This window comes from Antechinus flavipes, chromosome 6, assembly GCF_016432865.1.
Source record: "Antechinus flavipes isolate AdamAnt ecotype Samford, QLD, Australia chromosome 6, AdamAnt_v2, whole genome shotgun sequence".
NCBI lineage: Eukaryota > Metazoa > Chordata > Mammalia > Dasyuromorphia > Dasyuridae > Antechinus > Antechinus flavipes.
The window spans coordinates 25951553-26095731 of record NC_067403.1 but is presented as its reverse complement, the minus strand read 5'-3'; the positions used below and the strand labels follow the sequence as shown (position 1 = coordinate 26095731).

Sequence of the window (144179 nt, the reverse complement as noted above, 5' to 3'; positions counted from 1 at the left end):
GAGGATTTTCTATTTGATCCTGAAGGTAAAAGTGAAGCACTGAAATTTATTGATTGGCAGTGGGAGTGGAGAGGGTGACATGGTCTGACTTGTTTAAGGAAGATCAATTTGATAAGTGAGGATGGACAGGAGAGAGGAGAGACTTGTAGGAAGAACAGGTAGATTATTTATTTCACTTGTCAAGGCATAAAGTGAAGTGGATCATTGTGGTGGAGGTGTCAGAGGAGAGAATGGGAAAAATGTCAATAAAAGTAGAATTGACAAGACTTGACAATCAGATGGATATGGGGGCAGTGACAGAATGTGAAGAATTGAAAATGATAACTGATTTGTAAATTTGGGTAACTGTAGTACCTTTCACAGCAAAGAGAAATTAGAAGAATGAGGAGGTTTAGAGCAAAGATAATGATTTCAGTCTCGGACGTGCTAAATTTGAAGTATCTAATGGAGCATTTAATTGGTGATGTCTAAAAGTAAAAAGAAGGAAAGTTGGGACTGGATAAATATGAAAATTATTTTCATTGGGATAATAATTAAACTCATGGTATCTAATGACATCACCAATCTAGAGAATCGAGAGACGGAGGAGAAGAGGGTTTACAGCAGAATCTTGGGAATCGAGCAAAGGAAACAGGGATCTAAACAGGTCTGAGAACCAGAAGAAAAGAATGTCACAAAATCTGGGAAGAAAAGGCTGATCAGTGGTGGCTGGTTAATGGTGTCAAAGGCTTTGGAGAAGTCAACAAGGATGAAAACTGAGGGAAAAAAAAGAAAATCATTAATTTGCAATTATGATGAATTTGGCTCTTCTCACCAAGGAGGTGATTCAAGACAATTCCAGTAGATTTAGGAAGGAAAATGCTATCCACATCCAGAGAGAAAAGTATGGAGATTGAATGTGAATAGAAGCATAGTATTTTCACCTGTTTGTTTTTTTTTTTTTTCTTTCTAGTGATTTTCCCCTTCGATCTTATTTTTCTTGCGCAACATGAAAAGTATGGAAATCTGTTTGAAAGGTTTGTACGTATTTAACCAGTATCATCAGATTATTTGCTGCCTTGAGGAGAAGAGAAATAAGGGAAGAAGGAAAAAAAATTAAAACACAAAGTTTTACAAAAATGTATATTAAAAACTATCTTTACATGTATTTAGAAAAATAAAATGCCATTGGGGGAAAGATAATTAGATTTGGCAGAGAAGAAATTAATAATAACTTTGGAGAGAGCAAAGTCAATGGCATAATGGGAATCCTGGCAATTTAGAGTTAAGAATATTAACTTACTGATCTTTGGCACATCCAGGCTTCTACTGTCTTTATCCATTCCCCACCCAAAAGATTAGGGACTAATGTTAGCTTCCTATTTTCAATTTTTTTGCAGGCCTATATTGAATTTATTCCTGTTGTGATTGACTGCCTTCATTTCAGACCTTTAAACATCTTCCTCAGTTTCATCAGTTTGTTCTCCATCTCTTCGAACTCTTCCTTCTCTAACTCTGTACTCCTAGAACACTCCTTTTGTCTCCCTTTTCCAGCTGACTTGTATTTTTATTGTTGTCCTTTTTTTGTTCTATTTTAAGTCCTTGGTGCCGAGCTCAGCCTTGTAATGTGTTAGTGTATGTAGTATATAAATATAAATATTTATATTTACTTATTAAACTCAATGTGTTTGTGAAATCCACATTAACAAATAGGGATAAGAAAGGAGGATGGAGGAGCCAGTATAGAAGAGGATTTTTTGTTCTGTATAAATATATGTCCTGTATAGTTTGGTCCAAAATATCTATTGAGAAACAAAAATATCAGTCTTTTGATTGGATGTAAATGTATCTACTGAAAACAAAGGAGTAGGAAGAAAATGGCATATCCCAATTATTGTATTCTATCTCCAAGAAAAGCATCCCTTCTTTCTACTTACCCTTTTTAATGGCCTCTGTTCCTCATTTGCTTTCTAAAAATGCCAGCACAATGATGTTTAGCAAATGGCACCACTTAGCAATGTTGTAATTAGTGTCCCATTTGTAGAAGTAATGGACTTCTACATTAATATTCTGTCACCATTTTGTAGGCATTTGTACAAAATAGTGACAGAAAAGCAACTAATTGATTTTTTTTTTAATTTCAAAAGCTATTCAGGAACTAGTTTGTTTTAACATAAGCTTTTTATTCCTATTAAGGAATTACTGTCTTCTAGTGAGTTGTTGCTCTGTTTTTTTTGTGAAAAAAATTCGGTATTCATCAATTTCTGTTCCTTAAAGGACACATTTTAGTCAAAAGTTTAGAGTATTTAAAAATAAATTTTATTAAATATTTTCAGATTTGTCATTGCAGAAAGTATAACTCTCCCACTATGAAGCATATACTAATAAAACTAAACACACACACACACACACACACACATACACACACACACACACATACACCCCTACACCTGAAACCATCCATTTACCCTACAACTCTTAAAATGTGTACAACTGCATTTATTAATCCATGTCTTTTCAATCTCAAGAAACACATTGTTCTCCTGTGGCAATATAACATTTGCAGCAGCTGTGTCCTCATGGCCTATGAGAGCTGAAACACATAAGAAATACACACTGCCTTGCTATATGGACAAAATCCATCTTTGTAATCTGTCCATATAATTAGGACCAATTTAAAGAAACTCATATCTGTTCTTTTTTATAGGAAAAAATATGGAAAGTTCTTGATCCATTCCCCAAAGTTATCCTCTTCTCCCCCAAATTGTCAATTATCAAATATCTAAATAATTGCCTAATCAATTTCACTTAAAGAAAAATATATGTTGAGGCAGAATAGGTCAGGCTATTTGCTTCCTGCATGAGGAAGAGCATAAAGCTCAAGATAATACAAGGTGCAATATCCACTTGTGAATTTCCCTTGGTTTAGGGAGTGAATCAGTGCTATCATCGAGGGAAACTCCTGGCTAAAGTAAGCCTGTTCTTAAGAGAACGTTCATAACAATTTATAGTCTTAGTGAATTCTACAAGAGAGTAAATGATTCGCCTAGATTCATGCTGCATTTGAACCCAAACTTTCCACCTTCTAGCCCTCTATCCATTCTACCTGCAGACTATCTTAAAGGTCCTTGGTGATTCCAAAGCGGTTTGGTTCTGGAAGAGCCTTAAAAGTCCTGAGAGGTCAGCTGAGATCTTATAGTTTATAAAGAGGCTTCTCCTGTGTCCCTCCAGCTGTGAAGAAACATGGTGATCTTGAATATTTGGAAGCAGACATAGCTGCCTGCGAATCTCACCTCCTTCACACTGCCACCTCTCTTATCTCCTCTTATCTATTTCCATAGATATAGAATACATACATATATATATATATATGACTACATAAAATATAGGAGATATACGAATATATAGAATATCAATCTAGAATATGAATTATATGAATATACAGGATACACAAATTTGAATATATAGAATATGTATCTAGAATACATATATATGAATATATAGAACATAGAGGTTATTCATGTAGGAATATATAACATACACACGAATATATAGAATATATAGGATACATTTATATGAATATGTATATAGAATACACATATGAATATATAGAATATATAGGATACATTTATATGAATATGTATATAGAATACACCTATGAATATATAGAATATATAGGATGCATATATATGAATATATAGAATACATATGTGTACACATAAATGTGTCTCATCCCTACTGTGTAAGGGAATTCCTCTATAATGGTGAAAAGTAGTCTGTATAGTGAAAAGGATAAAAGAAATTCAACAGAACCATTTAAAGAAATATTCTTAATCACAGTGTTCATGTAGTAAGAGACAGGTGTATGGTTGTATGCAATTATGCAATATGGCCATAGAAGGACTTAAGCAATGGAGAAAAGGAAGTGCAATTATCCCAATTATCCCTATTTAATCAAGATGCTGTTTTGGTCATTGAATTTGTTAATGTGGATTTCACAAACACATTGAGTTTAATAAGTAAAACAAGAAGCAGATCTCTGAGAATTAAAGTGGACTGTCTGGATTTTAAGGTGGGATTTATCCTGGTACTTGGAATTTCTATATATTAGTCTTCAAGAGGTCAAGAGAAGACAGCACTATTAATGGATTTCATCACTCTCTCAAATTCCTAAAAATATAGTTATTATTCATGCAATATCATTTAGATTGTCGTAGATGTAAGGTGGTTAATGGATTTGCACAAAATTAACAATAATATCAATAAAAGTACCCCTACGAGGTCTGTTTTGAATAAAATGTGAGTTCTAGAAGAAGGGAAAAAAACTATCTCTTGGATTTAAAAGGAATCTAAAGCAAAGATTCCTTTTTTTTTTTTTTAGTAAATCTCAGTAGATCTGTAATTATTCAAGTTGATGATTGTCTCACACTTCACTCACCCCTTCTCCTGAAAGCAGTGTTAGAGTGAGAACAATAGACTTAAGTCAGACTTAGTTTTGATTCCCCATTTCAGAACAAGAGCACATTTCACTAATATTCCCCCTTGTGCTTGCCCTTTCCTCCCTCCCATTTAATTTTTTCTCCTCCCTAAGGAATCTCAGAATCACATGCTGTCATAGTTGGAAAGGTAATAGTCTAAATTTTATATTAAAAAGCATCTCTTTTATATACTACCTAAGAAGAGTTCCCCAATCTTTGTTTACAAAATCTCCAGTGAGGGGGAGCCTGCCACTACATGAAACTATCCCTTCTAATTCAAGATGGCTCCACTTTGTAGGATAGATTTCCTTACCTATATCAAACCTAGATTGAGCAAGGAGGAGAGAGAGATTGGAAGTATAACAGTTAGTCTTGGGAACCAAATCATTCTGTTTGGTTTTTCTTCAGACTCTTTACAAATCCTATTCATCCTTCACCTGCTCGAGCCCAAATTACATAGTAGTGTGGCCTGATCTAACTAATGAGATAAAATGATATAATTTAGGTGATCACCTTTTTTGGAAAGCAAGAGAGATCAGTAAGAGCTCATGAGGTCCCCAGCATTGTGGTGAATGCTAGAGATGCAAACAAAATAGACTCTCCTCTCAAGAAGCTTATGTTCTGATGGTGCAATAAACTTTATGGAGGGGAGCCAGAAAAGGGTGACCAGGGTAGGGTAATAGCAAAAGGACAAAGCTGCTAGAGTAGAAAAGTTTCCACCCAGCGAGCCGGTCAAACTCCTTATATTCATTTGAGAAGCAAATCATTATCATGAAATATGGGAGGTTCTTTGAGAAGAACATAATACCAAGAACTACATTTGTATGTTGTGTTGTTCCTCCAAAACTTGATCATTCATATATTTGGTATATATTTCCTGAGAGACCAGCATTTTGAGGTTAAGAGTTATTTGTCTAAGGGTCTTTAGGGAAAAAAAGATGGTGCTGGAGCAAATCACCAATAAAAACCAACCCCACATCAGTCCATTTTCCTCCTTTGGGGGGAAGGTGTAGATCTGGGACTATCTCTACATTATTCTATATGATGTCCTCCCTCTCCGAAAAAAACAAGCATCTTTATACTCACATGCTGTGCATGTCACTGCAATATCTGTTGAAATGAATTAAAATTCCCATCTCTTTATTATAGAAAAAGTAGAAAGATTTCAACATTCTGCTGCCTGACAATCTTATTACGTTTAATGGTGAAAAATACTATAAAATGTGAAGTTTAAGAAATTTCCACTTCATCTATCCATAATGGGTGGATGTACATTGGAGATTCTTTCTAGTCTATTATTGAGCTCCGGTGGAAGTTGTATGTTAAATTAGGAACAACAATCAACCTGTAGTTCAGCTCCAGCTCTAATCCTCATTAGTTTTGTACCTATGACTAAGCTACTTCATCTCTCCAAGTTTCAGTTTTTGTGAAAGGGGGAAAATAACTGATTCCTTGACTCAATGGGACATTTATAAACCTTCAAGCCCACTGTAAATATGGATAGTTTTTAACTGAGATCTGATGCTTTTCTCTCTCTACATGCCTTTCTTCCACATGGACAGTTTCACTCTGGACAAGTTATTCCTTGAAACATTTGGTTTATACATTTCTAAAAAGGTATATGTTATGAGGATCACAAGGGATAAGATATGTGTTTTCCAAAATTTAGAGTTATATTGAAAGCTATTGTTGTTATACCTAAAAAAGCCTTAATTCCTTTTTTTAGTCAAGTTTAAAACATTAATACACTAGGGCAATAATGTAGATGAATGGCTAGCTAGATTTGACAAGATTATAGAACAATTCAATGAATTAACAATATATTTAATGATAGAATCTAAAGAGTAATCATCAATCATCTCATCTCAACTTGGGAAGTGCACTCTTATAGAAGACCCCATCTATCCCTGGCTCTTATCACAATTTTTCTTGATCTGGAAAAAAGACATTGGTGACATTGATCAAATCAAATCAAATCAGAATGGATAGTTAATATACTGAGGAAAATAATAGTTAAAGACTTAAATTTTTAAAAGGATCTTGACAGGATAAAACAATAGATAGAATCTAATAAGTTGACATTTTAATAGGAATAAATGTAAAGTGTTTCATTTGGATTCAGAAAGACAACTGTACAAGGATAGCATTTTAGTGCAGTTCAAAGGCATTAAAAGCATCAATTAATCTGAAAAATAAAAGAATAATTTAGTGATGAATGCTTTATGTGCTTCAAGAGTGTGACATAGCAGTTTCCCCAAAATTAAAAATTTTAAATTGTTTTGACAGAAGTGAATAATCTCTAGAATAACAGAGAGTGCTGCTGTACTGTGTTCTGATGAAAATATATTTGAAATTTCAGATACATTTCAGGGATCCATAATTTAGTAAGCATCCCCAGAACTGGGCAGCCAGGATCATTGCAGGACCAGAAACAATGTCATTTGAGGATTATTTGAAGGAAAAGGGAATGTTTACTCTGGAGAAGGGAGTGATAGAGTATTTAAAATATATCTTCAAGGACTTTAAGGATCTTCCTATAGAAGCATGAATAGACTTATTTTTCCCCAGAGGGAAAAACTAGGAATTGATGTGAGAAATTTTCTATAAGGTTCGCTTGAGGGGAAAATAAAAATTTAACAGCAATAGTGATAGTGAAATAAATAATATGAAAGGTACTGAGTTCTCTTTCACTGGGAATCTTCAGGTAGAGGCTGATTGATCAAGGATGTTATAGAGAAAATTTTCATGCAGGTACAAATTAGGTGAAGATGAGATTCCTTCCAAGTCTGAGATTCTGTGACCTGAAGAATTATTATTTTATTATTATTATTCTGTGTACTATTATAGGAAGACCTTGTTGTCATAATCATCATACTAATCCCTGGGAAGGAATTAGCTGATAAAGTCATTATGTATCAGTGAAACTTCATAAATCCTTGCTGAATCTTGAATATAAGGTGAATAATAATGTATGTATTTATTAACTCTCTTTTTTAATTAAAGCTTTTTGTTTTCAAAACACATGCATAATTTCCAACATTCACCCTTGCAAAGCCTTGTGTTCCAATTTTTTCTCCCTCACTTCTCTAGACAACAAATAATCCAATATATGTTAAACATGTGCAATTCTCCTATACGTATTTCCTCAGATATCATGCTGCACAAGAAAACTCAGATCAAAATGGGAAAAATGAGAAAGAAAACAAAAAGAAACAAACAGCAACAAAAAGAGTGGAAATACTACATTGTGATCCACACTTAGAAGAATTACTTTCTATCATTGGAATGAATTTATTCAGGTTCTACATAATCATTTCATCTTCTTTTAGGTCAAAGAGAATTTCTTTATTGACTCTGAGAACTGACAAAATTCCTTTCCCCATGCTACTTTTTAAAAAATTATATCAGAGCTCTAGTTGTCTTTAATAATATACCTAATTCTGGAGTCTGGTTCAAATCACAGTTGTTGCTTCTCAGTGGAAGTTAGAATTATTCAAATCAGAATAGGCAACTTTACAACTGTTTTCCCAGTGAGGAGATAACATAATTTCACAATTTGATACCATTACCCTTTTTTGGCATGGGACATGTGCTTGAAAAACTCAATTATTATCAAATCCTCACGTAAGGTCACTTAGCACATTATATTTCATAGAGTTTTGTTCTGGATAACACACTGAAATGTTAATGTGATACCAGCAGAGTAGTTAATCTGTTAAGATTAAGGAGCATGGAGATCTTAAAGACTAAATCTTGTTTTGCCTCCATTTTGTTCCAGATGGTTCTGCAGAAAGATTTAAGTATTACTCTCACACAAGTTGATTCTTTTTCCAGGAAGCCTCCATACTGTCTCTTTTTATTAAGAAAGTAATAACTTACTACTCAATCAATAATGCCTAGTGTTGGTGGAAATAAAAATAGGTTCACTATTTTTTCTTTACAAGAAAACAATGAAAGATGCCTTCCCCAAACCTGGTGGGTTTTTCATCGTGAATTGTACATAAATTAATTTTTAAACAACATCATAAATCTCAAATCTTGTGTAAAACTATATTGAAAGAAAAATTAAAATTGGATTACAGTTTCAAAACTGACCATTTAGAAAACAAGTAAAAAGAGACATTAAATAAACTAGATTCTTCATTATTCATGCTGTTATTATAACAATAGCATTTTGTATTTTTTCTCATTAGCCTGATAGAGTAGAATGAGCGCTGGGATTGGAGTCAGAACATCTAGATCAAGACAATGCAATTTTAGCCAAGTGTGAGGATTCTCATAGACCTAAAACTAGAAAGAGCATTAAGAATAAGGGAGGGAGAGTATTTCTCTGTCTCTTGCCTGCCTCCCTCTCCTCTCCCTTTTTCCCTCCCTCCCTCCTTCTCTCTCGCCTACCCCTGTCTGTCTCTCTCTGTCTGTTTCTCTGTCTGTCTGTCTTGCCATCATTCCCTCTCTCCACCTCTCTTTCTCTCTCTCTCTCCCTTCCTCTCTCTCCCCCCATCTCTGTCACAAAACTGACATGTAATAATGATGAACTGCAGATAACCAAATTTTGCCATGATCTTGCACGAGTTCTTGTGATTGACAATATCAAAGGCCTTTGTCAGGTTGACCAATGACATCCCAATACCTTTGCTGTAGTGGGCAGAGGGCAGGCTCAGAAATACCTAAATACAAGTTCAAGTGCCCACTCTCCCCCATATGACTATATGATCTTGGGCAAGTCACAACATGAAAGAAATGCTTGGCTGGAGCTTATTCTCCTTCCACCTTAACCTCTCAGTGCTTTAGTACTTTTCCACTCGCAACCCTTTTCACTCGAGAAATTTTTATGCAACCCCAATTGTATGGGTATATAAAATAGATGTACAAATCAAACCCTGGCTTATAGTAAATCATAACCTTATACCCCTCACATTGTTACACGACCCCACATGGGTGTGCAACACTCAATTTAAGAAGCTTTGCTCCAAGCAAATGGAAGACCAATTATAAGTTGCAGGGGGAAAAAAGTGCCAGTATGTACTGATAACAGAAGATTCTTATGAGGAACTCGCTACACAGATGGCATCATATATATCTAATATTAAATTGTCCTTCCTTATTTTTGTTTTTATGTCATAAAATTTATAGAAATTCTGCCATATCTTTGATAATTAGGAAAATATAAACTAGCCCTTCTAACAAAGAAAATTAGTTCAGAAAAAATACCTGAAAATGTATTCAACATTCTATCCCAACTATGCCATTATAAAGAAGAGTTATGTTCATTTTCTATTCTCTGAGACCATTAGACATGTTTTTCAATTATTTAGGATTCAACATCTCAATGAAAAATATTCTATTAAATTCAGGAGCCACATATTATACATCTATTCTCCAACTGATAGCACCCACTTTATACTGCATAAAATACATTTAGCAAAATTTTGGTACAGAAAAGACCTTTCTTTTTGTCTGATCTTCATTGAGATAGCAATGAGGTAGCCAAATATAGAAACGGTTTCATTTCTTTTCATTCATAATTCCAAACTGATGTGTGACCATTCCACTGCTCCACCATTCGTATGATTGATTGCACCTCACAACTGCTCTAATAATTAACTTCATTTTGTCAATTTTTATGGAATAAAGTGAAAATTCCATTGCTTTACTTGGAACTTTTCTTATAGTTGATGATATACTTTGATCATGTTTCCAAAAGATAACTACTAACTTGAAATCTTTTTTTAATTGTTCATAACCTTAAATCTCTCATCCACTAGGGAATGGCCCCTCATCTTATAGATTTTTGACAATTCCCTATATATTTTAGATATCAGGCTTATATCAGTGATGTTTAATACAAAGAACTGATTTGTGTTCCAGAACCTCATTATAAATAAAACCAGAAATTAAAATTAAAGCTAAATGGAAAGAAACCTCATAAGTGTTCTTAGAAGAGTTAAATTAAGAGGTTGAAGAAGTGGCTTTTATCACATGTTCAACAAAAACAAGAAATAGCTTTTCTCAATACATTTGGTCATCTCATAATTCAATGATCATTGTAAATTTTTTTTTCATTCAATAGTATTTAATTTTTTCAAATACACATAAACATGGCTTTCAACATTCATTTTCATAAGATTTTGAATTCCAAATTTTTCTCCCTCTCTCCCTTCCTGCTCCCATCCTCAAAAAGCAAACAATCCTATACAGGTTATACAATCATTATAAACTTTTGAAGAATGGTCACTATGAAAATAATTGCTCATTATGCACTAACAATTGTTAGGATGAAAAGGCAGTGGAATTCTATGAAGAATTCAACAACCTTGCAAATGAACAAGGTATTGATATGAAAAATAGGTTATAGACAGAATCAAGGACATAGACATTGATTACAACAATTGATTATAACATAATTATTCCTCCACTCTTTACCAGAATGAAAGATTAATTGTAGTTCAGTCCGGCATTTGTGAGCACTTTCTGTTTGTAGATCTATGTGCTAGGAACTCAGGAGATAGGTTTATATGATATGTTCTTTGTGTCACATAGTTTATAGTATAATTCATACAATAGGTTTTCTATAAATGTTGCACCGTGCTTTGCATTTATTTTCAAGAGCAGCTAAACATGCAGTCATCATAATGCTATCCTTGATATTATTGCCAATTATTAGCTATGAGATTGTGATAAATGATTTAACCTCTTTGATCCTCATTTGCTTTATGAGAAGATCAGATTAAATTATCTCCAAAATCCTTCCCAGCTCTAAAATCTACAGTCTTGACAGCATCTCTCTGACATGTGTTCTAATATGTTTCACATCTGCATTTTATTCTCTAATGTGTAGATAATAATAATAAACTTTGCCAAAGATTGAATGATGGTTACTCATAGAGGAAGAACCAGCAAAAAATCATTTTAAAGTCTTTGAGAATCAGTGAAGATAATAATAAATGCTTTGAAAACAGCGTTCTCAATACCAGTTTAAAATTGTGTTTTCAAAGGTTATTCTTGTTGTATCAGACCTATCTAGGAATCTGGGTGGTATAGTGCATCAAGCAGTGGACTTGGAGTGAGGAAGAACTTGTCTCAAAAACTGACCAGCTATGTGACATTGGCAAAGTCACTTCCTCTCTTAGTCTCAATCACAGATCTGTAAGGATCAAGTAATTATGGCTGGAATTATCATGAACATTTTTTGTGCCCAAAATGAGGGGCAGAGAGGTTCAGTAACTCTTTGTAACTTACTTTGTAGCTTATAGCGATTCATTCACACAGGGTCACTCAGATTTTACATGGTAGAGGGATTCCTTGAGTCCATATTCTCCTAACATTAATGTCAGTCTCTAATCATTACATTAAATTGCCTCTTGATTCAACTAAGTTTTATTTTAAGAATGTCATTTTATAATATTGGAAATACTATTTCCCAATCCAAAATGTCATGGGATCAAGGGCCAATGTGTAAGCAGCTATCATCTTTTTATTTTCTTTTGAGTTTTGTAGTTTGCGTTTTCTATCTGGATCACCCAGGACCCTTGTAGCTATGAGTTTTGTCCTACAATTATCTGGGTCAGCCAGCTTCCTGCTTATACTTTTTCCAGCTGCTCAAATCAACTGCCATACACCCCAGATTTATTCATTGTGTCTGGTATTAAAATGGTCTCAGATTCTCCAATCAGAACTTAATTCTATGAAGAGATCAGGGACAAGAAAGATTTTTTTTCTTTTGTTACTCATAGATAATAATTTACTGTAATCCATCAAACATCTATTTTATCAGCATATATATATATATATATGCAAGATAAAAATGATGATAGTCCTTCCCCTTCAAGAAGCATATATTCTCTTTAATAATAAAGATGAAAAAGCATGATCATGTTAATCCATCCTAGATCTTTTTAACCTTAGATTTAAAATTCAGATGAATTGTTCTGATGCTTCTTTGGAAGTTCATTGCAAAGTAGCAATAGGATTTTTCAGTTTTTTTTTTAATAAGTAATTATGGTTTGTTAAGTTTGCTCATTATTTTGAGTGGCGGGAGATTTTACTTTTATTTTCTGTATCTTCCTCTAGCAAAATGAAGTATCAGACCTGATGTTTCAGGTGAATGCAGTTTCCAACCGGTGCTTTAACAAATCATAAGATGTAATGACCGCGTATTTAAAATCAGCCAGAGTCAGGAATTCAGGTTAAGGGAAAAATCTTCAATATTTATTGAAGTGAAGAGGTGAATAAAGATTGCGATAGCAAATATGGGAAGCTGCGACAGGAAGCCAGCTAAGAGAGAGAGACGCAAGCCCAGCCAACCGTGGCAATGGCAATCCCAAAAGTCTCTCCTCCCCTTCCTTTTCCATTCCCCTGCCTCCACCCACCAAAATTGTCATTTCCTATACAACACATCAGGACTTGCACAAAGAGTGGGTGGGGGCCATTCTTTCTCCAAGCTTATATATTAATAGAGTATGGTCCAATTACTATTTAGCCTCATGTGCTTGGGACCTCAGTGCATCAACTCAAGCCTCAGCCCATTACAATAAGAGTAGAAGGAAGTGACATTGTTTCTTCCCTGTCTGGATTTCTCTTTAAATGGTTAGAAGTACAAGTTTAATGTTATTTTCTTTTCCTTAGTTTTATTCTTCATTTTACACTAAGACTCTTCCCTGCTGGAAGAAGACATCTATAGGCACAAAGGTCTATTATAAAAGCAATCTAGTAGTTATAAGAAAGAAAACCTGCATTCTGCAGCCAAGGACACAGCACTATGATTGCAAAGCTCTTGAGAGCGACAGGAAGCATGGGCAGCTGGTACTTAAGACTGCAGTTGAGTTTGCTATCTGTTGGAATCCTTACTAACTGCTAACTAATTAGAGTTGATCTAATCTTACAAGAAGATGTTTTGGGCAGAACCTGAAACAAGGTACTAAGTAGAACTAATTAATACAAGGCTTGTGTTCACACCTTTACTCATTGGAGTTCAATGAGTTCACACCTCCCTTGAAGCTCTTTGGGCCAGAGAGCACTATGGGAGAAAACCCACAATCCCTCTCTTGAAGGAGCATAAATAGAGCTTCAATGGGCCAGTCGAAGAAGTTCTTCAGAGTGAAGAAGCTACAAGTCAAGATTTCAGAGATTCATTCCATCTCTGTGCTGGGTGGAGGCTGAAGAAAGCAGAGGCAGAGGCTGAAGGACCAGACCTTTGGATTTGGTGACATTTGGAGGGAGCTCTTGGAACCAAGCAGAGAGATAGGCCTCTAAGCTAACCGGGCTATATTGGAGATAATAAAAGATCTGAACTTTTATCACCTGGCTGTGTTTTGAGAAGAAAAAGCTCACCACAGCTATCCATTTGACTAAGTATGTATCAGTTCTTGTCCTCCAAGCACTTTTTCCTTGCAAAGACCCTAAGGTAGATCAAACATTCAAGTTCCTTACTCTTAAACCACTGAACAGAAGCAGCCAATTGGAGGACCCAGGGCTATGTCAGGTTCATCAGCATTTCCTAGAAAAAACTTTATACCATTGTGAGGGGGAATAATGTTATTAGGACTTTCACTGATGTCATAACTAAATGAATGTAATTTCAGAGTCCTCTCAGGTCTAAAACTGAGGTCGTCTTTTCACTTTTGTTGTAGTATTGAACTTTTTTTTTTTTTTCTGTTACCACAGGCTACAGTTGCACTGTAATTATATGCAGGTGTGAACCATTGAAACAAATTACACAAGATCAGGTATAAAAGATAAATCTACTGGAGGCAGCAAAAATAAGACCTCCAGTCTATCAAAATGATATGTCTTTTGAAAGACCTAAATTGATCTTATAACATAGAATAATTTGAAGATAGCTTTCAGCAAAGGAAAAAACATATTTAGGGATTGCAGTTTTGAAGGCTTTTTTAATACAGGTTTTTGCTGTTTGCAATGATGAAACTGGCCATCCCTGCTAAATCAGATACTTTTAAAATCTCATTTGTCTTTCCACACCACTAAATGCTGATAAAATAGCTTTCTCATTTGGACATCTAAAAGAGAGACTTAAAAATAGAATTCTTTGAGGGAATAATATTAGTTTTTATTTCTCTTTTACAAGTGTAGAAAAAACATTTTCTTTTGATCAGATCCAATTTGGAAATTCTGTTCACATTGGAAAGATTTCAAAGTATTAGTATTGTTACTTTTTCTCATTTTGTTAGAATTGTTCTGTTCTATCTAACAAATATCTAAAGAAATCAAGATCGTACAAATTCTGTAAATTCTACAAATGTCAATTGGATAATCATTGGATTGATCATCCGATTAGATGATTCCTTTGCAAATACCAGACACATCATTTGGCTACAAAACACAATGCTGGCAAAGTCAAATCAGGAGTTTGTGCAATATTGGAATAGATTTTTATGGTTCTTGATATAGCTCCCTTAGGACAGGGTGAAAGTACAAGTGCATTGTGTGAGCAGCCAGGTTGGATATGGCAGCTCTCATAATGAGGAAACTAGAAAAAATAGAAGCCTCGCACGTAGAAATCTGCCCGATGGATGCCATAGGTGGCTGATCTCTAGCCAAAAATGTCTGCTATCCATAGTACCACAGTTTGAGTTGTAGATTAGGTTGCATGTTAGATAAAATATATCAGCATTCTCATCTGTGATCAACAACCCTGAACTGTCAGGTTATAGAGATGCATTATGGTGTAGTATGTGCCATTTTTACTACCCACCTCAAAATCCCTCCCAAACCTAGAAAGCTGCTTTTTAGACTGTCTTGGGCAGAAGACTGATAACTCAGTCTTACCAATTACAGAGCTCTGGAATAGGAGGGAGGGGTCACCTCTACCTGTCACAAGTCATCCATAGTACGCTACAGGAAGAAAGTTCTTTAAGTGTTTATGTTCATATTTTAATAATAAATTCTGTAATATTAAAGGCAGAAAATTGTTTGGAGTGGGGGAAATTAGTTAAACTTCAAAATAAATCTGTCCATCTATTTTTTTAAACTTGAAAATCTAATTATCTTTACCTTCAATAGAGGTATATCAATTAGCTATTAAAAATATTAAGAAAAGTGACATCACAGGAAAAACAAAACAAAATTCCAAAAGGATTAATATCCACAGTCCCTACAGTAGAAAACACTAACAGGGAGTTGAACTCAGAGTAACAGTACTGTTTCCTGAGGACAGATGATGGAACACACTTCCTTTACTTGGTTAAAAAAAATAGGAGGAAGGGGTTCCTATGAATTCTAAAAGTGTCATATATCAGATACAGTCTGATGTATTTTGTTTAACCGGCTTTTCTTCATCACAAAGGAGTATTCTGTGTAACAAAATGCTATATGTCCATGTCATAAAGAAATCAATCTTAAATCTTAAAATAAAATTGGATTTTTGAACACTTGTAACACAAAAAAAACAAAGTTATTTCTCACCTTTTGAAAACAAGAAGTTTCATATTCATAGGTATGATATAATGAAAAGTGTGCTAAATCTGTCCTAAAAGAGAGTTAGTTTCAAATCTCAGTTACACTATTTACTGTTAGGTTCTTGGACAAATCAATTTTCTTTTTAAACTTTATAATATCATAATCTGTAAGATACAAACAAATAATACTTGTGACCAATGTGATAGAATTTCAAGTATCTATCTAATAGGATTATAGTGAGGCTCAAATGAGATAATATATACAAAGCATTTTCAAAACCACAAACCACTATATAAATGTTAGTCATTATTTATTAAATTGATTTTAAAAGCTGCAATGAAAAGAGCCAAAAGAATACATGAGCTAGAAGAAAGCACTTTTAGCAATAAAACAATTTTAATTCAATTACCTTAAAGAAACTGAGCTGTAAATTAGAATCTGAATGAGGCAGAAATTACCATTTATTCTAATTGTTATTTTATTTTGGAGTCTATGTAATTTTCAAATAATAGAGATATTGTTCTATAACTTATCAAGAAATATTTATTGAACATCATTGTATTGGCATTTTATAGACAGGGTCACGGCTTTATATTCAAAGATGAAGCAGGCTTTTCCTGATCCTCCTCAGATCTTTATATGATGTGTACACATTAAATCTGACAGCTTGAAATTCACAAGTTGCATTTGCTTGAAATTTATTTTATTAAAAGAAATTGGCCCAACACACTGGGAACTTTTTAAAATGCAGATACAAAGTAGGCAGGATTTCTCTTGGACCTTCTTAGTTTCAGTCTCTGGTTTTTATCCTCTCTCTCCTTCCCTACTTCTATTTTCTCTTTTCTCCCCCACAAATAATCTTGTTTACTGGCTGAGAATGATTTAGTAAATTCATTTAGCCATCCCTCCCTTCATTCCTTTCTTTTTCTTCATTTTGGAATGGACTGGTTGGGCTCCTTCAGCCTACTGATTGTCATGGACCAAAGGCAAAGGACTTCTTCACAAAGAGGATACCCAGGATATTCCCAGTAGAGTCAGGGAACAGGTTTGAACTTATAACATTTATACATTTATTTTATCTGAGAGAGAGAGACAGAGAGAGAGATCATGATATCTATATTTGCATTCACACATATTTAGTATATTGTATGTATACACACATATTTATGTATGCACATAGATATGTGTATATAAATGCAAATTTACATATATTTATATATAAATACATACTTTATGCACACATTTTATATATGAATACATATTTACATACATGGATGCTTTATATGTGTGCATATTTATATACATATTTACATACATATTAAATATATGTATATATGAATACATATGAACACATCTATATTTTATATATCTGTATGTATAAATACACATATACACACATTTATAAATTGTTGGAATCCTTACTAACTGCTAAGTAGTTAGAGTTGATCTAATCTTACAAAAAGATGTTTTGGGCAGAACCTGAAACAAGGTACTAAGTAGAACTACCCATAATCCCTCTCTCTGGAAGGAGCATAAATAGGCCAATGGGCCAGTCGGAGAGTTGAAGAGAGGAAGACGCTACAAGTCGAGAGAGAGGAAGACGCTACAAGTCGAGATTTCACTGGAATGACATGAAGACTGGAGCTGGCTGGAGGCTGAAGAAAGCAGAGGCAGAGCCTGAAGGACCAGACCTTTGGATTTAAAGACATTTGGAGAGAGCTCTTGGAACCAAGCAGAGAGATAGGCCTCTAAGCTAACCGGGCTATATTGGAGATATTAAAAGATCTGAACTTTTATCACCTGGCTGCTTTTTGAGAAGAAAAAGCTCACAACAGTTTGGCGCCCAACGTGGGGCTAACAGACCCCTCAGTGGATTTCAGTGGAAAAGCTCCGATCCTGATTCAAGTGGAAAAGCCTCTGATCCTGATCCAGTGGAAAAGACTCTTCAACCCAGAAATTAGAGTGAGTACAACAAAGAAATTTTGTTAGAAGAGTTAAAGTAGAATTTCAGCTAAGATGGGACAGATATTTAGAAAACAGCCTGTTTCTGTTCAAGGAAAATGTTTAGAGAGCATTGTCAAAGTTATGGAAAGCCAAGGTTTAATTATAAGTTTACAGCAAATCACTGAACTTTTACAAACTGTAAAGGACATATGTCCTTGTTTCTCTCTTGATAAAGAATTAGATCTAAATGAATGGAAATTGGTTGGAGACGATCTTTGTCAATTCTATGATAAAAATGGGCCTAACTCAATAATTAATACATATAATGTAATACAATTGGCTATAAGAAGTTATTTAAGTGATAGAATGATGAAAAGGAAAGTACAGGAGGAAGTGCCAACTTTACTAGGTGAAAAAAAGGACAAATCAGATGAGAATGGAGTTAATTACAATTCTGAGTATGATACTTCACAGCAGGAGGAATTAGGTGATTCCACATCTCATGACCCTCCCCCCGCAATTAACCCTTCATGGGTAGAACAAGGGGGAGGGAGAGAGACAGAAACACAGTCAGCTTCTCCTGTAAAGCAGAATTTGACAAGATTAGAAAAAGCATTAATTAAGGCAAAAAATGAAGGAGAAGATATATCTGATTTTATAAATGCATATCCTGTGATTGAAGAGCTCAACTCCTCAGGTCAAAAAAAGAGAAAATACACTCCTTTTAATTTGGGAAAAATTAAAGATTTGAAAAAGGGTTGCACTCTTTATGGGGCTACATCATCTTATGTGAAGATGTTACTGGATAATTTGTCTAATGAAATCCTAACCCCGAATGACTGGAAATCCATAACGAAAACTTGTCTAGAACTGGGACAAAATTTATTGTGGCTTTCGGAGTTTCATGAATTATGTAGGATTCAAGCCCAATGCAATAGGCAAACAGGAGCTATTGTACAAGTTGCTTTTGACCAACTAACTGAGAAGGTCAGTATGCAGAGAGTTCAGAACAGATTTATTATCCCATAACAGTGTATGAGCAAATTTCTAAGGCTGCAATAAAAGCTTGGAATTCTCTCCCTGGACAGAAAGATGGAAATAATGCTTTCACAAAAATAGAGCAAGGTCCCAATGAACCTTTTGCAGATTTTGTGGGACGTTTACAAACAGCTGTAATAAGAACCATTGGAGATAATGCAGCCACAGAAATAATGACTAGACATTTGGCTAAGGAAAATGCCAATGAGGTTTGCAAGAGAATTATATGGGGGCTAGACAAAAATGCTTCTTTAGAGGAGATCATTAGACGCTGTGCCACAGTGGGCACAAATGCTTATTATACCCAGACTATGATGAACATGGAAAGACAAGGTCCTTCTTGGCAAAGGAATTATAGAGAAACTCGTCGATGTTTTCAGTGCGGAAAAATTGGACATCTAAGAGCCCAATGTAGAAATGGAGATAAAGTGAGAAGACAGGGTGAGAGAAAACCCAAAACCCCATGTCCAAAATGTAACCAAGGCTTTCACTGGGCTTCTAAATGTATATTGACCCAGAAGAATGAGAGGCAGGGCCTAGCTCTAAAGTATCAATCAAAGGACAGGTGGGGCATGATAGCAGCTGAGGTTACACCCAGAGAGACTTTAGAAATTCAGGATTCTGATGTCATCAACCAACAGAAAAGCAATCAGGATTACAGTTGGGAAGAATACAGGCCTTTTAAGACAACAAGACAATATCCAATGCAAACAGCTCCAATGTAATTACCAGATGATGAGGAGAAATCCCAAAAGTGGTAAACAGAAGAGAATTAGATAGGTTAACTGCTTGGGGAAGAGGATCTGCTTATATTTCCACAGGTGGAAAAGGAATCAGATGGCTAACAATGAGACTGTCAAAAGAACTTTAAAATCTTCAGCTTTCAGTTCCTGAAAAACCAGCAAGAATCACTGGATTCCCTGAGATGAAAAATTGTTGATGAGACTTTTGCAGTACTTCAGAGCTTACAGGAATTATTAGATTCCTGGCACATGAACTAATGAACAATGGATTCCTTATGGACTATTTCTAGGACTTATGGACATTTGTGAATTTTCAGGTCGATTTATGTTGTTACATTACTACTAGCCTGTGTTATATTACTATGTGCTTATGTATTTTAAGCAATTGCAAGAATCATTGGATTTCTTGAGATGAAAGATTGTTGATGAGACTTTTGCAGTAGTTAAATTTTCATGTTGATTCATGTTATTTGTTACATTACCACTAGCCTGTGTTATATTGCTGTGTGCTTTTGTAAATTATGTATAATGCCTCCCATATTGATGGATTTATGTATACCATGTATATCTGTTACAAAGTTCTGGCCCATATTGATGGATTTATGTGTACCCCCTCAGGAACCCTCTATGTTTTAAAACAAAAGAAAGGGGGAGATGTTGGAATCCTTACTAACTGCTAAGTAGTTAGAGTTGATCTAATCTTACAAAAAGATGTTTTGGGCAGAACCTGAAACAAGGTACTAAGTAGAACTACCCATAATCCCTCTCTCTGGAAGGAGCATAAATAGGCCAATGGGCCAGTCAGAGAGTTGAAGAGAGGAAGACGCTACAAGTCGAGAGAGAGGAAGACGCTACAAGTCGAGATTTCACTGGAATGACATGAAGACTGGAGCTGGCTGGAGGCTGAAGAAAGCAGAGGCAGAGCCTGAAGGACCAGACCTTTGGATTTAAAGACATTTGGAGAGAGCTCTTGGAACCAAGCAGAGAGATAGGCCTCTAAGCTAACCGGGCTATATTGGAGATATTAAAAGATCTGAACTTTTATCACCTGGCTGCTTTTTGAGAAGAAAAAGCTCACAACAATAAATGTATGTGTAAATACATAGTTACATACATATTTTATGTCTGTATATATAAATGCATATACACATTATATACATGTGTAAGTGCATATTTATAGAAATATTTGTGTGTGTTTATATGCATAGTTATATGCATTGTATATGCATGTTTTATGTGTATAAACACATTTATATTTTTATTTGTGTGTATATAAATGCACATTTACATATATATTTTTATGTATGTATATATGCACATTTATGATGATATATTTTGTATTTATGTACACAGTTGCATGCAAACATATACACATTTGTGTGTATGTATGTACATAGTTGTATGCACACACATATACATTTTCATGCACACATATATACATAGTTGCATGCACACATATATACAAGTTATGTGCACACACATGCATTTGTGTGCATGTATATACATAGTTGCATGCACACACATACACATTTGCATACACACATGTATATATATAGTTGTATGCACATATATATACACAGTTGCATGCACACATATATACATAGTTGCTTGCACACATATATACCTAGTTGCATGCACACGTATATACATAATTCCTTGCACACGTATATACACAGTTGCATGCACGCATATATACATAGTTGCTTGCACACGTATATACCTAGTTGTATGCACACTTATATACATAGTTGCATGCACATGTATATACATAATTTCTTGCACACGTATATACCTAGTTGCTTGCACACGTATATACATAGTTGCATGCACACGTATATACACAATTCCTTGCACACGTACATACCTAGTTGCTTGCACACGTATATACCTAGTTGCTTGCACACGTATATACATAGTTGCATGCACACGTATATACATAATTCCTTGCACACGTATATACATAGCTGCATGCACATCCACATCCACATATTTGTATAGCTATCTATCCTCTTCTGTATGTCTAAAATTGACCTCCGAATGGGGAGCACTACTTCAGTCTGTCCACCAGGTGGCAGCCTCTTCACGGACTAGTGGCCAGAGACAGCTCGACCTTGGGGATGTGATGCTTCCAGTGGTGGAGTAGAAGTACTTGGTTCTTGGCACATCTGAGCTAAGAGCTTGCTCAGGAAATAGATCCAGTGACACGGGAGGGACAGAAACCCAGACCTCTGAGCTTTCCGTGAGCTGCCAGTTCTTTCTCCAGGGCTCCCCTGCCCGTGGCTAGCCCAAAGCCACCTTCCTCACCTCGCCTACTGGCACTTGGCAGCCAGATCCGGGTCCTGCTTGGCTGTGGCCAAACATGCTTTGAGTTTCCAACCTCTGAACCCCGGCTCATACCCCCCCATTCTTAAACCCCCCCCCCCAACTCTCTCAACTAAAGTTCTTCAAATTAAGTCTGTGGCACAAAACTGCCCCAGATTTCCCTTTCCATCCTGCCTCCTGCTCGAAATGACAGCTCTAAGTGAGCTTATTCATCCTTTTCTACTTTGCATTATAGGCATTTCTGTGCCTCTTAGATGTAGCAGCATGGAACCTTGGGAAGGGGATCTTTTTATTATTCATTTTTTGTATCCTCTCTAGGACTTCCCTCCAGGTCTTGCTCTTGGGTGCCCAGCAAAGACCTGCTTTTCCACAGAAGTACGCCGGGGCACACCAATCTAATCCTACCCCTCCTGAGAACCAGATCTGATCCCGCTGCCACTTCTAGGACTGATCCTCTCAAGGCTCTGGAAGAACTGCTTTGGAAGTTCTGAAGCAAGCCAAGAGATTCATTTACAAATGAGGTCATTTTAATCCATTTTGTTGAACTGTGTCCTTGGCCATTTTTGAAATACTTCCAAAGTGCTTCCCAGAATGGTAGAAAGAAGGCCCAATCTACAGACCTCATTTTCTTGGCATCCTTTTCTGATTTATTTTCAAGCAGAGGTACATTAGAAAGCTGAGTATTGGGAAGCTATTTCTGTTTCTCATTTTTCTCCTAAGTCAGCCTTCTACAGTATTCTCTATTTGGATAGACATTGGAGCCTTGGCCCTGTGTGATCTCTAAATTAGCAAATTAAGAAAGTTAAGTAGTTTGATTACACATGAGTATGTATACATATCTGTTTTGTATAAGAGTACATGCTTTTTACCAAACTCCTAACACTGATACAGTGTTTTCTAAAATACAATTCTAGAAAAAATATAAACCTCCCCAAGATATTCCAGTAATTCTTAGGTAAGGGACAAAAGTGAGGTGATTTCAAGCAGGGAGAAATAAAATTGTTTTATCACTTTATCATTGAACTAGTTTTAAGAAACATGAAATAACTGGAGATGGTTAGGAAAACATAACCATTGACAGATCTGCCTATAAAAACTGGAGTGCTTCATTTTGATCAAAAGACTTAGCTCACCTATGAATCTCTATCTCAGATTTTTCCAGCTAACTTTATTTCTCATCATCTCCTCTGCTTTGTTTTCAACTCCATGAACCACCATACCCCCTTATCTTGCCTCCTTTTACCAGCCCAATTTTAGGTATTATCTCACTTAGATTGTATGTTTCTTGAGGTCAGGGACTATTTTTCTAATTTAGTGTATAACATATACTAGGTATATGATAAATATTTATTGACTGTATTAGAAGCAAAGGCAGCATCTATCCAAACAAGAGTCAGATAGATGAATCTGCAAAAGGAAAAAAAAATAATTCTAACTGCAACACTATTATAGGAATAGAGAGTATAGTTGGAGATTTTAGGAGGAAGGAGAGTGTCCTTTACTGATTGTTAATGGATTGGCTGCTATTGTAAAGTCTTATAATCATATTAGCTGTTTTTAGGAATAACTCAAGTCCAAAATTCCTATGGGTATAGATATCTTTGACCTGAATTAATCATACCTGCATTTTAGCTATACTTTCATAGAAAGGATAATTTTAAATTTATTGAACCCCTTCCACCCCTTTCAGGCAGTTTCCACCAAGCTAGTTGACATGATTTCAGGGGTCCTCAAACTACAGCCCATGGGTCAGATGCAGCAGCTGAGAACATTTATCCCCCTCATCCAGGGCTATGAAGTTTCTTTATTTAAAGGCCCACAAAACAAAGTTTTTGTTTTTATTATAGTCCCGCCCTCCAACAGTCTGAGGGGCAGTAAACTGGCCCCCTATTTAAAAAGTTTGAGGACCCCTGATAGATAAACCATAGCATTCTAATATTTGAGGGAAACTAACCCCACAGCTACAATCACACTTTACTCCAGCATTGATATTAGCTGTGTGTAATTATTGAAGCAAACATTGCTGAAATCATATCCGTTAACATCCTAGTCCCAGTGAGAACAAGGCATATCTCCACTCCTTTCAGCACAAATTTGCTTTTCTCACACAAAATATCTCTTTGCAGCTCCTACCACATTTTGTCATTTATCACACTAAGACCAGTCTCCATATCCACCATTGCTCATCATATGCCAAAAATCTGTCTACTTTTGTCTGCCTCTAAAACCATCCATGAAATTATGATCTGCTTCTATTTTCTCTTTAACACTAGAATTCTGCATGAATTTTCTCTTGCAAAAAGCAATACCTGACTATTTTCTCTCTCAACTCCTAACAATCTTAGAGTTCCTTAACATGGGGGGAGGATTAGTGGGGAAGAAGAGGATCCCCACACTGGACTAGGATTCCAACCCTGATGCTAATTATCCCTGTGCCTTCAGGCTGCCACTTTACTTCTCTGATCTTTTGTTACTTCTCAGAGATAAATAGAAGTGGGGACAAGCGAGTCCAGTTTTCAGTGCCCTCAGTCCTAATGACATGGAGTTGGGAAGACCTGAGTTAACTGCATAGGTGACCTTGCCTTCTTGCCCTCCAGCTTATTGTGAGCATAAAATGAGATTCAAAATACTTTGAAAGCCTTAAATATTATATAATGCTAGCTATTATTCTTTGGATAATGCACAGAAAGTTATATCAAGGAATTTTGTTAATTATACCTGAAAATGTGATTCCTTTCAAAGAGAAGCTAATTTAGGAGATAAATTTAGTTCAGTTCTAAGGGTCAAGTTTCTTTGTTCTTTATTTGGATTCTTTTATTATGCCAACAATTCATTTATATAATCCTTATTCTTAGTAGTAAAATTCATTCAAAAATATGAGTCAGATTAATAATTGTTCTAACATCCTGTATGCTTCTGGAACCCAAAGCAAAATACAATTTTTTAAAGATCTTGAGGGCTTTAAAATTTTTTGATCCAATTGCTTGTATGTTAGAGGAAAAGATTACTCATTGGCCTTTATCTGAGGGGCAAACCAAAGAGTTGGCAGTGTTAGTTTATCATACATCTTAGTTATTGAGAAATATAATTTCATGGAACATGTAGTCATCACATATTCCAGTACTTACAAAAATAATACTATGCAAATAATTACAGGCCATACAGCAACATCTAATAAAGAAAAATAGGAGATAGGTTTTTAGAAGGATATATAGAGTAAGATTAAGAGGGTGGGGTGAATAGATAAGGCATTTTAGAGAGTAAATGGTTAAAATGAATAAAAAGGTAAGAGAAGATAAGGTAAAAGAGATAGGGTAAAAAATGAGACTGAGAAGGAAAACAGAGAGTAAAATTAACTGAGTAAAGACAGTATCTTACACCATTTACCAAGATAAGATCAGAATGGATAAGTAATTGAGATATGAAGAGAATTTTTTTTTAATAACATACTACTTATGAGACTTATGGCTAGGTGAACAATTTGTGAATAAACAAGAGATGGAGAGTAAAATTAAGTGTAAAATGAAAAATTTTGTTTACCTGAAATTAAAAGGTTTCTGTACAAATAAAAGAAATATAGCTAAGATCAGAAGAAAAGCAGAAAATTAGGGGGAAATTTTGTATTGATAGTTTATTGGATAATGGTCTCATAAAATATTATGAAGAAATTTAGCAACTATAAAAACGAATCATTCACCAATTGGTAGATGGTCAAAGGATATGAATAGACAGTTTTCTAATGAAGAAATGAAAACAATTTATGGTCACATGAAAAAAATGTTCTAAATCATTATTGATTAGAGAACTGCAAATTAAAACAACTTTCATATGTCATTTTATACCTACCATATTGGCTAAAATGGTGGAAGGGGAAAGTGACAAACTTTAGAGATTTGGAAAAATTGGGACACTAATTCATTGTTGGTGGGATTGTAGAAATGATCCAACCATTTGGAAAGCAATATGGAATATGCCCAAAGAATTATTAGACTACTTACATACTTTGACCCAGCAATTCCATTGCTTTGTCTATTTTAAAAAATAATTAGAGAATAAATAAAAGAACCTCAAGTATTTATATTCTCTTTGTGGAGGCAAAGAACTTGAAATTGCACGGATGCCCATCAATTGGAGAATGACTGAACAAGTTGTGCTATATATTTGTAATGGAATACTGCTGTGTGATGAGAAATGATGGGCTCAATGACTTTCGAAAAACATTGAAGGATTTGTATGAAATAATGAAGAATAAAATAAACAGAACCAAGAGAATATTGTACACAGTGATAACCATATTGTTTTAAGAACTGTTTGGGAGCATAAAGGACATATGGAGAAATATACTATCTACATTCAGAGAAATAACTAATAAATAGAAGTATATATAGAAAAATTGTACATATATTATGTGTGTGTATATATACATACTATATATATACATATATGTGTATATATATACATATATATTCATCTATTTGGATCTAATAATAGTCATCTCTAGGGTAGGAGAAAGAAAAAATAAATTTATATGATAATTTTGTATATGTGAAAGGAATAGCAAATTGTACATAGTAGATTTGTAGTTTTATATGCAATTATCTATTTTACTGTACTGTTATAGAAATATTTGTTTTATTCCATAAATTAAAAATGAAATTTAAAAAAAGAATATAATAGAACAATTTTTTTTAAATTTTTATTTATTTATTTGTTTTTGCTGAGGCAATTGGGGTTAAGTGACTTGCCCAGAGTCACACAGCTAGGAAATTTGAACTCAGGTCTGTAATGGGCTGAGGCTTGAGTTGATGCACTGAGGTCCCAAGCACATGAGGCTAAATAGTAATTGGACCATACTCTATTAATATATAAGCTTGGAGAAAGAATGGCCCCCACCCACTCTTTGTGCAAGTTCTGATGTGTTGTATAGGAAATGACGATTTTGGTGGGTGGAGGCAGGGGAGTGGAAAAGGAAGGGGAGGAGATACTTTTGGGATTGCCATTGCCACGGTTGGCTGGGCTTGCGTCTCTCTCTCTTAGCTGGCTTCCTGTCGCAGCTTCCCATATTTGCTATCGCAATCTTTATTCACCTCTTCACTTCAATAAATATTGAAGATTTTTCCCTTAACCTGAATTCCTGACTTCGGCTGATTTTAAATACGCGGTCATTACATTTGGCGCCCGAACAGGGACCCTACTTTCACTGAAGAAGTCTCCAGTGACCAGGAACTTAGGTGAGTATAAGACAAACAGGGAACTTATTTTCTTAAAGACGAAAGCAGTAACTTTTTGGCTGAAATGGGACAGATCCTAGGTAAAGATTCTCCATCCCCCACCCCAAACCACTCAAGCCTCAGCCCATTACACAGGTCCTCTTGACTTCAGGGCTGGTGCTCTATCTACCATGCCACCTAGCTGCCTCATGATACAACAATTTTATGAAGAATTCATTAAGAAACTTCACATTAACTCAGCACATTCTGTGATATTCACTAACTTCAATACAAAGGGAGTGTATAAAATTCAGAGACTGAATCAGAAATTAGAAATGAGAGACTCCAAAAATACATATACTTCATGGAAGCCACATGCTTATATAATAGAAATATTCTCTCTGAGAAAGAATGAAAATTAAATTATCTTTTAAAGAATAGGTAAAGGTCCATTACTTTCACAGGAATCATTCAAGAATCAACCGTTTGTATAAGTAGCTAGCTAGACAACCAATTTGTTAATGGAAAGATCAAAGTTAATAAAAGAAGAAAAAATTAAAACAACTTCAAAATGGCCAATTAAACAGGCTATTATGGCTACAAAATGGAATCTGGACAGAAAAACGTCCACATAAAAATAAAATGAAAGACAAAAAGAGCTCGAAAACCCTTTAGTCAGCAAATACTTGAGAGATTTGCTAAATGAAAAGACATGGTAGACATGGACAACACTGGTTTAGGATCTTAACTCATTTGCAAAATCTGAAGTTTAGGTAAAAGGTTATAGAACAGTATAACTTCACAAAACAAAGAATGGTGGAAGGTGAAAGAGAGAGAGAATGAGAGAGAGAGGGAGGAAAGGAGGAAGGAGAGAAAGAAGGAAGGAGGGAAGGAAGGAAAGAAAGAAGGAAGGAGGGAAGGAAGGAAAGAAAGAAGGAAGGAGGGAAGGAAGGAAAGAAAGCAGAGGAGAGGAGAGGAACAAGAAGAAAGAGAACTGACTTAGTAAGATCCTGAGGGCATCTAAGAACCAAAAAAATAAATAAACTTAGTAAAGACAAAAGATATGCAAAGATAATTTATGATAGCAAGAAAAATGCAGTTGTTACATGTCGACTCAAATGTAGTTATAGAGATATAATGTGTATATTGTATATATGTATATATACGTATGTACACATACAATATATACACATACTCATACTTCCAGAAAGAATAGAAATGTATAAAGAGAAAAACAATGGGAATAGCAACTGTATAGACCCAGTTGGTCTATACACTGGAGGCAGCACAATTATGGGGATGTTAAAGTAAACAATTCAGAAAGTATTTGAAGGAGTAGAAGATACCAGAGGCATACAAAAATCTTAGACCTCATTAATGACCTCAAAGGGCAATCAAGAGAAAATCATTAGCTATTGACCCGTATGCCCCAACTTTTCCCTTTATATGAAATATGTATCTCCACACAGCTGACTGAAAGATGAAAAGCATACATACAAGTGTCCATTGTGTTTTTGTTTGGTGATTATTTTTAAAACATTTTATTTGTTAGAGAAAAATAGCTACTTGGGGAATCTTTTCTATTTTTCAAAATTATGCAAGATTCCTTAAAAAGATATAATAATAGAGAAACATCTGATTTCTTTATACATTAGTAGCAAGCCAGGCCGAAAATAGGGAGAAAAAGGTTTGTAGCATCTCACCATTTATGAGGACCAACTGAGGTCACATTTATAGAATTTTCTACAAGTATTAAGTGCTCCACAAATGTTAGCTATCATTATTCTTTACTACAGAGTTGTTGAAGAGGGTCTTCATTGGATGATTTTCAAACATTTTTTCATATACTTATACATAGTTTTGGTTTCTTCTTCTGAAAACTGCCAATTCATATTCTTTGATTATCAGTTGAAGGAATGGTTCTTATTTTTATAAATTTGAGTCAGGTCTCCTTTATATTTGAAAAAAATGAGATCTTTATCAAGGAAACTTGCTATGGATTTTTTTTTAATATCACTTTTTTTGTCTGTGGTACCTTTAAATTAATTATTTTAATTAGAGCTATTTTTTCTTTTGCTTTGTCTGAGATCATGACTGACTAGTCCACATTCTTGACCATACACGTTGGTAATATCTTTTATGCAAATTTCCATTCATTTGCTACAGATTACTAATGTCTATCATCCATACACTCATTGTCTTTCAGATGATCTGTGATTTAGATTTTTTGAGGATTTTAAAATTTTATGATTTGTAACCATGTATCATCATGAGAAATGAATTGCTGTTAAAAATTAAGCTTTAATTTTGGGGAGAAAAACTATTTTGACAGTATTAGTGGCAGAAAAGGGGTACAATAAGTGTTAACAATTGCCATTTTTAGACAATTTATAAACTTAAACTTCATTTGTGCAACCACACTAGTATTTACATTCTATTCTTCATTTTCTGTTTCATTGGAATAATTTGCACTTGTTTCCTCAGTGTTTACTTTTCAAGAAAGTTTTCTTTTCTTTTGACTCGAATTCTTCAGAAGAATTTTCAGCCATAGAACTATATGAAATCTACTTTCCTAAACCTTAGAGTATGCATGGACCATGCATACAGAATCCTCATCACTGATTCTAAGATTGTATGATTACTTTTTTCCCATGGGTTAAAGTTACTTCTACTTTTGCCCCCTATTTCTCTGGTTCTTCCACAGTCATGTCCAGGATATCAGCAACTTTTATTGCTTTCTCCTCCATCTGAAGGATGTAATTATCATTAAGGCAAGTCAGAAATCTCTCATCTATCCTGCTTTTAGCAGAGACAAGACCTCCAGCAGATTTGGATCAAGCCAGATCTAGGGACTAATCAGGAAGGGGAGAGTGTTCAATTTCCAGCTGATGAGACAGCATCAATCATAGTCAGCTTGCAGACAAGGACTGATGAAGACTTAAGGGTTCTATGGCAACCACCATATGTAGCTGACTCGATTTCAGATGGGGAAAGCATATTGATGTGTAGTTGTTGCTAAAAGCTGTCACTATAGAACCTTCCTTTCTTTCTTCCTCCCTTTCCTCCCAGGATGTTATTGCAAGCAGTGCTGAGAGAAATGTAATCCAAACTCATGAAAAGGATTAGAAAAGCAACTGGCTCATAAAAATATAGAAATATGAACATATTTTTGAGAACAAATACTTTTGTACTTAAGTTAAACATTAATAATGTAGAGGGTCCTAATGCACACCTTGGAGCATTTCCTCTTTCTTGCCTCATAAACCCATCCAGAAAAACAGACATTTGCAAAAAATATTCCCACAGTGTCCTAAAAGAGATCCCCAACTTGCAAGCACAACAGCTCACAATTCTATTGGAAATTTATTAAAAAGAAGAAAATAAAAGAGAAATTTTAAATGAACAAACATTAGTACCAAAGAAATTCCCAAATTCTTTCTTTCTCTCTCTCCAACTCTTCTACATTCTCTTTTTTCTTTTAATGTCCTTCAATTACCAACCAGATTATATATCTAGTAAGGGAGATATTATTTAGTCTCTTTTGACTGTTGTTAAGAGAAAGATGAAAGGGAAAATATCTTCCCATCTATTATAGAAAAATGATAAAAATTGAATAGATGTGTTTTTGACTCATTCATAGATCATAAAACTTTTTCACAAGTTTTCATAACCATAGCTCTTCATATATGAAGTCATATTCCACAGACACATCCCAGTCATCTCTATAATTCCAAGAGTTTCTATTTGAAACCAAACACTTCAGACCCCAAAGCATCCCCAAACGTACTAACCATTAATTGTTTAACAATTGGTTAATCAGCAAATGAAAATTTCTAATTCTATTTTTGCCTCAACCATTCCTAAACAAGCTACTAATGACATGGTCTGAGCTCTTGGGGAAAAAAGAAAATGAAAAACAACAGCTTTCTGGTGTCTTTGTATAATAATTCTGGTGAAGCAAAAGCACCAACAAACTACCTCGTCCCAACTGTGACCACTTCTCAGTGCAAACAAATCTTCTTGACAACTGCCAATCAATGTGCTCAAAACAGAGCTCATCTTTCATTCCATGTCCCCTCATCTCTGGGTCTTTGCATTGGCTTTCTATCCCCATGCCTGGAATACACCCCTCTCCAGTTCCATCTCTTTAAAACTCAATTTTCCTTCAAAACTCACACCAAGAAGCACCTTTGATAAGAAGCTTTTGGTCATCCACTCTCCATTTTGCTCTTCATTCTACATCTATTGCTCAGCCCATGGAACATGGGTTTCATCTCCATGGAACAAAGTGGCCCTCCCAAGTTAAGCACATCATCCCTACTCTCCCCACTAGGGTCTTAATTCACGGCTTGACTAATTCCATCTCCCTTAACTTCCTCTCTCCTTTTGATTTGGTTGGAGAATGAGGTACCAAACTCCTTCCAAACCTTCTTTTTTTTTTTAAATACAGGGCAGAAACTGCACTTTTGCTCACTCCTCTCCGCATTTGCTGCTCTACCTAGTTTCAATTCCACCAAACAAGATGTCCCTGTGGGTATCATTTGGCTCTTCCTCCTACCAGCTGGAGAGTCCATATGAGTACTCGGGCTAACAGGAGGGGAATGCAGCTTTGGGGATGGATAACCGAGGCTTTCAAGGCATATTGAAAGCAGCACTTAAGATATACTCTTCCTTGTACCAGACCCTTTGTACTAATGAGCAGCCTGGCCCAGCGAGAAGAGCTGGAAGTCCTACAGTCTTGGGTCAGGACCCTACCTCTTGCTGGTTCCCCCCTGCCCATGCTACCTCTGTCAATCAGAGCTCTATACTCAGCCCTTAGAGCTGTTTGGGCCTGATTTGTCCTTGAGCCAGCTGGTGTCCCCTCCACAATATGAAATCATACTACCTTAGCTTTGTTTTGTGTCTGGTTTTTTAAGGGTTTGGTTTTTTTTTTTTTTTTTTTTTAAGATTATTTCATTCATGGGGATTTTTTTTTTCCCAGAAAGATGATTGTGAATTATGTCCTATTTGTCTGGAGGCCTAAATTAATTTTTAGTTAATTATTTTTTATTTAATTTCCTATTTTAAAAGCAATTTTAAAAATGTTTTCTTCCTCTTTCTGTGTTTTTTCCCCTTGTTAGATTGAACTTCATTAGGGAAAGGTTTATCTTTCTTTTTATTAATTATGTTCCCAGCCCTCAGTACAGTGCCTGGCATGTAGTAGGGGTTTAATACATGTTTATTGGATCGGATTGGATTCCCTCACCCAGGTGGTAATGCTTCCCTCCATTAATTTTTTTAAACTTATTTGACATTTATTTTTCTATACTTCTCTAGATACATCTTGTTTCTTCTGATAAAATGTAAGCTCACTGAGGGTAGTTTCAATTTTGTCTTTGCATTCCCAGTGCCTAAGTGCCTGAATCAGTGTTTGATTTGTTAACTATTTCCCAATTACATTTCTTCCTGATTTTGGATACTAGAGAGTATTTGAGGTCACATGTGGCCCAGAGGCCACATTTCTGGTACCTCTGCTCAACATGACGGTATCTTTCAAGGATGTGCAAAAAAGTCCCCCCTAAGCTAAAACATGTGAGTTATAATATCACTGTGTGGTGACACGTATATTATATGTAATTTCACATAATGCAGAGAGGTATATTAGTGGATCAAACAGTATACCAGATTTGAAATCAGGAAGTTTTTGGTTCAAAACATTTAACATCTCAGCCTCAGCTGCCTCATCTGTAAAATGGGGGTAATACTTATACCACCTACTGAACAGATTTATAGTGGAGCTAAGATAAGATAATGTTTATAAAGCACTTTAGAAATTTAAAGATGCTATTAAAATGTCAATTATTAACTGTATAAAATAGCATAATGACTGAAAGAATCAAGATAATTACATGTTAGACATGTTAAAGCCCAGTAATTATCAAATTACAACTTTCTAGCACCTAAGATTTTTAACTTTCCTTCTTCACTTCTCAAATTGAAGATGTTTAATCTTTTTGAAAATCTGTTCATAGTTTCATTGGCCTTCTTTACTAATTTTTGCTGCTTCTTCTCCTATTATATTTAATTCTGATTCAATCCTTAAAGCTTATGTGATAAAGTTCGTTGATGAAGAAAGGCATACCAATAATATACACTTTGTTATACTTAGTTCAGATTAAAACACAAAGTTGATGCTCATAGTTTCATTTAATGGACATAATGCATTTCTTAACGTCATACAATAAAGAGGAAATCAATTGTATTTTACTAATGGAACCATTCTTGTTTACAATGATCCAAAGTAAAAACAGTATTTCATCAACTTAGTCAAGAACTACAGGCTGTTCTTAGCAAAGCAAACTTTTACTGAGTGAGATTTTTGCATATTAGAGTATTTATGATTTAGTTTATAAATATTTATACTTTCATATTCTGTGTTTTAAAAGTAAGAGGAATTTAGCTCACCACATTTTATTAAAGCACTTGAAAGCTTTAAGGCAAGGTATTATGAATTTTGTTTGAAATATTCACAATAATACTGACATTCTCATAAAGGTTATTGTGCATATTAAATCAGACCTGGTCCTGTCATAAATTATTTATATAAATTGCAAAATTTGATTAAAAAATACCTATGCTATTTCAACTGCAATTTCTGATGTATTTTTTCTCTGAAAATTCAGTTTCTTTCCTTACTACGATGTTAGGAATAGTAATATTCTTTGACATACTACTGTGAGACAACTAAACAAACAATTTAAAGTGTCTTTAACTTCATTTAAATAATTTTACATTTTAATAATGGTTTCAAAAACTGAGAAAGAAAAAGAGCCAAAAAATTGTCAGCAATCTTTTATATTTTATATAAATACTTTACACCAAACTAATTTGGTAATTTGGGAGCTAGAGTTTAGCTGCTATTTTCTTTTCCTGTCAATCCCAGGCTAGTGCTTATTGACAATGATAAGAAATGTGGCAGAGAATAAAAACAATTATTTACATTTTGTATTGGTACCAATTTCCCAACAAGCATAGAGCTTTAAATAACTATTTTTTTATATTTTTCTATTGACAATTACTTTCTTCTCATCAAAACTTAAACCTAGATAAACCTAGATAACCTTAAATCTAGATAACAGATAATTATTTATTTCCCACTTGTAATAAGTTTTCAGAAATAATTGGGATTGGTTTTATTAATAGTTTCAAGTATGTATAATGTGATCTGAAGAAACTAAATAATTCCCCATTCTTGAGATCTTATAACCTATATGAAAAGTCGTATATCGTGAACATTTATATAGATGCCTGAGTATAAGAATTTCCTTTAAGGAAAAAGTCAGAATGAATATGAAGTGGAGAGAGGGGAATGCAAAGCCAGGTGAGAGTAATTATGATGGGGAATATGGGTCACTTGAAGTTGAATACTGTGAATTTATGCTTAACCTAATTAGCATGAGTCTGTGATTTTTTCAATTATCTTTCAGCTTATTGGAAATAGTGGTATAGTGAACAGTACACCAGACTTAGAATTAGGAAGTCTTGAGTTTGTCCTTTAACATCCCAGACTAGTTTGGAAGAGATGAACATAATAAGTACCTGAAGCAATGTTTTAAAGCAGTACAAGATCCCCTTTTGTCTATCGTATCCCAGCTTCTTAAACTGTGGGCCACAACCTCATACGAGGTCTCACAACTGAATGGGAAGATAATGAAATTATGATTTCTTATCAGTAAATGTTTGATTTGTCTACCTATTTTATATACTTATATGCCTGGGGTCACATAAAAATTTTTCAGGCAAAAAGGAATTGTGAGTGGAAAAAGTTTAAGAAGCCCTGTATTATATCACATTACTGATTCATACTGAACTTCTGATCCAATAAAATCCCCAGATTATTTCAGGTAAAATGCAATTCTTCCATTTTATATATATGAAGCTAAATTTTTTACCCCAGTAGAAAACTTTTCTTTTATCCCCATTGAATTACATCTTATTATATTTTTCCTGATGACTTAGTCTGTCAAGATTCTTTTGGATCCTTACTCTATCATTCAGCATGTTAACTATTCCTCCAAAATTTATATCACCTGCAAATCATATGAACATATCATCCATGCCTTTATCTAAGCCTTTATACAAAAAAAAAATTCACTAGGCTAAATGAACCAATGTTTTTATGCTTACATATGACCTCATTGTAGTAAACTCTGAGGGAAAACTCCAAACAATGTAGATTAACTACTGTTCTGCAAATTTTATTCATAGAGAATAGTTTGGGCCAAGTAAGAACAGATGTTTAAAAATTGTTTTAAATGTATAAGTTTCTATATTTAACAAGATACACTTCACAAATAAAGAATAGAGAAGTAATGACTAGAAAATAATTCCAATAAAAGAGATCTGAGAGTATTATTCAGAAGCATAGTATAGTAATTGTAATGGGGAGGTTGGCCAATGAAAGCCAGTTTAGCACCATCTCTGAGATTATGACTCCAATCAGGTGCTCAAACTCTCAATTTAGGGCCCGCAGAGAGTGACTTATTAGTATCCTTTACTTAGGGAGCAAGAGGTAATCTTGAAAGGTCTGGGGTTTCTAGTACTAGTTCAGTAACTGCCATCATTATATTATATTATGTTATGTTATATTGTATTATATTAAATCATATATTAATTATTAATCATTAATTAACTTTTAAGAAAATGATTTACAAAAAAAAAAAAAAAGTATAACAAGAATAGTTGAAACAAAATTTCCCTGCCTATTAGGGAATCATCCCTGTATCCACTTAACTTGGATTTAAATGAATTCAAGCATGAAGTACAATCTTAGTGAGACACACTTGGCAAAGGACAATCTTACAGTTCTGGATTCTGGGAAGTCTTTTTTCTCTCTTTGTGGAGTCCTCATGAAATTTGCAGTGAGGCATGCAATCAGTGATACAGTCTAGTCTGGCCCACCTACCCTGGCTCTGTGTAGATCATGGCAATTCTGTTTCAAAGGAGCATTAACTACTGAGCCAAGTTACCTCTTTCCAGGCTTTCTTCTGCTAGGCGAGGCTACTTCCCTGATGCTTCTCAATTCTCTCTAGATTTTACAATATGTCCCATTCCAGGTTCCTTCTTGGCCAACTCCTGATTCCAGGAGCTTACAGCTACCAGCTACCAGTAGATTTTTCTGTTATCAAATTCAACAGGACCTTTAAAGGTTCCTCTAAGATCAAGGAAAGAATAAGAGCAATAGAGAAATGTCGCACAATCAAGAACCATGGTGACATGATGGGAGAATTCAGCCAGTTGCTTCTGTTCTACTCGTTAGCCCAGAGTAGCCATCCCTACTTGCCAGAGCCAAGAAAGGAGACTGGAAATTGGCAAGTCATGTATATCACGGTTAACAGCTTCTTAGTTTTTAGATCTTGGGGCTCTGTAGCCAATTAGAAGATTTTTCATCATCACAATGAACCAACCTTTAAATTATCAGGACTAGAAACTGGTTTCCCAATTTTTCCACATGACTGTTTGAATTGAAATTAAGTAGAGGTGATCATTTCCTTCCATGAATCCCACCGTGTTTTACTTCCAAAAATACTTGTTAGAGCTTGTTAGAACCAATTCCAAAATAGCGGTTCCATTCATCTCTTCCTCCACTTTGTGAATAATTAAAATGGCATTTAAGGCTGTTCAAAAATGTATTGTCTACTTTTGTTTTAGAGAATTAGGGGAGAAGGGGTTAGAGAGACTGAGACAAAGAGAAATCCAGAGACAGGTATAAAGCAATAGAAATAAAGGAGAGATTGTAATATTGAGTTCTAGTGGAAAATAATATGGATTGATAATTCAAGTGTCATATCAATATATCAAAAGTACCAAAGAGAGCCTTCTAAAATATTGATTGAATATACAATGGTGGATTTATAGAACTGCATGGAAAAGAATTACATAGAAAATGGGATAGATCAGCATTGATCAGCAATGACAAAAGAGTTCTCACTGATGAATCCATTAAAATAACTAAAAGCAAAAAAGGAGCAGGATCCCTAAGCTTTTAACTCTAAGTTAATAATTGACTAGGTAAATTCTACCTTCATAAATCATGTAAATGAATTTTAAATACAGGTACTGCCTGACTTTTCATTAGTACATCGTGGGCTCTGACAGATTACAAAGAGCTAACATTTAAGTGTTCTGAATCATTTATCTCTTCTTTCCTTCCTCCTTTCATCTTTCCCTCCCCATGCTCAGGAACATTATGGTTCATTTGTTCTTGAATAATTACTTTGACTATAAAAGGCAATAATATGCTTGACTGGATATTTCAGATGAGCTTGAAAAACAGTTGCACATATTGACAATATGTGATAAACATATAATGATAATGACAATGATCAACAGAAATTTATCTTGATAAGAAGTAATTAGGGATATCTGGGTAGTAGAGTGGATAAAACACTAAGCCTGAAGTAAGGAAAAAAAGGAATTCAAATCATGTAATGTTCTCTGGTTTGGTTTTCTTGGGGTCTCTGGGAGCAGCCTTTGTTTCAGTTCAGTAATCACCACAAGTGTATCCAGGGGTTAAAGTCAAATCCTTTATTGTCTTCTTTAAAGTCCTATCTCCTTCACTTGGGGCTCAAGTAGTTTTCTGGAGGCCTTCCTCTCTCCTTGGTTCTGAGAGCTTGAGCTCTCATCTGTCTTCTCTACCCTCTCCGAATGCAAAGGTTTGTGCTTCAGCCTCCAGCCACACAAAGGTGGAAGATGGAATGAATCTGTCTGCCTCCAGTCCTCTGTCTTCTCTGGCCTCTGTCTCTGGCTGAGTTTGTCTGAGTTTATATGCTCTCTTATCATAGGTGTAAATCTTGTGGAATTATATTAAATACATATATACTATATATATACTAAGTACATGTCCTGAACTAGAGAATTTTTAAGCACCATGCTACACAACCATTGTCTTTATCAATTCCACCGAGTTAGCACCTTGTAAGAATCCTTTGCTTCAAGTTCAGAGTTCTGGCCCATAACAAAATCAGACTTCAGACATTTACATTAACCATATAATCCTGGACAAATCACTTTACTTTTTTTTAATACTTGCTTGAGTCTATCAAGTAGGAGTAATAATAGCACCTAAATCCTAATATTGGTCAAAAGGAATAATAATTCTAAAGTAGTTAGCAGACTTCCTGGCACATAGTAAGCAATATATAAATGTATTATTATTACTGGTACTATGAGTTGCCCAATATGGCAGCACAAAACTCAATATTAAATTAAATCTAGCCACTTTGGTAGTAATCTGTACCTGATTGTGTTATATTATATTTTTATACTATACCTCAAAAATATCTTTATATTATATTTTTATATTATGCTGATAATATATGTGGATGATGCAGTTAGTGGTAGTAATCTGTCACTGATTTTGTTATATTTTTATACTATACTTCAAAAATATTTTGTATTATACTTTATATTATGTTGATAATGTATGTGGATGATGCAGTTAGTGGATAGAGGGCAATAAAGAGAGAAGGAATGTATATATTGGGTTTTCTAATTTGTATGCAAAAAAAAGTATCTTATTGATATTTTATCCATGTGAAAGAGTCTGTTCCAGATGACTAACAAATTCATTAGATGTGACTGGACTTCCTACCTGTGTGAAATTCAACATGAAGATATTATGAGAATTATGTCCTAGTAAAATTATACCCAGGGTAGCTAGGGAGCTCAGTGAATAGAATGCTGGGCCTGGAATCAGGAAGATCTAAATTCAAATACAGCTATGTGTACAGTTGTGTGAACTTGGGCAAGCCACTTAACCTCTGTTTCAATCCACTGGAAAAGGAAAGGGCCAATCGCTCTACTCTCTACAGGGACCTGGAGAGTCAGACGTAACCGAGCAACTAAAAACTAAAAACAAATAAAAATTATATTCAGGAGAACTGAAGGGAATGGTCACCAGAAGCATAATTTCAGTGGTCTCTGACAGGAAGAAGGGCCACATCAAATAAGGCAACATACAAAATGTCACTGTCAAGAGCATCAGCATCAAATGGTTGATCCCTATAAGTATTTAATAAGTCAACATAATGAGTAACACAAAACCACTTGCTTAGAAAAGCCACAGTTGTGATGTCAAGAAAGCATCTAACAATACAGACATTAAAAATAGATCAGATATAATCTCTGCTCCAAGTCATGTCCCTTACTCCAGTTCCTAACTCACAAGCCCCTTTCCCCAGCTAGAACCACTGTCTTAATGCACATCTCTTCCAACTCTGGAAAACCGGGAGATAAGATTTGAGGACCAAATGCACATAAAAGATGTTGAATCGCCTCACCTGCATCTCCACATTGTTATTTTCTTTTTCAAATCCCTGTCAGGTCAGAAAATGGCCTTCACTGATTTAGTCTGGGAGAGGTAAGAAACTAGAAGGATGTGCACTTTATTGATTTTCAATTCAGGGATGTGTTGATATGGTGGATGCTACCTCTGTTATCAAAAGATTGCATAGCAAGAGAACTCTTTGGTATCTCAAGCTCCATGTAGAACAGCAGAAGAAAACTGCTGCAATATGACATCACCACTTCTTTTCCTTTATTTTCCAACATTGGGCTGCTAGTTGGTACAGTGGGAGGAGTCAGGGAGACTCATCTTCCTGAATTCAAATCTCAGATACTTACCACCTGTGTGATCCTGGGTAAGTCACTTAACCCTGTTTATCTCAGATTCCTTTTCTGTAAAATGAGTTGGAGAAGGAAATGGCAAAACCATTCTTTGCCAAGAAAGCCCTAACTGGGGTCACAAAGGGTCAGGCACAGCTGAAAATGAACAAGAGATTTCCTAAATCTCTTTTAGAAAACTCACCCAACTAAAATATTCTAACTCTGTGTATTTGCATGCTTCTTTAATTTCCAGAGACTGATGAAATTTCAAAATCAGACAGAAGTTCTATGCGTTTAATTCAATTTGTTTAGCCTATTGAACAACAGGAACTATTCAGAAAAACAAAAACCAAAGATTTTAATTGAAGAAAATAAATCCATGCTGATGAAGGCGCAGGTTACATAATTTTTTGAGACATGTCCATCTTTCAAACCTGTAACTTACAGTGCAAAGGGTGATTGTAATATAAGAAGATATTACCATTGAAATCCCAGTGGTGAATAATTAATCATGTTTATATTTAAATTTAAGTTATAAAAACCTGGCAAAAATCTCTGAGAATTATAATTGCCTCCCATTTTCCTCAAATGAACCCAAGTGATATGAATAAATAATATTTGTGCAATGTCTTCCCAGTGGAAGTCAATGAAGAAATGTCATTACAAATGCATTAGGCTTTTCTTTTAAATCCCAAATGCTGCTTTCCTTTTTGAAAACAAAAAAAGAGGAGAAATGTTATAGAGAGATTTTTTCATGACATCTGCTGATGAGCTCATAGACATATTTAAACTTTTTTTCTTTTGTCTTTCCCTGAATAATATATAGTATAATAAATAATATAATAATGACAACTCAGTTGTCATTAACAAGCTAAAACCTACCAACCTAAGCAAGATTGTCCAAGCATCACAAATTAGCTGCAATTCTTCCATTTTCCCTAAGCAGTCCCCTAAGCCAATTCTTAATTACAAGGAAAAAAAAAGAAGAAATTCAGAATCAATGAAGACAATTCAGTACTTAATCTTCAAAACAAAATTCTAAAACTATGGTCTTCTCATGTGTAAAATGGCAGGATATGAACAATATTTTTGGACTCTGATGAGGGCCTCTAAGAGATGGGACATCCTGGCAATATGGGTAAGGGAGGAAACCACACTGAACTATAGTATCCAGAAGCAACATTTTTAGTCCTGGCTCTAACTTCCTGTATGACCTTGAAGAAGTGATTTTTCTCTATTTATCAGTTTCCTCTTCTGTATACTAGATGGCTTCTAAGGAATCTCCTAGCTCTGACGTTCTTTGGTTATGATTGTTAAGGGCAACAATATTTCAAAACTATGGTAGGGGAGGATGGCAGGTCTGGACCTTGGAAGAGGGTAGCAATGCAAACAGTATAATTCTGCTGCTGCATTTCCCCCAGGATTGTGTTGGAGAGGCAAGAGTTGGGTGAATAGCCTCATCCTGCTAAGGGAAAACCCTGCCTCAGCATCTTAGCCCGGGACTAACAGCAGCAGAAGCTGCTACCAAAATCGCCCATGATGCCGTGAGAGGGCTAGGGCACAACAATAGCAATAGCAGATCAACATCCCCATCCAGGAACATTAGCAGTGCCCCATATTCCACATAGGGACTGCTAGGAAGAAGCTGTATCATCAGCCAGGCTCACTAGGTTGCCCTGTTTTAGGCAAGAGACTGAGTTCCCTGTGGGTGCTTGTAGCACTCCAGTAAAACCAATGTCCTTTGTTTAGGAAACAAAGTAAGAATAATTTTGGGAATTAAGATCTTAGAGAAATTTTGGGGAAAAGCACCAGGAACTTTGCCAGTCATTCTTTGTGGAAAGATGAAAGACAAATAGACAGAAGATAATCCCTAATGTATTTGAGGAAATATTATGAATTAAGAAAAACCCAAAGAAAAAGATTTCAGGAAGTAACAGCTCAAGACATTAATAGAATAGCCTGATAAAGAGAAAGTTTGCTAAAGGAAATGAAAGAAGAATGGAAGTAAGAGATAAGGAGCAAAATTAGAGCTGTTGAAGAAAAAAAACTTGGCAGGAGAGCAAAGAGCTTGGACAAGAAGTTGGAAAGGCCACCACTGGTAAGTAGCCTGAAAAAAAAATTAATAGAATAAATTCAAAAGGGAAAAAATAAGTGGAAGTTGTGAGGTATCTACAAAATGATATGGAAAACAGAATGAGAGAAAGTTAAACATCATTGAGCTCCCTTAAAAGTGAAGATAAAACAAAAAAGCACTTCATACCATACTTGAAAAAGACATACCAGAAAGCTGTCTAGGACTAAAAGAACCCAAGAGTCAATTAAACTTGAATAAAATTCCAAATACAGTATACTCAGAAATAGGATCGCCAAGTTCCAGAATTTCCAGGTCAAAAAAAAAAAAAAAAAAAAATTCAGTATCTTGAAAGAAAGGGATCAGGTCTCACTGGTTCATTGTCCCACCTACCCTTTCTTTTATGTGTGCACAAAACTCTGTATGTGTGTGTGCATATATAGGTATGTATGTGTACACACACACACACACACACACATACACACAAGAAAGGAAGATGAAAAGGAAATCAAAAGTACCTAGAGCTTATAGTAACAGTTGCTGCAAACCTAAGCATAAACTGATGGGGGAAGATGGACCTTCAATAGTAACTTCTAAGCATACTTGTTAAAAACAACAACATTATAGTTGGTGAGAATCTTTGAAAAGTTAAGAGATGTGAACCACTTAAAAGGACTAAATAGTAATCAAGTGTTTTTCTGCTAAAAGGGAAGAGGATATTACTCTGCTAAAAGGGAAGAGATTACTATTCCTTTAGAATCCTACCATACTCAAGTATTAAAGAAAGGACAAAGAAAAACTCAGCGTCTGGAGATATTTTTTCGTTAGTTTAAGAGAGAAAAAGGAGAAAATAAGATGTAAATTGTGTAAGAAGGAGGTGATAATTTATTCTTTCATGTAATTAAGGTACTACAGGAGAAAATTATACAAGCGCCAGAATAGGATGAATATCTCTTGAACCTTTGTCTTAGCCCAAGAAGATTGGGAATAAAGGGACAGTATAATATAGATATACAATAAGGAAAATTAAAAACTTGATAGGAAGAGTTCAGAGAAGGACAGGGATAGGAGAGAGTGTTAAAAATGAGAATAGAAATGAAATGAAAATAGCCACAAACAAAATTAGCAAAAACAAACTTCAGTTACAGATATGTAGATTATGAAGAGAATAATAAAAGGATGAAGTGGGTTTGGGAATATGTGAAAAGGGAGAAGGAAAGCATGAGGATCAAAGAGGTTAAAACTAATGTTGATTTTATTTCCATTGTTTCTCCATTTTTTTTACTTGTAAAAGGGAAGGGAAAACTGGAGATCAAATCAAGAAAATATTATAATAGGATATGGTGGAGAGGAAAATAAATGTAACAATTATAACCATTAATATCAAGGAAGTAAACACCTCTAAAATGATGGAGATTTTTAAAATAGATCTTAAAATAAAGGCCAATATTATATTGTTTACAAGAAACACACTGTAAGCATAAAGATTCATACAGAGTTAAAGTGACAGGTTAGAGTAGATTTTATTATGGTTTAGGTAAATTCAAAGTAGTAGCAATCATCTTCTTAAATAAGGCAAAAGTAAAAATCAGTAGAATTAAAGAACGATAATAACTAGTATTAGAATGTCCCTTTGATACTCACAATAACCCTATGAGGTAAGTGCTGTTATTATTCCTATTTTACAGTTGAGAAAATTAGCTGTTAGGTTAAGTGATTTGTCACGTAATAAGCTATATAAGTAAGTAGCTAATAAGAGTCTGAGATGGAATTGGAACTCAGTTCTTAATTTTAAATCTAATACTTTTCCCCAATATACAACCTAGAAAAGTATAGAAATTACATTATACATCACCAATGAGAATGAAAATATCAAGATCATTAAATACATATATAGCAGATAGAACATAGCATACAGACTTTGTAAACAGTCAAAGCAAACATACAGAGAAAATGGTAATAAAACACCTTCTAGAGACTTCATCGTATCCCTTTTAGAGCTAGACAAATCTAAAAGACAAACAAAAACAAAATAGAATGTCAATCTAAAAATTTTTTATGATAGACATCTGATAAATCCTGAATTCTAATTGTTAGGCTTATACATGTTGATCTTATATTAGAGTATTTTAAAAACACTCATTGAATGAAAAATGAACATTGAACAATGAAGAATAGAAATAGGAAATGTATTCTTTGTACACTACTGTGTACTAAAATATGATCTCACAATTGGGACTTGAAGAAAAATTTCAAACAGAAAATATAATATGAATGTCAAAAAACACTAGACTTAGTACTGGAAGACATGGATTCATGTCTTAGTTTTAATACTGAATATGGATAAGGTATTTCATCTTTGGTATACAGTTTCTTCATCTGTAAAATGCATAGATTAGACTAAACTAGATTACTTCTAAGGCCCTTTCAACTCATAAAATTATGATCCAATAAGCAATAAAGAAAATAATGAGATAAGAGAGTAAAAAATTGAAGTCATAATCAAAGAATTTCTTAGAGGGAAATGTCCCATCTTAATATTTTCACATGTAATCAAATAATTAGATAAACAAATGAGTAAATAAGTAAATGTGTGTGTATGAAAGGTTTCTTTAATTACAGAGATAAAGCAAAAGTGTTATAAATAACACTAGATTTGGGGAGGGGAGTTTAAGCCTAATCAGATTTTTACTTATAATTCTCTCCTCTCTTTTCTTTCAACTCATACGCTTATTTTTCCCCTGAACACAAATACCTCACATTCATGTTTAAGTTTTTGAGGTACCAGCAGGGCAGAAAGCCATTTAAAATAGTCTACAATTTTAAGCAATTAACATATCATGGGTGATACCCAGTTTTGATTATACTAAGAAGTTGATGTATCCCTTAGTAGAGAAGCTATTCTTTTTGCCATTATCCTCTGCTGATATATGTCAAGGATAGAGATTGTCCTCTTGACTAAATACCAAATGTCACAGGAAAACACCACTGCTTTATTCAAACAATGAAAAATAGACTCGATGCCATTTAATTTCGGCAAAAACCTTATAAGCTATGTAGTACAAGTAGATTTTACCCAGGATCTCTTCTCTCTAATTTATCTTGTTCAGATATAAATAGAGATCTTACCACTCCCCTGACTCCCTTTTATCTCTGAGATAAAATACTATCTCCCCTATCTGGTTGGAAGCCTTATTTCACATTATTTTCCTACACTTCAGCTAAACTAACCTAACCTCTCCTTAATCATACATTTACTTTCTCCATTTCTTTTAACTAACTTTTCTCCAGGTCTGTAAAGCTCTCCTTCTTTACCTCCACCTTTCTGAATCTTTCTTGTCTTCCTTCAAATCTTAACCAAGCTGGCACATCCTCCACACAGCTTTCCCAATCCTGCCCTGCCTCCCAGGATGTGATACCCTTTCCCTTCTTCAATTACTTGACATCTGTGTGTGTGTGTGTGTGTGTGTGTGTGTGTGTGTGTGTGTGTGTGTGTACACTTTTAAACTCCTTCAATAGAAGGGAAGTTCGATAATACCAGATGCTCGGTAGTTTTTCATTTTTGTATCCTCAGAGCCTGCCACAGTGTGTTGCATATCATAGACATTTAATAAATGTTTGTTAAATTGAATTGAATTAGCTAACAGAAGAGACATTGTCAAGCTGTTTCTCTTCCCTGATTCTGCATTCTTCCAGTCCCTCCAAGGGAGAAATCCCCTTGCCACCTGAAAGTGTTTGCCAAACAAGCTGGCAAATGAGCCGGCCCATCTGTGAGCCAACTAATATGTAAACGATTTTCGATGAGCATCTTCAAGCCTGCGTGACAGGTTTGGATCTGCCTCTTTTACTACAGATCAAATTACAATTCTCTGCCCCAGACGTGGTACCGAATTGCTAAATTTTCAACTGCAAAGAAAATATTTTTACAGTTTGCATGGAAGAAAGATACCTTCTCAAACATTTCTCTTGTGTTCGATTGTCAGGCTAAAGAACAAAACAGCTTTATCATTTGAACCAAGAGAGAAATTACAGAGCAGCTCCTAGGCTACAAATGTGTAAACACAATCCTTCAATTTGGGTCTTCCGACAGAGCTCAGCGACAGCCTCTCAGCTAACTTGGTCATTAGGTATTTTCTGCCCTGATTCAAGGGCTTCCTCATGTGTTCAGATCATTTTAAAATAGAGGTGCCCTTTACAGATCTATTGAGGTTCCATCCAGATACCTAAAGGAAACGTGCCTGAGTGAACTAACATCTTCCAAAAATTGACAATGATACAAAAAAAAAAAAAAACCATATGGATTTTCAAGCAATTTTAGCTCTGAACACTAGCCCTTAGTCTGACATTTAAACTCCTCCACAAACTGATGTCTCTTTCCCTAACTCACACAACTCAATTCCATGTGCTGAGCACTCCTGTCACACTGCCCTGCTTACCCTTCTTTATGTATGTTCTGCCTTTATATCTCAGACCTCACTGAAATGTGACCACAAAATCTTAAGCGATGAAAAATGATCTCACATGATCTTTACTAACTGTTCTGTTTTTGCACTCTGATATATGTATTATTGTCTCGCATAGCATATTAGCTATATAAATTACAGACATATATTATATAGTATATTAACTGTAGAAATTACAATAGTCTGTTATATAGGATAGTATATTTTGTTGTGCAATTTTTCATTTTTGTACATGGTCATGTCTTTCCTCTGACCCCTTTCTACTATACTATAAACTTCCAAAGGGCTGAGCTTAATCATTAGTTTTCTTTGTTTTCTTTTTAGTACTCAAGTTTTGAATGTAGTAGAAACTCAAAGATTTTTTAACATCTGTATGTATGCATGAACAAATGATAACAAAGGGAGAAACAGCACTGCTCCTGCCCTTTAGTCTCAGAGCTAAGGATAGTGAAGAAGCTAGACTATTACTTAAATAGATCACAGAAAATGCTGTTATCCATATTCAGAGAACCATAGGACAACAAGCTCAATACAGTCTTAGATAAATGTAATATGAATGCATATGTATATATGTGTAATAAATACACTGTTTAAGCAGGTGGGGGGGAAGGGAGGGAAAGAGGGAGAAAAAAGTAAAGCAAAAATTGCATACCAGAGAATGAAATAAATCCTACAAGGAAGAAAAAAAAAAAAAAAAAAAGATAGCTCTGAATACAATGCTTAGTATTTAATATATATACTTTCTTGAAATGGAAATTTGTCATTTCATATTTTGAATCCTCTCCTATGTTCTGCTGTGCACATGACAATTTTTTCTTTTACTTTTTTTCCTTTTTCTAGTTTGCATTTAAGTTAAAATAAACAAATACATTTTTAATTGAAAAAATAAATAAATAGATCACAGAACCTCAGTTGGAGGGAAACTTCAGAAGCCATCTAGTTAAGTCCAATTATCTCTTTATATCTATAACATGACAAAAAAAAGAGTTATCATATAAGAGGCACTGGGGGGGAGAGAAGAGGTTGTGATGGGGATACGTCTTTCTGTAAGTAAGCTAGAATAGTTGCAGAGCACTTGGTCCTTATTGGTTCAAGAGAATAAGAAGGGTCTGATTTTTATATTTTATGTATTTAGAGTATTTTCCTAATTTGAATCCTGGAAAGATACTCCCAAGAAGGAGATGAGGGCATTAGAGTATTATCAAAGACATGGAATTTGGGGGAACAGATTGCTAAGTCAGAGAAAAAAATTATAATTATCATTCCTAGGGTTCTGTTATCGAAACTCTGTCAATGATAGGGCATTTGATAGCAAGTCATTTATACCATTTACAGAGTTAAGCAAGATGAAGCATCTCATTTGTGGGGGATTGATGGTGACATGGGGTCTTAAAGCTTCATTAAGGATATCACAAAATGTCTGAGGCATAAGAGGCCACCTAGATCAACTTGGATTCAAAAAATAATTTTTTCTGTAAAACATCTAAAAGTGTTGCCTCCAACTAAAGCCTTCAGAAAGAAGGAACATATTACCTTCTGAGGTAGCTCATTCCACTCTCGCTAATTCTCACCATTAGGAATGAAATTATGATAGCAAGTATTCCTTCTCTGAGTTTTTGCTTTTTCAATTCTACAAATACTTATTAATCCCATTCTGTGTGCAGAGAGCAATGCTAAGCACCAAGGAGGTAAAAATCAAAGTCAAACATCCTTGCCCTTAAGGAGCACATATTCTTCTGGGAGAAAACAACATGTGCACCTACAAATGCAAGTCGGATAAGACCGATGGAAGGAGCTTTAGACAGGATGTGATTGAACTGTCTTGGATCAGAATTTTTGCCTCTCATAGGGAAGAAATGGCACAGTGTCCAGCCTCTACTGTACACTGCCTATATCATCCACCCTATAAATCTTATAGTTTTTCAATGCCCCAGGGAAATACCTCACCTTAGACTGCCAGAAAGTGCTGATCTGCTTTGCTATAGTTTGCTTCCCTTAGAAACTGATGAATTTATGACTAATAAAAAATGTAAATAAAAACACTGCCTCATATGATAATGGCTTTTGATAGATCTTTGACACTTCTTGTTCCTCATGTATAAAAATAGAATCAAGGCCCTTTTCCATTCATCCTCATTCTCAGAGAAACACAGAAAAGACACTGGATTCAGATCAAATAGTCAAATTCTGAAGGAAATATACTAAATTACATGCCAGTGGGAATAGGAGGTGACAGACAAAAACCCTGCGTGAGAACTTCTAAAATTGATCTTTCCTAACAATCAGATCAGATGGCGTTGGAGCAGCTGGCTCCAAAAAGATTTGGAAGGAGTTTCCCTAACCCTACAAGACATCATTAGGAATAACTATTTTGACATCTTCACCTGCACTCCTTTATGCTTTGTTCTCCATGCGTTTCTAGCAAGAATAGCCAAAGAAGTTGTGTCTCTAGAATCTTTTGTTTCTTACTTTTAAGTTAGAACGATGGGAAATTTAGATCAAGGAATTTGCCCAAGATAACACGGCCACTTGAACCAGTTCTTCCTAGATCTATTCATATATATCACAATATATAGCTTCTCAATGTGCTCTATAATAATAGATAAAATAATATAACAACAAATGAAAATAACCATAGAATGCAGCTGAATTCAGAATAACTCTCAAGAACAATATTGAATCCAAAGGTCAGAGTACTATGGATGATGAAAATTAAAGACACTGTGACTTTATTGGTTGTTGTTTGACTTTCCCTTTATTACAAGAAGGTCTAAGGAGTGGAAGGAGATAAAGGACTATTATTGTTATGTAAAAAAATACATATATCAATATAACAAGAAATCTAGCATAAGGATGAGATCATGGGAGGAAAAGCTTTGGAAACTTGTTTAATGGTGACATGTTAGCAATTCCTACAGGGAACAACAGTTGACAGTCCTTTTATAGTTACTGTAACTAGTCTTTTCACAACTATAAAAACTCAGGAAAGATACGCTCAGGAACCTTGCTTTTCTCTCCTCAAATTAGTAATAAGTTGGAATACAGGGGGTAGGGAGGGAAATGGTGGTTACACTGAGAATAATAAATTGTTTCTTCCAATTGTCTATCCTGGAGCACAAAGCTATTGCCTTCTTGGACCAAGTCAAAAGAAAAAGACAAATGGTTTTACTTTATATGACAAATGAACTCAGCATTATGATATATGATACATCCAAGGTGATCAAAAGCTTTTCCAGAAACTGAGACTGAGAGTATTGCTATAGCTAAATAGAAGTGGTTTTTTTTATTTAAGAAAGGATCAGTCATCTCATTTTTTTACTGTTAAAAAAAAATCTCTTTTCAAAAAAAACAGAAGCCTTTCATTCTGGCTCTTTAAGTGATCTAATGAACATTTTAAAAATTGACAATAGTAGTAGAAATGCTTTTATATAAAGCATTTCATCTAAAGTACACAAAGGTTGAATTTAATAGATACTTCATAAAAGATCTGGCTAAGTAAATATAAAGCATTGCCTACAGAGTCACTCTTACAAGATCATCAACCTAATGTAATTTTACATATCCTAGAAAGGAGTCTTGCCCCAGAATTTTCACTTATCAACCCTATTTCTACCAAAAGAAATCCATTCCTTTTATCCTTAAAGACTTCTGTGTTGCTTTGGCAGCATGTATACTGAAAATGGAACGAAACAGAAATTAACATGAGCCCTGCCCAAGGGTGACATGTGAATTCGTGAAGTGAGCCACATTTAGAAAAAAAGAGAGAGAAATATGTTTTCTAAGACTACTTGTGAAAATCTAAATATACATGGAAAGAGCAACATCTTAAATTGTTATTATACCTTAAGAGTAAGAACACTCATTAAATTTCTATTACATACAAAGTCGTGTACTAGGTCCTAGAATGATAAAATTTTAGATATTTTGGTTCCTACCTCCATGACAGTATAGGCTAATAGGAAGTTAAGATACAAACACAGAAATAATATACAAACATATTATGCTTTGTAAATATATTTCCTATCCTTTTCACATTTACATCCTGTTGCTCTATTATGATTCTGTTGGTAACTGGACCACAAATGTCTTAGTTTTAAAACTTGGTTTGGGCTGGAATACTTAATGAAGCAATTTCCATCTTAACATGAAGTAGGTTGTGGCATTCAAACTACTCATATTTGTTTAGCAGGCTAGGGTAGGAAAAAAAATTAAATTTCTTTGTATTGATATCTCTTGTTTTCATATTACTTTTAATCTATGTCTTTCTTGTGTCTTCTACTCATCAAGCCATCTCATGGCTTGCAAATAAAAAAGGAAAAAAGCAGTATGGAAAATAATTCAATATATTAGTTATATCTAATACTACATCATTATCCTCATTAATAATCATAACTATACTGAAGAGAGAAGCATTTTCTCAACTCTTCTCTGAGATGACAAAGTTTAGTCGTAGTAATTTTATAAGTGGTCCAGTTTCCTTTTATTGTTATTCTTAGTTTTTACATTTGTAATTGTTTATACTGTAAATGTTATGCTCCTGGTGTTCTTAGTTTCCTCTGCATCAATTCATTTCAGTCTTCAGTACCTAAATTGTTCATTAGATCTAGAAACCACTTAACTGCCTGAAGGGTGGGTCCCTGTCAGGAGGGTTTCAGGGCTTATCCCAATGGTCAAGAAGGACAGTTTCATGGTTCACCTATTGCTTTTTTCATAATTTTCTTGCATTGCTCACATTTCTTTTCCATTTTCCCTATGCTACACTTACATGATGTTGAAAATCATTCTTGTTCTTTTTTTAAATCTCTTTAGTTAGCTCTTCGAGGACTTCTTGTTAAGCTTATGTCCAATCTGCATTTTTTTGAGGCTTTACTCATAAATGTTTCACATCCTCTTCTTAGTTTGTGTGTTCAGCCTCCCTGTCACCACAGTAGCTATTTATGATCAGATCCTTTTGTTGTTATTGTTTACTCGTATTTATGCTGATTTCTTGAGCTTGAACTTTATGTTAAAGTTGGGTCCTGCTAACCTGGGGGCGGGGTAAATGCTGTGGTGGGGAGGGAAATTTTTTTTTAATTTTTTATTTAATAATTACATTATATTGACACTCATTTCTGTTCCGATTTTTTTTCCCCTCCCTCCCTCCACCCCCTCCCCCAGATGGCAAGCAGTCCTTTATATGTTGGATATGTTGCAGTATATCCTAGATACAATATATGTTTGCAGAACCGAACAGTTCTCTTGTTGCGTAGGGAGAATTGGATTCAGAAGGTATAAATAATCCGGGAAGAAAAACAAAAATGCAGATAGTTCACATTCGTTTCCCAGTGTTCTTTCTTTGGGTGTAGCTGCTTTTGTCCGTCATTTATCAATTGAAACTCAGGTCTCTTTGTCAAAGAAATCCACTTCCATCAAAATATGTCCTCATACAATATCGTTGTCGAAGTGTATAATGATCTCCTGGTTCTGCTCACTTCACTTAGCATCAGTTCATGTGAGTCTCGACAGTCCTCTCTGTATTCATCCTGCTGGTCATTTCTTACAGAACAATAATATTTCATAACATTCATATACCACAATTTACCCAGCCATTCTCCAATGGATGGGCATCCATTCATTTTCCAGTTTCTAGCCACTACAAACAGGGCTGCTACAAACATTTTGGCACATACAGGTCCTTTCCCTTCTTTAGTATTTCTTTGGGATATAAGCCCAATAGAAACACTGCTGGATCAAAGGATATGCATATTTTGATAATTTTTTGGGCATAATTCCAGATTGCTCTCCAGAATGGTTGGATTCGTTCACAACTCCACCAACAATGCATTAGTGTCCCAGTTTTCCCGCATCCCCTCCAACATTCATCATTATTTTTTCCTGTCATCTTAGCCAATCTGACAGGTGTGTAGTGGTATCTCAGAGTTGTCTTAATTTGCATTTCTCTGATCAATAATGATTTGGAACACTCTTTCATATGAGTGGTAATAGTTTCAATCTCATCCTCTGAAAATTGTCTGTTCATATCCTTTGACCATTTATCAATTGGAGAATGGCTTGATTTCTTATAAATTTGAGTCAGTTCTCTATATATTTTGGAAATGAGGCCTTTATCAGAACCTTTAACTGTGAAAATGTTTTCCCAGTTTGTTGCTTCCCTTCTAATCTTGTTTGCATTAGTTGGAAATTTTTTACAAGGATCACATCCAGTCTCTTGTCTCTGGGCTGAGAGCTCCCCAAACTACTGCTGCTTTAGTTGTCATAACTGCTGCAGCCTCTAAGACCCATCGCTGGTATGGCCACCACATTGCTCCGGGTCAATTCCCGTCTAGTGTTAAACCTCTCACTGACTTCTTTAATTTTCTTGGGCTGGAAAAATGGTTCACCCTGTCCTTTTGCTGGCTATGCAACACCAGAATGTGATCGGATGCATTATTTTAAAAGTTGTTTAGAAGGGAATATTGGGAAATTTCCTCGGAAATGCTCCCTGTACTCTACTGTCTTGGTCTTGCCTCCAGATAAAGAAATGACATGAAAAGGCAGCAATCGTGAGTCAATGAGCAATCTCAACTAAGAAGTAATGATGCAATATTCTTCTTTTCTGACAGCAGGGAAGTGGTGGATTTCAGCTGCATAATAGGGCATATGTTATCCAACATCATCAATGCATCATTTTGTTTGTCTACCTGTACTTTATGATTAAGGGAGGTTTTTATTTTGAGTGGTATTGAATAATGACAGTGGTGTATGTGTATGTATTTGTGTGTGTGTGTTTGTATTGTGTGTGTGTTTAAAAATCAAAACAACATGTACTGCTATTATTATCATTGTAAATACTGAATATTTGGAAGGCATGCCAGCAGAATGCTGGCAATTAAAATTAAAAACTTTGACAATGAAGCTAATAATGAACTTTATTTACCCAAGAAGTAGCCAAGACACATTCAGAAATGGGCATCACTAGAAATTTGGCCAAAATAATAATAATCTTTGGTTGTAGCAGCTGAAGAAGTAGAGGGATTGTAACCTGTAAGAAGTGAAGGGAGTACTCCTGAAAACAAAAGAAAAACTGAGAGTTCTTATTGATTTATCCAATTTTCTTACTGGCAAAACAATAAGATATCCTAATTGTATCTTGACCTCAATCCGAGATCTAATATATCCTTAGAAACCTAATCAAGAGTAAGCAGACATGATTTAGGAAGGAACTTTAATGAATCTGCCTTCATTCTTTCCCCTCTCAGTGTCAGAAAAAGAATTTCCACATAATGAACTTTAGTTGAGATTTTATCTGTATGATCTTGAAATTTCTGTAACAAATTTCAAATGGGAAAAAATAAAATGAACCATAGATCAAGATTAATAATAAGGTATGTTTTCAAATTCATTGTAAGAAGTTCATTTAATTAATTTAATGGAATTTACATTCCTGTTCTATAATACATCCTCTGAGAAGCACCTCCCATGGATGTAGGCGAGAGCATTGAGAAGACAAAGGATTTAGTGATTTAGTTTAGGGACTGAGGTTGCTTCCATAAAGCTTAGTAATTGATGAGGGCCATAATTCTTGTCAGAAGAAGCACCATTACTCTTAAAAGCGTATTGGTCAACTTTTTTTGGTCAACAAATTTTATTTTCTTCTTGACATTTTAGACCATAATATAGCAGATTTTAGCCACATTCTGGGAATAGAAGAGTGGATTTCTCTTTCCTTACTACCTCCCTTTCTGAACTCAGCAGTGCTGATATGCATCAAAAGCCCAAAGCAGTGATAGACATGTATTTCCACTTAATCTGATAGGGAAGGTCAGTACATGCAGAAATTCCTAAATCACAGTAGCTGATAAATTTTCTAGTCTAATCGGTGGATACCCAGATTTTGAAATCCCCCAAGAGAAAGGCAGTTTCCTGGATAGCACCAACTTTGAGAGTTGCCTCATGAATCAACCTCTAGTTCAAAATATTTTTCCTGAGTGCAATCATTCCTACAAACCTTCATAAACTACATTCCAGGAAGAAGTTTTCCAGCTGAAGATTGCCCTGAAACAGAAGGACTAAAATCATTGCATGGAAGAGTAGGAGTTCAGTTTCCCCTATTACTTGTTTCTTGGAATTTCCAGATCCATGGAAATGCTTGTCCAGGAGCCCCACAAAAATATTTGTTTCCAGATGGAATCTGAGAGCCCATTAAGTTCTCTCTACATTTCTGAATCTGTTTCCAAATCTTTTAAGTCTTACATATTCCTTTGTGGAAATGATATAAAGACTATTCCATATCTAAGACACTTCTTTTATATTGAGTAAATGGTCAGTGTCCTCTACATTTAGGGAATCCTAAACATGAGTTATACCTGAGCTTTATTTTGGAGATTCCCTCAGAATAAACTTGGGAGTGAACAACAAGCCAAAGAAAGAGAAGGAAGTTCTTTTCCTCAATTAAGCATCACTTAATAAAATGTCTAGCATCTAGTAGAGCCTTAATAAAGAATCTTTATGAGCCTAAGAGTCTGGGGGCCCACAGATAAGAATTCTCTAAAAACAAAACAAAACAAAACAAAACTTCTTATCAGTGCTTTGGTTGGCAAGGTCCAGAACTCTTACCCTGAATCCTGTCCCCTCTATTCTCATCACTTTATTTTACTCCTTTACCTTTGGGATGATGTTCTATTGGCAATACCATATACCACTGTTTTGATTATCCTCTGCCTCAAGGCTGCCAGTGTCTGAACACTGAAATTCAGAGATTTTTTTAACCTGGGGGTTATACACAGTGCAACTCCCAAAGTTGATACTTCACAGGAAATCTCCTTTCTCTGGCTAGACGGCTAGATTTCAAGATCATAATACCTTGGAGATTCAAACATCTTCCCTATACCACTCCTTTGCCACGAGATGTTATGATTTAAAGACACTGTTTTTGTACATAACTTTTCTATAACTCAAGTTTCTTCTTAAAATGAGAAATTTGTCTAAATGAAATCTGTTACTTCTATGTCTCAATAGACTCAATTTTATAAACTCTTCTCTCAAGCAACATTACTGCATGCACGAGTGCCCCTGAAATATGTTCCTGTCATAGGTACTATCTCTGATTTTTTGGGAGTGACCAATTCTTCTTTCACCTCTAAAAATAAAGATCTGATCTGATAAGAAGGGAAAGAGACCAAGGAGTGACTATAGACCAACTAGATTTTATAAACAACATGGAAAAAGTACCACAAATGAAAACATCTGTCCCCTGATTCTCTCATTAATCATATTGAAGATGGGCCCCAGTCAGAGGAGTTTCCTGTGTCTTCTCATCAAGGTGCTAATGTACATACCTCCCTTATTTAGGGGGTGCCCTTCAGACAAAGGTCTGTGTCCTATCAATTCATCAAATTGATTGAAGAATTAATCAAATCGATTAGGGCTCCCAGATCAAATTCCCATACTGATATTAATATTGCATGTTCCTCACTGGTAACAAATGGTCTTTTTAATGATGGAACAAAGTAGAGTTTTAAAAATCTATTTCATCCTGACTCCTTGCAAAATTCTAGAATGTATTATTAAAAGAATAATTTGTGAGCAATTGAAAAGGGAAGTGGTAATTCTTAAATCTCATTTACAACAATTCAAGGCTAATCTCATTTCCTCTTTTGATCAGCTTTCTAGATTTGATCAGGGAAAGCTATGCACATAATATATACCTATTTCACTGCAGTTTTCCACAAAGTCTTTTATACTGATCTTATAGACAAGATCAAAAGTTGCAGGTTCTCTTATGGTGCAATAGAAGAGAGTAAGAATTACTTCAGTATCTCATTCAATCAGCAGTAATTAATAATGTCAACTTCTCAGGACTAGATAAACCATAACATGTTAATCAGATTTGACTAGCTGCTTCTTTTTGTATGAGCCACAAAATATTGTTTTGGTTTGTTTTGTTTTGTTTTCCACTGGGTTTGACCCTCAGGCTATTGTTTGCTGGCCCATACACTAGTGAAATGCCATATGTTTGTGATATATTTGATGATTTTTTTTTCTCTATGACAGATCAAGGCTTAAATGGTATGGTCATCAAATTTATGATCAAACTGAAGTTGGTAGGAATAGGTTAAGATTAAGAGATTTATTACTTAATTAAGAGAGAGAAATGTAAAGTCCTACACTTGAATTTTAAAATCCTTCATATAATTACAGAATGGGGAGTAAATACCATTTCATGAGCAAAAGCTCTGCAAGTTTTAATAGAATGCAAGCTCTATATGAATAAATGGTTTATGATGTTAGTCTCCCTTTAAATAATAATTATCCTAGATTGCATTTATAAGACCAATATTTGACAAAGGAGTTGATGGTCAGACCACATCTGGGGTCCTGTGTTTACTTCTGAAAGCTACATTTTATGAAGGAAATAAAATGGAGAACAAAAAAAGAAATGTGATCAAAATGGGGAGGAGGCTCTAAAAACATAATACCATAAGGATCAGATAAACATATATTCCATTCATAGTCCTTTTCTTTGTTTTAAAGATGCTGACTTAGACAAAGATAAATTCCTTGATTTTAAGACAAAAACAACTTGCTACATTTGGAGTTTATTTCAAAAAACCTTGGAGAATTCTGGTGCTCTTGAAAAGAAGCCTTCCTGCACCATCAAAAGTGAGTTTAACATGTCTTTGGGAGAGAAATGTTTATTAATAACCAATGATTTGGGGAAATCCAGATTTACCCCTTTTTCTGCAGTCCTCGTTTCAAAATTCAGTCTCCTGAAGAGCGTAATGAGACTCAATTAATTCTCCTCAGTCTTGGTCGGAACCCATCTAACTTCATATAAAATTTAATCTAACATGGGAAAGTCTGATATGCTCTATTCAGGTTTGGGTGTGATAATTTCTTTGATTAGATTGTCCAAAGCTGGGGATGGTGTGTGACATAATGTCACTCCCTCAGCTTCTCATTGCAATGCAAGTGGGCTCACTTCTCATGGTAATCATTCTCAGATGTTGATTTCTAAGAAAAAAAATGTCTTAAACAGCTCCTGAATTCAACAACTGATATGTGTGTAGCCTCTGGTTTACAAACCTTTTCTGTGTGTGTTTGTGTATATGTACATGCCTACATGTGCACACGTGTATATGTATATATGTGTGTGTGTGCATGTGCGTGCGTATGCATGTGTGTATGTATATATGTATATGGAGAAAAAGACAGAGACCCCAAAGTTCTAGTGTCGGTTTTTGTCTATCACCTCCAAGGTAGCTCCTATATTACTAATTTCAGTTGTACAACAGAGAAATCAGTTGCTTACAGATGTTAAGTGATTGTTCATGATCATGAATCAAGAATTGATTGTATCCTGTGGGACACCCACTTTTCCAAAGGCATATCAGTCTTTAGCCCATTATTATGAGGGTCTTTGGAATTAGAAAGTGCTACTGACTTTTTTTGTTAAAATATTAACATTATTAATAAAATTGCTAATAATCCAGAAACTATGTCTTAAACTTTTCAAATATCACAAATCTCTTGTAAGATTAGTAATCATTCAAACAAAAAAAAATCTAATTAATTACACTTCTCATTTAACATATATGTTGCTTTGTCGAAGAACATCCTACATGTTTATATCCTCATTCAAGCAAAGCAACAAAAGCCTTTAAAAATATAAAATTTAATTTTAATTTGCCCATAATTAAATTTATTTTCTTGTCATTTAATGCATTATTAAAGAAGCATATATATTACTATATAATAAATTTCTTTTTTATATTTTGATAACTGTGATATATCATATATGCTAGTATATAATAAATTTCTTTTTATATTTTAATGACTGGGATATAACATATATATGATTATATAGTAAATTTCTTTTTTATATTTTGATGACTCAGTTCCAAAATAGATTATTTCTTTTATAGTTATTCTATGTATTTTATTTTACACATTTAAAATATTATTCTGAGAAAGGATCCGTAGATTTTACCAGACTTCCAAAATGATCTGAGATATAGAATAAAAGTGATTAAGAAGAACCCTTGAATTAAAGGTGCTGAGAGTATTGGGCCCTTAGGACAGAATACTCTCAGACAGAATAGGTTTTAAAAAACAACAAACAACAAACTACCTTCAAATATTTGGAAAACTATCAGGTGGCTTACACCAATTTTCTTTAACCCCAAAGGCCAGAGTCAGAGATCATGTTGTCAACTGCAAAAGGCATTGGAATTAGAATAAAATAAACTGATTTTGAAATCCAGTTCTGCTATTTACTATCTATTTAATCTCATGCAATTGAATTTGCCTTTCTGAGAGTTTATTTCCTCAACTGTAAAACAGTAGGAGGGCTTTAGAATGATCTCTACAATTCTTCTGTGTTCTAAATCCTTAGAAACCCAGTATTTTTGCTTCTTCCCTAAAGGCAAGCCTAGATAAATGTTTGAGAGACCGAATTCCATTAGTTACAAGGGGAGACCTTCCAGTACTTAGAGCTGTCCAAAGGTAATTGTTTGCCTCTGGAGACAGCAAGTTCTCCATTCTTGGAGGTTTTCAAGTGAAGGCTAGATGACTATTTTTTTAGAAATATTATAGAAAGGAACACTCCTATTTAGGTCTAGGTAAAAAATTAGAGCTTCTGAAGTTCCTTAGTTTTAGGGAAAAAAAGATAAGTAACTATTCAATAATCCTTAAGTTGTGCTTTATGAAAGTAAATATTTATGTTATTCAAAAAAATAATTCATGTATTGAAGAATTGATTAATTTCAACTACTGATAAATAGATAAAATAGAGATGTTGATAGTGTCCTGTGAGAATGTAGAAATGTCTCACATGCATTAACTTACCCTGGAACTCTATTCAAAATTTATTACAAGAGGGTAGATGATTCCTTTGAGAAATCAAACTGTCCATAGTCTAGATTTTTTTTTATTATTTTCATAAAATATAGTTATTTGGTTTTGCTTGTATAACTTCTTTTCTCCAGAAAAATCTGTTCAAATAAACACTACATTTTTTAGTTAAGTGCTAGGCAAATCCACTTGAATAATTCACTTCTAAAGATTTCCATTTAAATCCACATTTAAGATATAAATGGAAATTGCTTGGTAAATATATTTGACCACAGTAAAAATACACACAGTTTAATACAATTTACAATAATGAAAGATATATATTTCGTATCTATCCTTGGCTTGTCATTTGGCTGGTTGGTTCCAGAATTGATATTGATTTTCTAACTGGCATTTAGTTTTTCTTGTTCCCCTGACTTCTTAGATAGATGTTGACATTCAATTTTGGAAAATCCACATAAACCAAATGCTACAAACTAAAATCATTTTATTTGTATATATAGTTTTAAACGGCTATCTACCTGACTTAGCATGTTATATTCATTCTGATGAATAGAAAAAGAGAGAGTAAACTGTTAGGCACTGATCCAATCTCAGTTTTTGCTGATTAAAATTAACCAGATAGAATTGGTTCTAGAGATAATTTTAAAGCAGGTGAGGTCTACCTTTACCCCTCTTACATTTCTCTTTCAGTTCCCATCTTGTCTCATATACCAAGAGCCTCGTAATGGGCTGTTCCTTCCCCATGTCAAAGCTTTTGATGGGGACATTCCTTGAAGCTGAAGAAGGATCTCATGCTACATGACTTTTTTTTAAAATATCCTATCCCAATCATGTTACCTGTCCTAATTTCTTCAGATAATATAATTTTATAAAGTTAGAAAAATGGCACTTGGAGAAGAAGGAAAAGACTTTACTTTGCTAATGAGGTAATCAAATAAATAAAATAATGTTCCTGTTATTTAATGTCTTTTCTTCCCATTTAAAATGCACATACTTGACTGGCACTCATAGGGATTAGGGGCTTTAAGGTCATTGCCCCCTTAGTAGGTGTCTGGGACACAAATGGAACTTCCTTTCTCTTAACCAATTCCCACCTCCTAAAATTATTTCTCATGTATATGCTTGAAGGAAACACTAAAAGTCATTTATGTTTTTGTTTTTATTAACTGGCATTTGTACATCTCAAGAACAAAAAAAAAAATATGCTTCTCCCTAGGATTCCTACTCAGGACCCTATCCTTGTGTTAGAGCAACTGAAAGGAGAGAAAAAGTATTTCCTATGAGAACTCTTGGTCATCATCCAGCCAGCCAATGATACTGGACCTAGTGAAATTTGTTCCTGAAAAATCTGATGATGATTGATTGCTTTGTCAGCAAATAGAAATAGGACAGGGATAAAGATGTCTAGCCCTAAAGGAAATTCCTCTTCAAAGACAATTTGTAGTTTTTAGAAAAATTCTCCTCAGCATTCATTCTGTAAACATACATTTTTCAGTATAATGTTAGTATAAATTTCTGTATATAACCTTGAGAAGAATATAGTTGCTTCCTTCAAGGAGCCTACAATCTGTAGTGAATACTTCACAGCTGATTAGACTATGTGCTCTAGTCTACATGTTATTCACAACAGTCCATGATCTAATCAGGCTTTCTGTTAGTTCATTTTCCAAACAAAAACCTGAGATATTAATTGAATGAAAAGTGATTGAATCCAAAGGAAATTGCATCCTCGGTGCTTGAAAAGAACAGTGAGAAAAGGGTGATGGAGAGGATTCTTTGGACAGATGAAAACTTCTAATTCAAAGAAATGAGAAAAAAAAGGGATTTCAGCTTAAAGGTAGTGAGAACATTTTTTGGTTATAAATACTAAATAAAAAACAAACAAAAAAAAGCTCTCAAGGGATACTGGTACAAGATCTAATGCTCAAAAGTCTTATATTAAAACTCCTCATGACAGCAATTCTGTCTTTACAGAAGTACACATTGAATGGCAATCTAAGCAGTTTTCTCTAGTTTTCATGCTTCTAGGATGTCTACACTATATGATTCTTAGATATTTCAAGAAGCTGTTCTTTGTGACCCCAGAGAGAGAGAGAGTAATATAATAAGCTTAAGGTTCATTCTAGAGCAAATAGTTTAACTGATTCCTTTTCATCCTTACCTACTTTGATATCCATTCCTTTGTAACAAATAATAAAAATCCAATAATAATTAATTTATTTTTGTCTAGACACAAAGAGTAATTCTAAAGTTATAGAAAGAAACTAAATAAAGTTTAAAGAAAGCAGAAAACTCCTGAATGCAAACAACAAGACAGACGAGGTTCAGCCTTCCATGATCCTTCCACCCCTCCTTTTAAATGGGAGGGAAAAAAAATTACACATCCCATCAACTCCCTTGCAAATAAGGGGATGAACTAGAATCATAGCTTGTTAGACCAGGACATGATATTAGAGATTGTCTCAAGACCAACCCCAGAAACAAAGTTGTCTCTGTTTAATCATTCAATCACATCCAATTCTTTGGAACCTACTTTGATCTCATAAATAGTGTTTCACAGTTGGACTTTCCCTTTTACAAAGACAACAAGGATTTGTTGAAGATACTTTCCATGTATTTCTTTTTTATCAATGTAGTTCTAAACATTTATTGGACCCCTTTGGCACTTTGTGAAATCTATAGAATTCTCAGCATAATTTTAAAAAAAATAACTGAACGTGATGAAGAAAGCCATCTACATCCAAAGAGAGGCCTGTGGGAACTGAGTGTGGACCACAACATAGCATTTTCATGCTTTCTGTGGATGTCTGCTTGCATTTGGTTTTTCTTCTCAGGTTTTTTTTCCTTCTTGATCTCATTTTTCTTGTACAGGAAAATAACTGAATAAATATGTATACATATTATTTATTTTGTATTTAATTTATACTTTAATATATTTAACATGTATTAGTCATCCTGCCATCTAGGGGAGGGGGTGGGGGGAAGGAAGGGAAAAATTGGAACAAAAGGTTGGCAATTGTCAATGCTGTAAAATTACATATATCTTGTAAATAAAAAGCTATTAAAATTTTTTTAAAAAGAAAATATCACTTAAAATATGTATACATATTGGATTTAACATATATATGTACATATATATATATATATATACGCACACACATATATTAACATATTTAACATGAATTGGACTACTTGCCATCTAGGGGAGAGGGTGGGGGGAAAGAGGAAAAAAATTGGAACAGAAAATTTTGCAAGGGTCAATGTTGAAAAATTACCCCTGCATATATTTTGTAAATAAAAAGCTTTAATAAAAATAAATAAATAAATAAAGATAACTGAAGGAGTTGCTACAGTAGAGATTAGTGAAAATAAAGGTGCAACTTTTTCACATCCAAATTCACAGACTCCTTGCAATCTATTCACTAAGGAGATTCTTAATGAAAGGGTAAGATTCTGGATGTTACATATAAAACAAAGAAAGTTTTCAATCAGCTGCAACAACTTGTCCTAATGGCAGGAAGAGATGTAACATTGACAGTTGAGATCCCAGTAATTGCTAAGTGATTGCTTACATGATATAAAGTGACAGACTCACAGCCTACAAAATAGATCCTCCGTGATGCCTGAAGTTCCACTATTAGGGATTCATTCTTCTATGTTGAGTAAAAGATTACCGTAATGGAAATTCTTCGGTGTTAAGCATTGCCTTCTCTTGCCAGCTTCTATTTAAAAATGCAGAAATTTGTGGAAAGGGTAAAGAAACCTAATAAATGTGTTTATCCTAAACCTTTCTTCCTGACAGGAGAGAGTAACAAGTCAGCTTTTCAATAGGAACACATTATAGAATCATGCATCTAGAACTATCAAGGGGCCTCCAAGCTCATCTAGTCCTACTCCCTCTTTTAGATAAAGATAAACTTGTCCAAGGTCATGGAGTTAGTAATCAACAGAGAGGCAACGAAGGTACAAAAGGGCAAAAAGAAGGCAGGCAAATTTTGGCGAGCATTTATTAAGCACCTTCAGTGCGCCAGTCACCATACTAAGTGCTTATTTAGTCTACACAACTCTGAGAGGTCGATGCTATTATTAGCCCCATTTTACCATTGAAGACCCTGATGCGGACATGTTATATCACTTGTTCAGGGTCACACAACTAGCATCTAAAATTGGATTGGGACTTAGTCTTCCTTACTCCAGATCCAGGGCTCTATCCATTGCATCTCCCGGCTGCCTCTGGGCTCCTGGGCTAGGACAGAACTTGACTAACCAACCAGGTAGCTGTTATTGGGAATGTCTGCCTGCAGTTTGATTTTCATCTCTCAGAGTCCTTCCTTGCAGTTTTAATTAGGGAACTTCATTGCATTCTTGGCAAAATAAAATTTTATGTATGACCAAGGGATAAATGGTTCTGGAGGGAAGATAATTTTACACATTGAGGATCAGAATTTTAAAACTTTCCTTAAAATTTCTCTAAAATATATTAGATATTATGTTTCATTCCTAAATAGAGTCCATCTTTTTCTTGGTAACTCAGAATCGCCACTTACTGTGCACCTCAGCAATCATACCGTGCTCCATCTCTGGCTCTGGCAGATGGCATGGGACATACGGATGACTAGGAACTGACCCGGCAGAATGCCCTGAAACTTGTTTTCATGAAAAAGGCCCTGCCTTAGCTAGTCTGAGTCACTTGCTGTGCAGCCACCCGACTCCAGGGCAGTATGGCGTGGATGCCATTTTGCAAAGTGCTTTAGTGAAACAACAACAAAAAAGGCTGAATTGGTATCTTCCCTAGTGCTCACCCTTCAGAAAATCACCTTCACTATTACCAGTGTCTTTTGACTTAGCAGCATTCAAAGGATGGCTGACCTGTGATTTCTGCATCCCTAACACAGATCATGGAACCTCCTTCTCCGCCTTACCCATCCCTATCCAGTGTGAACCTTTTTGTTCTAGAGTTTGAGGAGGAGTATCCTAGAGTTGTTCAGGGTAAGATCCTCTCCAAGGTCTAAATACTTCATCAATGAAAGAAGAAGAAGAACTTTAGTTGACATAATATTTAACTACAGTTTTTGATTCTTAGCAGAATTACATATATTGGCCATTTTAATATATTAATCTTTAATTTGATAATAAGATTTAAAATTCTGCACAGTGGCTGAATGATAGATCAACATTCACTTCATTTCTAATTTTACAATATGACAGGGAGATCATAAAACAAGTCTTGGAAACTCATTGGTTTCTTACCGCATAGGGTCCCAAACTGTCTAATCAAAAAGTAATTTTTCTGCCCTTGAGGAAATATCTTATTCTAAAATGATTTTTCACTGAAAAGAGTTAATAAAAGAGTGAGAGATCTACTTGGGGAGAAAGGCTTTTCTCCATCAGAGACAGCCCAGTACCATGGAAAGTTTGAAAATAGAGGGTCGGTTCAAATTCTGTCATTTCCTGCTGTATGACTATAGATAAGTCATTTAATCTTAAATAAACGGACTCTAACATTTCTTCCAAGTCTACCTCTGTGATTTTATGACTTTATCTATGCACTAATTTGCACCCTCTCAACAAGTAATGCACCACTCTTTGAAAACCCCCCAAATTCCCCATCAACAAAATTTGTCATTCCTAATACCCAGTGATATAAGATCATTGGAGACAATCTGTCCATATTTTTTCTTTTAAAAAAATTTTTATTAAAGTTTTTCATTTTCAAAACATATGCATGGATAATTTTTTTCAACATTGACCCTCACAAATCCTTGTGTTCCAAATTCCTCTTCTTTCCCTCACCCCATCCCTTAGATTGCCCATATTTTTTCATAAATTCTGACAGAAAACTTGCTTCCCTGGCACATCAGATTAACAATAAGAAAGTGTTATAAAAAGAGAATACTTTTCTCAACATTCCAAAACTTTTCAGGATCTAGATAGTTCCTAATTCAATTCCACAAATATTTGATGCTCAACAATGAAAAAAAGTCTGAAAAAAGCACAAGATTTCTTTTATTGTCATGATTTCCTTTTTCTTCCTTCCCATGCGTGCTGTCTTCTAGTCCCATGCCTTTTTTTTTTTTTTTTTTTTTTTTACTGAGGCAACTGGGATTGAGTGACTTGCCCACTTTGCTATCTAGCTGCCCCTTCCCATGCTATATATATATTCAGTTCTGAATTCTTTCCCTCTGCCCATTGAGAAATAAGCAATATAATAATGCCTATTATCTATGAAGTTATAGATCCACATCAGCCATGTTAGAGAAAAATAATAGAGGAAGTGAGAGAAAATTTGCTTTCCCCTTCAGTGAAAATTCACCACTTCTCTCTCTGGAGGTGGCAAGAAGTTCAGTGTGTTTAAAATAGCATTCACTAACCTACCAGTTTACTCCATTGGCTCATTCCCTCACTCCTCTCTGTCCCACCCTCCCATCCATCTCCACAATACACATAGACCCTTCAATGAACAAGGAAATAAATTAAGGGTTCCTACAAATTAAATTTTTTTCCTAAGAATACATCCTGCAGAGCATTTCAGGCCCTCCAGTATAAACAGGTGCATTGTCTAGTCCTGTTCTAAGGGAATACAAATGGTTCAGAAGCTATTATCTCATGAGTCCAGAAATGATAGAGAATGATAACAAAAAAAGGGCTAGATTGGCTCCTGAACATTTCTTTACTCATCCATTTCCCTTTTATCATTAGCAAACTTTTCCTATATTTCTAACCCTGTACTTAAGGAAATCTGAAATCTATCCTCTAGAACCTATTTGATTACTGAGTTACAACAAGCTATGGTGTTCTATATTAGAGAACATTATATGCTTTTCTTGTTCTACCTAATTATGTGCCGGACTCCCTTTAATGACCTTAATGACTATTAAAATGCAGCACTGGTTGCTGTTTCCTCCCACGCTAATTTCTATGTGTCCTATATTTCATTCCCCAACACACAAAGTTTTTCTATAGCTTCAAGGGGATGTTGAGTTGCTCGTTATCCAAGATATTACTTTTTTTTTTCTATTTGTCCCTTCCAAGCTAACTATCTCCCTTCTTCATTCTCAGAATATCTACTGCTCACCATACCTATCCTAAATATCCTAGTATTGTTAATACTTCCACCGTTTATTTCCCTTCCATGTTTTTCTTCATTAACCTCTTTCCCACCCTTCTCCCTCTTTATTTCTTCTTACTCCTGTTGATAACTTCATGGCTTTTTGGCATTAGGGCAAAAAGAAAATCTAATTGTTGCACAGGCTGCCAGCGATCAAAAAGTGTCAAATCTTCCAATAAAATCATGTTGCTTCTAATCTTTGTCTTGAGCTCTTAGCTGAGTTCATTGTTTCTGGGGGGTCAGGATCGCTGCTCTGCTGTCACAAGTGTTTGGGGAGACTTGAGGTGTAGAATTGTTTCAAGAGCCTACTTTCCAAAAGGCTGGATGCCAAAAGTTTCTGTCTCTATATCATTTCATCAACCTGCCTAAGTTCTTTTGAATGATTATCTGATTCTATCCCTACATATGGCTGTAACCCGTGCTGCCCCCATCGAACGTGAACCTGATGGTAGTTTGCTGAGTAGCCAAGGGGTTACTGATCACAACGGAGGGATAATCCACAGGGCAAGCCAACTGAATATAGCAACTATTGTCTTCATCTCAGAATACCTGGATTTTCAAGAGAGCTTCAGATCTATTCCAGGAAGAAATCACAAAAAGAAGAGCCACCTCGATTGTCTTTGAAATATGTTTCTTGTCTGAGTCCTCTACAATAGACCTTTCTTGTCCTCCCTCTATTTTTGGACTTTATTCATTGCTGAGCACCAAATGTTTGTTGAATTGAATCTGGCACTATCTGACCCCTGAAAAGTTTGGGAATGTTGAGAAAAGCATTTTGTTTTGGTGACACTTTCTTATTGTTAATCTGCTATGCCAATGAAACAAAATTTCCCTCAGGATTTATGAAAAAAAAATATGGGTAGATTGCTTTCTCGGGAATGACAAATTTTGTCAATGGGGAATTTTCTGAGTTCTCAAATTATGGCACATTACTTGTTGAGAGGGTGCAAATTGGTGCATAGATAAGATCATAAAATCACAGAGGTAGATTTGGAAGGAATCCCTCTATTATCTGGATCCTGGTCTGGATTACTCTGATAATTATTTTGAATGTACTTTGCCTTTACTTTCTTGTCTCTATGTGATAAACTCCTCAAAGAGTGAAATTCTTTATAGTCAGAAGCTGTTTTCACCTTTTTTATTTTAGTGCCTAACCTGGACTTAATGAATATTTATTGAATTAAATTGCTTTGTTATTGGAAAAAGTTTAATTGTGAGGCAACTGTAATAATAATAATAAAGGAAGGAATGTTAGAATCACTCTCTACATGAAGATTTTTAGTGTATCAGTGATAAGACTTTTTTTCTGACTAAAACCATATAGACAAATGGATGTCTTGTTTTAAACTTTTAGACTCAGAATTTTTTTTAAAATTATGACCCCTATATTTAATTTAAAGCAATACATTATCTCTTTCTGTTTCTACGTCTCTGTCTGTTCTTCTCTATCACAACTGTTCCACTGTCTCTGTCTTTCTATATCTCTCTATATTTAATTGATTGGCAGTTTTTCCTTGTCTCTGTCTCTCTCATTCTGTCTTTGTCTTTCTCCTTCTCTGTCTCTCTGAATCTCTCTCTGTCTCTGTCTTTGTCTCTATCTCTCTTTGTCTCTTTTCTCTCTTTCTTTTTCTGTCTGTCTCTTTCTCATTGTATTTTTTCTCTTTCTCTCTCTTTCACACACACACACACACGCACACATGCATATGCACACATACACACATCTCTCTCTCTTTCTGTGTCATCTTTCAGAGCATAATTATTGATGTGAATGACTGCTTCCATTTTCCACAGGGTTACAGCTCCACTTCAGAACCATTCTTCAGAGTTCCCAGGATGATGTTTCACAAATATATGTGACAAAAGCACAAAGCTTCATTCATCATTTATACTCGACGTTTCTATTTCTAAATAGTTCATTCCAAAAACACTCCATGATCAACTTCTGCCAATCCACTACTGGTTGCATCCTAGTTTATTAAAACTGCCATCATTAAAAGCAGCTGTGACAATTTTTAAAAGGCCACTGAAAGTTAAATGTTTCTGCATAATGCAACAGTCATCACAGGAAGCTTTCATCTCTTTATTCCATATAAATATAGGCGTTAAGATATCTGAAAAAATTAGCATATTAGAACCCCATGAAAATAAGAATCACTAATTCAGCTTCTCACTAATTCAGCTTTGCCACAGGTCATATCAGCTATTATCCTCTCTTCTCAAATCTAATAACTGAATATGATAAAACTGCATAAGACACAGCCTTTATGACAAGCATTAGTTTTCCCATATCTAGCACCAAAAAAATAATTCCATCTCAGAGTCCTTTCAGTGGAACTGAAGCCTAGTTTTTTTGAGGCAAAGAGGCCATCTTGTGGTGGTATATGAGCATTTGCAAGAACTTCTAAAAGATTTTTTCCAGGTTAAATTCTTTAGTCATTAATTTAACAAACATTTATTAAGTGACTATGTTCACTACATGATAATTAAGGTAATCAGGGTGTAAATGTTCCTAGTGATCTGTAAATATACTAAATTTAAATAAAACCTTGGTAATAAGTTTAAAAATTTAGGCTATAATCTGTTCCTTTTCCTGCCATATGCTATATTTGAGTCTCTGCCTTTTAAAGACTTTTGCTTAATTGAATTCTAGACAAATCATCAAAGAACAAAAAACCTTAGTCTTAAGTGATCAGATGGCTGTAAGGGACATATAAGTATTGCCCTTGTTTGATGGTTGGATATCAGGTTAAATGTGGTCTAAAAGACTACATACAAGCCAGGACAAATCTAAAAGGCCATGTCATTATAAGAGCAAAAAAGTTGGGGCTGCCATGTATCTGCTTTCCAGTTGGAGTAGAGACCAATCTTAGGAAATCATATTATTAAGGGAGAAAAGTCATAAAATCAAAGACTAGAAATAAACACCATGGGATCAAGAATCTCTTCTTAGGACATTACTGACAAGGGGACATCCACCCTTTATTAAAACTCCTCTGTGAGCTACAACTCCAAACTTCAACAATCATCCCTTTCAATTTTTTGGACAAATCTTATTGTTCGAAAGTTGTTTTGTTTTATTTTTTTCCCTTAACATCAAACCTAAATCAGTCTCTAAAAAAAAAAAAAAAATGCTTTTTATTGCCCTTTAAAGGCAAAGTCAACTCCTCTTTCCACACGATAGCTCATCAAATACTTGGAAAGATCTATCTTGCCTCCTCCTCCCACAAAAAATCCCCTGCCAAGGTTTCTGGTTTTTAGATTAAACATCTCCAGTTCCTCTAAATGATTTTCATACAGCTCAGTCTCCCATCTTTATACTCTCCTGGTGATATTTTTCTAAACATACTCTAGTTTTTGAGATTTATAGCATAAGAACAGGGTCTTCTGGGTGTACCCTCATAGGAGGATAAAATGGCTTTGCACGTAATTTAATTACATAGCATGCAATTTTAATTTTAAAGTGTGGTTTAGTAGACAGTATTATGCAATAAATGCCACATCAAGTAAGAACAACTTAGTGTCTTAACAGAAATGTACAGAAAACAAGAGTTCACTTATAAAATGTATACACACGATAACATTACTACATCAACACTGGTTCTGTTAAAAAAAATAGCCAAATCAGGCATGACTAATGAAATATTTTACTCTATTTATAATCCTTATTGCATATTGTACCTTGTTAGGATAGAATAACAGGACCACAGTTTTATTTTTAATTGAATCATCTGATACATCTTTTTAATCATCTGATACATCTTTTTAATCTTAAAATTTGATCAGTTCAGTTTAAAGAAAAGGACAAACTGAACTATAATGAATGTAATGTCTCTGATTCAGTTAAGAATTTATGAAAATTTATATGAAGATAAATGTTGCTGCCAGTTTCACCGAATAAGGCAAACTGAGGAAAAACCAGGAAAAACAGCCTTTGTCTCCTAAGTAGTTCAATTTAGTTTGATTTCTATTGTATCTGCTGATGTGATCTGCTTTATTCCAAGATTAAATCACCGGTATTTTCTTAAAGGCTCTCATCAGCCTAGATTGAACATGATTCAAGAGAAGAAAAAGAAGGGACTAAAAAATGTCTCTAGTCTGATTGTCATGAAAAGTACAGGTAGTCATTATATAGCCCATCAAAGGATGCAACATTTTGCTAGTAAATTTTTTTTCTGGTTTTTTTTTCCCTGTTCTATGATGCAGCAGAAAAAAAGCTCATAGAGATAGAGAATTTATTGAAAAAAGATTCCAAATCTTGCATAGGGTTAACAAGTATTTTATAAACCATCACTGTCAAGATTTGTTGCCTTGATCTATAATTAAAAGATCAAGTTTTATATATATAATTATAATATATTATATATATATATTGACTATATATATTGACAATATATGTATTGACTATAATTAATAGTCAAGTTTTAATGAAGGAAAACTTATTTCCTTCATTATATATTTATTATATATGTTATTAATTATATATAATTAACTGGTATAATTATATGTTTATATATATTTAATATATATTATATTATATATATAATAGTATAATATTATATATAATTAACTGGTGCTTTTTTATGTTTAACAAAAAGGCAGAATCTCATTTGTCAGAAGCCTTATTCAAGGATCACAATAAAAAACAAAAGGTTTTGTGAGAAATTTTGAGAAAGATTTATTTCTAAATCATGTCAACATGCTCCCATAATGGCAAAGTATGTGCAGCAATCTCCTTAAAACTCCCCTTCTCCATATCAAAAATGATATCATTATGGCCTTTCTTGTGCAACCTAAGATTATATCTTTATTAAATGGGAAAGAAAAAGTTTCAATAATTGTCTATAACAATGATGATCATGGAAACCATAATGTCCATTGAGGTATGACACTTTGACAATGACCAGCTGAGTATTTTGTATTTGTCCGAGACTCCTGCTCAGGCTATTGTCATTCCTAAAATCCCTGTAGATCACTTATAACGGTGGGTTTTGAGGGCATGTCTGCTTTGTTGAATGTAGGAGTTCAAGTAAAATGTAAGGAAACAATAAAATACTCTATGATTGAACTTGACCCAGGTGGATATTTGCACTTCAAGCAGACAAAGCAAAGCTTTGATTTTTTTTTTTTGTTTGCTTTATTCAAACTTTTTATATCCTCCCAGAAGAGAGCTTCACAGAACCTGCAGGAAGTAAGGGAGAAAAGTTCACCAGAAGTAAGATGCCATTGGAAGACTGATACAAACACAGTATAGACATGCAGTTGTAAAGTGGTGATTGCTAGCCCAAAAGAAGACTTTATCATTCTATAAGTATATAAGAGATTACCACAATTTCTTGCTGATACTAAAAAGTCAGAGATTTAAACCAAATTCATTCATATTTCTTGCTCCACTTCAAGTGATACCTCCCATTCCCCAGATGGTAGTAAAAGAAAGACCCTTCAAGCTGCAAATCTCAACTTGCTTCAATAGCATGGATGAAGTAGTTTGTATAATTTGACTATGACAGGACGTGGATACTTGGGATGATAGTGTGAAAATATGTAGAAATATAGTTAATAAAGAAAAAATACACACTTATTATATATTTGAATATAATTATTACAATGAAACAGGAAAATATAATTTTATTTTACCTCCCTCTAGATTCAATGGTGATCACTCTTGACCATGCATTTTAAAAAAAGAGATTTGTAAGAGTATGATCACAATGGGAAAATTGCTGGGCTTAAACATTTCAAGGATGCTATGGGAATCATATTTAACAACAAATTTAAAGTGCCCTTGCATGAACTGGAGATTGAAGTTCAGTTGCATTGAAATTATGATTGATAGATCTATCTATCTATTTATTCATGAACATCACAAAAGAGTTGCTCAGTTTATTAAGGGAATTAGATCAGATATTCATTTTCCAAAACTTTTATGAAATATGTTCATTACTTTCTAATCTTACCTCCTACAAGTTGTTCATGTGAAAAAGGTTTTTTTCCAAAAGTAATTTGTGTAAAAAGCAAAGTAAAATGTCTCAACAATTCCTTGACTCACCCATTATTTTGTACCTTGCACAAGAATTGGCTTTCTCATTTAATTATAATTATGTGGCTGATTGATTTAAATCAAAACAATATTTCATCTGGAATAGAAAGAAAAGTAACCCTTAATTCTTTTTTTGTTAACTTGGATTGGCATATTGTCATATGAAAGTTAAATTTCATATTAAAGTTAAATAAAAATTCACAGCAGTTTTATGTGGTTATCACTAGAGTGTCAGGCATATTTTGTATCTCCCAAACTTTTCTTAAATTTAAATTTGTCATTTTTCAATGAAGTTTGATTTTAATTCATTTAGAAACATAAATAAAATAACATCCCTTAGGACTGAATATTCCATAAGTGTTTGTTTGTTTGTTTTTTTTTTTTTTAGAATAATAGTGATTGCCAAAGTCCATACTCTCCTATTCATGCCTTTTTCCATATCTTTTCTGAGTTTAACATAGGACTCTAGTTGTTGCCTGACAAGAGCATAATATAGCAGGACAATTACTTTCCATGTTAGAAGAAAACTCATATGATGGAAAGAATGTTGGACTCGAAAACATGAAGGATCTGAGTTCAGTTTTTTACTGATTCTTAGTAGTTGTATAGCGTGGAAAAGTCACTTAACATTTATCTGACTCAATTTTTCCATCTTTAAAATAGAGATAATACCTGTAGTATTCAACTAATAAGGTTTCAGTAAAGTTGAATAATAATTATTATTATAAAGTTGAATAAAGTATTTAAAACACTGTGCAAATCTTATGATACAATAATAATGTTAACTCTCATTATGGTTAGCCACTCTGCCTCTCTTCTTAGACCCTATTATTGTATCGGTCTGGTTTTTTTGTTTTGTTTGTTTTTTTTTGCCCTTCCCTTTGTTTGATTGGTGTTTTATATGGAGCTTAAAGACCATTAAAAAGCCCAGGTCTTTTTTACAATCTGTTTTACAATCTGTCATCTGGCCATACTTCCATTTTAGATTTGTGGAATTTATTTTTTTTTAACTCAAGTTAAAACTTGATATTCATGTCCACTAAATCTTATTGTTTTGTACCTGACAATTTTATTGGATGTGAACTCTCCTTTAATGTTTTAGCCATCTCTCCTAGCTTCATGACATCTTAAATTTCACAAGAATATGTTTTAACCTTTCAAGGCTTTATTCAAGTTATCGCTAAAAATGTTGATCTGCATAGAGTCACAAACATATTCCCAGGTAGTTCCACTAGAGACGGCCTTCTAAGTTTACATCTGTTCATTTATATTTGTAAATCTCCTGAAATGTATCTGTCTCTCTCTTTATCTTCATAGAATACTTTATCAAATAAGTACAATACATATATGTATATACATATATTTTCACATACATAGACATATTTACATATACACACATAAATTCTATACAGATGATTTCCCCAAGACATTAATCTGGAACCTTATCCTAATGGGAATAAGGTCATCCTAGCATATACCATTCTTGAATAAGCCATGAAGATGTTTATTATGACTAGATAGCTGCTTATTACTAAACTTTTATCTACCCATTCCAGATTTGTAATCTGTTTCTTATTTAGTCCTTCCTTCTGTTCTAGTGGTCTATAGTAAACTCTGACTATAGGGTCATTTCTGTTTTTGTTTCCATTCATTCGATTTATATGCTTCCCATCATGTTTTTCCCTTGAGTTCCTGTATTGCCTCTTTTATGAATTTCCTGTTCAAAAAGTGTATTTCACTATTTCTTAATTATTGTGTTCCATTAGAATAAGATGTGCCATTTCAGGTCATTATTCTGGTCATTAATCATTCAGTTCTGATCCCTTAAATCCAGACGATACCTTTGATCTGCAATTCACACCATTTACTTGTACTTGACTATAGATAAGACTTCTACCCCATTGGTTTTCGTGTTCATTTTCTTCTTGAATTATGATCTCCCTTAAATTACCAATCCTCTCAACTCATCCTATGGGGTATCTACTCTTCTCCATAGTAGCTGACTTGGCAGATTTATGTGAGCAATCTTTTTCTTCCCCTTCCCTTTCCAACTTAAAACCTTCTTAATTAATTTAGTTCTCTCTACTCCTAGAACTCATACATTGAAAGTACCTCCTGCCCCTTTGATTCCTCCCTGTGATTGGGTGGCTACTCCCAGAATCCCTTTGTTCTTCCCTGGGGTCTCTATCATATCCCTATACCAGATATCTTTATTCCCTCCCACCTCCTTTTCTACTTCCTTTTTGATGTTTCCTTCTCTAATCTAATCCTTCAGATTAGGGACAATTTTTCTCTCTGCTTGTATTTGCATTCTCACCTACAGTGCCTGAATCATAAGAAATGCTTCTCAAAACTGCCTGAATCACCTCCCTGATACCTCTTCCAGAAGGAAGGACAAACAACAACATTATATGTTTCCATAACGATCACCAGAAATAGGTAGTTGTCAAGACTAAACAAGACTTGAGACACTCTCCATAATATCCAGGAAAACAACAAATTTTGTTGTTATTGTTATTGTTGATGTCAACTAGACTTGAAGCCATATCAATATCCTACAATGTGATCCCAATGCCACTACTTATCTCTGAGAATGGCTAGATGCCCTTTCACCAACTTATAGTTACACAGTAACACTTACAAATCCTGATCTTCCTTCCTTGGACCACCAAAAGATGCTTCTCAAAGAGATTAGCCACAAATTTACTTTCCACTGGAAGACATCATACTTATGACTTAACTACAAATGTTAAATGGTCTGGGTTCTTCTCTTCCTTAGCTGGATCACATTATTCTACCCTCTTACCTTCACCTGTCTTTGAGATAAATTTTAAGTGTGTAGTCATGCAAAACAGAGCTCTGTGTTCTTCTGCATCATTTCTGCGGTTACATTTTGTATGTAACAATCGTGCCTCTTCAATTTGTTCCTTTCGTTAACATAAGTACTATTGAGAAACATTTTATCTGGTATCATTTGTTTCCATGGGATACATCACTCTTAGGATATTTATGGTTTCCTAGAACTATTGATTTTCTTCTTGGAGCTGTATTTAAATCATTTGTCTTTTTTTTTTTTTTTTTGAATTGTGATTTCATTAGTATCATAAAATTCCTTCACCAATCCAAAACGGTATCTGGTCGCTGAACAACTTATTATCATAGAAGCAACAATTTTAACTAGCAACATACCTAAAAATGATTATTTCCTCTTTTTTTCCAGAAAAAACATGAAAAATCACTAGAACATTTCTAGTTCTTTAAATCTAAAAAAAAAAAAAAAAAAAAAAAAAAAAAAAAAAAAAAAAAAAAAAAAGCTCAATCAGAAAATGGTCCTTTAATGTAGTCATATATACAACAAAAGGAACACACATGTTTAGAAATTAAATGTTTATTTGTTATCATTTATTTACTCAACAAACATTTATACAGAATATCCATGGGTATAGAGTTAATTACAAAGTTTTTAAAAGATAAGATCTCTTTGCTTTCAGAAAATGTCACTAAAGTAGACTAGTGGGACTCAGGGAATGTCTAAATTAGAAATTATTTTAAAGAAACTGCAAATATGTACTTTTTTCCCCCTGAGGCAGTTGGGGTTAAGTGACTTGCCCAGGTTCACAGCTAGAAAGTGTTAAATGTCTGAGGTCAGATTTGAACTCAGGTCTTCCTGACTTCAGGGATGATGCTCTATCCATTGAACCACCTAGCTGCCCCCAAATATGTACTTTTTAAATGCATTTAGAACTTGAAGATTAGATGATGCATTGTATAGAACACTGAGCCTAAAGTCAGGAAAACTTGAGTTCAAATAAAATAGTAATTTTGTGGTTCTGACAAGTTATGTCACTTCTATTTGCCTCAGTTTCTTCAGGGATAAAATGGAGATAGCAATAATACCTTTTTCCCAGTGTTGTTAAATGGATCAAATGAGAAAATATTCATTAAAAAAATTCATAAAAAATATAGTGTTTGGTACTTTGTAAATTATGTAAGTGCTTATTCCCTTCCCTAGAACAAAATATTTCAAAGTAGTTTTTCTATGAAGAAAGTAATGGACTTCCTTTAATGAAGAGATAAGATTTATTGTCCTTAATGACATATATTTAGGAATAATATAGCATCCTATGATTTTATTGATACAAGGAACTCCCAAATAAGTAAATTGTCTCTACCAATGTAAATCGACATCTCTACAATTTATAATCTTAAGAGAACTTAAGAGAAATCTCTAAAAAGTTTAGTGTCACTTGCCTAGGGTCACACAACCAGTATATACCAGATCTTCCTGGTTCTGAGAGCAGCTCTATCCACTATCCCATGCTTATCTCATGAATACTACATAAGGAATAATAAGTCATGAGTGCAAATGATGTGTCCAAATACTTTAGAGGCTGGTTTTCTTAAATGGCTTAAAAGGCTCTTAGAATCTTTCGGATGTCATTCATTTTGTTAGCAAGCCTACTTTACATAGATAATGAAAAAGTGAGCTTGAGATCAGCCTAACTCTAATTGAATATAAACTTTAAATGTCTAGATTTATACATATATTTATAAATATCAAAAATGGGTTTATTTCCTGTGTTTATAACAAATTGGATTGGGGGTCACTTCTTATTCTTTAAATATTGGTATCAAGAACATATAAGCTAGAGGATATAATATGTATAATTCCTAGCTGTGTCTATGGGACATCTTATGGAAGTTGGGGTGGATTTGGATCTCAGGGCTGACCAATTTCATTCCATGTGACGGGACTAAACAATGAGTCATATGTCAATGTGACATTTACATTTCAGTACTTGGGAAACAACAAAGATTATCAAAATATAAGTGGGGAGCACTGGCTAAAGCTGTTAAGCTGGGCTTACCAGAGGGAATTAAGTTTACTGAAAATGAACTGCTGAACCATGAAGACATGCTCCAATCTATGAATTTCCTTTTATTGTTAATTAGCCCTTCTGTTTGTCATAATTGATTTTAATAGCCCATCTATCAAATAAATTAACTCCGGACTATATCACATGGAAGCTGGTAATATAATTCTGACAGAAAGTCTCTCCAAGATTTACATGAACATTTTTCCCTAAGGGAAAAGAAATAGAAAAGCAAGGTTTTATGGCTCTGTATCTGACCCCAATTGAAACTCTGAGAATACCTTATTCTCCCACTTATATTTGAGCTCTTCTGAAAGATCGCTCCTGCCTATCTTTCGAAGATGACGAGATAGAAGTCGTTGTTTATCCATGGATGTTGGGAGAGTTTTCTTCCAGAAGGAAAGAAATTCATAGATCTGCTCAGTTACATTATCAGGATACTTCAGTTTGACAAGCTGGATGGTGCTCCGCCGCAGAGGAAGGGATGCAGCAAGGGATGCTGCGTTTTCTTCAGACAGTTCCTCAGCCAGCCAGTACAGCAAGTTCTCCCAAAGGGCTTCTGTGAGACCGACATTTAACACTCATTATGGTTATCAGAGATCACACTGATACCTATTCCTAAGTGATGTGTTTATCTGATTTTCCATGTCTCTTCAATGAAAATGCAGGCTCCGGCTTCAGAGCCTGGGGAGGATTTAATGCAACCCAGAAGACAGCGGCCTGTAATATTTCAGTAACTGCTCCAGAATGCCTGATTCACTGTAACTGCCACGTTTCATCTGTTACTGGTAGCAAATATTAAGGGAGCTTCTAAGCTTTAAAAAAAAAAAAATCCTCTGCCCACGACGAATTTTACTTATGTACTAGCCATACCATAATGCCCAGGGAGCAAATTTTCTCCCAACCTGATGTTAAAGGAAAAAGGGATTGCAGGTTTAACAGCAAAACTGAGGACCAGGGACTGAGCTGAAATGATTGGGTTTTATCTTTTGATATTGATTCAGTATTAGCCCTCAGAGAAATTCTGCTTCCTCTTAGTACCATATACATATACATATATATATAAATGTATATATGACAGTATACATATATGTCATATGTATGAGGAACAATTAATCCATTGAGGATACATTAAAACCTGAGTTTTTATATAGAAAAATGCTTATCTATCTGTTTATGATTTGACTTGAAATCATTTATATCTAATTATATATGATGTTTGGAGGGACAAATTGTTGAAATGTATCCACTTCTGGACATGGGATCAAGAAGATATATTTCTGGGATTGGAAACCTATAAAAATCTGGGTTCTAAACTCCCTCTTCAATTTGCTGTGTGATACTGAGTGACAAGTCACATGATTATATATGTCTCACAATTTGTTTTAATGAGGGAGGGTCCAGACTAATAATTTTCCAGATTGACAAAGCCATCAGTACTATAGATAGACTCTATGGCCTCTGTACCACTGTTTTAGGTATCTCCCTTTTTTAAAACAGCTGCTGAGAACTTCATCTTCTAAGAAAATCAGAAATATATAAATGGCAATAAAGAGGCAACATTATACAGTGATGGTGAGCTAGCCATGGGCTAGCATAGCAAGACCAGGATTCATCTTGCCTTTGATGTACACTAACTCTTTGACAATGGCCAAGTTACTTAATCTCTCAGTGCCCTGGGGAAAGTTTTTAAGAATGAATCAATCACCAAGCTGCATGAACAGTAAATTTCTATACAAGGACTCACCTGGTCAATGAAGCCACATGTTCAAACTGAATAAATATTACCCATTATTACTGGGAGAGGCAGGAGTCGTGCTTATGTAACCTGCCACACAAGATTTATAGTTCTTAGGACCAGGAGCGTGCTATAATATAACAATCCCATGAAAATAAAAATATCTATTTTGTCTGAGGTCATTGGAGGATGGGATGTGGGAATTCTGAAGAATGAGTTATTATTATTATTATTTTTGCTGACAAAATAGCTTTCATTCAGAGATGGAGTAGAAAAATATTCCTCGTTCCACTCTTATGTCCACAATTATTATATTGCTTCAGGCATAGCTATGACTGAATAGTAAATAAATGCATAGTGTTATCTCCCACTGAAACATATGCATTTTAAAGTTATTGACCTCATATATCTTGGATAGTTATTGTACTCTAATGTTTAAAAGCTACCAGTCAGCACTCAAGAATAAACTGCAATTTGTTTACTAGAATCAGCAATCATTATTTCTACAAGTTAGTTAGCCAGTGTATGCAACCCTCAACATTTCTGGTAGTTTTTAATACCACTTTAATTTCAGCTGCATAGAACTATCACTAGGGGAATATTTTAAAAATGTTATTCCATATTCCATTTGCACATGTGTTTCCTAAAGGACAAAGCATTTATTATGCTGATGAATCAACATTAGTCTTACGACACCCTTGAGTGGAAAGCAATTTTTATAATTGACTCCTTTACATTTGTAATTGCAAAACTACTTTTCTATTAATTTTTTTCATATGAAAATGTTGGGAGGATGAAATACAACCTGGAAAAATAATTACCTACCTGAAGGATCCGTAGACATTCGTTTAGTGCTCTGTGGATGGTTGATTAGTTTTTCATGCTATTGGATGAAAAGGAGGCAGAGATATAGGAGAAATAAATCATTAATTGGTGGGCAAAATCTGTTCAAACAAACCTAACCCCTATTTGGAAATAAAGGTCCTATGCATGGTGTGCAAAATCAGTTTGGGCAATGGAGTCTGGATACATTCAGCAATTGTTTTTTCCCAACACTGGATGCTGATCCAAATCTTTCAGCAAATTCAGTTCAAAGAATACACATTAATATCATTTTTATAACCCATAAAAATCATTGTGCAGCACTCACAGTGACTGAACAAATGCTTTCCAAGTAAGATTGATATCTTTTAAGATGAATCTCTTACGTCTAAAATAATAGCTTATGTAATGGTTAGTGCTTTGCAGTTACAAAATACTTTCACATACATTATCTCATCTGAGCTACTTGTCAAGCCCGTAAAGTGGGCACTGTAAATGTTTATTAACCCCGCTTTGCAGATAAGGAAAAAAAAGAGATTGTGTCTAGCCCAAAGTCATACAACTATTTAATAAATGATGAATCTGTAATAGGGAATTCAAGAACAATATCCTTGGTATTTTGGGAATGGAGCCAGGATGGAGCAGAGAAAGCACTAATTGAGCTCTCCTAAGACTCCCCCCAAAACAACTAAAAAGTGCCTCACATTGAATTCTGAACTGGCAGAGCCAACAAAAGCAAAATAAGATACTCTTCCAACCTAAGATAATGTAAGAAATTGGAAAGAGAAGAAGAGATCTGTGACACAGAGGAAGCGGATGATCTGGAGCCCATGTGGGTGAAACACTAGTAGTGGGATTAGGTGGAAGCAACAGAAGCAACCACCGAGTTGGGAGCTCTCATGCTAGAACTGAAAAAGGGATCAGAGATTACAGGGGAACCTCGTGCTAGCCTTGGGCAGTGGAGATGCTGTTTGGCAACTCTATTGCCCAAACCCACTTCTGGGTCATAGCTCAAGAGCAGGAAGGAGCACTTTTGGTCATTTGGTAATATTATAAGGATGATTAACTGTGAAAAGATTTAACTATTCTGATCAAGACAATGACCCTGGACAATTCCAAAGGACCCATGATGAAAAATGCTATCTACCTGTGGAGAGAGAATTAATGAACTCTGAATTCAGATTGCAATATATTTTTTAACTTTTTATTTTTATTGTTTTTGTCTTTTCTGTTGTAACATGATTAATATGGAAATATGTTTTGCATGATTTCACATGTGTAATATCAAATTACTTGCATTTTCAAGGAGGGAGTGAGGTAAGGAGGGAATTTGAACCTCGAAATTTTTTTAAGTATTTAAAAATTAATGTTTTTATAATAAATAATTGAAATAACATAATTAAGAAATATTTAAATAAAAATTTAAAATAATACTCTTCCATAATAGCAAGCTTATTTAAGATTAATAGCATACTAATTCTGGGACAAATATCAGCAACTTCAGAGAGCTCCATAATATATATAATTATCCCTTTTCAAAAGTATCTAAAAATGTTGATTGTGGTAAACTTTTTGTTTAATACTAGTGATGTGGAAGAAAGAGAACCAGACTCAGATCTACTCTTTAGACCTTGCTATATCACTGATTTACTATGTGACCTTGATTGGCCAACTTAATTGATTAGCAAGCATTTTCCTATGTGTCAAGCACTGTGCTGTGGATTGGGAATATAAACAGTTTATGCCTTTAAGGGAGCTTATAGCCATTAACTGGGGAAGACTATGCACATATGTGTAGCCAGGAGCAAGCTGGCTCATTTTCAGTATAATCATTTACACCTTAAAAGGCACATATGAAATCCAGCTCTGCTTCATAGTCACGGCTCAGATCAGCTCAATGTTCATCTTCAAGACTTGTCCAACTCATCCCTATTAGTGCACTGGGTAAATGGGCTCCTATTGAACTTCAAGTCATAGTTTGGAAAATAGCCATTCTTCATCCATTTGTTTTCTTCAGTAATAATTTAGACTAATTTATTTTGAGTGGCCATGAATTTCATTAAGGAGGCTCTGGAGTATTTTACCATTACCATTCTTGGTACTTGAAGATATTGATAATCAGAGAATTGCTGAACAAAGTTACCACTGGATATACCTAACAAAGAAGTGTCATGGTGTGCTGGAAAGCATGCTGAGCTCGGAATCACAGGACTTAAGTCCAAACTCTTGCCTTATACTGAAGCTCACTAACCCTGCAATCTTGGACAAGTGACCCTCTCTGGGCTTCATTTTTTCCATCTGTTAAGTGAGAGGATTGGAACAGATGGCCTTTAAGGTCTTTCAACAAACTATGTAATAGAGACATTCTGCTGGTTACGAGTTGGAATTTTATCTGAGCCTAATGTCTCCATGGAATTCGCCTTCGGAAATAAGATTTTAGAGCAGTACACTATTCTAGCCTGTAATATTCTTTTAAAAATAATCAGCAGATGAGAAAATATAAACTCAGTATTCTCTGCTTATTTTAATCAGTTATATAAGCATGATTGGTCTACTGTAGAAAATAATTTCTGTAATCCTGGTCTTTTTCATATTTTTTTATAAAGGAAGTTATTGATTTATTTATGGACAGATAGATGGAGCCATGGATAAAATTCTATCTGAAGTCAGAAATACTCATGTACCTGAGTTCAAATCTGGCCTCCAACACTTACTATCTGTGTGACCCTGGGCAAGTTACTCAATCTTTTTTGCCTCAGTTTTCTCATCTGTAAAATGAACTGGAGAAGAAAAACCACTGTAGTAACTCAATCAAGAGAACTTTAAGTGTGGTCACCAGGAGTCAGAAGTGACTGAAAATTAATGAATAAAAAATTAATATATTTATAAATCATTATTGTGATGATTTTATAGAAATGAGACCTATCGATTATTAGTACAAAGGAACAATGAGGATATTCTCTGGCTGAATATAGCACAGAAAACTATGATCTTTGTTTCTGACAAATATAAATAACAAACATAAAAATATGGGCCAGGTAAGTAGAACACATTGACCTTACCTTTGCTCAAATATATTTGCCAGCTAATTTGGAGAGGATCTTGAAATTTCTAGCCTAAATCAGCTAGTTCTTTGGACCAAAGCACTACAATTTCCGACACAACATAAAGGTTTAAAAAAAACATTTATTGTTGCTGCTGTTGCACAGTCATGTCGCCATTTGGGGTTTTCTTGGCAAGGATATTGAAGTTTTATCATTACCTCCTCCAGCTCATTTTAAATATAAAAAATTGAGGCAAACAGTGCCCAGGGTCCATAGCTACTAAGTGTCTGGGGTAAGATTTGAATTCAGAACTTCCTGATTTCAAGCCTGGCTTTCTATCCATTGCACCATGACCTCCAAAAAAGGCCTTAGCAGTCAGGAAATTTTTTTCAAGTTTCACTAGCTAGATTTGTGGGTGATTAATTCTTTAAAAATGGTGTTCTACTGGAAAATGAATGGATGCCCATCAATTGGAGAATGGCTGGGTAAATTGTGGTATATGAATGTTATGGAATATTATTGCTCTGTAAGGAATAACCAGCAGGATGAATACAGAGAGGCTTGGAGAGACCTACATGGACTGATGCTGAGTGAAATGAGCAGAGCCAGGAGATCATTATACACTTCAACAACGATATTGTATGAGGATGTATTCTGATGAAAGTGGATTTCTATGACAAAGAGACCTGAGTTTCAATGGATAAATGATGAACAGAAGCAGCTACACCCAGAGAAGGAACACTGGGAAATGAATGTGAACTATTTGCATTTTTGATTTTCTTCCCGAGTTATTTTTACTTTCTGAATCCAATTCTCCCTGTGCAGCGGGAGAACTGTTCGGTTCTGCAAATATGTATTATATCTAGGATATACTGCAACATACTTAACATATATAGGACTGCTTGCCATCTTGGGGGGGGGGGGTGGAGGGAGGGAGGGGAAAAAACAAAACATAAACGAGTGCAAGGGATAATGTTGTAAAAAAAAATTATCCTGGCATGGATTCTGTCAATACAAAGTTATTATTAAATAAAATAAAATTTAAATTAAAAAAAATGGTGTTCTAGCCACTATCCCCTAGCCGCATGAAGCTTGCGTGAGGCCTGAAGATACTCCAAGATGATGCTGGTCAGACCATGGAGCCAGTGACCAATAGTCAGCAGAAAATAGACCCCCAGCTGCACCATAGAGCTTGTAGAATAGCAAATACTGGAAATCACTGCAAAACCTGCAAAACAATGAGGATGTCACATCCAGAAGGAACAGCACGATGATGTCAATGCTCCAGTCTCCTTAATCCCATAGTCAGTGGAGGCCAAAGGGAATCACTATTGGTGGGGGGAAATAATTTTCTCCCAAACTTGAAAACTTCACCCTTGAGCCGATTTACTCTTTTTATACATAAACCCAAGAGAATAACCAATTCAACCAACCACAAGATTTTTCCTGAGTAGTATAATCCTCTCAAATTTATTAAAGGCTGATTCACATACCTGTCAGGTTTGTGTTAGAATAACGTAGCATCAGTTTTGTGATTATATTGTGATATATATTGTGATTATTTTCCAGGGCACATTGGTTGATTGAGTGATTAATTGATTATTCTGAGACAGGAGCCTGAGGGAAGGTTCACATTCTTCTCCCTTAATACTGTATGATCCATTTCCAGATTTTCTGTCATTACATTAACTGAAGTAGAGAGAGGGAAGTTTAAACCTCCTCCTACCATCCTTAATTTTTTTCTGATTTTTCCCTCTTTTAGGCATCTTAAAAATCAATATCCCAATGCCTTAAAAATTGTCTGATCCCTAGCATAGTTTGTAGTTGGTCTGTTTTATCCTTTCTCTAGTTTTCATTTTTAATGTTATTTCCAATTATACATATAGAATATCTGAATCTTGAGTATTAGAATCCAAATATGGTAGTTACATACTCATTAATAATGAAAATAATTTGTTAATGATATGCTAAAAGACATTGCATTTTTGTCTGGTCTTCCACTTTCAAGTATAAATAATCTTGGGATGTTCTGACTAAGCCCCATATTCCATCAAGACTCATGCAGTTCTCTCCCCTCTGTGGTTAACTCTTCTGTTTTATGATATGATGTTGCTCTTAATCTTTTGAATTTGCCCTGTACCACACTGTGTTTTTTAACAGTTTTCTTTATAAATTAGGGTCACTATTGATTTTAAAATCTTTCCTGTAATAGAGATCAACTATTTGCTGATTAAGACAGTTTCTGGATTCTTTTGGCCTCCTTGTTGTGATGATTGCTTAATATTTTTAATGTTTTTAAATAGGAAATGTTGATAGTCTGTTTTCAACTTTGATTTTTTTTAGCATTAATATTTCTTTGAATACATCAAGTAGGAAATTTACTCATTACTTTTTTTCTCATTTTCTTTTTTTTTTTTCTATTTTGGAATGAATTTTAACATTTGCTCCAACAAATACTTGCCACTGTGCTGACTTCAAAGAGTTGATTTAGAAATAACTCTCACATTAGTATATGTCACTTCCTGACTCTCAAGATATAATCAGTTTTAGTTTTTGTAGTAATGTTTACTGCTTATCAGGTCCAGATTCCTTTGATTTTTTTTTCTTTAAAAGATTATTCAAGATCTTTGGCATAAGGCCTCTGAATAGTTGTATAGGTATTTTGTTTCTTAATACTGAATCACATTTTCCAAAACATTTTTTTCCATCTTCTTGTTTTCCCTTCATATTAAAGTCAATTAGCATCAATGACTTGGGGTAGAACACTTTATCAAGTTTCTCTCAAAAATTCCCTGTAGTTATGTTCTACAACAATATTGTCACATAAGCTACAATTATCTTCAAAGTTCTTTTTATGTTTACTGTGAGGATTGTAAGGCAAAATTACTGGGGCTCTCATGAAATGGTTTTGTTGCCTTTGGGCACAAAATGAAATCAAACCTTCTAACTCTTTCATTTTGCCACTTAAGGAGAACCTGCAAACTATTTCCTCCCTGTTTTCTTGATGACTATTTATGTGTTTTAGTGATTTTTTTTTTTATACTTGGAATTCCACTTGGAATACTTGGGATTTATATCCTGTAAATCTTACAATGTAAAAAAAAAAAAAAAAAAAAAAAAAAAGAAAAGAAAAGAAAAGAAAAAAACATTAAATAGGTAATATATAAATTAACTTTGTGAATGCTAAGAGGGGAAAATTAAGCAGTTCTAAATATTCTCAACTATTTAGTGAGGCTTTAAAAAAAAAAAAAAGATTCACACAATTATGTAAGCCCTTAAAAATTATCCAGGATTATACTGTAGGGAAAGTCAAGCATGCAGTTTATTTGCAGGGAAGAAATGAAAATCAAGCTCAATGATAAGTAAGCATTCTAAGGAAATGCATCCAAGCCATGTTCCTGCTTTTCTGCTCCATTAGACAGGTTGTGCCAGCAAAGTTATTTGACTTGCATTTGAGCAGCTTCATCGTTTACTTAGAAATCACATGTCAGGAGTTCAGTTGAAAAATAGGAAGTTCATTGTTTAGCTAGCATTACTTGAAAGCAGAACTAGGGTCAACTGATTGCTTACATAAATCTCCAAGTTGTGAACTATTTTAAAATGGAAGCAGATCACTCTGACATAAAGCCAGTTGAGATTGCAGGGCAGAGGTTTGCAGCTGAATATAGGCAGCCACAAGAAGTAGATCTGATATATGTAAATCTTAGAAGCACATAAAATGTTTCTGAATAACCTCCCACATACGGAGGTATAACTAGGGCAGGACATCTGGGGCTTTCCCCAAGGGCACAAAATTATGAGGTATGGGGAACACTTATACTTCTTTAGCAGTATAGATGTGATCAAGTTTAGCATCTAGTTAGCAAGAAAGCAAGTTTAAAAAGAAAATGACCAGATGGTTTACCTCCTCCCCAAATACCTTAGTGAGTTCCTCACTGGCCCTATATTGTCTTCTTCCCTTTTAACAAAGTGGCAGTCTAAGTGACCTCCTAATGTTCTAGTTTTGCTGAATTTTTCCACTCCCACACCATGCCACCAAATAAATTTGTCTTAAAATTTCTCTGAGCTTTCTTTGAGCAATAAAATTGTTTAAGCTCTTTCCTCACATCACCACTCTTTTTCAAGATCTAATTAATAAGATATTTCTTGGTCCCCAGTCACATAGATCTAGAAGAAATCATTTAATCATCATTCATTTACATGTAATTGTGAGCTTAATTTACAAAATTGATACATACTACTGATTCTAATGAGAGGGAAGTTGTGGAAACCCGAGTACCCTGAGATGAGTAAGAAGCATTAATAATTACCTTTTCCCCAAAGTCTTATCACTATTGTTAGCAACTTGAGAGAAGAGCACAGATCCTCATGGCAGTCCGCTAAAGACCTCCTTCCAAAATGATATAAATCTAATAATTAATTTTCTTTGTATCTATCTATTAAATCCATTCTAAATAAATTGAATTGTTCTATCATAATATATACACGTCCATTTTTTTCTGTAATAATAGCCTGAAAAATCTGATCAAATGCTTTCCTGCAATCTTGATAAACTACAGCAAAGCATCCCTTTGATCTGGTAGCTTAATAACTTTTATCAAAAAGGCAACAGAATTAATCTGGCAGGACATCTTCTGGACGTCATCCTGGATTATCGTGAACACTCAATGTTCACCATCTTTATGATCAGTATTCTAAAAATTCCCCCAAAATTGCAGTTGAACTCACTGACCCCTACTTTGCAGATATTATTCTCTTCACCTTTTAATACTGTAAGGAGACATTATTTACACTATTTACATAATAACAATAATATTACTATTAATTAGTCAACATTAATTAATTAAATATTAATAAATATTACAATTTACTACTTACTATATTATTTATGCAATAATAAAAATATCAGTCTTGAATGACCTCTAGTGTTCTCCATACTTTTTTGAAATTTATAGGTGGGAACTCAATGTTCCCACGCTGAGATGTAGGTCATGTGACCCTGATAGCTTGAACTCATCAAGTGTGATTAGGTGCTCACTATCTCCCTATTTATCAAATTCCTATCAGCCTTTTGTGTTTTATTTTTCTAGCCCAAAACTCTTCACCTTGGCAGAGAAATCAGAAACAAAATAAAACTTTAACAGAAGACTCTTCTTTTTATGAGTTATTTTTGTCCCATCTATCATTTGCAGTGGTTTTGTACCTTTTTTTAAATCATCTTCTTTCCCTAATATGGATTTAGAAATTAAATAAAAGATAAAAATGCTTTTTTTAAAAGCCTTTCAGCTGCCTCAATTTATCTTGAATTTAAGCATGATTATTTAACACTATTCTAAATAGATCTATTCTAAGATCTATTCATCCTCTATATGTTGATTCTATCTTCTGTGTGTATGTGTATACACACACACACACACACACACACACACACACACACACATATATGTTTCAAGTTGGTCAAGGTAGTAAGTGCCAAAATAGAACACTGAACCTGGAGGCAAGAAGTTCAAATTCTATTCAAAAAACACTAAGGAGAACAAATTCAAATTCTAGCTGCACCATCCTGGGCAAGTCACTCAACCTATTTGCCTCAGTTTCCTCAACTATATTAATAGTATATACATTGTAGGGGTATTGTGAGGATCAAATGAGATTATATTTGTAAAATGCTCACCATAGTGCCTGACATATAGTAGATACTATACAAATATTAGTGATGATGATGATGATGATGGTAATGAATTCCCAGAGCATTCATCTCATTATATAGTTCATACCTTATCCTTCTCATTAAAAGTTTTTCTCTTACATCTTTTGAAATACATTTTTTATTTCTTCCCATGACTTCTGGTCAAACTAGCCTATCGAATTTTAGGTTATAGAATCCTATCCATTCTTTTTTTGAATCTTGAAATCTTCACTTTCAAAACTCTTTAAGTCACATAAGATTTAGGTCACTTTACCATTTCTCTTTTGCAAATTCTAAGATGGAATGTCCATTTCACTTCAAGGCTCCTAAGGTTTAAGGCTTCATTTCCCCCCTTAGTAACCAGCTCCTTCACATTGGGGAAAAATTGATAAAGAATACAATTACCTTGGTTTCACCCAGATGCTTGCCAATATATTTCCCTACTCTAATTCCTGGTGAGTTTTTCCCCCATGTTAATGTATCTTCCTAGTTAACAATATTAACTTGTTATCTACTTTTTTTTCAAATGATATTTAGCAGAATGAGATTATAAATAAATTAGAAGAACATAGGATAGTTTATCTCTCAGACCTGTGGAGGAGGAAGGAATTTGTGACTAGACATTATTGATCACAAAATAGAAAATTTTGATTATATCAAGTTAAAAAGTTTTTGTACAAACAAAACTAATGCAGACAAGATTAGAAGGGAACCAATAAATTGGGAAAACATTTTTACAATCAAAGATTCTGATAAAGGCCTCATTTCCAAAATATGTAGAGAATTGACTCTATAAGAAATCAAGCCATTCTCCAATTGATAAATGGTCAAAGGATATGAACAGACAAATTTCAGATGAAACTATTTGTAGCCATATGAAAAGATGCTCTAAATCATTATTGATCAGAAAAATGCAAATTAAGACAACTCTGAGATACTACTACAAACCTGTCAGATTGGCTAAGATGACAGGAAAAAATAATGATGAATAAAGGGGACATGGGAAAACTGGGACACTGATACATTGTTGTTGGAGTTGTGAATGGATACAACCATTCTGGAGAACAATTTGGAACTATGCTCAAAGGGCTATCAAACTGTGCATACCCTTTGATCCAGCAGTGTTTCTACTGGGTTTATATCCCAAAGAGATCTTAAAGAAGGGAAAGGGACCTGTATGTGCCAAAATGTTTGTGGCAGCCCTGTTTGTAGTGGCCAGAAACTGGAAAGTAAACGAATGCCCATCAATTGGAGAATGGCTGAATAAATTATGGTATATGAATGTTACAGAATATTACTGTTCTGTAAGAAATGACCAGCAGGATGAATACACAGAGGCCTGGAGAGACCTACATGAACTGATGCTGAGTGAAATGAGCAGAACCAGGAAATCATTATATACTTCAACAACAATGATGATTAATTCTGATGGACGTGGCCCTCTTCAACAATGAGATGATTCAAAACAGTTCCAATTGTTCAGTAATGAAGAGAGTCAGCTACCCCAGAGAGAGAACCATGGGAACTGAATGTGGACCACAACATAGCATTTATGTTTGCTTGCATTTTTGTTTTCCTTCTCAGGTTATTTTTACCTATTTTCTAAATCTGTTTTTCTTGAGCAGCAAGATAATTGTGTGTGTGTGTGTGTGTGTGTGTGTGTGTGTGTACACATATATTGTAGTTAACATATACTTTAATATATTTAACATGTATTGGACTACCTGCCATCTAGTGGAGGGGGTGGGGGGAAGAAGAGGAAACATTGGAACAGAAAGTTTTGCAAGGGTCAATGTTGAACAAATACCCATGCATAAATTCTGTCAAAGCTATAATAAAGAACACACACCAAAAAAAGCTCAACCCAGAAAAAACATTGATATTTAGCATTCCATAATTGTATTCATTAATTTATGTATCTCATGTCTTGTCTCAGTGATACCTACAAGATCAGATTTGCTTCTTTGCATTAAGATCTCTTGTTCATTTTTCTTTTTTATCAATACTTTGTGTATTTGTATACAGACAAATACTTGGTTCTTTCTTGCATTAATTCTCTTGCAAAGTTCTGGTGTCTCTACTATTATTCTTCCTATATTATAATTTCTCTCCAGAGTAGGAGGCATTACCCTGGATCTATAGACCCCCAAGGTGTATGAATATGTTTAAGGGATTCCATTAACTTGGAGGGGAAAATTGCATCTGTATTTGTAATTCCATATTACCTTTGTAATCTTATGCATTTTACCTTGTGCATGGAAAAACAGTATTTTGAGAAGGGACTTTTTTACTATGCTAGATTGCCAAAGGCATATATGAGACCAAAAAAAAAATATTATGACCCCTTTCTCTATGTAACATTCAATGGTAGGTATGTTGGAGTGATTTTCTCGTTTTCTCTTTCTACTTTAAAGTTGGGGCTTTTATTTTTAATTAGATTTCTACAACTACAGACAAATACACTTTGATTAATCATTATTTAATATACTCTACCCCTGGGCTGGAGTCTACCATTTCTGTATTTTTATTCATGGTCCAGAAATCAAAGTCCAATTCTCAGATACTATCTTTATCACTAGTTGTTACCTTCCCAAATCGGCCTTTCTCTTCTAATGTCATTGACTTTAATAAGGAATAATAGAGAAAACCCCACCTGTATGCCTTGTGGTAACCATGTGGAGCACTGAATCACAAAGACCTGTGTTCAGATCCTATTTTTGATGATCTTTAGCCATGTGACCACATATAAGTAATTTAATTTCTCTAAATCTCAGTTTCTTTATCTGTAATCACGCCAACTTGAGTTTCTTTCTACATTGAGACTGACTAGTGGTAACAAAAGCAGAATTGATCACTAAAGTTAATTGCAATATAATAAGTTGCTGGAAAAATCTCTGTAGGATATTTAAAGGCAAGTATTCATAGCCCTGGTATGTGTAAAAACTATAAGTGATCTTGGCAAAGTGCAGACCTTTGAAACATGAAAAAGTTATTATGAAAATTAAGCTGCCTACATCATAAATGATTCATTTCCCAAGAAGATGTTAGATGCCAGAATATAAGTTAATACTCAGTTCTAAATAATTCATTCAACGTTATTAAGAGCCAACTATAAGCCCTAAGACAATCTTAGATCCTATTAAAAACTCAAGATATATTCACTGTGGGACTTATTGGAAAAGACAGATACATAGATACAAACATGCATGCACATATAAGTTTATAGACATATGTATACACACAGAAATTTATATATAGGAATATAGAGTATATATGAATGCAATAGAAAGTTTACTTGTTTAATAGGAAATAGTAATAATTAAAATAGAAAAATGAAAACATCCTCTCATTTATAAATAACACTCCCAACCTTTTCAACATATTTTCCCCACCTTCTTAGCATATAATCCATACATCAATTAATACTTCCTTACACTCATTATGGAACTAAAAAAAAGATAAATATAGATATTCAATTATAGGAGATTAAGAGGGTCCCAAGGACAGAGAATTTGCTTTCATATAACTTGAAATATCAAATTAAAGTAGACTGACAATATATATTTTGAATTCACAAAACTAATTAAAATTCTTTTGAAACATCAAATTAAAATAGATTAATTAGGCAAATATTTTGAACTTATAAAACCAATTAGCAAAGTGACCAAAAAAATGTCTTCCATCACTCACCTTCGGTAAATTCAATGGTAATTTGCAAGTAGGCAGTTGATGTCCAAAGTCATTAAGTACATGTGATTGCTTCAAGTTCTTGGCTATTTTTGCTTTGGGCACTTTGTAAACTGCAACTGTACCCTTGTAATAAGGGGAACTGTAGTTGCCAAACTCATCCACCTCCTTGAGCTGGAGTTCCAGGCTGGGCTTTCTTTGTAAGTGAAAAATCAGCTTGAAGTCTCTTCCATAATCTTTTCCATTACCTAAATTTAAGTAAAATTTGTTGATTACTACCACAATATAATAGATGATTTGAGTTAAAACTTTGGAAGTCATATAATCATTAAGGTCTTAAAGTGGAATATATTTTGCATTTGATTCAGTTTCTAACCCTCACTCATCTTCAATGACCCACTTTCACATAAAATATGAATTTGCACAGAAAATTGATAGTCACCACACAAAAGCAAGGCAAGTATATTGGAGTACAAAGAGCATTGGACTCAACCAAAAGACTTGGTCTCTAATCCTGTCTCTATCTCCAACTAGCTGAGTGAATTTAGGCAAACTCTAGCTTCTCTGGATTTATTTGCTTATCTATAAAAAGTAGGAGCAGAATTCTTTCTGATGCTCAGGTGATTTTATTTGGCGGACAAGAACAGGATCTGCAAGAGCTGAAAGAGGAAACTAAGTTGAACAACACCAGGACAATTTTCCCATGAACCGTCCAGTTCCAATGAGTGACTCTTCTAAGCACAATCTGTGCCAAATAGGGAGGAGTTTTCCTTGAACTCCACTGCAAGAGTGGTGAGGTTCTGTTCTCCAGAGTGAAAGAGTTGTCCTTTCCCATGCACATTCCAAAGGATCTAGATGCAGCAGGGAGAAAGCATCTGGCCCATCCATCTCTCTTATCTAGGAAAGTAGAATGACACCACAAACTAAAGAGAAAAATATTTACCTGTATTTTGAGTGTTTTAGCTTCCTTGCTTATAATAATGAATATAGATGTTCTCAAAGAGTCATAACCTGGATTCATTTAAATTTTAGATTTATTTTAGAATTTCATGTACTTGATCAATTCTAAGGGCCATTTTTTTCACGTGAAGGCAGAGGCATTATGGTACAAAGTATGTTGAGTTTTCATATAGGAGATGTCTATCTGAATCCTGGTTCTAGTACTAAATACTCATGGAACCCTGGGCAAAAGTTATTGAATTTCTCAGATTCTCAGTCTGTAAAATATGGGAATTTGTTTATGTGATGTTTAATGGTCCTTGGCTATAAATCTATAATCCTGTAAGGGTGGTAGTTTTGTGCTTTGGGGATGTAAAGGGAGTGTTGAATTAAAGAACATTCCTCTCTTCAGGAAATTTTCTCTTTAGATTCTGGTTGGAAAGATCACAAAGAACCTTCAATCCCTGCATTCATTCCTTTCTGGTTATCATCTAGATTATCCTCCTTCATTTCTGCCTCTTAGATTCTGTGGCATTCTGTGGAAAGCCTTCCGTGGTCCTCAAAAGCTGCTAGCATCTTCCCCTCTGAAGTTACCTTCATTTTCTACTCATGTATATCACATAATATAACTAGTTCTACGGTTGTACTCCCATTAGAATATAAACTTTGAGCAGGAGAGTGCTTTGCCTTTTCTCTGCAGGTGCCACCTTGGCACAGTGTAAGGGACTGGTTGACTTGACTAACAGTATGACTTCTGGGAGGTACAGGAATATTCAGTTAGTCTAGCTCCTTTCAGAAGTCTGAAGGGAGGACTGGTGAGAGAGAAAAATGATTATTGTCAGAAGTCTGACAACCCCAGTCAGTCACACTTCCAAGAGATTGTTGCTTATTTCTCCTTTATTCACCTTTTTTTTTTTTCCTTGCTGTTCCCTACACACAGGTCCCGAGACGATTTGAGACTAAAGCACTCATTGATAGTATCAACAATAATTCTATTTACTAGAGCTAGTATACAAAGCTTAGCAGAGGAAATCTTTCAGTCATCCACATAAGACTTGTTTGGATTGGATAGTTCCGTTTTGTGTCTATCTGTGTCCTCCATGGGAATGTCCCAGGGTGGATACTGTGGCTTCTGCTTTGGAAGTCAAACAGGAAGGAACTTCTGCCCTTCCTTTCCCTTTTCCTTTTCCTCCCCTCCCCTCTTTTTTCTAGAATATCCTTTGTTACTTGAATAGCTCTGCTTGGTTAGTTTAGACTAAAGCCTCTTAAACTGAGTTGTGACTCCATATGGAATCATGTAATAAGGTGTTACTTGCAAAAAAAATTAGCAAAAGGTATCAAATATTCCACCAACATTTAATTCTCCATCTAAAAATAAGCACATCCATCTCATTTGAATGCAAATTTACTTTCATCTTTAATAAATGATAAAATTATATGTATACTAAGGAATTTAAAATAAATTTCTTTGTGATTTAGTATCTATAAATGTTTGATTTGTATACTTAGATACCCAAGATCATGTAAAAATTTCTTGGATGAAAGGGGGTCATAAGTAGAAAAAGTTTAAGAAGTCTGAGAGTAGACTATGTTCATTTCACTGAAGGCCCCTAGTTTAAGATAAATGGCTGATGATGTGAAGGGGTTCCACGTGTTTCTGGGATACATTGTAGGTACCAGAGAAAGGGCATTCCTAAGTTTTAAATAGACATAGAAGTAGCAAGGATTGTAAATGGAGTTGAGGAAGGGATAAAAGGAAGGGTATCCAGGAAGAAGGATCACAGCCTGGGAGAATGGCAAGTTTTGTCATCTGAGTGTCTATATCCCTTTGAAAATAGAATATCATATGGAGCCAAAGGAATCCTAGAAAGCAACATGGCCCCTCTGAACCTCTTCCTACTGCTGCCAAAAATACTCTGTTCCTTTTACTGAGTGGGTGGAGGTACAAGAATCTGAAGGCAAAGGACTCAATCACAACAAGGGTTAAAGCAAATAGTCTGTTCTTTTCTCCTTTCTTCTCCCTACTCATATCTTTCATAATTTATTCTTGTCTTTGCTTTATTATCTTTTATTTCATCTCAGTTCTTTGTTCTCTCATATGCCTTTTTCAGTCTTTTATTTTCTCTCACATTCATCTCCCCAAATGTATCTCTGACCCAGTATCTCTGCCCCTCCCCACACACATACACATACCTGGTTTTCAACCCTTTTCCTTTTCTTAAAGTCAATCCCAAATTGGTTGGAGTAACTATGGTCATTTTACATTACAAAGTTCCTTTCTACCTCGTGTGTCAAGGAACATATTCTTTACATGTGAAGGGAGGGAAATCTTTTTTTTTTTTTTTTTTTTAATGCTCTTGAGGTTCTGGAGAAGCCATATTAGAGAAACAGCTTAAACTAATGAATAAGCTATATATTCAGAATCAAACGACCTAGCTTTGATACTTTTGAACTGTGAGAAAGTGACTAGAATTCTCTAAATCTCAAATTTGTAAAATAAGAGATATCATCACATTTGAACTATCTACCTCAGAGGTTTATTCTGAGTTTTAGAAATCTTGTTTATATCTGTGGAGAAATAGCATAAACTAATGAAAAAACTATACACTCAGAATCTAAAGACCTAGCTTTGATACTTTTGAAGTGTGGAAAAGTGACTAAAATTCTCTAAATCTCAAATTTGTAAAATAGAGATATCATCACATTTGAACTGTCTACTTCAGAGGTTTATTCTGAATTTTATTAATTTTGTTTTATATCTGTGTTTTATAAATCCTACATATAAATGCATGTAATAATTATATTTATTCTTCTCTCAGGAGAATACTCATGTATTCTCCACTATTCATCTTCTGTACATTTCACAAATGATATAGCCAAACTAACATTACATCATAGGAAATGATTTTGGGTGCTCATGATTCTTTATTTTAAAAGTAATTGGGAATATGAAAATTAAGCACAGAGAAGTTGTGCTTTCGTTTCTGGAAGGATGGGAGAGAACATACATCTTTTCCTTCCTTTTATGACATGGAGAAAATGAAGGGAAGTGTGGAATATAGAGCCGAAAGCAACTTTCGATGTGATTGACTTTAACCTCATAATTTTTACAGGTAATTAAATGGAAATCCAAAGAGTTAAAGTGATATCCAAAGTCATGCAACTGGCAAATGACAGATTGGAATTTTGAACTTGAATCTATGATTCCGAGTTTTTAGCACTCTCTAGCACACCATACTTCTCAGTTTTTTTTTTTAATTGAATAACAACAATTCAGTCTCTAACTATAGGATGGAACATAGACAGATAAAAAGATAAAAAAAGAGTTTATACTTACTTGAAGCAAAAATATTGCCATTAAACCTTAAAATAATCTGTTCTCCTTCTCTCATTTGGAAAAACTGGGATGGTTCTGGAGGCCCACTAAATCCTCTCTTATGCAGGCTCTGAAGCTCTTGGCTCAAATCCTTAGAAGGTACTAATGAAATAATAGCTTTATGAGGGTTTTCTTTATTCCGATATAATACTATAGAAGCTAAGGTACTGAAGGTAGCTTCCTCTAGACACTCTGTGAAAAGGACGAGATGGGAATTGTCCATGGTGGAAGAAAGGCGAAGCACAAGAAATCTGCATAGGGAAAATAAGAAGAAAATCATGGAAAAGAATGTAATTGTTGTAGACATAAAAATAAAATCTAGTATCAATTGCTCTTCATTTAAAGTGAAGCAGATGGATGACAAGACAATTCAGTGCATTAATAGAGGAATTAGACTTTGGTCCAGGTAGGAAAAGAGGTTGAATGGAAATGTCCCGATGATGAGATGCTAAACATTTAACTTTCTTCTATAATGATATAGATAAGCAGAAAACAGATGATCCTCAGGCAAATATATATTCCTCCATTGTTTCCTTTTCAACTCAGCATACATTTTCAGTGTAGCATATTTAAATCTAGACAAAGGAAGCACTATTTTTCAATGTGCAATTGTTTCCAGAAGCAAGCATTGTAAAGCTTATAACTTAAGCAAATATGAGAAAGGGATTATCAACATGACTCAAAAATAATTTTTTTTCTCTCATCTTTCTCTGGGTGAAAAAGAGTATATTAAAAATACACTTTGAAATACTTATCCCTGGTAATTATCTAAGTAGAATATAAGTAACTGTGATATTTACCCTTTAAACATCTTTCAAAGACAATTTCTGTGGACTAAGGAATATTTTTTCTCCCTGTGTGGCTCAGAATGGTGAGTGATCACCATTTTTTTAAAAAGCTGGAGATATCTCTAGAAGCAAACGAAAGTTTATTATACTTTCTCATGAGAAGGGACGTCCCTACAGTTGGACAAGCAGTCCAAAGGAGGAAGTACCTTTGGGCCAGGCTTTACACATTAAATAGTCCCAAATGCAAATACCCCTGCCACCACTGACTATCATCCTCATGGCTGAGAGACTTACATTCTAAATGGGAAAGCTTCCCAGGAAATTGAACTTGGCCAGTAAGTACATGGCTGCTCATATAGGAAGAAAATGATGTCATGGGAAGATAGCAGGAAGGGGATTTAGGTATGCTCTTGACTCAATGCCCAAGGACCTTCAGGCCTACTCCAACTCTGGGGTAGATGAAGTATTGCTCAATTTTCACAACTGTCTTGAGAGATTTCACTCCATCTCATTCATCTCTTTTTTTTTACAGCTGCATAAAATTATATAGTTTCAAAAGTTCTTTCACACATATTAATTCATTTAATTCTCATAACAACTCTGAGAAGTAGGAAAAAAGTATTACTATTGATCTCATTTAAAGATGAAGAAGCTGAGATTAAGAAGTCAAATGATTTCATGCTCACTGTAAACATCAGTACCACCAAAACCTATAGAAATTATATTCACAGGGGTAAATGTAAAGGGCTGAAACTCTTGAGTTGATGCACTGAGGTTGGACAACTGAGCACTTAAGGTTAATTACTGATTGGATAATACTCTATTAGCATATGCTTGGAAAATGGCCCATCCCACTATCCTGTGCTGGCTTGATAATTGGTGTATACAGAGAATTGTAGGAGGGACTAAGAGGAGGAGTAAGACTAGCCAGGGTCACTTAACAGTAGACGAGGAAGAAGGAGGTTGTGGAGATTCTGCTTCCATCCAATTCACTCCTACCTCTAAAGACCAAGAATAAAGACCAAGGACTTTTGTTTATCCTGACTCTGGCTGATTCTAAGGTATCCAGGGTGCTAACTTGGTCTTCATATTTGGTGCCCAATGTGTGGACCAAGGACCTTAATTTCACTGAAGAAGTCTCTGGTGACTAGGAAATAGGGTGAGTATTTTAATAGACAAACAGGGAACTTACTCTGTTAAGGGCTAAACTAGTAACTTTTTCTAGCTGAAATGGGGCAGATGTTAGGAAAAGATTGTCCCCCAGTGCCAGCCCCACCCCCACCCTGAGGGGGAGCTATAGAAAGCATACTTAAATTGATCAAGGGACAAGGCTTAATTGTAACTTGGTTGCAGATCACTGGACTCTTGGGTACATTAGAATGCAAGTCGCCTTGGTTCTTAAAGGAAGAAGATATTGGGCCAGATAATTGGAAACTAGTAAGAGATCAATTATGTGAATACTACAATGATAATGGTCCTGATTCAATTTCCAAGAAAACATTCTATATATACAATATAATACAATTGGCCTTAAAGAATCCTGCAAGTTTTAGAAAAAAGAAAAATTTTAAGAACAGCCAGATGAGGAAATGTGAGGAAAAAGAGGAAGATAATGAACAGACTAATGGTAATATCATGGAAGGCATGAGGAATTAAGTGAGGATGAAGGGCATGATGATTCTCACTCTCACAAGGCAGCTTCAACCCCACCTAAACCGGAACTAGTTCTTGACACGCCTCCATCAACTCCACCTTCAGGGATGAAGGGGGGAGGAGTAATAGGAGGAGTAATGACGCCACCACTGCCTCCAGCTATCACCCCTTCCTATGACTAGATTGCAAAAGGCACTACTTAAAGCCGTAGAAGAAGGGCAGGATTTAGATGATTTGAAAATAGGACTGTCTCCTGTGATTTAACAGTTTAACTCTTCAGGTCAAGAAAGTAGAAGATTCACTCCTTTTGATATAGAAATCCTCAAAGATCTAAAAATGGGGCTACATCAGCTTATGTTAAGATGTTATTACAGAATTTGGCTTATGAAGTCTTAATTCCTAGGGACTGGAAAGCTATAGCAAGGACATGCTTAGAACCTGGACAAAACTACTTGTGGCTTTCTGAATCTAGTGAGCTCTATAGGATACAAGCCCAACAAAATAGTCCAAGTGGAGTTCATACTTCCATCACTTATGACCAATTAATAGGTATAGGTTCTTATGAAGACATTTCAGTACAGATTAATTACCCCATAGCAGCATATGAGCAAATTGCTGCTGCTGCTGCTGCTATCAAAGCGTGGGCTTTTCTCCCCAATCAAAATGACAAGGGGGAGGCCTTCACAAAAATAACACAAGGACCAAATGAACCCTTTACTGATTTTGTGGGACGTTTGCAGACAGCTATCACAAGAACTAATGGTGAAAATGCAGTAACAGACATTATGATAAGGCAACTTGCTAAAGAAAATGCTAATGAGGTTTGTAGAAGAATTATACTAGGACTATGCAAGGATGCTCCTTTAGAGAAGATCATAAAACGCTGTGCCACAGTGGGCACAAATGTTTTTTATAGCCAGGCTATGATGTAGACTCCCCAAGACCCTAAAATGGGAAGACAAGGTCCCTTTTGGCAAGGAACTCCCAGGAATACTCGTCAGTGCTTTCAGTGGCATAGAGACAGAGTAAGAAAACAGGGTGGGAGAACAAAACCAAATACCCCATGTCCAAAATGCAACAGAGGCTTCCATTGAGCATCAGAATGTAAACTGATTTAGGGAATTAGCATTTGGGTCCTAGCCCCAGGGCCCAAGACAAGAAAAAACTTGGGGCATGATAGCAGCCAATGCTACATCCAGAGAGTTCCTAGAAGTTCAGTACCCAGACATGACCAATCAACCAGGAAGCCATCTGATGGGAGAAAGGGATTACACAATCAGTCAGCCAGGAAGCAATCTGATGGGAGAAAGGGATTACATTTGGGGAGAATAGAGTTGTATGCAGCTGGGACAATTGAGATACTCCCTGGAAAGGTGAAATCTGTTCCTCTCCAGCCTATGGATCCCTTACCTCCAGGCACAGTAGGCTTGACCATTTCAACTCCTGAGAGTGTGTACAAAACAGTGTCCATCTACACAATGATGTGGGAAACTGGGGAATATGTAGATAATATCCCAATCACTAATACAAGTAGACAATGTGTGACTTATCAACCAGGAGAAATACCAGCATCAGGTTTACTGATACAGACTCCTAATAAGCAACCTGGTGATAGTCACCCACATTCTGACTCCCAGCAACAAAATCCAAGAATATATTGGACAGCAGCTGTGACAGCTGACCGACCTATCCTCACTATCTATATAAATGGCCTACTATTAGAAGGCTTGGTAAACACTGATACAGATCATACAGTCATTAGAGGTGCCAACTGGCCCAGTCACTGGCCAAAGATTAAGGCAGACACCTACATGTCTGGTGGAGGAGGATCAATAGCAGCTGAAGTTAGTGCTACCCCTTTGAGCTGGATATTTGAAGGTGAAACAGGAGTTTTTACTCCTTTTATAGTTGAAAAAATCCCTTTCAATCTGCGGGGAAGAGACATTTTACAACAATTAGGGTTAAAAATGAGTACTTCAGTTTTTTTAGACAGAGCTGTTGTTGAAGGCCTGCCAACATTTTCACCTGTTCCTATCCAATGGAAAACTGATACACCAGTGTGGATAGAACAGTGGCCCTTAGGTAGCGATAAAATTCAGGCTTATTAGATAGAGTACAGGAGCAACTTGACCAAGGACACTTACAACCTTCTCTAAGTCCTTGGAATTCCCCAGTATTTGTTGTAAGAAAGAAATCTGGAAAATGGAGGATGTTGTCCGATGTAAGAAAGGTAAATGAACAGATGGAAACTATGGGAACTCTTTAGCCTGGACTTCCATCTCCTACTCAATTGTCTAGAGAGTGGCCTCTTTGGGTTATAGACATTAAGAATTATTTCTTTTCTATCCCTCTAGATAAGGAGGATATGAAAAGATTTGCCTTTTCAGTGCCCAGCATTAACTTAGTTGAGCCCTATAAAAGATATGAATGGATAGTTTTGCCACAGGAAATGAAAAACAGCCCTACGATGTGTCAAATATATGTTGCTGCTGCTCTTACTCCAATAAGAAAAGCATTTCCAAAAGTTATGTTATTATATTACATGTGCACCTGAGGAACAAATGCTAGAAGCATGTCTACAAAAGACCATGGAAACACTAAGGAACTGCAAATTGCACATAGCTCCAGAAAAAATTCAAAGACATGATCCTTTTTAATATTAAGGATATGAAGTATACCCTGAGGTGCTTGTAGTATAAAAACTTTCCTTAAGAACAGAGAAGCTAAACACCTTAAATGACTTTCAGAAATTGATAGGAGATATCCAATGTATGCGACCAGTGTTAGGCTTGACTACCTATCAATTGCAACCGTTATATGACATTTTAAGGGAAGACAGTGCTTTAAATTCACCACGCCAGCTTACAAAAGAAGCTCAAGAGGCTTTGAGAGAAGTTGAACTGGCTTTATCCAATGTAGTTGAAAGAGTCACTCAAAAACCCTTGGAAATATCAGTTTTTGCTACACAAGAGGCACCCACAGCAGTCCTTCCTCAAGGAGACAGTATGATAGAGTGGGTGAACCTCCCGGCACAACCAGAACAAAGCCTTACTCCTTACCCAGTGCTTATGGCTAGGATTTTATTAAAGGCCATTAAGCGAGCAGTACAATTATCTGGGACAAGACCTGACAAAATATATACCTTTAATACTAATACACAAATTAATGTATGTTGTGAAACCAAACCAGAGTGGCAAATTTTATTGGCCATGGCTCCAAATTTTACACATGGGTCTCCATTAAAGATAACCAGACTATTACATAATTGGCGATGGAGTCTTGAAGAAAAGGTTTCTAAAGTTCCTCTTAAAGGATCAACCATCTTTACATATGTATCCAAACATAATATTTGAGCTGTATACTCTTGTGACTTAACTATAAAGAGAGTAGTCAGAACTCCTTTTCAGTCCACTCAGCGGAATGAATTGTATACAATCATTCTAGCTCTTATTTATTACCCAGGAGACATAAATATAATATCTGATTCAGCCTATTCAGTAGGTGTGGTACAAAGAATTGCCACAGCCCAAATAAAATTTGCAGCCTCTAATATATATCAGTTCTTTAAGGAACTTCAAGAGCAAGTGAGAAAGCATCCAGGTAAGATTAATATCCTGCATGTCCATTCACATAGTGGACTTCCAGGTCCTATTTTTGATGGTAATTCAAAGACAGATAGCTTTCTAACCATGTTAGCCAGTACGCCTTTATTTCAGGAAGTCCAAGAATCTCATTCTAAATATCAGTCTGCTCAAGCTTTATGTTTACAATTTGGGATTACAAAAGAGGAAGCTAGGAGCATAGTAAAAGCCTGTACAGCTTGCTTTCCTTTCCATGCTCCTACACTCCTTCCAGGGAAGAACCCTCATGGTTTAAACCCAATGAAATTTGGCAAATGGATGTGACCCATTATAAATCTTTCGGTCGTCTGTCTTTTATCCATGTTGTGGTAGACACCTTTTCAGGATTCACTTTTGCCATACCAGCAGCAAAAGAGACAGCCCGAGTGGTCACTGAATTCCTCACACAAGCATTTGCCATTATGGGTGTGCCATGAGCAATAAAAACAGACAATGGTCCTGCATACACCTCCAAACATTTTGCACACTTTTGTGCACAGTATAAGATTTTACACACCACTGGCATACCCTTTAATCCTCAAGGACAGGCAATAGTAGAGAGAAGAAACAGAGACATTAAGACGCTCCTCCAAAAACAAAAGAAAGGGGAAGCCACAGGTAACCCTAGAGAATTACTGAATCTAGCCTTTTATACTATTAACTTCTTGATTTTTGACAAAGATGCACTGGCTCCGGCAGACAGGTTTTATAACACACCGGAAGGGCAGTGTCCAGTTCGAGCAGCTCCACTATCTTTAGATAATCGCCAGGTGATGTGGAGAGCCCCAGAAAGTGGTGAATGCAAGGGACCAGAAAGGCTAACTGCTTGGGGGAGAGGGTTTGCTTGTATCTCTACAGGTGGAGAAGGAATCAGATGGGTGCCAACGAGCCGTTTTTGCCTTGTCCATCGCAGAGAGATGGAGCAGACCCTTGAAATGAAGGAGAAGACCCAAGAAACATCGGGGGGTTCCATTACTGACTATGCTCACTATTGAAAGAGCGTGGCAGCAATGACGTTTGACTCATGGACACCAAAAATTGTAGGACTTGAAAACCCTCAGGAATCATTGGATTCTCTGAGACATGATAAGATTGTTATAGGACTTCAAAACCCTCAGGAATCATTGGATTTTCTGAGACATGATAAGACTGTTGTAGGACTTGAAAACTTTCAGAAATCATTGGATTCTCTGAGACATGATAAGATTGTTGTAGGACTTAAAAACCCTCAGGAATCACTGGATTCTCTGAGACATGATAAGATTGTTATAGGACTTCAAAACTCTCAGGAATCATTGGATTCTCTGAGACATGATAAAGACTGTTGTAGGACTTGAAAACCTTCAGGAATCATTGGATTCTCTGAGAAATGATAAGATTGTTGTAGGACTTCAAAACTATTAGGAATCATTGGATTCTCTGAGAAATTATATAACTGTTGCAGGACTTCAAAATCTGCAGGAATCATTGGATTCCCTGGCACGTGAAGCAATGGACAATAGATTGATTTTGGACTATCTCTTAGCTGCTGAAGAAGGCATATGCATGACTGCTGCTTACATACCCTCCTTGTAGGACTTCTGGAAATCTTTTGCAACACCATGTTGATTCACATTGTTTGTTATATCACTACTTGCACTACAATTCATGTTTGTTACACCACATCGAGCCTTCACTGACTGTGGGGAGAGTCATCACTAATAGCCTGTGCATTATTGCTATGTGTTTGTGTAATACCTCCCATGCTGATGGTTTGTGCATATCTGTTTCTAATAAGACCCTTCAGCCCAGAAACCTGCTAGCAACCCCCACTTCCCCTTCCTGAGAAGTCAGGGAGAGCGTGATCATCTCCTTTTTGGGGTTCTCACCTCCCTGAGAAGTCAGGGATGGTGTGACCACCTGTGTTCTAAAACAAAAGAAAGCAGGAGGTGTAAAGGACTGAAACTCTTGAGTTGATGCACTGAGGTCGGACAGCGGAGCACTTATGGCTAATTACCGATTGGACAATACTCAATTAGCATATCCTTGGAAAATGGCCCTTCCCACTATTCTATGTTGGTTTGATCCTTTGGTGTCTACAGAGAATTGTGGGAGGGATTAGGGGATGGAGTAAGACAAGCCAGAGTCACTTCTGGGTGGGAGACAAAGAGGAGAGGTCGTGGAGATCCTGCGTCCACCCAATTCACTTCTCCCTCTAAAAACCAAGACTAAAGACCAAGGACTTTTGCTTATCCTGACTCCGGCTGATTCTAAAGTATCCAGGGGGCTAACATGGTCTTCAGAGGTAAATCATTTGTATTAGAACAAGAAAAGATGGCTCAAAAGTGAGTACTTTACCCTTAAATTACCTTCCACTACTACTAAGATGTCAGAACTATAAGATTGTTCTATCCTGCACACACACACACACACACACACACACACACACACACACACACATACACACACTGCCAAAACTTCCAAGGGGAGGTCGATGCAGCCATCTTGCTGTTTACCAGTCTCTGGGACAATAGTGGAAGGACCAACTTCTTCATTTTTCTGACATAAGCACAAATGTAGGTACAGCTGTTGCTCATATAGCACAAAGTGCAGTGACTGTGGAGTCAGTCAGTCAGCACATCCTGTAGAAAGTTTCCTATAGTTAAGACTCTCTACAAGATACTAAGGCAGCACCCATTATCCTGATGCCTTCCTGCTATTGATTAGCTCCAATTTAGGCTTGGGAACAAAAGCATATGATTGTATATGAATGTCTGCATGTTCTCTCCCTCACTAGACTGTGCCCGGTTTCCTTCCATCTTTTTATTGCCAGTAATTAGTTGGTGCTTAATAAATATATTTTTATATTTTGTAAAAAAATTTATAAAATATTTTATATTAAATTTTATTAAAATGCTAAATATAACATTATTACTGAAAGATTTCAAGAAGTTTATGGTTTCAATAGAGAGACATTATATTTGCATATAAAAGACAAAGGACTGGAGGTTATATGATGCAGTGGGAGAAGAAAGTGGGCCTACTGTATGTCATGCAATTTGCTAAACATTGTAAACATAAATACAAGCAAAAACAAAACAAAACAAAAAATGACCCTTCTCTCAGGGAGCTTACATTCTAATGAGGGAAGACAACAGGAAAGGGACAGGAGAGGAAGAAGATATCTGGCTTGAGAACATAGTAACAAAGTCCTGAAGAATTCAGGAACAAGACCAAGAGAATAGAGGCAGACCACCCTTAGCCCTTCCACAAAATGGGGGCTCCAGGTAGAAATCATTAATGAGAAAAGGAAGAGGAAAGAAATTGTAGAGAGAAAGTCCATGAAGGTTGTAGGATGTTCTCGGAGAAGGAGGCTCCAACTATAGAAGGGGAAGTCTTGAATGAGCCCCAGTAGAGTGGGTATGGTTTGGAAGTACAAAGGAAGTCCAAAATAGGGCTGGGAGAAAAAAGCTGAGCACACTTAGGAAGCACTGAGTTCAAGTCTCATCTCAGAACATATGCTATCTGATCCTGGAAAAGATACTTAGCATCTTAGTGACTCCAGTAATCTCTAAGACTAAATTATAGAGAAAGTTCCTAATTGAGAACTTCTATATCAATGAAATCACAGTCCTAATCTACCCCTCAAAAAAAAAAAAAAAAAGAAAATGTCATTGTTTCAGACAGTATGAAGCATAAAAATTAAGAAAAAAGATAAAAGAGTGAGTTTTAGGTTGGTCAGAAAAGGCTTCATGAAGGAAGTGGGGGTTAGAACTCAGGGGGGAGGGTCAATTATATAAGAAAAGGACAATGGCAAATAGGACAACTGAAAAATAGGAAATAGGAGATTGTGTTTGGGGAAGCAAAGAACACATTCATGCATTTATATTTATCAATTCATTCAAAGTTTATTTCATTGAAAGCCTAATACACTATAGTCCAATGTTAAGATTTTTATGGATATAAAAGATGTAAAGTTATATGAATAGGCAATGGGGAACCATTGGAAGTTTTGGGAGGGGGTTATGATATGTGTAAGTACAATCAGAAAATTAATTTAACAATAAACTAATGAAAATAGATAAACTTGAGATATTACAGAAGAATGTATAATTTAATATGGTATGGTTGAATGAAGTAGAAGTTTTATTAAAAAAAAAAAAAGACTTCCAGGTTTTGAACCATACAAAAGGGTTACATTTCCATTTGAGACAGTAAAATATCAGAACTGCCCCTACAAAATGAATCATGTGGATGACTGAAATATTCCTTTTGCTAGTCTGTATATAGACTGTGACAACAAAGACTCTTCTAGTCTCCTTGGTGACAGAACGATGGTATCATTTTCAGAAATAGGGAAGTCAGGAAAGGGTGCCAGTATGGGGGGAAGATGATGAGTTCATTTTTAGACATGTTGATAATGAGGTGATTGCAGGATATCGAAGTGAAAATGTTCAGTAGGCAGCTGAAAAAGTGGAATTGAAGCTCAGAAGAGAAGCCTAGAGATTTTTTTTTAATGGGGCCCTCTTCTACATAGAGGAAATAGCTTAAATTATAAAAGCAGATGAGTTCTTTGAAAGGTGAAATGTAAAGAGAGAAAAGTCAGCTAAGGACAAAGCTTTGGAAGATGCCTGAATTTAGAAGGTAGAAGATGCAAGAGGACTTGGTAAAAATCAAGTTAAACATGGAAAAGGAGGTAGATAATCACAAATAGTGCCACAAGCAAGTTAGGATAAACTTTCAAGAAGGAAAATTTACCAATACTATCAGTTATTGAATAGGAATCAAGGAAGAACAGAACTAAGAAAAGATCACCTCCATTGATATGTTGCAGGTCACTGACAGTCTGAGAAAGAGGTGTTAGTAAATGAGAATAGAAGAAGATTATTGCAGAGCTAGCCGTCTGTTAAGGAACAAGCCTAAAAAATGTTTGTGGCAGCCCTTTCAGTAGTGTCAAGGAACTGGAAACTGAGTGGATGGATGCCCATCAGTTGGAGAGTGGCTGAATAAGTTATGGTATATGAATGTTATGGAATATTATTGTTCTGTAAGAAACAATCAGAATGATTTTAGAAAGGGCTGGAGAGACTGACATGAACTGATGTTGAGTGAAGTGAGCAGAACCAGGAGATCATTATACAGAGCAACAACAAGCTTATGAGATGATCAATTCTGATGGACGTGGCTCTTTCCAATAATGAGATGATCCAGTCTATTCCAATGGTTTTGTGATGGAAAGAGCCATCTGCATCCAGAGAGAGGACTATGGGGACTGAGTATGGGTCACAACAAAGTATTTTCACCTTTTTTGTTGTTATTTGCTTGCATTTTGTTTTCTTTCTCACTTTTTTCCTTTTTGATCTGATTTTTCTTATGCAGCATGGTCATTGTGGAAATATGAGTAGAAGAATTGCACATATTTAACATATATTGGATTACTTGTTATCTAGGAGAGGGGGGAGGAGGAAGGGAAGAAGAAAAACTTGGAACACACAGTTTTGCAAGAATGACTCTTGAAAATTATCTTTGCATATATTTTCCGAAATTAAAAGCTATTATTAAAAAATAAAGCATAAATAAATAGGGAGTAGGAAATGAAAGCAGCTGGTGGAGAAAATTTGCTTGAGAATATTGACTAAAATGAAAGAGAAAGGAAATAGTAGGAGATGGATGTTAGCAGCAGCCCTTTCTTGTTGCCTTTTCAAAATAAAGGAGAGCTGTATATGTGAAAATAGTTGCTCCAGATCAAAGCCAAAAATATCTATTTTTTAAACTTTCCATAGTATTTAAATTTTCCACATACATGTAAAGATAGTTTTCAACACTCATTTTTGGGAGAATTCATGTTTTAAATTTTTCTCTCTTCTTCCCTTATCTCCTCCTATCCCAAAATAGCAAGTAATCTGATATAGATTAAATATGTGCAATTCTTTTAAACATATTTCCATATTTGTGATATTGTACAAGAAAAATCAGACCAAACAGGAAAAACCATGAGAAAGAAAAAAACAAGCAAATAAAAAAAGTGAAAATATGATGTTTTGATCTGTATTCAGTCTCCGTAGTTTTCTTTCTAGATGCAGATAGATGTTTTTCTATCCCAAGTTAATTAAAAAAAATTTACTAAACAACCATTAAACTCAAGGTATTATGCCAGATACTGAGGATACAAAGATAGGAATCATATCAATAGTTATGATTATTATTATGGTGGTGGTAGTAATTGTTATAGTTCCTGCTCTCAAGGATCTTCCAGTTGAATGGGGAGGGGGAAACAAATGTGCAATAGACTATAAAATAAGCAAGTGAAGCAAAGACAAAAGGTAAAGGCAAAGGAAAATTTAAAATAAAAACTAGAGAAAGGAAAAGTCACTTTGACCTGGTTTGAAGATGAACAAAAAGAAAATTTTGAGATTAATAATCTCAATATTGATAAGTATGGCAGAGGTAAAAGTATGGCAGAGAATCAGCTTCATTTTGGAGGAAAATATAAGCAAAAGCACAGAGACAAAGGGAACAGAAAAAGAAGAGAGAATTAGAGGCCCAATTTGGCAATGAATTATGGTCAATGGAGCTTGATCCTTAGAAAAAGTACAGGATGCTCTGCCTGCTGCCAGTGTATGTAGAGGAAGCCGGCAAGATGACTAGAAATGAAATGGGAATTCATCTCTAATTCTAAGGAATGGGAATTCAGAGAATACCCAGCTCTTCTCTTTCTAGTCCCCTCAGAATGCAAAGCACAGAAGCTTTTTTGACTGCTTGCTGAGCCAACATGAAGAAGGCTTATAGAAAGCCCTACCTTATCAAAGTAGTTTCTATTTCCTGCTGGATGTGCTAGAGTGAGGAACCACCCGCACTACTCATCCAGGTGAGGGCCATCTCCCTCTCGCTGATCCAAATCTGACCTGGACCCAGATGGCTCTGGGGGAAAAGTAACTGGTAACTTGCATACTACGGCATCACCTCCCTGGGTCCCCTGAGAGGGGAGGAGAAACAGCAACTCGCCATCATGTGACCCAGGAGCAAATGACCCCACTAGTGCCTGGGTCTACTTATTTCTGCTTTTAGGTGGAGAGTTGTCGACGGCTTTTCTGATCTCAGTGTTCACAAGATCATAGCCATCTTTTCATGTGGGCAGAAAACAGGAAAAGCACTTTATACATGCTCTGATGACAGCATTCAACCATCTGGGTCCTTGTAAAATATATATATATATATATACATATATATATATATATACATATATATATATATATATATGTAAAATAATGTAGTATGATACAAGGCTAAAGAAGTAGGATAAGACCAGGTTATGGTGTATCTTGAATGATGGAAATATATGCAAAGGGGTAGTTACTGAAGATTAGATAGATAGATAGATAGATAGATATAGTATATCTATAGTAGAGAGTTAGTAGAATCACTTGGGTAGAGGTGTAGAAAATATGCTGAAGAAGAGATAGATTAAAAGCAGAAAGACCAGTTAACAGAGCATTACCATAATCTGTATCAAACTATTGCAAGAGGAAAAAGAAAGGAGAGGATATGGAAGTCAAATTTTTTTTAAATGAATATTAAAAATTGTTTTACATGTAATTGGAAAAAACCAAAATAATCATTGTTTAAAAAAAATCATCTGCAAGAAAAATATAAGAACAATATAATAATGAAAAGCAAAGAGGAAGTGAGCATGAGAGGATGTTAATAAAACAGTCCAAGTGAGAGAATGAAGAGGAGGAAAAAGATAAGTAAAAGTGATTCAGTGGTTGCATGTGAATCTAGGTGTGAGTATGGGATATTGGAAGTAGAAACATGTCAATACTAAAGCAAAGAAATTGATAAGGCTTTAGGGAAAGTGGGGTATAGGTAGATTTGAGAGCGACAGTGAAGATGATGAATTCAGCTTGGGACATGTTGAATTGGAGGTGTCATAAAACATTCAAGTGAAGATATTTAGAAGTCATTGGGAAATATAGAATGGGGGAGTTCTAGAGAGCACTTCAGAAATGGAGCATGAGATTTGGAAATCATCTAGTCACATATAAGACAAGTAAGAGGAGAAAAACAGAAAAATATCTTGGAAACCAAGGGAGAAAAATGTTCAGGAGCAACATGTGGTTAATAGTACTGAATGTGATATTTAGAACTTGTCCATTGGATTGAATGATTAAGAAATCACTTTTGACTTTTGAGAGACCAGTTTTAGTAAAAAAAAAAAAAAAAAAAAAAACTATCTCAAATTCAAAATGTACAAAACAAAACTGTTTTCAATCACACTTTTCAACCACATCACAATCTTGCCCTCCCTTCTTCCAAAAATAGCTATAGTTGATGAAACTACCATCATCTGATTTCACAACCTCAGAGGAGCCCTTATTCCACTCTCTCAGCTAATCATTTATCAGATCTCATTGATTCTATCTCCACAATACCTCATGCATCAATTCTCATCTCTGAACTACCACTCTATTTCAGTCCCTTATCAGTTTTATTTAAATTATTACAATTAGTCTCTCTGCTTTAAATGTTTATATCCCTTCCCCTTTCCAATTCACCCCTTATACTTCTAAAAGAAAAATTCTGTTTTAATCATTTCTGTGCTCAAAAAATCTTCATTGTCTCCTGACTACATTTAAGATATAATGCAAAAACCCTCATTCTGACCTATAAAGCCCTTTATAATATAATTCAGAAACCTTTAGAGTTTCTATATGTTTCTCCCTTCCCCACACTTGTTCCAAACTGGCCTCTCTTCCTACAATTGGAATCCCATCTCCCATCTTTGTGTTTTAGCCTGGAATAGCTTCTATTATTATTTATTTCTCTTAGAATACATAATTTCTTTCAAAGCTTAATCTCTAGGGCTGCTTCCTATGGAAAGCCTTCCTTATCCCCCTTGTTAGTCCTCTTTATATTTCCTTATTTGTTTACACATTGTAGCATCCATCAGGATGTGAGCTCCCTTTAGACCAAGGACAATTTTATTTTATTTTTTTGTCTTTATTCCTCCAGTTTCTAGCACAGCACTTTATACATAACATGTATGTGACAGATGTTTGTTGAGTCGAGTTATTGTTTAAATGCTAGATTATGGATTGGAAGCACAAACTTGAGGAGTAAAGGAATGGTGAAGAAATGGAAATAGTGTAGCAGACCACACTTTCTAGAACGGAAGTTCTTAACCACTTTGTGTACCATGAACCCCTTTTGAAACACTTAGCTTAAAGATATGAATGCTTTCTCAGAATAATGACTTTAAAAGCAAAAAATCAAATACGTAGAATTTTTTTAAAAATTACATCGAAATATCATTATCAAAATATTTTTAAAACAATTTTATGGAGTCCAGATAAAGAAACTTGATCAGGGAGTCTGCAGTGAAGGAGAACAGAGGGCATGGATGGACAATGGATGGAATCATTTTACTTTGTGCATAAACACTGGCCTAGTGGGTAATATGGAAATCATCACAAATAAGAGATAACACATATTTAATTGAAATAGCTAACATCTATATAACCTATATCTGATTGCTTATCATCTAAGGGAGGAGGAAAGGCGGTATAACGTTTCCAATTCACAACTTTTTTAAAAAAATGTTTAAAAATTGTTTTAACATGTAAATGGGGAAAATAATATGCACATCTACATATGTATGTATGTGTGTTTTATATATATATACATATATATATACCTAAAAATAAAATCACACAAAGAAAAAATATAATTTTAATATTTTAAAGTTGCCCAATGAAAAAGCAAATTTTATATACATAGATCCAAAGTAGCATATTCTCTGCCCTATAATGTAGAGTGAATTTAAAGTTTAAATACAAAAAATATATGAACATTTGAATCTTTACTAGTTACTAAACTCTACCTCAGTCCACATAGTTCCTTTTGGTTATGGGAAAAAAAACAGTAGGGACAGTTAGGTGGCACAATGGATAGAGCACCAGCCTGGAAGTCATAAGGACCTGAGTTCCAATGTGCTCAGACACTTAACACTTCCTGGCTGTGTGACCCTGAGCTAGTCACTTAACCCCAATTGTCTCAGAAAAAAACAAACAAAAAAAGCCACAGCAGGAACTTGAGCCAAATGTCATGTAGTAATGAGAAGCTTGATGGCCTAATGCAGAAAAACTAATGGCCCACCTCTGAAATATGCTCATTGTATATCCTTGACAAATTATTTAACTTATATGTTCTTTGGGAACTCTCTCAAGTTAAAAGTTGAAGAAAAGGTGCTGTCCTACATTGGTCAAAGGGAGTTTCCTCTCTAGAGAACTTTTTGTACCAGTGAAACCCTAGCCAGTCTCTCTTTGCCTACTATATAATTATCTAACAACTATCAACGATGTTCGCTTATGTTAATCATACATTTTGGACAACGTTCTACCTACTTTTTGGAAACACGCTGCTTAAATCAACAAATATTTTTAAAGTTCCACTATTTGCCCATCGATTGCATCTAACAATTACACATGTACATCTATGCAGATAGGTCTATCTGCATTCAAATATATTCTTTATCATATGGCTTACATCTCTTTATACTCTTCTAACATCTTCATCGACTCTTAAGACATCTAAAAAACATTTTTATCATTAGATCAGCTGCCGTGTATTGAAATGAGAAAAGAAAATGAAATCACTCCTGAAGAAACCAAATCTAATCTACATAAACATAGTCATTTGATGAACATAAAATAAACAGCCTTCTCATAATCTTTATGGAACTTTCAGGAACAAAGATATCATCATAGAACCATTCTGAAGTTATCCAGAGTTTTAGAACTGTCAAGATCCGATCAGATTAGTTTGGGGGCACATCTTTTGTGAAACTACTATGAAGGGAAGTAATACCTTATGCTACCTACACATAAATTTGCTACCCCTGGTTTGCATTTTCATTGCAGCCTAAATGACTCCTCTGTAGTTCTACTTCTTGAATTATGATACTCTTCTCAGATTTCTGCATCTGTAAACATAAATTATGGGCCATCAAGAGTTAAGACATTGAAAACCTCGCGCTCATTTACCGAGGCTTTACCTGTCTAAATGTTCGTGCAGTTCAAATGATACAATTCCACTCTGCACATTTCTCACCACAACATCATCAAGGACAAACCAGCTTCCCTCTCTGCTTCTGAAACCCAGCAGTTTCAAGGACTCACTGACATTGTCCCCAGGTTTTCTTATAGAAGCACTCTTGGCCCTACATAAAGGGAACACACGAGAAATTAGTGACGTGGCTATAGATTGTCACACTTATTGTAGACATTTTCTTTAAAGATGTCACAGGAACATTAAATAATCTTCCATGAATAGTTAAAAATAACCAGAAATAAAACCCCTAGTTCCTTTAGCCCAATTCTCATTTCCCTCAGGAGTAATTTCATAGGAAGAGGAGGCAGGGACTAGACTTTGAATTCACTGATTTGGGTAATTTCTAGTTAAGGAAATTCTACATATAACCAATATAACTTAGCACCTCCTCTTAAACGTATAGTGGATGAGACAAGACATCATCCTGTAGTGTCATGGGTCCTTTTTGAAAGTAAAGAACAAAAAATAACAAGAATGATGTTGGAACAGAGATTCTTAACTTGGCATCCATCCATACCTGGGGGCCATGGATAGATTTCAGGGAGTCTGTGTAATTTGAAGGAAAAAATATATTCTACTCCACGGCCTTGAATGAATTTCCTCTCACAAACTGTCCTTTTTCTTCTAAGTCACATCATGGCATAATATTAAATATTCAAGCACACTATTTTATACTGTTAGTTATACTGGTTATTCTGATATTTAACTCATAATTTTTCTTATACCTGATACAGAAAATATATAATATATTAGAAATTAAGTGATGCAATGTAGGAATTGGAGTCAGAAAGTTGGGGCCCTAGCAAGTCTGATCCTAACCCTAAAAATACAGTTGAACACATTAGTTCAATGTTGATGATTAGTTCATAAATTTTGAGCTAGAAGGGACTTTATAAGCAGACTAATCTCACCCTTTCACTTTACAGATTATACTATATTTCCTTCCTATCTGGGTAGCAGCTGTATTCCTTATTTTCAGTTTCTTTACCTATGCTAATATGAAGTTGGTTTGGGATTAAAAAGAAATGGAGCAGGGTAGGAGGAGTTTAAATATAAATATATAGCTTGAAATCTAAATTTTATACCAAGAAGTTTAGGTCACAATCACCCTAAACATCAGATCAATCTTGTTCATTATATATTGTCATTAAATCTAACTTAGTTCTTTGTGATTAACTAGGCTGCAATCATTTTAAACACAAGGGCTATCTTTCTAAATTTTTTTACATTTCCCATAGTATCTAATCCAGTGATCAGAACATAGGAGGAAATCCTGATACCATGTGCTCATATCACTATATTTAGAAAAATTTTTTTTGCATTTTATTAATAGAAGTTTATCAGAATAATCCAATGGAAAATTTCCTAAAAGAGTACTTATGTCAGGGCAGCTAGGTGCAGTGATTAGAGCACCAGCCCTGAAGTCAGGAGGACCTGAGTTCAGATCTGCCTCAGACACTTAATACTTTCTAGCTCCGTGATCCTGGGCAAGTCACTTAACCCCAATTGCCTCAGGGAGAAAAAAGTACTTATGTCGATTATTTAAGTTCCTTTGTCATGAATTCATCATCATCTTTTTCTTTCTTTCTTTTTTTTTTTTAATGCAGACCTATTATTGCATTATAAGTGTGGGGAACTTCTGATTTGGAGAGTCTGTATACTAGAGACTTCTAATTTCTAGCTTAGAAAATTGATGGGACCAACTTCATGGTCATGTGGCATTCCCAATTAGCGTCAGAAATAACATTTGAACTTGGAATTCTCAGATTCAGTATTGATCTTCTTCACTATACCAGGCTATGTCTCTCAAAATTTTTTGAAATGTCAAATTAACCAGTCTTACTCACCGGACGGGGTAGGAAGTTGGAAACTTTCTGGAAGTAGCACTAGCTGTCCTTTTGTGGTCTGTCTTAGCACCGTGAGTTTTTCTTTCTGTATTTGGAGAACAGGGTAATACGACAGTGACAGATTTATGGAAAGGATGTGTCGCTGGGTGTTGGAGATGAATTAAAGGACTGGTTGAAACTACTGAATTATAAAGATCTTGTTTCATTTTTAATGTTGACACTAGCGAAGGATCAATTGGTTGGACCTAAACAAATTAGGAGAAAAAAGTCATTAATTCTCATTGATTAACTTTTGTTAGAAGCAAAAGACATTTTTTCCCTGAGCTATTTATTTTAGTGTATTACTGAATATAGTTGTAGTATCTTGTTTTGTCTAATAAATAAAAGCTTTTATGGCAATAACAGCTCCCATAACATCTCCTTCCTCTAAATTATCTTCAGTCCAGGCATTTCCACCATGAAGCCACATGCTTCATATAGGTACTCTCCCTCTTTCCACTTCTTGCTCTGAGAACTGTAACTAAATCAATGCTACTATTTTCTCTTGAAAAAATGTCAAGACTGACCGCCTTATTGTTCCTCTTACAATCTCTGTAGTTTCCCACTTACCATTCTCTGGCCATGACACTCCTACATTGCTATTCTATTTTTATAACACAGGGCAAATTTAAAATCTAGTTTCTCTGATAGAAAAATTTAAAAATTACTATTGTCCAGTGAGGAGGTATTCATGGGTGCTGTCAAATTTTCACTGTCTTTCCATCCGTTAATCTACAGAAAAGTAAATTAAAGAACAGATTTCCAGATTTCTCTGTGCATGACTGCATAGGGACAGCTATGCTATATTCCAAAGGCGGGAGCAATTAAGAGGGAGTGGCTAGTTTCTTCATCACCTTCAAAATCCCTCCACAAACACAATTGTGTTTGATTGATACTTGTTACAATCATTATATATGAAACTGCCAATGGAATCTCTAATTTTGGAGATTTCCTTCTTAAGTAAACACTTGTGTTTATGTATTTTCTGTTTGCAAGTTAAAAGTTAATATTTTCTATGTAACTTTTCCAAGAAGCCTTACTGTGTGAGCTCCCTAATTCCAGCCCCAACCTCAACTAAAAGATTATGGCAACTTTTTCCGAGATCATTCTCAGGCACTGGGGAGCCACCCCCTCCAACCCTATTATCAAAAAAGTAAAAACCATGCACAGAAATCTACAGGGGGATGCTAACAGCGAAATGCTACATTTTCTGTATATAATACCTATTTTTAAAGACAAATATTGCATGATTTAGTACCACATAAATACAAAAGGTTGAGATTAGGAAGGCATTTCATATTCATCTAACACTTTAGTTATGAATATTACTATATTGTTATGATATGTACATCATACCAAGCTTTCAGATCCTCCCATTTTACTAAATAATTGCCCCCACTTTGCTTTCCAAGCAAAAAGAATAAAAAACATTTCTCTTTCTTAACAAAAGAGCTAAAACAGAAAGATTTGTGTACTTTTAATTGAAAGAGCTTGGTGGAAGCTCCCATTTTTTCCTTGAAGAAAATATAAATCCAAAGATTTCAGGTTATTAGGATCTAAAGGCAGTGAAGGTCCAGCAGAGCAGTGTCTAGAGGAGAGTGCCCGTACATCTCCGCACTGACCAACAAATCCCAGCAGAGACAGACTAGAGTGACCCATTGTCCATTCCTGCATTGTTGAGCCAAGAATTGTACTGGCTGGAATAACAGTGATCTAACTAGGAGCGGTTCTGCAATTCCAGATGTGGGAACTGCTTCTCAAATTGTTTGCCATGTTCTTGGCGATATGGATCTGTTCCCTCCTGCATGTTCCTTCTATCCATTCTTCCTATTGACAGGCATCCTCCTGGAAGAGCAAATCTTCATTTTCATGGGAAAGGTGTGATTGCTATATTTCTTATCATGCCATTTAATTAAATACCTTTTCTTCTAACATAAACAAGTCTTTTGGCAAATCCTCTGGTTCAAGCCTTTATCATTTCATGCCTGAAATCTGGGTAACAGGCTTTTAACTGATCTTTCTGCCTTCAATACTTTCCTTCTCTGATCCCTCTATGACATGGCTTCCAAAATGAGAATCCCTAAAACTCGAGTGTCACCTTTCTTGCTCAAGAAGCTTCAATGTCTACCTTTTTCTTCAAGATAAAATACAAACTCCTGGTTGCCATTTACAGCAAGTCACATGCAACGGTGGAAAGAAAGCAGAGGATGTGAGCCAAAGGAGCTAGGTTCAGATCCCAGAGCTGTGATTTCCACCTGTGTGACCTCATGCAAAACATTTAACCTCAGCACACCTGAGTTTCTTTTTCTTTAAAATAAGGAGGTTGGACTGGGTAACTCAAAGACTCCTCAACGCTCCAAATTTATGATTGTATAGATGTTCCCAGTATGACTCTAGACTATCTTTTTGGTATGATTTTGTTTAATCCCCTCACGTGCCCAATGTTTCAGTTAAACTTTTATTTTTACTGTTACCCATATATGACATTCTATCTCTCATCTTTATGCAAAGACCATCTTCCATGCTCTATGATGCTTCCCCTCCTCTGCTTTTCAGAACCCTAATTCCCTTTAAGGGTTACCTCCTACAGAAGCCATATCCTATTAATTATTATTGCTCTCCCTGCTCCCAAAATTACTTTGTATTTCATTTACATGTGCTCTGTGTTTCTGTGTCTGTGCACACATCTCCTGTCACTCCCCAAGTAAAATCTTAAAATAAACAATATTTCATCATGTCTAAATATCACCGAGAGCTGAACAGAGAGCAGGCACTTAATCAATGCTGGGTTTAGTGCATCGGATTGGTTCGCAACCGCTATGATGAATCCTTACCTTTAATTGTACAAGGACTGAAGAGCTGAAAACTCCTAAGGGGTAATTGAAGGAGATTCTGGGGTCCATGCTCAGCTTTAGGGAAAGTCCTTTCTTTGGAACCATGAAAGATTCTTTCTTCAGGCATGATACCACAGAAAAGATGCCAAGCTTATAAACCTTTACTTCAGCCCAGGTTCCCTGAATGAATTATAGCACAGAAAACAAATAGGAAGCATTGGAGCATGGGAAAGAAAGCCCTACATTTCAGCAATTCTGTAACACATCTGGAGCTCCACATATGTCTGTGCTCTTCATTGCTTTTCAGGGAACACAAAAGTGGTGGAAAGAAAACCTCTTAGAAAGATAATTAGCTGCACAAATAAATGAAAATTCTGTCTGGATAAGTCTCTCAGGATGTTGAAGTTTAAAGAAGCATAAAGGTCAATAGACTCCAAATTAACTTACTGGCCATTTGTATTAGATGGGAGATCTATATTGCTCCAGGCACACTTTGTGATTTCCACTTATACCTAGGACACACCTAAGAAATGAGATGGTTGGAATAAATGGCCCTGGAGTTCCATTCCATTAAAATCTAATTCTTATTACCACTATAAAAGGTACTGTGGTTCTTATGTTTAGTTGGTGAGAATACAGTACTAATTAAGCCTTGGTAATTTTATCTTTGTTTTTCTCTCTCTGTTAAATAGTTAGCTGTGTTCTTTTCAGTGACCCCAAACTGCACCCTCAGTTCTGGGAAAGGATCTTATAAATGTGTATCCTTGGACATTAAGGGGAATCACAAGGAAAGATCTCCTGCCCAACACAGATAATCAGGAGTATCGTGTTCATATTTCAAGAAGAGCACTTTCTGGCAGTCTGAATAATATTAAGAAACTTGACAAAAATAGGAGAAGAATCCTTCGCTGAGCATTTACCAACCTTATGACTTCCTCGGCTTCCTTCTAATGAACTCGGGGTGATGTAACTTGATTGCAGGTCTCGATCAGACACTTTCACCATGATGTCTCTATAATTTCCCCGGTAGCGGGCACTAAATGGGATTGCGATGCTGATTGGAAATGGTATTCTCTTCTCCTGGTCTGAATACTCAACAGTGATGACATTGCTGACCAGTTCTTCAGAATCATCAACCACCAGAGAACTAAGACTATTTGTTATCTGGCAGGTCAGGTTTTGTAGAATAGATGATGGTGCAGTCACAGAACAAGCTACTTTGGGGCTGGTCTCATCAGCTGGAGTAACAAGATATCTACAGGAAAAACAAAATTTGTCCCTCATATAACATGACTTACATATACATTTATATAATTTCTTTGATAAACAATGATACAATTTTTAAGAAAGTACAACTGAAATGTGAAGACTGAGACAGAATTCAGATTTAGGAGGGCTTAGAGATCATCCAGTCCAGTGCCTACAATGGTTTTGGTATCCAGTGTCTGTTTAGACATTTTCAGCAATGGAGAACTCATTGTCTCATGGAATTTTTGGAAACCTCTAATTGTTTGAAAAAGCCTAATCTTTGATTTTCATCCCTTTGGCTAAGCAGAAAATTAATCCCTATTACAACATTCCCACCAAACTTGCCCCTCACTCCTACTTTTATGGATAAAACCACCATAGTTCTTGCCCTATAGTTTGTCACCTCAAGGACAAGTTGGACTTCATCCTCTCTTTCCCATATCTAATCAACTATCAAGTCCTGGAGAGTCTATCTCTACTTCTTGCTCATACTAGTTTTTTTTTTTTTTTTTTTTAATCTGGTCTCCCTACCTCTACCCACTTCTCCTTGCCAATCTAGCTTTCAACCAACTACCCAAATAATCATTCTAATGTGAGTCTGACGGTGTGAGCTTTCTATCCAAAACTTTCCTAGGATTTCCTTTGCTTATTGAATAAAACACAAAGTCCTCACCTGACATGTAAGACCCTCCAAAATATGGCTCAGTCATCATATATCTTCATGTATTTTATATTATAGCCAAACTGAATCATTGCAATCTTGTATTCATTCCCACCATTACTCCATTTTAAAGAAGGGTCTAGGGGCAGCTAGATGGCACAGTAGATAGAGCACTGGCCACAAAGTTAAGAGGACCTGAGTTCAAATCTAGCCTCAAACACAACACTCACTATCTGGACAGTCACATAACCCCAATTGCCTAGCTTAAAAAAAAAAAAAAAAAAAGAAGAAGAGTCCAAATTCCTAAAAAGGTATTTACTTTTATCATCTCCTCAGTCTTTCTTTTCATCTAAGGCCTTCATTTTCCATGAAGTCTCCCTCATCCTCTAATTATAAATAATCCTCCTCACCTCCTGTTTTCCAAATCTCTCATACCACTCTTTGTATCTCTCCTATACATGTCTTACTTTATAATTGTATTATATTTACTCCTGTATTTTTCTTCTTTCCTCCCCCAACCATTATGTACTTGAAGACAGGGTCATTAAATTAGAGAACAAATGAATTGTAGAGACCTCATCTTACAGATCAAGAAAGTGAGGCAGGATAGGTCATACTATGTCACACTGCATTTCTGAATCTCATTTCATTTTTTTTTAATCTCTAAGACCCAGAGGAAGCTTTGAAATGATGATGATTCAATGCTTTCTGAATTGAATCCTTTTAATATTTGAAGATAGCTATCATTTTTTCTATAATTATTTTCTTCTTAAAGCTAAATATCTCCAATTCCTCCAAATAACCATAAATTTTGATTCCCATTATCAAGATAAAAGAATTATAATTCAATTTTAGAATTGGGAAGAACATTAGGGGTCATATAGTTTATTTTTCTTATTTTCATGATGAGAAAACTGGTACCCAGAGAGGTTCAAGGTCATTCAATAAATCAAAAAAGAAGGTGGTCATATGGAAAGTGGATAGATAATCTGAGTACTGTACTAGTACCTGCAAAATGACACAAATACATTGAGTACATCTTCTGTGAATATTTATGGGTGTACATGCGCAAAGATATGTATGGCTTACAATCACAGTTGCTGGATTTCCATGCTTTGTGATTCTGATGGTCCTGAGGATGTTCCACAAGACTGAAAAATAGTTTAAATTAGAAAGTCTATCATGAGCTAGCTTTGTGTCACTTTGGGAATGATTCTCATATTTCTGAAATGTGCTCTGGGAAACCATATGAAGATTAGCTTCTTCCAGGAAGCCTCCCAAGGTTGACAAATTTAGCAGAAAAGGGAGGCGTTGATCATGGCATAAAGCCCAATTGCCCCAACTCCACCCTTTAAAATATCATTCTCAGTAACTGAACTAGTCTATAATAGACCTTCTGATTTTTGGCCATGGGAATTACCTAGAAATTATGGAAGAAAATAGGTTTTTTAAAGTGAGAAGCTCTTACACCCTGAAGAGTCTTTGTTTGCTAAACATTTTAGATTATGAAGAGTGATGGCTTCTTAGCCTGAGGTAGCATGATGAGCCATGACCTAAATTTACAAATCTGAATGGGTTTGACTGGATGACTAGTGACCAGGAAACCACTAAAGGAGGAACACCTTCAGTGGGTGTTAGAGGGTGTGGTGCTGTTTTGGCCTCTCTGAGTTACTTTGAGCTATGCTACTATAGCAAGTACTTTGTTTCAGTTGAAATAAAACAATCATATGATTAAAAAAATACTTCAGGCTTCAAATCTTATCTGTCACACTTATTACTTTTATGATTATGGGCAGTTCACTTTATTTTGATGGATCTAATTTCCTAATCTGTTAAATAAGAGTAGGATTCGATGGCCAATAAGATCCCTTGACCTTCTACATCTATTATCCTACCATGCTACAATATTTTGACAATATTCTGATAGTCTTGAAGTGCAGAATGAGGTATGTCTTTTTAGATAGATTTAATTGCTTGACTATTTATTATAGGTTTTGTTTTTGTTTATAATTCCTAAGTTTATAATAAGGAAAGGGGAGATAAGAGAGATAAATGAAAGAAAGAGACAGAGAGGAAGGAAGGCAGGAAGGCAAGAAGGCAGGAAGGCAGGCAGGAAGGAAGGAAGGCAGGCAGGCAGGCAGGAAGGAAGGAAGGAAGGAAGGAAGGAAGGAAGGAAGGAAGGAAGGAAGGAAGGAAGGAAGGAAGGAAAGAAGGAAGGAAGGAAGAAAGGAAAAAAGGAAGGAAGAGAGAGAAAGAAAGGGAAGGAAGAAAGAAGAAAAGAAAAAGAAAGAAAGACAAAAGGAGGATGAGAGGGGAAAGAAAGGAAGAAAAAGAAAGTAAAGAAAGGAGGAAGGCAGGAAGGAGAAAAGAAGGAAGGAAGAGAGAGAAAGAGAAAGAAAAGAAAGAAAAGAAAGAAAAAGAAAGAAAGGAAGAAAGAAAAGAGAAAGAAAAGAAAAAGAAAGGTGAGATGGGAGAGAAAGGAAGAAAAATAAGAAAGAAAGTAAAGAAGGAAGAAGGGAAAAGAAGGAAGGAAGGAAGAAAGAAGGAAGGGAAGAAAGAAGAAAGGAAGGGAGGGAGAAAAGAAACATGGAGGAAAGGAAGGTGGAAAGAAAGAAGAGAGGGGGGAAGAAAAGTCATTCATTGATGCATGCTTTTAGTGTATAAAAGAGAACAGAAAAAAGTTCTAAAGGAGATGTAGACAAGCAAGGCAATTTTAAAACTAATATGGTGACTTTATTTACTTTCAAAAAACTAAGCTGTACTTAATAAAATTGTAAGGTTTCACAAGCAATTTTCTGTTTTTCTTCATGGAAATGCTCATATTTTTTGGTGTTTATCAAACTCAGAATACCAAACAGAATTAGTTTAAAAAATACTCAATGTATTAAGAATAATTGGGGTATCTGGTGACTCTTTCAAACCACTAAGGTATCATTTGTTTTAAAAGAATATCTTAAATGTATGCTTTTTCTGGGAGAAAATTATTATATTCCCTACAGATATTTAAAATGCAAAGAGAAAATATTTTTTCTTCACCTGGCTTAAACTGGTTTGTGGTGATTTTATTTAATCTGATAAAGATTACCCATTTTGAACAGAGATACTAAAGCATTGTAGTTAGCTTAAAAATACCAGTTTGGTAATGAATACAGCTATTACCTCTAACATGTTTTGTTTGTTATTGGTGCAAGAGAGATAGTCAATGAGAAAACTCTCTCAGTGTACCCTGACTGCTGTTTTCTAGTTTGTGATTTTAGGGAAATACTTGGAGGGCCGAATTCACACAGTGTGTAGATGTCAGAGGGGGAACCTGACTCCAAGGACACTCTCATGTCCACTACACTGCGAATGAAGAAAGCTTACTTATTATGCAACAGAAAAGACAATTTCTCCTTTCAAAGAGTCACATTCCAATGGAGAAAACACCACCTATGAAAGGTTTCAGCTATAAGTTGGATGGGAAAATCTCATGGTTTTCCGGGTACAGAATGTAATGACTTAACGTCACTGTTCCTAGGGAGGCTGTAGTCAGGGTCCTGGCCTGTCTCCATCAGAGTCCAAAGAAAGATGGTGGTCACAGGATGGACAAGATGGCTGCCTCCAGTCTCCCTTGCTGCTTCAGCCATGCCGGTTTGTCTGCCTTACAGGCGGCAGTTGGCTGGCATTTGCTAGGGACTCAGAGCCCTTTCCCACAGGAGCTGAGTCCCAATGATGGCTCTGGTTTTGGGAGTGCTGTCACTCTCAGCGCTCCTGTGCTTATATCTATAGGAGGAAACTAGCCATCGGTTGTTGCTTGAAGTGGTGAAGCAGGATCTCTTCTCTAAAATGATTTGGCCTCTTACTAATGGCTATGGGTGAGCCAGAAGCAGGTCCAATGGCCCAGGGAATATTGAGGGGAATGTGGTCTCTGTGGTGGGGCTGGGGATGCTGGTACATGCTGCCTCCTGGGCTGTCTCAGGGTATCTCACTCCTCAGCTAGGATGGACCATGCCCTGTCATAATGGATTTATTGAATTTAATTTTTTTTCATAATAAATGAATTATTGATCCAGAATACCTGTCCAAGTTTCAATTTTATCAGTTATTGCTTTCCCTCTTATTTAATCAAGTACTCTCTCCCTTAATTTTAATGCCTTCTGTCTGACATTATGTTCAGTGTTACTTTATATATCAAGTACATAATTGTTTCATATTTGTCTCTCCCATTAGAGTAAGAGCTCATTTAGGACTTTTTGCCTTTTCTCTCTCTCTCTTTTTTTTAATCCCCAGGACCTAGAACACAGTAAGTGATTCACAACTGTTTGTTGATTTGATTGGCAAATGCTTGGCAAATGATTGGCAAATCATCAGTATGATGGGTAATCCTTTTTTAAATACCAGTTTAATACTAATTACTGGGTAATAATTCCTTTTATTGATTGATTCATTTCCAAGACCAGACTATGTTTGAATCCCAAGGAAGTCATTTTTTTTCTCCCCTTTGTGGTGCTGTCTGGTTCCTCCATCCCTTCCTCCCTTCTAAATATGGCATCTTTTAGCATTTTCTTCACAGTTGGGGGAATTTATATGAAGTCTTCCAAACAACCTTATTGTAATGTATAAGGTATCACTATATTTTAGCTAAAAGAGGAGCCTGGAACCAGGCCACCAGGAACTTCCCAGAATATCTTGAAAACATGCTGCCTATACTTCCAGCCTCCCCATCCTCCCAGCCAACACTCCTCTCTATGTGTTGTCTCCCTTTTTCAGAATGCAAGTTCCCTGATGTCGGAGACTGCTTCACTTTAGTATTTTTATTTGGTGGATCAAGAGCCTGCCTCAGAGACAGAAAGTCCTATCTCTGACACGTAGTGTCTGTGTGACTCTAGGCTGGCCATTTAATCTCAGTGCTCTCAAAGCAAACATGGAAGGCTGTAAGCAGAAAAGGTGCTCATCTACATTGGTAGAGATAGTTTCCTCACTGGAAATATAGCTCATCTAAAGCACTTAACACAATGCTTGGCACTTAATAAGCAATTAATAAATGGCCCTTCATGGCATAACATTGATGTTTTGACATTTGTAGACTTCAGTAAATCTATATAGTCTGTCCTTCAGTACTGATCACTGGCCATTCATATCTTCTTGTTCTATATGATTTTTGCTCACATTCTACTACAGATCCTCCTTAAAGGATGTCCAACAAATTGGAGACATATTAACAACAGCCTTCTAATACATAAGATGTTATTTGCCTAAATTGAGAAAGGAGAGAATATTGTTAATTCATCAGTCTTCCCCAATAACTCTACCAAAGTTCCTCAAGAAAGAAAGAGAAAAAAAGGAAGGAAGGAAGGAAGGAAGGAAGGAAGGAAGGAAGGAAGGAAGGAAGGAAGGAAGGAAGGAAGGAAGGAAGGAAAGAAAGAAGGAAGAAGGAAGGAAGGAAGGAAGGAAGGAAGGAAGGAAGGAAGGAAGGAAGGAAGGAAGGAAGGAAGGAAGGAAGGGAGAGGGAGAAAAGAATGGAGGGAAGAAAGAAGAAAGAAATGAAGGAAGGAAGAAAAAGGAAGAAGGAAGAAAAGAAGCAAGGACTACTTTTTCATATGATTTAAAATTCTTCCCACCTCCCATACTCCTATATTTTCTTCCATTGTACAGATCCTAAATTTCTTCCCTTCACATAAACTTCATATTTCTTCTGTTCTCAAAACTATAGATTCTCATCTTGACTTACAGTGCTCAAATTTCTCCTTTCCAGAGGTCAAAACCTTTTCCAGCTCAAAAAAATCAATGCCATCTCTTAAAATTCTCAAATCTTCATTTCACGTGTCCTCTCAGATAAATAAAAACAAACATAAAAACTACCTCCATTATGATTGCTCATCAAATCCTGGCACAGCTTCTTCTGAAGCTACCTCAGAGGCAGGTTTATTTACATAGGTGACACACTCTGAGATCATTCTGGACTCCAAAACTGGACCAACCACCAGAATCCTTAAATCTACCGGCTAAAATACACTGGTAGAAATCTCTCTTTGCTGTGGAACTGACACCTTTCAGTGCAAAACACACCTGTGAGTGAAGGAAGTGACGCAAACATGTGAAGGAAGTAAATGTGGAATTACTCCACTTGCTTACTGGCCAACCCCATTACACAACCTCCTGCTCTTGTTATTAGATTGAATATGTGCCTCAGGAAGCTTGCCAGCACTCCCAAACCACAAAATGTGTAGCTGACCCTAATAACCCCAACATCTGTGCCCAGTCAGTCTTGTCTCAGAACGATGTAACACAGAGCTTCCTTCCTCTCCACAAAACCTCTCACACAAGCCCCATCTCTCATCCTCGCAGCTGGTCCAGACATCTGTATCCATCATCTCTCTCTCAGACTATTGCAATAGCCTCAGAACTGGTCTCCCTTCTTTAGCATCTCCCCAGTACCTTAGAATCTTCATTCAGATACTAAACTAATCACCCTATATTACAAGTCTTACTGTGTCACTTCCCTATTCAATAAAATCCATCATTTACTAGTGCTCTAGTAATTGCCTCTAGAATCAAATATAAAGTTCCCTGGCTAAACTTTTTTAAGACTGTTCATAACCTGAGTCCAACCAACTTTCTTAGCTTATTTCTTCTTTTCTCACATGCTAGGATCTAGCCACACTATCTTATTTTTCTTCCTACAGAACATTCTCTCTCCCATGTCTATCTCTGTCCCCCATTCCTGGAATGTACTTCCTCTTCTCCATCTCTTAGAATCCTTCGTTCCTTCAAGTTCCACTTTCAATATTAAGCTTTTTCTGAACCCTTTAGCTATAAATGCTTCTCTTCCCTGCTTCATTTAATTAATATGTACCTATATTTATAGGTAAATATTATCTTGAGTCTAGACTATAAAACAACACCATAAGAACAAGGATTCTCAATGTTTTTTCATTATTTTCCTTGGACTAACCATGGTGACAGAACACACTATTTTCAAATAATAGGAGAGAGAACATTCTTTTTTTACCCCTATACTTATTTTTAAAAGGCTGTAATATTTGTCCATGGTAGATAATATTGCATTTGGTTTTAGATAGATATATTTAGCATACTAAAAAGAATCACAATCATGCTTTTTAGGGTTATTTTTTAGGGGGATTTTAAGGATAAATGAGGTATAACTCAACAAATCAAAGAAATATAATTAAAATCCTAAACAAATAATCTCCACAAAACTTTATCAAAGGCATCAGATGTAAAATTCTACATACGTAAATTAAAAGACAATTTGAGGAGAGAATACAAAAAATTAAAGGTTCTAGAAAAAGCATTTCCCTGCCTGTGCCTGAGATGAGCCTTGAAAAACAAGCTAAGAACTCTTATATGTATTCCTATCATCTTCAAAGATAGTAAAAGATATTTGACTCATATTATCTTCTATGGAGAAAATTTTCTTTTTAACTATTTTATAATCAGATCTCTTTTGTTCCAGCAGATAATCAACACAAAAACATTAAGTTTCTTTCACAGCTTATAGGAGAAAAAAACAAACTCTCCTTATTAACTAAATTGCCACTAAATTAACTAAATGCCACTAGGATTAGATAGGGTCTCTACTCCACAGTAAATTCAAGGAATTTTTCATTCCGTGGAGTTATTCCAGCTTTATTCATGACTTACAGGCCAAAGGACACAATTCTATCCACTAAGAGAGAAGAAGTAGTTGCTGAGAAACAAATAATGGGAATCTTGGAGGGAAATCATTACACCATCTTAAAGATTTGTGATATAGGAAAAGAATTATGGCCAGAACCTATCATGCATCCTAGATTTTAGGAAAAATGACTTTCAGAGGATCAAAGAAAAGAAGTAGAATTCCATGGATAATGAAATATTTTAGAGGATATCAGCTCAGGAAGAATGAAAGATACTCAAATGAAATTCTGAAGGCACAAAGGGGAAAAAACCTATTGAAGAGGAACAATGGGATTTCTCTAAAAAAGACTGATGTGGATACATGGGAAAGTAACTAACAAGAATTTTTCAATATATAGAACATGGAAGCAAGATCAGGCAACAAAAAAGTACATATGAGTGTCACAATGCTGTAAAAATATAAAAAATACCATACTTCAAAATGAACTGAAACTGACAAGAGAAAGCTAAAGACCACAAAAGTGGTCTGGTTTATTTTGTTTTGTTTTGTTTTTTAATCTATATTGAGAGGAAAAAGAAGATCAAAGAGATAGAACCTTTACTTGTTACCATGATAACTGACAACACAGAGAAGATAGAACTTCTTTGCCTCTGATTTTGTTTCTGCTCTCTCTGCCAAGGGGGATGAACTTTACACTTCAAATGACAAAAGGAAAATAATAAGGAATTTATGCCCAAGATCAGTACAGAAACCGTGAGAGAATAACTAGCTTCCCTTAATGAATTTAACTCGCCTGGCCAAGAGGAATTATATGGGTAGGACCTAGATAACCATTCAGATGTGTTTCCTGATCCATTATCCATGGTGTTTGAAAGATCCTGAAAAGCAGAAGTACCACAGGACTGAAAGACAAATGCCCCGATCTTCAAAAAAGAGGAGATTACAGAGTCGCTGTCAAAGTATGAGCCACTGAGCTCGACTTTGACTTTTGGGAAACTTCAAGGAAAAGTCATTGGAGAAGGTGGTTGCCAAACATTGCTGGCCCTTGTTTTCACAGAGGGCCAGTGAGATGCCTCGACTCATGTGTAAATTAGCTATAAATGAGGGAGAGTTGCATAAAGCTATAAATGAGGGAGAGTTACATGAAGTCATCAGCCTCAATCTCTTCAAGAGACATCAAAGTTCCGATGAAGACAAAAGTCCGGATGATGGATGATGCTCCGTGATGTGATAAATGACCTTGACATCTTCACAGCTCGTGCTTCAGTTGCTTTCGCAGCCACTGGGACAAAGTGTTCTCTTCTCCCATTCTCCCTGGGAAGGTCCTCACCTGCTTCACATGTCCCCATCCCCGACAGACTGATAACCCAAGATGGGTTAGTGGGATGTGGCTTTGGGGCATGCTACAGCTTCTTGGGGCCACAGGTGAAAGTGGTGTGTCAGGTAGACTCCAAAGGTGGAGGAGCAAGCCCGAGGAGGGCTCTGCGAGCCCTCACACCAAGGTCTTGGTCCTTGTCAAACACTTAAAGGGAAGCAGCCACTACAAATCATCAGAGTGCCTTCATCAGAAATATATACATATATATATATATAAAATCAAATGGGCTTAGAACTGATTGAATGGTTTATACACACACACACACACACACACACACATATAGTCATATGGGTTTAGAACTGATTGATCAAAATCAAAGAGTAGTTATTAATGATTCAATGTCACTGTGGCAGGATATCTCCAGGGGATAACCTCAGATATCTGTGTTTAGTTAGTATTGTTTAATATTTTTGTCAATGACTTGGGGAAAGACATTGTTGTCATGCTTCTTACATTTGCCAATGACAAGAAGTGGGGAAGGACAGTTACTAGCTATAAGTAGCAGGTAACAGGATACAAAAAGATTTGACAGGTTAAATCAGGGATCAGCAAACCATGGCAGAGGGCCAGATTTGGCCAGCTGCCTATTTCTGTATAGCCCTAAGCTAAGAATGTATTTTTACATGTATATTTTAAATAAAATTTTGTTCTATATTTTCAAAATGTAAAGATCAAGATTTTTCTTGTGCAGCAAGAGAATTGTATAAATATGTATGTATATATTGGACTTAACATATATTTTTACCATGTGTTACATATATTGGGTTACTTGCCATGTAGGGGAAGGGGTAGGGGGAAGGGGGAGAAAATTAAGAGCACAAAGTTTTGCAAGAGTCAGTATTGAAAAATTATTCTTGCATGTGTTTTGAAAAGAAAAAGCTTCAATTGAAAAAATGTAAAGATCATTCAGAGCATGTTGGCCTTTAAAAAAAAAAAAGGCAACAAAGTGAATTTGGCCATTGGCTGTAGCCTCTTGGATTCAGCAATTATTGTGATCCCTTCCAAGTCTTAAATTGTGTGTTTCTATGAGTTAAGCTCATTAAAATAAATATGTTCTACTTAAAGTAATGAAAATTAATTATAAATAACATGATTAAAAAAATCTTACTAGAACTTCAACTTAAACTGCTAAGAACCATTATTTCACTTAGGACATTTAAAATTATTCCCTTTCTCTTTGAAAGAAATCTTTCCAATCTTAATTTGAAAATGAGGATAAATGTCAAAGGTCCCAAGTCTAGGCCTAATTAAGCTGCTTCTTTTTCCATTTCCTTACTCTTTTTTTAAAATCTCATCATCCAAATATATAATGTGGACACTAGCAGAACTAGACCAAGATGGATCAGGTTTCTGGCCAGATATGAAAAGATTTCTCCATGTGAGATGAGTTGTATGAGCTGCTGTATTTCTCAATGAGTGTTTTTTTTTTTTTCCTACTCAGTTTAAGTTCAAGAATTTCTGGTATCCATTTCTTGAGTTTTCCTAAGACAGATGGGTAATTGCAGGAACCAAAATTGCTCTGATCACTAGAAGAACCAATAAAACACGGGCAGATGTCTTAATGATTGAGGGCAAAGGATGGGTCCAAAATACAGAACTAAAGGAAATGGCCCTATCTTCAATTTATTTACCTCTTTACAAAAGACAAGAGATGTATTCTAGTTGAAGAATTATATAATTCCCAATTCTTGATGTTATTGAGAGAAGAAGACTAGAGTCTGAATTGTGCTCCTATTAGGCTCTAGATTAGGCAGAAGGCTCATGCTATCTTGAAGTCATATGCAACTTGAAGCTATACGATATGAAGTGATCATTTTTTCTGCCAAGTTGGGCTTCTTGGTGGTTTCCTGGCAGTGCAATTTATCTTTATGAAATCATTTTAAGTTTCCCTTTTGCCTGAATAAAAATCTATTTTACTTTCTTTCCTTCCACACCCCATCCTCTTCATTTTTAAATTCTAAATTTGCCCCTGCCACCCACAGAAATACAGTCACCTTGGATGACTTCATCAGCCTCTCCTCATGTCTCTGAATTATAAGATGGCTGGTTGGCCAAGGAACAGTTGATAACCCCTTAAATACCTTTCTCTAAGTCCCATTTCAGCCCAATTCTATGTGTCTGCAAGGAGAGAGAAGAGCACTTTTAACCCAGAATATTAAGATTTCATTCTTCCTTGCCCAATCAGAAAACTCTACTGCTTTTATAACTTATAAATTATCTGTACTTCCCCCTTCCCATCTCTCAGTATCCCACTACCATCTGCTATGTTGTATAAAAGAGTAAATCATTTGATCTTAACTGAATTTCCACTTTTTCCTTGGCTTAAAACCAAATTTTTCTTCTGTTAACGCTTCCTAAATGCTCCCCAACCACTGTTATCTCCATTCTTTACAAGGGTCATCTCAGAAAGAGTGCTTGTGGTTAACGTGTTTAGAATTAGATTATTTAAGGAAAAGCTTTACCCACACATCCTCAGTGTTGTTATTACCCCCATATTTCCTAAGACAGGATCTAAGTGTGACCTTAAATCAAAAATTTCTCAAAATACTTTTTGGTGTCATTTAGCAATCTGGTGAAACCTGTGGATCAATAAAACTTTTTTGTAAAACATTTATAAGAAAAGGTAAATTTCAGTTAGGGGTGAAGGAAAATAAGAGTTCATTTTTTTCCCCATCCAAGTTCATGGACCCATTTAAAATCTACCCACACACCCCTTAGGGTTCCATAGACCCTACATTAAAAACCTTTGCTTTAAATAGAGTAGCAAAGGATGGAGCTTCATATATGGTTGCTTTTTATCCAAAAGCTTCTTGCAACTTCCTTAGTCTTCACCATTGTGAATCAAACATTGTACATTTTAGTTACATCTATAGCCTATGGCTCTTCTCGCAGCAGCCACCTTAAATTTCATTTAGCCAGTTTTCATTGTTGCAGCGTTCATAACAGATAATCAGTGTCTTGTACATAGTGTTTTATAAATACCTGTTGAATAGGTAACTTTGGAGTTCATTTAACCACTGTAGTCCCATATGGAGTCTCATAGCTGAATGTGAAAAATTATGATTTATTTTCAGTAAATTTTGGCTCTTTTCCTACTTTGTAAACTTAGATACCTGGGGTCATGTAAAAATTTCTCAAGCGAAGAAGAGTCATGAATAGAAAAAGTTAACGAAGCGCTGATCTAATCCATCTTTCTGTTACCTGCACTTCAGTTCAAATGTCTGGATGAAAAATTAACTTTAACCTCTCACAGAGGCCCCAGACAGAGATGAGAGAAGCCCTCATAGCCAGCATACCAAGAGCCAATTATTGGAGCCGTCATCTGTGGTACTTCAAGCAGCATCACCTATCATTTCCCTTGTTATTTTTCTATCTCTCCATCTCTGGCATCAGGTCTTAGTTATGCAAGGGTATGAAAGCACTGGCGAGAATAAAAGGGCATTTTGCGTTACGCAAGGTCCTCCCCTCCTTAAGTTTCCTGCTAATCATACCACCAGGCTTCATTCTTTAGAACAAGTAAAGTCTTGTAGGACTCCTGGTCTATTCATTTATATGCAGCATCTCCTAAAAACCCTCCAAGTTACTTGTCTTTTGAATGAACTGCTTAGAGGAAAGTCAAAGATGTGGTACCCATTCCACATCTTCGTGGAAGAGACTGGACCACAACTGCACCGTGAGGTGACAGGATGGGACGATTGGCAAACTTGAAATTAATTTTCCTTTTCTCTTCCCTCTAGATCATCCAGTGGGAGGTTTATATGAAGGTAGGGTTAGCTAAAGGCTGAGGTGTACATCTCAACTTAGTCCCATTATGGGGACCTTTAGAGGCTATGTGGTCCATATTCCAGACAGGATGATATGTAAGATCATTAGAAGGAATATACCTGGCACGGCATATGTGGAATGATAGTTCAGTAATAAAGTATATTTTATTAGGCAGGGCTCATCTATGGGTAAAGGGCAGCTAGTAATGGATAAAGTGCTGGGCTTGGAAACAGAAAGACTCATCTTTGTGGTTTCAAATCCAATCCCAAATACTTATTAGCTGTGTGACCCTGCTTGAGTCACTTAATCCTATGTACCTCAGTTTCCTCATCTGAAAAATAAACTGCAGAAGAAAATGATGAACCACTCTGGGATCTCTGCCAAGAAACCCCAAATGAGATCACAAAGAGTCAGACACAATTCAACATCAATAGGTAAGAAATTGGATCGTCATGCAAATCAGTAATTTTCTATTAAATAGCTTTTTGCAAATATCAGGAATTACACAGAAGGTTTCACCTAAATGGTAGATCAGTGATGTGAGATTAAAAACAAACTTGCTACCAAAAAACTATCCCTTATGAAAAGGAATATTTTACATTGAACATATATTTTGGGAATAGGACAGTTTATGTCAGAATTTCTCAATTATTAGTTGTCCCCACCTCTCAAAATACTTTTAAATTAATTACTTTGTATTTATGTGTATCTAAGACTATACCAGCCACTGAGTTGGAGGACCTGGATTTAAATCTCATCTCACCTATTTATTATTTACTTTACTTCTCTAGACCACAGTTTCTTTACCTGTAAAACAGCTCAAATGGATTCATGATCTTCAAGGTCTCTTTCAACTCCAAATTAATTATTTTAACCTGTTTCTGCAAAGATACCGAGACAGGGACCATTTCCAGATGATTTGTTGGCAGTGTAGGTCAGAGCAGTTGGAATAGACACATGTTTCAGATATAGCACAGGGAGCATGGAAGTTAAAGTTAAAGAGATCAGAGATGTGGCAGAACAGAGAAAAGTGACTCCCACTTCTTTAGCCTTTAGGACTCCTAGGGAGCTCCCCACTCGACGGCTTTCAGAGGGTCTCACTTGTGAGGGGCAGTCTGACCCAGCCTTGAAGAGACAGGTAACCTAGCTTATGAGCATAATATGTGGTCCAGAGGAAAAGAACTTGTACTGATGAGTACACTCTGCCCTTATCAGCAGCATCTGATGGGAATCCCAAGGGCAATCATCTGAGCTTGATGGGAACTTGTGCAACCATGAGCTTCCAGGTAAGCTCTTCCCATTGTAAATTGGAGAAGCTGTAAAACCAGCAAGAGCAGGATTTTTCTTCTGAGAACTGAGGATGAAATGCCCATTTTTATGATACAAATAGCTATTTTTTTAAACCTTACTATTTACTAAGCCAACTAAATTACTAATCCAATTAAACTGTTGTTTAACCAGGATCTTGAGGTGAATGATTGAAACTGCACCTGAGTCTGGCTGGGATAGAAGCCATTGATTACTGGAGCCAGAGTTACAGTTGGAACGGAAGAACTGACATGATTCTGGCCATAAAACCTGGGATGTAACAGTAGTGGGATGAGTCCTGGGTGATTGATAGTCCCAGAGTCAATCATGAGAGTATCCAGTTTTTCTTTTTAGTTGGTTCCTCCTTATTTATAAATTTCTCTTATATTCCTTGTCCTTTTATTCAGCCTTTACCCTTATCTTCTCCTACCTTCCCACCTAAAATGTGGGAATTCTCCCTAATTCTGATTTTCCCCTGCCACTTTCTTTCAGTACCGGAATAGCAATAGATGAGGTCACAACTCCCTAAACTTCATTCTCTGATACCTCCTTTCCAAGGCGGTGACCAGAATATCTAATGATAACAGGAGATACAGTAGAAAACTTGGAATAATGATAGTTAATATTTAATAATACTAATAATAGCTAGCATTTCCATAAAACTAACTATGAACCAGGCACTGTGTCAAGTGCCTTATAAATATAATTTCATTTGATTCTCTTAACAACCCTGAGGGGTGAGGGGGTGGGGTAAGTGCTATTAGCCCATTTTATAGATGAAGACACCAAGGCAAGATTCCCCAAGATCGTACAGCCAGTACATTTCTGAGGCCAAATTTGAAATCAGGTTTTCCTGGTTTCAGGACAAGTGCTCTTTCCACTGAGCCACCTAGCCATTTATACACAGCACTTTAAGGTCTAGAATGAGGAAAACTAGGCTGAGAAGTTAAGTGGTTGGCTTAGGGTCGAACACATGGGATCTCATGCAGGATTCAAATTCAGTTCTACTTGACACCAAATTAAGTGCCCTATCTATCACACCATCTCACAAAAAATCACAATCTAGTGCCTGCCTCAATCAAACCAGAGTAAGAGTCTATGGAGACCTACTTTGTGTACTTCCCTCCCTCTTAGTTCTCAGCAGTCCTGAGAAAGCTCTTAGACCTATTTTTTACATCTCAGTAACACACACCCGGATACCCATCCACCTTTGAAGATATGAAACCCTTGCTCTGTTCCTGTGATCCATCCAACAAAATCAAATTTCCTCTTAGCCTTTCTTATTAAACCGAAGACTTCTGCCCTCAGTGCTGCCTTCCACCATGACCTGAGTCCATGTTTGCAAAGACTTGTGGACCGAAGGCTGGCCGCTCATATCCAGCCAAGGTTTGGAGGAGTGGAAACCTGCACCAATGGACCAGGGAAATCCCAGATGTTTAGAAGTACTTTCAGCCAATTGAGTTTTGACTTTGGTCTTTCCCTCCGGGAGGGTAATTAAACATAATGAATGGTACTTTAAATTAAGAGTTATCATGTCAGACCTTGTCCATATTTTATCCCAAGTCATAAATCTGCCCCCATTTTACTGGAGACCAATCCTCCACAGACCTTCCTCCGCTCAGCTGTTAAAGTGATCTTCCCAAAGCACAAATCTGACCCTCTCCCCTAACTAATAAACTCCTCTAGCTCCCTATCATCTCCATGATCAAATGTGAAGTCCTCTGGTTGAGCCCTTCATCACTCCCCTCCCCAAATCTTACCACCTTTTCTGTCTTTTTATACCCTTCATTTCTCATTTGTTCTTCAATGACTGACCTTCTTGGGATTCATCAAAATCAACACTCCATTTTCTTGATTGGTGTCCCTCATGCCCCAGGTCCCTCTTCATTTCTGCATCTTCACTTCTGTGACTTTCTTCAAGTCCAGCTAAAATCCCACCTTCCACAAGAAGCCTTTCCCAGTGCCCCTTAATTCTAAGGCCTTGCCTCTGTGGATTATTTCCAGTTCATGCTGTGGGTTAGTTGTTTCCTCATTGTCTCCCACATTAGAGTGTGACTTTCTTGAGGAAGGAAGGGACTGTCTTTTGCTTTTTTATTGTATCCCCAGCATTTAGCAAGGTGCCTGCCACATAGTAGATGCTTAATACATTTTTATAAATTTTCTTATAAATAAATTTTATAAATATAAATATTTGTGACAAAGTCATAAAGTATAAGAGTAGTCGGTCTTAGAATATTGAATTAAGAAATGCAGGCAAAGCTTACCTGACCTGATCCCGTCAAGTGAGAAGTCCTGTCTGGTAGAAAAGTTGATCCCTGAGCTATGAATAAAGAGAAAAGGGACAGACACAAAGAGAAGAAGAAAGGCAGGTCCAATATACTTCAAAAAATTGTGGATGCCCAGAACTACAGGAAATCTCAGGAGCCATCTGGTCTAACCCTTTTGTTTTATAAGAGTGGGAAACTGAGGCCCAACAAGATTGTGACTTGGACAAGGTCATAATGGTAGTGAGCTTCAAAGGCAATATTTGAACACAGGTCTCCTGACCCGGGAGCCAAAATTCTTTCCAGTGTGTTAAATTTTGGCTTTTATAGTGAGGGAGGAGAGGGAAGAAAATACTGTAGGATGATAAGATTTAGGAACTGCTAAGGGAGCATCTACTCCAGCTTACTTCATCAAGAAGTAAGATTTTGATGGATCGTTTTCTTTCTGGTTTCTCCCTATCCATATCCAGAGCAATGTTTTCTCTGAATACCCTTAAAAGGCAATTCTTTACAGCCAACTCTTTACTATACCCTCTAGGGATGGATGAAAGAATATCCTTTCTGGAATTTCTCATTTAAAGAAATTGCTCAACATTCTCTAGAATTCAAAGATTTAACAAAAACTAGGCAAATAGCTTTCTTTGGGCATACTAAACTAAAAAGAGGCGTAGGAAAAATGCAAAATTTGTTATTCTATTATCCTAATAATTCTAATTTTGTATTTTTTCTCTCAAATTAGCAGGTCATAGCTTTTCTAGAATTGTACTGAGAAAACAAGATTTGGCTACTACCAGCCAGCATCTAAGCATTCTCCTTTTGTCTAATACAGAGCACAAATAGAATTATTCCAAATCTTCCTTTACCTACACATGTATTCAAACAGAATTTTTCCTACCTAGAATACTACCCCCGATCACAGTTCTTTCCTTTTGAAACCATACCCATCTCTTAAGGCTCATTTCAAATGTCACCTCCTCCATCAATATTTTTCATACTTTCCCTGGCTCCTCCCAGTCAGAAGAGAGTCATCTCCAGTCAATCCAATCTATACCTAGCCATTGGACCCAGATGGCTCGAAGTAAGAACACGAGGCTGGTGACTTTGCACAGCCCATCCTCCCTTAAATCTGATTTATTTGCATCAGCACCCTGATATCATGATTTTCTTCCAGAACAAATGACAAACAATAACTTCTGTAAGTAGAGCTGCCCCACTGGGGACCCAACCAGAACTGCTCAGTAATGTAACACAGAGGTTTTCTTTCTCCCTTCCTTCTTCTCTCTCTCCCTCTATCGCTCCTTGTCCCTGCTCCTGTCTCTTCCTTTTCCTTTCCCTCACTCTCCTTTCTTCTTTCCCTCTCTCTTTGCCTCTGTCTCTGTTTCTCTCTCTCTCTCTGTCTCTCTGTGTCTGTCTCTCTGTGTCTCTCTGTGTCTCTGTCTCTGTCTCTCTCCCCCTTTCGGCATATATCATACCCTTACCTGCAGGTGCCCTGTCTAAATTAACATATATATATATATAATTTTTTTTTTTTAAATCTCTGAAACCTTGTAAGATATCCTGGAGTTGACCAGATTTCTTTCTCAAGGACCGTACCTTAAACTCAGATCAGTCTGGATTGCATCACTGACTAACAGTAGCCCTCAGGCCAAACTCTAATTGGTCATTGTTTTGCCACAGATCGATTCAGAGCAAATGTAAATAGCAGTTATTTCTATTTTGGCAAGAAACCCTGAGGATCTTCCCCACCCAGATTGGATTTTTTTTTTTTTTGCCTAAAAAAAAAGAGGCCATTCTTTGCCTCAATCCTTCCCTAACCTTAATCACTGAATGGGAGTTGCCCTAGTCAACTGAGACTAGCTAAAGACCTGAGCTTAAAAGGGCCAAAGTCTCCTTCAGCTCTGGGGCCATCTCCAGTCCTCCTGATCTTTATCTGGCCACTGGACCTGGATGGGTCTGGAGGGGAAAGTGAGACAGGTGACCTTGCCCTGCCTTCCCTCACTTAAATCCAACTCATTTGCAAGTCGTGGAGTCATCTTCCCCAGTGACAAAAACAAAGGACAAACAACACAGCCAGAAATTTCTTTCTCTTCCTCTTTTCTTCTTATCATATTTTATTTTTTATTGAACTACATAAGTCTGCAGCATTTGTGCTTACCATGTTGTCTAGAACACAAGAAACTCCATGAAAGCAGGTACCAAACCTTTATGCTTTTGTTCCCCAACATAGTCCTTTGCTCGTAGTAAGGTATTAATAAACATTATTATATATACATGTGTGTGTGTATACACATATATACATATATATTATATATATAATATAATATAAACAATATAATAATAAATAATTAAAGGATTAAGAGTCCAATAATAAGGCTGGGCATCCCATGGCTAAATAATCAGGATAAGAAGGGGATACACATAAATATTTCAAAATTAAATGAATGGCTCTGAAAGCAGTAAATCCAGGACTAGTTCATTATTGATATGAATCCCCATTTCCAACACAATTTTTGGGATAATAAGGTCTATTACTCCGGAGGCCTAAGAACTAGGGGGAAGAAAAAGTTAGGGTGGACAGGTCCCCATAAAAGAGGCCAGAAATATGCCCAAATTGTCTAACCCCTAGAAAGGTTATCTAGGAACAAAAGCTACTATTGTTTATTTTTCACTAAAAGAACAAAAAGTGAAGTTTGCCCTCTACTCCCAACATGAGTTATTTTACCCTAGCAGGATCTATGTTTTTTTTTTTTTTTAATGTTTTTGATTGTTATATTTCAGTATAATTGTTGTTGTTGTTGTTTGTAATTCTATGAGTTCTACTTCATAATTTAAAAACTTTTTTTCTAAGAAGGAGTCCATAAACCTATGGCACTAGAGTGTCAAAGGGATCCATGACAACAAAAAATTAGTTAAGAACATCTGCCCTAGAGGATCCCCAGCCAGAGGAAATTCATCATCAGAAGGATTTCACATGAACGTAATAACGCAGACAGGTGTTGTGGCTCAATGCTTTCCATCCAGGGGCTGCCTCCTTTATTTATACTAACTATGGGCTAAACTACACTTTCTATGCTGCTGAAGATGTATATGTATTAAATTTTGTATCCTCTAAATTTCAGTGACCTGAAGCAAAGCCCTTGGTCATTATTCTAATTACAGTAGAGCAAAAAGATCCTATCCCTTTATCTTTGTTATTTTTCCAAGTGTAGTACAAAGTGTTAATCATACTAAGTACTTAACAAATGTCTGTTGAATAGATATTTATTTGCATAAAGTATGCATTCTGTTACTATCTTATACCCTATAAACTCCCCTAATCCTGACAAATCTAAATCTCCTTTCATACTTCTATGGGAAAGTTTAGGGAGATAAGTTATGGTTTTGAATTTTTATTTGGGATCGATAGAAGAGTAAAGTTGGTCTTGTGTACAAATTCTACTTATAGCCATAATCATCCATCACCAAAAAAAATAGATTTACTTACTCCTTTTCCAGAACATGATTTGTTTGGTTTAGATTCTCTGAATCATTTTTAGGAACATTTCCCCCATATCTCTTATCAATATCATTCATCAGAGGCACAGTCTTCTCTTCATTTATACTCTTCCTATTACTTTGAAATTCTCTTTCTGGGAGTTCTTTATTAGATCTCACAGCATTAATCTCTTCCCTCTTTGCATCATTTTTCTCCACAACAACATCCTCAATTTGTTTACAATCCTTATCTGCCATATTTTCTGAGGACACTTCAGTAAATTCCATTTCTTGCCTCATGACATTTTCATCCAATGATGAGATATTTTCTTTCTCCACAAATGCAGAAGTCATCAGTTCCTTGGTTTTTTGTAGCTGGATTTGGCTCAGACTATGACTTTCACTTTCCTTCAGGGGAGAAATTTGAGGAAATTGTTGGCTGGAAGCAGGGGCTGTTTCTATATAATCTGTTTTCCCTTTTTCAGAAAGATTTGTTCCACGGAAGATATTTTGGATGGTATTTTGTGTGTCAAAGGGTATATATTCATGTTTCATGGCATATAAATTAACTATGTCTTTTTCCTCTTTCCGAAGGTGTATTACAGCATGACTCAAATATCCACTTATTTTCTTGAGGCAGTCTATGAGAGCATTAATTTCTAGATTTAAAAAATACAATGAATACAAATAATCATCAAATCATTTCTCCATTGTAATATTCATTCAACAGAATCATCGTATTTTAGAGAAGGAAAAAACTTGACAAAATAGGAATCCTATCTATAATATCCTTTAAGAGGCTAATTAACATAACTTAATAAGGGTCCTTTAAGATCTCATGTAAGAAACTGCTACTGTTGCTGTGCTGGGAATGTTCATTAGCAAAAAGCTCTAATTATAATAAAGACTGTCCTTATGAGTCAAAATCCATCTCCTTCTAAGCTTTCACCTGTCGGTCTCTGTTCTGTCTCTTGCAATAACACAAAACATCTCCTCCCTATTCTACATAGTAACTCACTAAATATTTGAAGATAGTTATCAGATTTCCCGTAAGGCTCTTGTTCTTCAAGATGAACGTCCTCAATTCCCTCAACCATTCTTTAAAGGGGAAAAACTTTATAGTCTTTTGAGCCAGGAGAAACTTGGCTTTGAAATCTACCTGTAATATAGCCTTTCTAAGGGCAAGGCACTTAACTTTCCTGAACCTCATCTTTCTTAACTATAAAATGGGATTGATGATGTCTGTGGTAGTTACTTCACAATATAATTATGACTCAAATGAAGTAATGTATATAAAATATTTTTTATGGCTTAAAGCTTATATAAGTGGTAATTATTATTATGATTTCCAGAAATCTTGTCCATCTTCCTCCCAATACTCTCTATTTGTTAATCCCCCTTGTTAAATGTAGCACACAGAATTGAACAGAATTGCATGATTTAAACAACAGAGAGTACAGTCAAGTTTTATGTTTCTATGAACAATTATGATATAAGCTCCTCTCAAAGTCCTTGGCACATAGTGAGAGCTTAATAATTGATTTTTTATCCCATTGCATTGTTACCTGCAGAGGCCTTGGGGAATGGCAGAGATTTGGGAAACTACCAAGCATAATCTAAATGTGTTATAAGATATGATTTTGGACATAAAAGACATTTTTATATTTCCAGCAATGTCTAACATATACCCTAAACAAAGGTGCTCAATAAATGTTTTTTATACCTTGAACAAAGGCGTTCAACAAATGTTTGTGGATCTATAACCTATATCAAATTGCTCACCATCATAGAGTGAGAGAAGAAAGAGAAAGGAAAATTTAGAACTCATATTTTTATTTTTCAAATGAATGTTAAAAATCATCTTCACATGTAATTAGAAAAAATAAAGTACTACTTAAAAGGAAAAAAGAAAAAGACACACATACAACACGCATGTTTGTTGAATGAATGTTCCAGTTTATTAGTAATTATATTTAAGTAGAAACAGAACATTCGCACATCAAATGCATACTGGCCAGTATGACTCTACACAAATCACTTAACTCCTAGGTATTCTAGACAAATCTCTAGGCAGGGGTCTGTTGATAAATGTTTTATAGCTGATTCTCAAAAAAAAAAAAAAAAAAAAAAAAAGTGAAATACATTTTAAAATTTAATCCTCATTATTAATATTTTTCCATTACTTTCTTAAGTCTAGAATTTAACAACAATAGCAAAACACGAATCAAGTCCTGATTTGTAGCATTTTCTGATTTTCAAGGTACAAATGCTCACAATGAAAAATTTAACAATAAGTTCTCAAGGGGCTCAAGCTGGTTCCAACACTTCCCTAACTCTAAATCTATAATTTGAGGGAAGGTTCTCAATTCCCCTGATAGAGCAAGTTTCCTAACCTAAGACTTCTCTATGCAGTGAGATCACAAGTCCAGTCTTTACTTAGCCCAGTTCCTTGCTTAAATTAGCTCTTTAACGTCTCTGTCATGTTGTCAATTCATACTGATTTTTTTCATATGAGATGCTATTAAGCCACACCTCTCAGTTTTACACTTAAGCAATTGAATTTTTAACCCAAATGCAAAATTGTACATAGGGCTGTTATGTAGATTTTGGGGAAGAGAATAGGGGAAGAGGAAAGAATCATATTTTTCTTCTGAGGTATTTTTGAATCTTATTTTGTTAACACGTTAGTTTCCTTTCCGGCTTTGTGTCATCAAGAAATTTAATATATATGATTTTTGGTCTTTAAATCACTGATAAAGATGTTGAAAAAAAAAAAACCCATAGGTAATAGCAACTTATATGTGTCATACCATTGGAGACTTCCTTTCAAGTTGACATCAATCAGTCAATAGTCTTTGGTTATGATTATTCCATGAGATACAAGTCTACCTGTCCAGGAAAATATTGATATCAAGATTTGCTATATATACAATGCTCCTCTGATTTCCTTCCTCACCTTATCAAAAGATGAAAATGGATAACAGTGAATTGTAGCATACTTAATATTGCTACTTATATTTCCAAAAACACTCCACCAAAGTCCAGTGTAAGGAATAATATGTTTTCCTATGAAACTTTATAAGAGTTAAATTAGGCTTGATATTTTAAAAAATCTCATATAAAATGAAATGAAAATTTGAGTGTGAAGATTTGGTCTTTTAATGTTATACTTTAATGTATAAAATAGGTTGTAGAAGAAAACATAGGAGTACAAAATTGAAGTTGACTTTACCTCTCGTTTTTAAGGGCACACCGATTTTTCTCTTTGGTCTTACATGAGAAAAAATTATTGAATGGAAATCATAGGATCACCACATGATGTGCGGTGTGACATGAAGTATTAATAATTAAATTATAATTGCAGCAAAACACATAATTACTTGCCTTGTCTCCAGATGCAAGGTTTCTGTTTCTCAAGAACATGCAGCTGCTGGCAAGTGGCTTGAAGTGTCCCTGTAACATGTTCCAAATGTTGGCAGAGGACCGCACTAAGTTCTTGACACAGCATGATCATTGCAGAGAGCCAGGTCCCTATGCCATCCTGATCCTGAAGGTCACTGCATAAAAGGGTCTCGGTTACTGATTTGTTTTGCCATCCAATCTGCTTTAGCAGTTGACTTAGTTTACCTGCGTCTGTTTCAGTTGGATCCATTTTCTTCCTATTAGCAAGTAAAAAAGCAATGAATAAATAAATAAACAAATGGATTCAAACTTTTTACGGGTAATTATTTCTCAAACCTAGATATTCGAAGTTCATCAACTGAGTCTTCTCTAAATTGCATAGCACTTAATTCTTTGCTGAGCTTTATATTATTGTTAACCAATGTAAAGTTACTAGGTGACCAAAGGAGGGGCCTTTGGGAAATCATTAAGCAGTAGTGCACATACATCATGTGCTATTGTGTACAGTAAAGATTTAAAATCTCTGTTTTCTTTGCCAAGGATAATGATCTCCAGACTGAGAACTATGGGAGTGAAAATAATAAGCAGATTGAAAACTAAGATAAATGGGAGGACCAGAAGCTACCTGGCTTCCCTCAAGAGGTCAGTTCACCAAGTCCAAATGATTGATGTGATTGCTAAGTTTCTTCCAATGATCATTAAAAACAAACAGAAAACTAGAGGATGAGAGATG

The 144179-nt window shown here is 35.5% G+C and overlaps 1 protein-coding gene and 1 pseudogene across 1 annotated transcript; one reads left to right on the top strand and one right to left on the bottom strand.

The window, feature by feature from the left end:
* Positions 1–49961: 49961 nt before the first annotated feature.
* LOC127542205 (uncharacterized) lies at positions 49962–50061 on the top strand (annotated as a pseudogene).
* A 25598-nt stretch (positions 50062–75659) lies between these two features.
* On the bottom strand, positions 75660–143789 carry DTHD1 (death domain containing 1). The gene is made up of 10 exons (XM_051964920.1): positions 143429–143789; positions 140055–140703; positions 119250–119580; positions 118326–118505; positions 115453–115697; positions 113550–113714; positions 96418–96707; positions 92145–92389; positions 79725–79782; positions 75660–77720 (listed from the first exon to the last, which is right to left on the bottom strand). Exons 1-10 carry the CDS (start codon positions 143694–143696, stop codon positions 77401–77403), a joined length of 2751 nt encoding a protein of 916 aa, XP_051820880.1. The 5' UTR covers positions 143697–143789; the 3' UTR covers positions 75660–77400.
* Between the last annotated feature and the right edge of the window lie 390 nt (positions 143790–144179).

Bases quoted from the DNA above. Each gene is read 5' to 3' on its own strand.
- DTHD1 (XM_051964920.1), bottom strand. From the start codon at position 143,696: ATGGATCCAACTGAAACAGACGCAGGTAAACTAAGTCAACTGCTAAAG. The intron at 140,704-143,428 runs GCAAGTAATTAT...TTTTAAATCTAG, and splicing joins ACCTTGCATCTGGAGACAAG to AAATTAATGCTCTCATAGAC. The intron at 96,708-113,549 runs GTAAAGCCTCGG...TTCCCTATGCAG, and splicing joins CTGCACGAACATTTAGACAG to ATTTCTTGTGCTTCGCCTTT.